The 144,179-nt window shown below is 37.7% G+C and overlaps 4 protein-coding genes across 8 annotated transcripts in view; 3 read left to right on the plus strand and 1 right to left on the minus strand.

Annotated features, from left to right (window-relative positions):
- LOC140148314 (uncharacterized) overlaps positions 1 to 234 on the plus strand; it is a 6,919-nt gene extending 6,685 nt beyond the window's left edge. The window contains exon 6 of the mRNA XM_072170219.1: positions 1 to 234. This exon is cut by the window's left edge and continues 885 nt beyond it. Within this exon, the coding sequence (XP_072026320.1) occupies positions 1 to 27 (27 nt within the window). The 3' untranslated portion in view covers positions 28 to 234.
- Positions 235 to 5,893: 5,659 nt separating this feature from the next.
- LOC140147175 (uncharacterized) lies at positions 5,894 to 8,272 on the plus strand. The gene has a single exon (XM_072168954.1). The coding sequence runs from the start codon at positions 5,894 to 5,896 to the stop codon at positions 8,270 to 8,272; it is 2,379 nt and encodes a 792-aa protein (XP_072025055.1).
- A 37,542-nt stretch (positions 8,273 to 45,814) lies between these two features.
- LOC140148317 (glycine-rich protein GRP33-like) lies at positions 45,815 to 78,255 on the minus strand. 2 transcript variants are annotated; one of them, XM_072170224.1, is made up of 8 exons: positions 78,050 to 78,255; positions 64,840 to 65,066; positions 64,089 to 64,235; positions 58,220 to 58,663; positions 56,298 to 56,401; positions 53,138 to 53,235; positions 51,800 to 51,902; positions 45,815 to 47,754 (listed from the first exon to the last, which is right to left on the minus strand). In XM_072170224.1, exons 1-8 carry the CDS (start codon positions 78,168 to 78,170, stop codon positions 47,736 to 47,738), a joined length of 1,263 nt encoding a protein of 420 aa, XP_072026325.1. In that variant the 5' UTR covers positions 78,171 to 78,255; the 3' UTR covers positions 45,815 to 47,735. The 2 variants fall into 2 exon arrangements, with proteins under 2 accessions (XP_072026325.1, XP_072026326.1); XM_072170225.1 differs by lacking the exon at positions 53,138 to 53,235.
- Positions 78,256 to 78,347: 92 nt separating this feature from the next.
- LOC140148315 (voltage-gated purine nucleotide uniporter SLC17A9-like) lies at positions 78,348 to 105,788 on the plus strand. 4 transcript variants are annotated; one of them, XM_072170222.1, is made up of 9 exons: positions 78,348 to 78,957; positions 82,798 to 82,924; positions 84,710 to 84,929; positions 90,245 to 90,344; positions 93,900 to 94,154; positions 94,594 to 94,690; positions 96,642 to 96,764; positions 99,192 to 99,363; positions 101,831 to 105,788. In XM_072170222.1, the coding sequence occupies exons 1-9, from the start codon at positions 78,887 to 78,889 to the stop codon at positions 101,998 to 102,000; spliced, it is 1,335 nt and encodes a 444-aa protein (XP_072026323.1). In that variant the 5' UTR covers positions 78,348 to 78,886; the 3' UTR covers positions 102,001 to 105,788. The 4 variants fall into 4 exon arrangements, with proteins under 4 accessions (XP_072026323.1, XP_072026322.1, XP_072026321.1 ...); XM_072170221.1 differs by lacking the exons at positions 90,245 to 90,344; positions 99,192 to 99,363 and adding exons at positions 90,046 to 90,145; positions 99,430 to 99,601 and having other exon boundaries at positions 101,831 to 105,787; XM_072170220.1 differs by lacking the exon at positions 99,192 to 99,363 and adding an exon at positions 99,430 to 99,601 and having other exon boundaries at positions 101,831 to 105,787.
- Positions 105,789 to 144,179: the final 38,391 nt, after the last annotated feature.

Genomic DNA, 144,179 nt, shown 5'->3' on the forward strand with positions numbered 1-144,179 from the left:
AAAATAAATATACTAAGACTAAGGTAAAATTCAAAGAAGATTAGGTTAAAAAGTATGCTTCTGGTAGTCTGTCAATATATGGCAGCATTTGTATGTATCATTTATATCCTGAATGCCGAATGCTTTGTAGCACCATTCAGGCTGAATATCGAATGCTTTTATATAGCACTATTCAGGGCAAAAAATAGAAATAAACTCTGTGTCAGTGGATTCCATGCCATCATTCAGAGAAAATAGTGTCTCGTTTCTTTCTTTCGCTTGTGTTATAATATCAAAACTATAAGCATTACTTAAAGGAGGATTTCGTGATCCTAGCATCCTCTTTTTATGACATTTTCAGTATATGGTCGAATCCAACGAAAAGTGTACACGGCATGTTCAGGGCCATAACTTAAAAGTATTAATCAATTGGCATTCGTTTTTGTATTGTGTTTATTCGGCTTGATCATACGCTTCGCGCCATATATAATAAGCCCCCCTTCTGTGAAAAACTTAGACACAGAGACCCCAAAACATGCTATTTTACCCATTTTTTCAAAATATTTCTTAAAGTATTTTTAAAAACATCTAAATCAGTTATGAAAAGAAGTCATTGGATTGAATCTAAATTGATTTTCTGAAAGGTGTGTCTTCAAAGATTGCCTGTTCAATTTTTCACATATTTGTACATAATTACGAATTTTTTGTGATACTTTTTTGAGTGGTATTTTTTTACATTACCTACGAATACAATTTTTCATAGCACTAGATATATCTTTAAAAAATGGAAATCACTAATAAATGCGCAATTGATACAAGCTTTGATATGTCCAATACTGAAATGCATTGCATTCGGACATCTTTATTATTGTGTTTAGCTGCCAGAAATTCTAAATGGCACAAAGGTAGGTTTGGTAAAAATATGCATTACCTCCGAATACATGTTAAAAGCTGTGTCATTTCCACAAAGTGAGAGAATAGTAAACAATAGTTAAGCAATAGGTGCAGGGTAATAGACTCTATATTTCTACCAAGTTTCAATAGCCTGCGTTTAAATATTTCTGAGATGTCAACAATAAAAGCAAGTATTCGTAGGTAAATTTCGGTAACCGAATGTTACCTACGAATACAATTTGACATGACAGTATTGTGAAACACCGCCATTCATGCCAATGCCCATATTGGTACATAACGAAGGCCTGTGTGTTTGCTATCAAATCATATGTCAATGAAAGTTGCGAATTCACATACATGCCCACCATGCAAAATGGATACGGTTTAATTGTTGAAAAATATGTACTGAAATAGACGACGGTCTGCTCATTTGAAAGAAAAATCAGATTCAAAGAAGATTAGAAGGGATAAATACTTGGATTTGTCAACTGTCATGTGTGCTTCATTTTAAATGTTTATCGACCTTCTGGTTTCTGAGTAATTTGTGTCCAAATTGATTTATTCGAAGGTAATTTTGATGTTTTCGCTAAGGTTACCTACGAATACCATGGAAAAAACGACTGTTCTCATTGTTTCATGATCTAGACAACACAGTGATGGACCCTGGTATAAAGCTAATTGTAGTTGCCCTCAAACGAAAGGCCACAAGACGTAACTGACTCCAAGATGGACTTCACAAGTCTGCAATAACGGTTAAGCGATTTGTGTGCAATTAAGCAAATTAAAGTCACTTTAGTGCCTTTGTTTCTTACTTCAATCCTCTTTCAATCGCTGTGAACTGACATTATTAATACATGATAGGGTCTAAAGTATCAATAAACGCACATAAAGAAAGTAATACATTCAAAGTGCTTTATAAAAAGAAGTTTTGATTGCGATATCCACCAAAAGTCTAATTCTTACCTACAAATACTGAAATGTTACTTACGAATACAGCATAATACATGACATGTGTAATGAAGTGTCCCTACCAATGGAAATTAATTGTCAAAAACTTTAAGCGGTACCCCAGGACACTATTATTACCCATATACGGATTCATTCAACAATTATTTATTATGTAAAATTGCTGATTAACTACTTGTATATCAAAATGAAGTGGTCAAAATCTTGCTAAAAGCATCAAAAATTTTTGATCTAAGGTAATGGCATTTATTCATTTGGACGTACCATCTGAAAGAGATCTAAAAACTACCATTTTATTAATTCATTACCATAATAGCAAAATTTAAACCTCTAAACTCAATATAGATATTGTTAAATCGCTCATGTTACCTACGAATACCCGGGTTTCTTCACCTTTTCATTGTATAAAGCGTTAGGTGTATGCGTATAATTCCTAATATTCTTGAAAACATATATCCTACTCGTTCTTATACAATGCGTAAATTGATGCGTAAATTGATTCATACTCATTTGATAAATAAAATACAGAAACTGACCTAAACTTCATTTTCAAAAATAAACTAGCATATATTGACTAAGATCATATTGATCGCATTATAAAAATAAAATAAAATATTTTCTGGCTGAGCTAGCATTTTCCTGACGCCCTGTGGTCTACATTACACAAAAAAAGCGTTAATGGGAATATTCCATTATTGCGATAGTGAAAGCATCCTAGTGGTATTCGTAGGTAACATTGGGTTTGATATCACATTTACTATCACACGTCCTGGATTTATTTTACAAGATTAGTAATGGCACTTTTGGTTCCTATAAGGCCAATATGTCATCAATCAATGGGCAAAAGGAAAAAATTGTGGAGACATTTTTATTTCGGACTTTTATTTTTGGCCCGTGGACACTTTTGGTTGGATTCGACCATATATCCACGAAAAAAGCCTATTCCCAAAATTTCAGTTGATTCCGATTTTGCGTTTGCGAGTTATGCATGATTATGTGTGAAACGGTATTGGTAAATCAAGTCAACACATATTATATTTGGGTAATTGCCTTTTTATTTTATGATTCAATCAATTATCTCCGTCAGCCAATTAGCGCGCCGTACGTATCCAATCAATTATCTCCGTATCCAATGAGAGCGCACGACGGCCGGGGCCTTCCAGATGCCGCGTGGAAATCTTTCTTTTGCTCATCGGATTCGTTTGATAGGTGAGGGAGGGTGCTAGCTGAGTAGTATTACAGAAGCCATTGTAGGAGTGGGGTGCATTGAATAGTTGTGTGACTGAATCCTGTATGTGTAGTCTGGAGTTACGTAAATAAAATATTGTTGGAGATAATGAAGACAAATACTACGTGTGTTATTTAGATGCACTTCTGCTTATAAAAGGTACTCTGTCGGTGGGGTTCTGCCCCCACGACTTGCCCACGTCTCACGCAAAACCTTTCGTGTTCCCATTTTGGGAACTGGTGTCAACCCGGCCACCTGACATTCATATACCAACTTACAGCTAATCAGGTATTCATTTAACACACATTGAGACATTTCGAGCTCCTGGCAATCGGCCGTCCCGCCACATGTGTATTACACTGCCCCATATAGGCCACTGTTATAATTTCGTTCTGGTATACCAGAACGAAATTCAAATTTGGCAATATTTTTGCTAAACGAATTAATCTGCAAGAAATATTTGGTACATAAACATTATGTAGCCAGAGATATAAAAATCTCAAATTTTTTGAGAAAAATGGGGGATGAGGCTGTGGATCACGAAATGCCCTTTTAACTTCCAAAGACGCCATATTTTAAAATTAAGAATTCAATATACTCCCAACGGTCCAATGTATCCCATTCTATATAGACCCATATTTCCAATTCCAATCAATTTTTTTACACGAATCTTCTTTTTTTCTCTTTGAAGCTTAAAATTTGCACCCACAGACTGTAGATTCCCCCTTCGAGTCACCAAACCACTAGCTTATTCGGCTCACACCATGACCATTCATATGTAGGGACGTAGAAAATAAAGCCCATATACTGCATTTGTTTCAATAGCCCGTAAAGTGCTGCTATGGCGACCCTTTGAATAAAACAAGAGCACATCATTAGCCTCGCCTGAATTAAGCATTCACAATTGAAAATTCATTATTAGATCTTGCAATCTTGTGTATGGTTTAACTTTTGTTAAAGCCCTTTTGTCTCAATGTATCCCCTACTATTATGCATGCAGTTCTTTCTTTGACAAATATCCTACAATCCGAAATAATTATACAGCTCAACTGATCATACTTTTCCTACATCAGACATTCGACCTTTCATGATTTTTGAGTTGACACAGTCATGAAAATAACTATAGATACTTGACAGACCATTAGTAGCCCAGTTCTGAACCTTTACATTGATCATTCATAACAATAGGTATCTGATGGATCAGTGAAGATAAGAAGGGATTATAATATATCCGTAACCTTGATATTATAGTATATCTCGAGGAAAAAGTGCAATGGACATGTTTTCATTTTATGTTTCAAATATCCCGCGCATGAAAATTGAGTATTTAACCCAAAATGGAAAATGGAACAATTTATTGGAAATCTGTTTAACAGATTTTTTGACATCTATTTCTGCACTGTATTATACCTAAATTAAGAAATGTTTATAAATATTCAAAGAAAATATAGGTCATCCAAACAATTGTGATTTTTACACATTTTGGGGCAAAAAAGGAAAAATAAGCAAAAATATCAAAATCTGTTTAACAGCTTCATTCATCAAGTCATAACAAACGGCCTACATGCTTAATTTCTAATAAAATATTGAAATTGTGAAAAATATAGGTATTTATTGATTTTCATGTTTTTTCTTGCAAATATGCTAATAATATGCAAATTATGAAATTGCAAAATAAAGTTTCTACATAGCATACATCTTTCAAGTGTGATGTTCAAAATGACAGACATCAAAAAGAGATTCGATGAAATGTAAAGGTGTAGTAACAATTTTGGCATGGACTGTCTGATCAGGAAAAGTACGGTAAGTTGAGCTGTAGTAGTTTAAAACAACCAGGATGACTTAAAATGTTCATGTGCTTGTGCAATAGCAATAATACCTTTCTTTCCTTTGCCAATATAAATACAAATCCTAATTGAGGAACATATAGTGGTGCAATAAAAGTGACAATTTATCTCTATGCGGATAAAAGTGGAAAAGTTTCTTTGCTATCGAAGTTGCACCACACCAACAATATTGTTGTATATTATGGCAAGCCACATCATTCATAAATGCGAGTTTTGCCCGCTATACTGGTCGAGGAGCCCGCTATACTGGTCGAGGAGCCCGCTATACTGGTCGAGGAGCACGCTATACTAGTCCATACAGGACCAACGCAATATTTAGCACCATAATCAACGCCGTCAGGCGTTGGTCCTTACACATTAGGTCGCTACCCCCAGCAGCGTCCCTCATTATAATAAACAGTGACCAAAACCAAACCAGTCGATGAGTTACGTCATGAATCCAAATATGGAAAATAGCCCCGCCCACCATTCAGGCTATCATTCAACCGCATCTATTACATGCGGTTGTTCTTCTTCACATGAGCAGAATCATGTGAAGAAGAACTGTAGACATGGTAAGGCCATCAAGTGTTATGACTGTAATGAACTTGGGCACAAAGCCCACATGGGTTTGTGTAAGGAATTTTAATATATTGGCCAGGAAGATTGGGCCGTCTATAGTTTTACTCATCCCAATAAATTTGATGTTTTACATGACGAGCTCGACGACATTGATATTACTAATGAGGTTAAACACGTTAATTGTAATGATACTGTTGATGAACATGATGCACGTGAGCCTATAAATAATGATGTAATTTTTGAATCACATGTTGGTTGTAATACTGATAAGGATAAGATCAAGAAAAGACGTCATAGAAGAGGTAGAAATACTCGCTCTAAAAGTAGTAGGCCTAAGGCCAAGTGTTATAAGACTCTAAATATTGCCTTTAATAATGTAAATAGGTTAAAGCCTAAAGTTGATGAACTTTGTAAACTCATGAATGACGAGGATTTTCATGTTTTTGGTATAGCAGAAACCTTTCTTAAGATTGACGATTCTGTCCGTGTTAATGGTCTTCAGTGGTGTGGCAAGAACAGAACGAGTAAAGGTGGAGGAGGTATAGGTTTCCTAATTAACAAAAACATTACTATTCTTGATGATGATGTGTTTGACTCGAAATCAGATGAATATGAAAGGCTATGGGTAAAATTGTGTCTTAATTCAGGTAAATCTATGTACATCGCCGTGGCATATTTTCCAGTTGAAGGCACTGATGTTGAGATAACAGAGGCCCTGTATAATCAGTTGCTTTCAGAAGTTATTCGTATTAGGGAAAATGACCTGAATGATCCTGATATTCTTATTATGGGTGATATGAACGGCCGTATTGGGAAAGAAATTCCAGACGGCGATCCTGTATATAATTCGAATGGAAAACGCCTTTTGCATTTTGTAAAAGATTCAGACTTAACTATTCTTAATTGTACAAGACAATGTATTGGTAAATTCACTTGGTTTCGAGCTGGTCAACAAAGTACTATTGATTACATGCTATGTTCAAATAATCTTGTTAAACACGTTAAACAATTTGTTGTTGACGAGGACAGGAAATATGGTTTAGGAAGTGACCACAATGTATTGCTCTTGACGCTGCATAACAATAGTGCATTTAACAAAAGAGAGAATGGTAACAATAGTATCAAGAGGTGGTATTGGGATATTAAAGATAAAGACTTTTCAAATTTTCAAAATCAAGTGCATAGTAATTTTGATGATTGGCAGGCCAATTCTTTTGATAACCCGGACACCCTCTGGGATTCTTGGAAAAAGAGGGTCATTGCGGCAGCATCTGATGGATTAGGCGTTAAAGAAGTCAAAAGCAAGTGTAATTCATGGTTTGATGATGATATTGATCAAGCAATTAAAGATCGTAGAAATCCTGCTAGGATGCACAGGGGGTGGGCGAAGGGAGACAAAACTGATAAAGATACTGGGGATAATCTTTGGAAATCCTATCAGGATAAGCGCACTTATGTTAAAAGTCTGATTAGAAAGAGAATTACTGAAATGCGGGTCAATAGATCTATTGACATCGCCAATAAGGGTGGACCTTCATGTAAGGATTTTTGGAAAGTGTTAAAAGGTAGCAACAGTAAAAGTAACTCCAATGTTTATTGTATTAAAGATCCTGTGTCTAATGATGTTATCTCTGACAGAAAGAGAATGAACCAAACTATTCTCCAGTATTGGAGTACTCTTGGTAAAATGAATATCAATATGAATGACGAAATAACAATTGAAACTAAAAAGACTGTTAACCAAATAAGGAGGGAAAAGTGCAATTTTGATACAAATGAAACTGATTGTATTTTTGATGTAGATATTAACATTGACACTGTAATAGAAGCTATTTCCAACGCTAAAAACAATAAGTCTCCGGGTATCGATGGTATTACAAATGAATTGTTGAAAAACGGTGGTAAATGTCTCCACAAGTCACTTTTTGAATTGTTTAGTAGATTAATTGATTTGGAAAAAACACCAAGTGAGTGGAACCATGGGATTATTGTTCCTATTTTTAAGAAAGGGGATCGTAAAGATCTTAACAACTATAGAGGCATTTCACTTACTTCTTGCGTAGCTAAGGTTTTTAATAAGATCGTGGCCACCAGTGTCTCAAATTTCCTCGAAAGCAAAAATGTCCTTACGGAGGTCCAGGGAGGTTTTCGTTCAGCTCATCGTTGCGAAGACCACATTTTCACGGTGAAAAGTATTGCTGCTTGTCGCCTTGCTGAGGGCAAGAAAACGTTTATGGCTTTCCTGGACTTTCGTAAGGCATTCGATACGGTTTGGCGCGATGGGTTAATGCTCGCAATTTGGAATAATGGTATTAGAGGTCGCGTATGGAGACTTATTGACTCATTGTATGATAATGTTCAGGCCAAGGTAAAATTTGGAGATATTGAAACAGATTTCTTTAATGTAGAGGAAGGAGTGAAACAAGGTTGTGTTTTATCTCCTGTTTTATTTTGCGTCTTTATGCACGAATTCACTAAACTACTCAATTCACATGATATTGGTGTCAGAATACATGATGTTTGCACTGGTAGTCTTTTCTGGGCGGATGACGTTGTACTTCTTGCGAACGATGAAAACGAATTAAATAGAATGCTAGACATTGCAGCCCAATTTGCTGAAAGGTATAAATTAAGCTTCAATTATGATAAATCAAATGTACTTATTGTAGGTCAACGTATTGATGAAAGTAAAAATGGAAAATTGGGAATAATTTCATTTCTGAGGTGGATGTCTATAAATACCTTGGTGTTCAAATATCTCGTAACCTTAGTGACCATAATCATGTTGATGAGGTGATTAAGAAAGGTAATAGACTTATTGCGTATGTTAAGTCCATTATTGATAATTTTGACGATTTCAATCGCGTCTATTATGGGGATATCCTCTGGCGATCGATTGCGCTTCCAGCTATCAATTATGCAAGTTCTGTTTGGGTAACCGAAAGTATGAAAGACATTGATCGTATTGAAGGTTTGCAATTACAAATGGCGCGTCATATTCTCAAAGCAAGCCGTAACACACCGCGCGTCACATTATATGGTGAACTGGGTTGGTCTCCAATTGCTAGCATTCAGAACACGTTCCGTGCCAAATATTTCTCGCATGTTCTGGATATGGATATGCATCGTTGGCCTAAACTTTTGCTTAACACAATGATGTGCCTTGATCATGATCCGTCTAAACTGCGCTATAAAATGTTGAGTAGTGTTAGGTCTAATTTGAGTAAACTCGACATGGATAACGTTTTCAGATGCGCGATAAGTTTGTCAGAACAAAGCAATCATAATTGGGCTCCATGATATGATTAAATCCTCTAACTATGATCTCTTCGTTAATGATTGGCTTACTGAAGCAAAATCCAAGACATCTCTCACTGACTATATTTTATTTAAAGAAAGCCCAGGTCTAGAAAGCTATCTCCTGGACAAAACAGACTTTTATGCCGCTTCTTTGAAATTTAAACTTCGTTCAAACACGCTCCCATTAGAGCGTAGATTTAGTAAATGGAGTCCTGATAATGACGGGACGTGTCACCTTTGTAATAATGGGATTGAGGATGTAACACATTTCCTCTTCATGTGTAGTTCTCTTAATGAAATTAGAATTGATGAGTATAAGAAACTTGAAAACTGTTTGGTAAATAATGCATGTTCTGATATTTGGGAATTATTTATCTCAGGTAACTTAGATGTAAAACTTCATCTCACATTAGGTAGCACGTCATGTACTTTTAAAGACGTTACAGATTGTAACAATATTTATGAAATTTTCGATAAGTTTTGCAAATCATATTCGAAACGTGCTTGGAAGGTTAGATCAGAAATGAAGTCTATCTAAGTATTATTGCTTTGTTATTCGTTATGTAAAATCGTTATACTTGTGTAGAAAAACGTTCCAATGGACCATCACTGCTGGCACATAATTTCATTGTACGGCACGGCCAGAGAATGGTGTGTGCGCCATCTTCCACCATTACCGGCCTTCTATGTGTGCATTTGGGCGTTATCATGGTTATAGCGCCAGCAGTTTTGTTCCATTTATATAATATGTGTACTATGCATGCATGGTGTGTGGTGGTGTGGGCGGGGTGTTTGCAAGGGGCATATGTGGTGTGCGGGCGGGGTGTTTGCGCGGGTTCATATTAAACGGGAGTATACGTGGTTCTTACTTAGTCGTGGATGATTTAAATGCATTACAGTCGTTTATATTGCCATGTTTACTTGGTGTGATATTTTTTTATAGGGATGTATTGGGTGATGTGTAGTTATTATTCAAATTATTCTCCTTTAACATGTTTATGTCTGTAAATTTCACTTCATTTCACGTGTAAAACTATGTAATTTTGTTGCTTTATGTATGAACGCACCGCCGGGTAGGCGTGTGCCGCTGATTTAAAAGCGTATGTTCGAATAAATAAATAAAATAAATAAAATACATAACTGGGACTCTCAAGTCATCTCAAGTACTTGGTATCCCAATCGATTGATTTTGATAATGCAATAAAAGCAATATACAAACTTTTGAGGTCGCTTACCAGTGCATGGAAATAGTAGATATCTACTATTTCCATGACCAGTGTAAACCGGGCTAGTATGAACAGAGAAAATTACATCTTCTCTGGTATGAATTAAATGAAAGTTTTTTGTTGCTATATCAGTGCAGTTCGAGATAGTGTAGGCCTAATCAGTGTTAACAAAAAGTCATTTGTATGATTCTAGGTTTGTTTTCCTTTTTATTTAATATTGTCACATTTGTCAATAGGCCTAAGCGCCTAACCGTGATACCATTAAAAAGGCTAAAAGAACATTAATTCTACACACCGTTTATTTGGAACTGAACTTTGATTTATTAAAGTCATAATGTACAATGTTATGAATTTGGTTAATTTTTTTCAAACCTGATTTTTTGGCATATTTGTAATGTATACACATGTCACAACTTGCACCTAAATGGAATCAGCCAAATTTGTTGTGTTTGTAGGTAAACAGAGCAAAGTTCGACATAAAGTCATAATTCAAGAATTATGACTTTATCATCATGTCCTCCTATAGAACTGCGTGTTAAACGGCCAAAATAACAAGCAGTGTTTACCTCGTTATTTCAGCTCAAAATGGACAAAACCATTCCCGATAATTAGGGCCTATTACTGGTATTATTTCAGCATTTTGAATATATAATGACAAATTTAAAATTTGAAGGAAATCGTACATTAAGCCTTTAACACCTAACTGGAAATAACAGAGTGAGTAAAATAAAATAAAAGGCGATACCACTCCCAACTTAAAGTACTGTTGATATTTCAAATGCATGTGAAAAAAGGAACGGAAAAATTACAGCATGAAAGGGCCTGTGATTACTATTTGAATTAGGGGTTTAGATTTAAACTATTTTAATATCAAATCTTTAAAAAACAACATGGTCTTCTCGTTTCAACCGAGGGGCATGGGATTCACCACTTTTAATTGATCAATCGAAAAATTAATTGATGATTTGATAAAACAATATAAATTTAATGTAAATAAATAATAAATAAATATTATTTTTATATAAATAAATGGATAAATAATTCAACATATAATTCGAATAAAATGAATAAAAAACATAAGCCTGATAAATGGCAATATATAAATCAATAAACGAATAGAAAATAAATAAATAAATGAATAATAAAACAAATACTGATGAACAGAAATAAATATATTAACGAATAATTAATGAATACACATTATGTTAATTCCGTTTCTTGAAAATAATAAGATCAGCAAGTTCTTTCTTTCTTTCTTTCTTTCCTTCTTACTTACTTTCTTTCTTTCTTTCTTTCTTTCTTTCTTTCTTTCTTTCTTTCCTTCTTTTCTTCTTTCTTTCTTTCTTTCTTTCTTTCTTTCTTTCTTTCTTTCTTTCTTTCTTTCTTTTTCTTTCTTTCTTTCTTTCATTATTTAAAGGGCATTTCGTGATCCACAGCCTCATCCCCACACTTTTCCAAAAAAAAGTTGAGATTTTTACACCACTGGATACCTCTGGCTACATAATGTTTATGTACCAAGTATTTCTTGCAGATTAATTCGTTTAGCAAAAATATCGCCAAATTTGAATTTCGTTCTGGTGCACCAGAACGAAATTACAACACATTGTCTATGGAGCAGTGTAATACACATAATCATGCAGAACTCGCAAACGCAAAATCGGAATCAACTGAAATTTTGGAAATAAGCTTTTTTCGTGGATATCTACTGAAAAATGTCATAAAAAGAGGATACTAGGATCACGAAATCCTCCTTTAATACGGGCCTATAATTATATTTATTTCATTTATCATCAATTATGTTTTATTATTAAAGTAAATAAATGAGTGACACCCAAAGTTTTTATGAAGCGTGTGTCCTCCAATTCTATATTTTTCTTGTTTCTTGTTTAACATGTTAAACGAATAGGCCAACTATCACAATTAATAGAGGTTGTGCATATGACGTATCATATGCCGTAAATATGGCGGACTACTCAAATCCATTCAACAAAAGCAATGAGTGCAATCTATCGAGACAGTTCGTCTCACATAGAACGTGTTTATAGTGAGCCAGATTATCCGGTATTTAGCTGGACTGCCACGCAGTCTATATTTGTTTATATTTTACTAACCATTGCCAATCTAGACTACGCGACAGTTTAGCTAAATAACGGAAAGATTGTCTCACTATAAACACGCTCATACATAACAAATGCACTACGATCAAATAGGTTGATTACAACATTTGATTAAATGGACTGCACTGGCCCATGATTACGTTGAAGGACGTCGGTTCAAATCCTTTGTTTGTAGCCAATTACTAATTTCAAGCACAATCTCTATACAAAAATAGTAACGAATCGTGGTTAACCAGGACAATATTAAATGTAGTGATGACAAAAGGAACTGATTGTGTGCAACCTACAGGTCAGTGAACTGAGGGTAAGAAGAAAACCGAGTATTATAATAGCATGAACACATATCAACTGAAGAGGATTAATAATCAATTTCGTTACGCAATACTTGTGTCAATCCCAAGCTAGAAGCTAGTGTTCTGGTAGCAGGTAGGCAAGCCACACCTACTGACAGCTATTGATGATATTCAGTCAATCGGATTGGCTGAATATCATTAGTTGCTGTCAGTAGGCGTGGTTAATCAGTTTGACATTTCCCCCGACTTTCCGGGAAGGATATATCTAATGTAGAAGGACCCACGCCTGACGGCGTGGACTATCGTACTAAATGGAGCGTGGTCCTCCTTGAAGGACTACGCTATACTGGTCGAGCAGCACGCTATACTGGTCGAGCAGCACGCTATACTGGTCGAGTTTCACAACGCCGAACGGCGAGTTTTCACAACGCCGAACGGCGAGTTTTCACCACGCCGAACGGCGAGTTTTCACCACGACGAACGGCAAGTTTTACAACGCCGAACGGCGAGTTTTTCTGACGTCGATCTAAAATACTTATAGTTCACGAAAAAATACTACATGTAGGCCTATAGGATTATAATAATGTTTAAAAACAATTTTGGTAAACTTTTTTCGGGGGTGGGTCTTTTATCTAGTTTTTCGGTATATCTCTTATAAAACGAATCAATGTGCCCGGAAGTTTTAAAAGCGGGGTTCTCTTGCTCTCGTTTCTGATTGGACTTAAGCCGTTAAGCCTACACAGGGCATTTAAACAAGTTTTAACCCAATTAACGCGATCCACGATTTGCTAGTTTTGCGTAGGCCTACACGCGCATGTATTATTTGTATTGCTACTTGAACAATGTTCAGAATGTTGTATGAACGGGGTTCATTCATAGGATTTCGGGCATGATCGTTGACTTATACGAGTGTTTAAGCGATCATGCCCGAAATCCTATGAATGAACCCCTAATTCAATGTTAGTTGCAAATTCAATCAGTCAGGTTATTTATTAATGTTATTTATTGAAGATCGGGTTAAGTGTCAACCGGTATTCTCTGAAATTTGTTCATTTTTCGTGCGCACTCTTTTGCCCTTTAAACACCCCCCCCTCAATGGGTTTTATTTTTTAGTCTCATATATTTTCCTACTTTATTCTCATATATCTTCCTACTTTATTTCCCCGGATAGTACTGCATCATTACAAGGAAAGCCGCATTCAAAGACCACCAAAAATGTTTGGTTGTAGGCTACTTGTAGGGCCTACTCCACCGACCGATCCTAATGTGCAGGGCCGACCCATAATAGGCCTATATGTAGGCCTATTACGCCTATTTTTTTAAAAAAAAAAATTAAAAGAGTCTATTTTTCTTTTCAAAAAAAAAAACCAGTTTTCCCAAAAATTTGTTTTCCTTCAATAATTCAAAGCACATTCCTGACAAGCACTTTTTATTGTGTAATAAACATTTAGACCATAATCAGAGAGGATGCCCACAATTAAGAATTAAAAATAAAATAATGAAAAATCATAAAAAAGTGAAATGTATATGATGATATTATATGATGTTATATAGGCCTACACTTAAAACCAAAATAAAGAAATACTTAAAGGGCCACATAAATAAAAATCACGAGCTATCTGGTCAAGAATGATAAGAGGAATATCGGTAACTAGAAAAGAGCGGGAACGGCATTTTTACGTTAATTTATAGGCCTAATACGAAAATGAAAAGAGATCAGAACCTTTAAAATAAAACACAGCACAATTTTCCTTTAATTTCATTTATGATATTTCAAATTTATTTTCCATTTTCCATTAAACAGAACTTCAGTCACATTTTCAAAGGGCAACACCTGATATATACATGTAGGGCCTGTCATTTTTCATAGAGCGACCAATTTTCAGTAAGCTAGTGAGTCCAACTTTGGAGCAAAAAACAGTGGCTTGTAAAACACGATATCGCCTTCATATTGCAAAATTGTTTTTAAACATTATTATCCCAGCAAACACAAAAACGTTTTTAAAACGTTTTAAATAAGTTATATTTTGGGTATTGGTTTAGGTAAAAACGTTTTAATAACATTAAAATGTCGGGTTATATAAAGGTCATGAAATCGTTTTAAAACGTTTTGTATGAAAACACACTACAACAATATTTTTTTAATGTTTTCGAAATGTCAATGTAAACTATTTTTGCAAACATTTTTGGCCATATATTTTGTCAACACTTAAATAACATTATGTTAAAATATTTGCACCCAGCAAACACAGAAATGTTCTTAAAATGTTTTTTACAAAACGTTTTAATAACATTTAAATGTCGGGTTATATAAAGGTCGTTAAAACATTTTAAAAACGTTATTGTAAATATTTTGGGCAAACATTTTTTTTTTTTTATTTTTTCAACCCGAAAATAACATTCTGTTTAGAATGATTTGCACCAAGTTTTCAAAAATGTTTTGGAATGTTATTAAAATGTTTTATACCCTTTATATAACCCGACATTTAAATGTTTTCTGTAAAACATTTGTGTTTACTGTGAAGTAAATTACCAACAAATGTTATTTAATGTTATGAAAACATTTTATACCATTAATGTAGGCCTACCCTTTATATAACCCGACATTTAAACGTTTTCTGACAACCTTTTATAACCTTTTGCGAATGATGTCGAAAACGTTTTGTGTTTGCTGGGATACTACGTGTAGGCCTATTATTATTATACTACGTGAATATTTTAGATCGACGTCAGAAAAACTCGCCGTTCGGCGTGGTGAAAACTCGCCGTTCGGCGTTGTGAAACTCGACCAGTATAGCGTGCTGCTCGACCAGTATAGCGTGCTGCTCGACCAGTATAGCGTGCTGCTCGACCAGTATAGCGTGCTCCTCGACCAGTATAGCGTGCTCCTCGACCAGTATAGCGGGCTCCTCGACCAGTATAGCGGGCAAAACTCGCATTTATGAATGATGTGGCTTGCCATAGTATATTACTATCCTCAATGCTAAAGCTGAAAGTGGAAAGACTGCCTTACTATCGAACTTGCACCACATGCCTCCCCAAAATGCTGTACAGAACTTATACTGAATGGCAAGCTGGTAGGGGAAAGTCTAACTTGCTATTGAACTTGCACAACATCCACAATGTTGCACATAACTGACCTATCCTCAATGGCAAAGCTGGAGGTGGACTACCTATCAACAAACTTGCACCGCACACAATGTTGTACATTACTGACCTATCCTCAGTGCTAAAGCTGGAAAGACTGCATTGCAATCGAACTTGTACCACACCCATGTTGTACATTTACTGACCTATCCTCAATGGTAAAGCTCCATGGATGGAAATTTTGACTTTTCGTATTGAAGATAATACATAAAGTTTCCCAAAAGACCTAATAGTTTTTGGTCTTTTTGAAATTCATGTATATCTTCAATAAAAAATGTCAAAGTTTCAAATGATGGTAGGTTTTCCTCCAAAGCTACATACACTTACGTACATATCATTAGATTTATAAAGTTTACTTCGAGGACTGTTGAATGTCAAAAATGTCCATTTTTAATAATTTGCCATCAAATTTGTATTATTGAGAATTTCTTTTAAAAAAATCGGTGTATGTAATGTGCTCTCGGGTCCCACAAAAATTACTGTGCAAAGGTGGGTGACCGAGCCCTTAACACAGTGTTCACCTCTCACGGCAAAACTTACCCAACCCAATATACAACAGGCTAATCAAATTAAGAATTAAGAAAAGTAAGAATAAAATTTAAAAAATAATATTTATGTTTTATTTGGACCGGCTTTTGGCAGTAAATTGGTTGTAGTGAAATATCCAGTGTATTTTTCCTATATACCCATCCTTATTACTTGGTAAACAATTGCTCACCAATTAGTAAAGCATGTTATAATCAAGTAATGGCTAGAATCCAATATTAAACATGATTAGAAAAAGAGGCTAAAATTTTTATACACTGTACAGTCTCATTACCAGATTAAATGGGCTAAATTGTTCTTGTCATGTGGGGCAGGATTAGTAAAAGGCATACAAACGAGGGTATGAGATATTAGGAATTATTTCATAGCCTCTTAAGCACAGGGTTGGTGGGCTACAATAGCTATTCAAGACACATGGTATGTAAGGGATAAACTGTTTATAAATGAGATGTGGGTGGAAGTGGGATAATGGATTGGAAGTTCACTCCGTGAACAAATATATAATTTGACCTATCTACGATGTACATTTCTTGAGTTATAAGGGAAAAGTCAAATGTCAAAATCTGGATTACACAGAGAGACAAAAAATGAAAAATTCTGATTTTGCTAAAAAATGCTCTCATATTGTTCCGCTTGCAAAAACATTTAATAAAAAGAATAGTTTGCCATATCTCAGGTGGTTTATTACCTTGGTAACATGGCAAAGAATATAAAATTCCATTGAGCCATGTTCACCTTGACCTATTTTGTGGTGTTACCTATGTAGTAAACTAAACATCCAAAACAATGCAACTTTTATCGTTTTGATTTATTTTTGCCAAAGGAACAATTTGAGACTAGACTATGGTAATACGTACGCTCTTGATGTACGTCCATCCACCAACTTTCGCGCCAACACAAAAGCGCCGCATATGCCCTGCATATGCCATAGATAGTTGTGTACCATGTATAGTTAATGGTAATGGCACGTGCCCGGAGGATTTACACCATAACGAGATCTTGGCGACCAATCACAAGCCAGATTCATTTAAAGATGCATTACATCATGGCCATCAACTTAAGTTATGCCAGAAATTGGCCTAGCTTTACATAGAGACCCGTGTTAAAAATGTTAACCGCGAGTCAAAGTAAGTAGTCCACTTGGGAAGCTAACAAACAGATGGAGTATGGTAACTGAAAAGATCGGATGTGAAAATCTATCAATTGCACACAAATTAATACAAATCAGAGTTTTATGCTTATATGTAATAGCCAGAGTATAAATGGGCAAGTGGACTACGGAGAAGTCTAATTTGAGACCGGTTGGATTAAAATTGGAGAAAGTGGGTAATGGTGAATCCAACGGACGAGGACACAAAACACATCAAGGATCAATAAATAATACAAGAGGATACCTTGAATATATGAACAACTGGAAAGGAAAAAAACAAGGTACACCAACTTGACGTGGGGGAACAAGTAAAATACAGACTAGACAGTACGTAGTGGGGGGACAAAATAGGCATTAGAAGAAAAAGTGCACTAGAACCAAGTGATGAAAATCACTGTGCACATATAAAGCAGTCGGACATGAAAAACCAAACAAGCAATGTAGGCCTAAAAACAGCCAAAGTTCGATGGCCAAAATTTTTTATCACTCACAGTGTACTTTTGTACTGTTTTTGTTGACACTTCTGTGGGTTCTGGAATTGGCAATTTTCACTGCGAGAACCCTATTGCGACTTCTAGCGAATCTTTGAACAGTTGAAGGTTCTTCAAGCGCACATGGTTCGAACCCTATCATTTTGAAGAACCCTTTTTCTTAGAGTGATGTATTCTTGTTACCAAGCCTGATGGTTCATACAGATTAGTCGCAGACATGAGAGCTGCAAATGTCCATTCAAAGACAGACTTGTATCCTATTCCAAGAATTAATGATTGTATATAGACAAAATTGAGTTTGCCAAATTTGACCTTTTGAAAGGTACTGTCAGGTACCACTCACAGACCGTGCCAAATAGATTTCTGCCTTTTGTACACCAGTTGGTCTTTACCAGTACAAAGATATGCCTTTCGGTTTGAAAAACGCGCCTGCAACCTTTCAGAGAATGGTGAACCAAATTGTGGCAGATATAGAGGGATGTGAAGCATATGTAGTTGATTTCATTGCTTACAGTCAAAACTGGGAACAACACATGGAACAACTCCATCAATTGTTTAAGAAGCTGTCTGAAGTACAATTGACAGTTAATCTGGTAAAAAGTGAGTTTTGCCATGCCACAGTCACATACTTGGGATATGTTGTTGGTCAAGGTCAGATGAAACCTATCAAAGCCAAAGGTGAAGCAATTGAGCAATACCCCACACCTGTAAACAAGAAGGCATACGATTTTTAGGAATGGTTGGCTATTACACAGAAAGTTCTGTCCAAACTTTTCAGATATAGCAAGTCCTTTGACTGATTTGTTAAAGAAGAATGCAAAATTCATTTGGTCAGAGCAGTGTGAAAATGCTTTTCACAAAGTCAAATCAATACTCACTGCACCTGATTTTCAGAAGCAGTTCAAGTTGACTGTTGATGCCAGTGACATAGGCTGTGGGGGTGTTGTGTCGTATGATGCCAGACAGAGGGTGAAGATCAAATTGATCACCTATATGTTACTTTTCAATGAAGTTTAACAAGCACCAGAGAAATTACTCCACAATTTAAAAGGAGTGTCTGGCATTGCTATAGCATTGCTACATTTCTATGTGTATTTGGGTACCACAGTGTACTTGTGCTTGTTTTCACAGATCACAATCTCCTCACCTTCATCAACAGGATAAAGAACAAAAACCAAAGACTGGTGAGGTGGAGTTTGACTTAGCTTACAAGAGCACAATCTGGACATCAAACATATTATTGGAAAAGATAATGTAATAGCTGATGCCCTGTCCAGAATTGCATAAAAACTGACAAACAAAAATTCCTTTAAAAGGGAACTTGTGTGTGACAAGTAGTCAAAGTGTATGTTGTGTTTTAAGCACTCAAAGTTGATTCTATGTTGATGCAAAAGAAAAAAACATTTAAGAAAGTTTTCATTACATTCAAACTTTCTTCTTTCAAGGGGAGGGTGTGATGAGCCCTGATAAGAGATGGGAAACCCCCTTTGCAAGAGTTGGTGGGTAATGATATTTTGGGATTCCCTTCTCATGTTTCAAGTTGATCAAAACAAATTGAATCATATCTATTTTAGGATTGTTGGGTATCCCCTGTTCTCTAAAATGTTCAGTGTACTGCACCATTAGGGGACTCCCTGATAATGTAAAGTGAATATGACATCATTTTGGGAATTCCCCCAGAAAATAAGTGAATGTGACAGAATGGTATATTAATAGATTGTAGGTTTTTGTGAGTATAAAAGGTGAAAGCAATTTTGTTTGCTCTTTGCAGAATATGAAGAGAGTTTGTAGGCTCTCTATGTGTTGGTTTGCCTTGCTTCAAAAAGAGGTATATTTGAACCAGTTTGTATAGCCAATAATGTGCTATTTCAATACAACAACGTAGCTCCTCCTCCCCAAGAGATTAAAATTCTTCTGTCGACTTGCTGGCGTCTGGTTTATAAAACAGCACATCTGTCATTAAAGTGGATCAGTGCAGAAAGAAGCATGTTTTACAACGCTTGCAGAACTGGAGTGCAAAATTAATTTTCTCTGCTTCTAAGTATGACCATGCCAGCCAGTATTTGCAAGAACGTCATTGGCTCCCTGTGAAGCAGAGAATTTTATATAAGATCATGCTCTATGTGTTCAAATGTCTGCATGGATATGGACCAAATTATCTCACTGAATCAATTTCATTGTACAACCAAACTCGTCTCGGCTTGCGTTCTGCAACAGACACTACATACATACATACATACATACAAAAGTTTCTTAGGACGCAATTCGCCAAAGCAACATTGCGTTTACAAAAATAACATGAGCAAAATACATAAGCAATAACAACCAGAAAGTCAGAACAAGTGTGTTTTTAAGAGTTTCTTGAAAGTGATTGTAGATGAGGCTCCCCTAATGTGTTGTGGTAGACCATTCCATGCTTTGGCAGCAACAACAGGAAACCTGTGTTCTCCAGCAACAGAGTTGAATCTGTCAATTGCAAGACGTGAAGGATCATTTGAAGATCTGAGTGGGCGAGCAGTAACATAATAAGAGAACATTTGAGCAATATAAGCAGGTGATTGATCATGAAGTGCCTTGTACACAAGAAGCAAGATCTTAAAAGTTACTCTGTGTGCCACAGGAAGCCAGTGCAGTTTTGATATTAATGGCGCAGCTTCAGTTCGACGACCAACAGCATATATAACACGCGCTGCACTGTTCTGTAGGCGTTGCAAACGGCTCATATTCTTAGATGACAGGCGAGTATAAAGCGCGTTGCAGTAATCAAGGCGTGAAATGACCAAAGCACGAACTGTGTGATGACATGTGTCTGAATCAATAAATCTCCGGATTCGCCAGATATTTCTGATGTGGAATAAAATACAGCGGCGAAGGTTGTCAATGTGAGAATTAAGTGACATTGTGCTATCAAAATAGACACCAAGGTTTCTGACGACTGTAGATGGCGTGATCTTTGATGAACCAATAGTGAGTTCAATGTCAGCTAACTGAAGATGCCTGATGTTGTAGGCAGAACCAGCGACAAAAAACTCGGTTTTAGCATCATTGAGTTTCAAATAGTTCACAGTTAACCAGGCTCTGATTTCTGATATGCAACTTGAGATTTTGTCAAGAGCATTTTGCTTGTCACCAGGAATCCGGGGATTAAAAGATAAGTATAATTGACAGTCATCTGCATAAATGTGGTAATTGATTCCATGTTTCTGAACAATGTCACCTATCGGAACAGTGTATGCAGAAAAGAGAAGGGGACCCAGGACCGATCCTTGGGGTACGCCAAAATCCATTGAAACAGGGTCAGAGAGTTGACCATTTATGCTGACCTACACGTCTCTCTGTACCAAAATTCAACCCTAAAGGCCTGCAATCAGCTTTCGACAAGAGTTTTTCTCTCACCGCACCTGCACTCTGGAACTCACTTCCATCTGAACTCCGTACTGCTGTTTCTCTGCCGAGTTTCAAGAAAGGTCTCAAAACCTTCCTGTTCCCACAATAATCTGGTGGCTTTGTTTCAGTTTGCTGTTATATTTTGCCTTTCAAATATTTTGTGTTCCATCTTGGCGCCGTGGTCTTTATGAAATGGCGCCCTATAAATGCCTTGTATGTGATGTAATGTTTATGGAGAAAGAGAGTGATTGGCGAAAGAAGCATCGTAGCTGGAGAAAGTGTAATATGTGCGAGTATTTGAGTATTTGGAGAAAGCACTATTTCTAAAAGGATATATAAATGCAAGTGTAGGCCCTACAATGGACTTTTCTGAAAAGTGCTTTTCGCAGGATAAGCGAACAATGATGTATACATCAGCCAGCCAGAACATTGTTACAGAATAATATATTCAACAAGAAGAAGACTGCTGGTTAAGTACAGATTAGTTAAAATTGTGATTGTGTGATTATATTGTATGTGCATTCATTGTTCATGTATCAATCATAAATTAACTTTTAATTAAAGACTTAGATTTTGTTAACTTAATCAAACAGTGTATTATTGTTGTGCATTCGTTTGAATTGGGGTTAAAAGGTGATTTTGGCCTTGAGTCATTACGGTTCATAACAGCAGCTATTCTCCAAATTACCCATAATATCCTTTAATAATATCCAAATATCTTAAATAACTAGGTATATTTAGATATCTAATTAGCTAAATATCTGTAGCTAATTAGATATTTTCAGGATAATTTGGATAGTTACAATCGCGCACCTTAATTCTTGGGTTTTGCTGAAAATGATAACACTTATGCTTCCATAAATGTGACCTTGGTGGAAAACCCAGGCAAATATTTGTGTAAGCGATAACTAATATATATTTAAACAGTGATTTCAGTAATGAATGAATCATTATTATCAATATTAAACGATTACGTGGACAATTAGTCACAGGTGTTGCAATAAATGAAGGGAAATCCCACATGCAGAAACTAGATCACGTAATTCACCCACTCATAGATCATACAGGGTGTCCCAGAGTGATCTATACCGTGTTTGAAAATATTAAAAATATATAGTCATATCAACAGTGTATCTAATTTTGATAAGTGCAATGCAATGGCACAGATATCACCTACTTCTTCTGTGACTTTCATGGAAATAGATTCGTTTTGGCGTGACAATGATATTACTGAAAATGGACGAAGACTGCATTTGTGTAAATATTTACACAGCAAAGGCATCATAACACATGGATGCTTTATCACGATCGTCCAAAAGTACTGTGCAATATATTGGAGAAACCCTACATTATTTTATAGGTAATTCACCAAATTTGGTACTGATATAGAGCTTACAACGCCGAATAATTCTTGATATGGAATTAAATGAAACATTTTAATATGACTTCAGATATTTAGGTTATCAACAAGCTTTGCTACATGAAGATACTTTGTCTTAAAGGTCAGGTCTATAGCAAAAACAAGTTTATATCTATTTGAAGAGAATAATTATTACATTACAAGTTGACACTTGTTGCAATTTTTTTGGGCGTATTTCTCCTGAAAAAGGAGAAATTGTGTGTGTAAAGTTCAGCCTCGTGTTCTTCCCCCGTTTGAAGCGTACGTGTTCTCCCCCGTTTGACTGATGACGTAGGTAAATGAAGCGGACACTTTATCGTGCTCTCATCATACAATCACAATCACTTTGACAAGTTTGACATTAGCAACAATGAGTTGTACTATCACTTACCATAACAATGCTGCATAACAATATGCACGCTATTGTTCTCTTTCGGGAACAAAGCCCTCACAGTAATTGTTACTATTCGTTTGCTTTGTAATATTTCATCCAACTGAAACTATAGATCAGATACATGAGTTTGTGGACTAACACGGTTTATATGCTAGTCTCAGATAAAATTCTAAGCTCAAATTATGTATTTATTTTTAGGCCTAATATTTCTCATGATATTGATATACATATGAATTGTAATATCACAATTGTCTAATATATAAAAAAGAAACGGCTGATTTTATCCATATGTTTATAAAGCATGAAATTTGTAATACTTAATTTGGAATTTTTTTCTGTGAACAGCAACAGTATACGTTCTGTCCATTGAGAGCGTTTATAGTCCCTTTTCTCACAGCGGGCACATCTCATTTCATGACGTCACCGGTTTTCTAGGCCAAATCTGCCTCGTTCGAAGGAACTCACCGCTTAAGTTGGTTTTTGCGGGATATCAATTTTAAACGTCTTATTTTCTCAAAAAAGGAGTCATTTTCATTGTCCTCATAATATTAGCTTGCCAATGATATGATGTTGTTTTCGCTATAGACCTGCCCTTTAAAGAAACTTTCCTTCCCAACCCAAATTCCATCATAAATAATCCTCATTTTATGTTTGTAATCTGCTCAGGTGGCATTAAAACATCGGGTCTCCATGTGAAATATCACCCTGTTTTGTAAACCCAAATTTTGGTTGGTGCAATTTAACTCTGCATATCTAATTGCTTTGGTTTGTGTCTCCTTGCGACACAAGAGACAAGAGGCAGACACTCTCAACAAAAACGTTATTTGGAGTTTGACCAACTATATTACTGATAAAGGCGGCTGTACAAACATGTATATTTGTAAGACCAATCTATTGCAATGTTTTTGAGAAGGGTATTGGCCTTTCATATCTTTCGTTAAAAAAAACCTCGTTTAGAGGCATATATGCTTCTAGACGGAATTCTACGGTATTTTAGATTTTCAATTAACAACAAAATAATAAAATAGCATTTAAAAATTATATTAATAGGCCTATTTATTATCGCACGCCATGGTAACAATAAAAAAAATGGCACACTTTCCGATATAAAATTTGGGAAACAAATTAATTTTAAAAAAATAAATAAAAACAATCTTTCTTAAACCAAATTTTCATGAAATTGAGGGCCATCAATAAACCAAAATGCACCCCGAATCTGTCGCACATCCCCGTAGTAGGCCTACCCTCCTTTCCACCCTCGTTGCCCTAAACTAGACGTGTAATATAACCGCCACGAGTATTTTTTTTTACCTGTAGGCAAGCTCACCCCTACAGTCGCAATAGTTCTAGCCCAGATAGCTTTTAACTCACGCCTACTAATAACGTACTTTCATCCAGTGATGGCTCTATAAGGTTTACCACGGAAGCTGTTTGGTTTACCGTGGAAGAAGAGTATACCCTATATGCTCCTTGCTGTTCCAAGTATTGACGATCATGTTATTGTGTGCCATGTTTACAAGGCAGGTCGTAAAGAAATACCATGTATGCTTTCTTTTCCCGCCTTTTCTTACATTTCAAAATAGTTCAATGGTCTCCTGTTATTGTGTTTCATCTTTGGACTACACTGCCCTCACAGGGCAACAAAAGGGTCTAACTAACAAATTGATCTTTTTCGAGATAATTGATTAAAACTATGCTCAGCCTGCATGTACACTTGTACATGGTAACCCATCATAATTGGGGTATTTTTTAGTGTTTGTGGGTTAGAATAGATGTGTTTTATGAAAATCCATTTCTCAAAAACTGTTAGTTGACCCTTTTGTCATGGGCGGGCAGTACAGGTCCTAAAGTATTACAATATAGGCCTGATGGCTTTCTTTTTGGTCCTATCTTATCTTTATAAAACAGTCCCATGTTTTCCTGTTTTTATCTACTTATTAGGATACAAGTTTTGGTATCAACATGCATGTATCAGAAATGTTCCCCCCGATTATCATCACTTTCTTTGTGCAAATTTCCTTGTGCGAAGTCTCAAAACACTACATACCAATGTATAAGTCATTATGTACAACATTGTGGATGTGGTGCTAGTTCGATGGTAAGGTAGTCTTTCCACTTCCAGCTTTACCATTGAGGATGGGTAAGTAATGTGGTGTAAGTTCGATACCAAAATAATCTTTCCACTTCCAGCTTTACCATTGAGGATGGGTCAGTAATGTGGTGCAAGTTCGATGGTAAGGTAAACTTTCCACTTCCAGTGGTACCATTGAGGATGGGTGAGTAATGTGGTGCAAGTTCGATAGCAAGGTAATCTTTCCACCTCCAGCTTTACCATTGAGGATGGGTCAGTAATGTACAACAGTATAGATGTGGTGCAAGTTTGATAGCAAGGTAATCTTTCCACCTCCAGCTTTACTATTGAAGATGGGTCAGTAATGTACAACAGTATAGATGTGGTGCAAGTTTAATAGCAAGGTAATCTTTCCACCTCCAACTTTACCATTGAGGATGGGTCAGTAATGTACAACAGTATAGATGTGGTGCAAGTTCGATAGCAAGGTAATCTTTCCACCTCCAGCTTTACCATTGAGGATGGGTCAGCAATGTACAACAGTATAGATGTGGTGCAAGTTCGATAGCAAGGTAATCTTTCCACCTCCTGCTTTACCATTGAGGATGGGTCAGTAATGTACAACAGTATAGATGTGGTGCAAGTTTGATAACTTTACGCACAGCATCTATACTGTACTGAAAGCTGGAGGTGGAAAGAAGATACCTTGCTATATCAAACTTTACACTACATCTACACTGTTGTGCATTACTGACCCATCCTCAATGGTAAAGCTGGAGGTGGAAAGATTACCTTGCTATCAAACTTGCACCACATCTACACTGTTGTGCATTACAGACCCATCCTCAATGGTAAAGCTGGAGATGGAAAGATTACCTTGCTATCAAACTTGCACTACATCTATACTATTGCACTGCAAAAACAAGTGTTTTTATTTAAACACCATATTGTGTTTATTAGAGCAACACTTAATGAACACTAATGTTCATAAATTAACACTTGGTGTTATATTGCAAACACTAATGTTCATAAATTAACACTTGGTGTTATATTACAAACACTAATGTTTGTAATATAACACCAAGTGTTAATTTATGAACATAAGTGTTAGAACCATTAACATTAGTGTTAGAACCATTAACATGAATTATGTGTTTATTAAGTGTTGCTCTAATAAACACAATATGGTGTTAAAATAAAAACACTTGTTTTTGCAGTGTGTACATTACAGACCCATCCTCAATGGTAAAGCTGGAGGTGGAAAGATTACCTTGCTATCAAACTTGCACAACATCTATACTGTTGTATATTACAGACCCATCCTCAATGGTAAAACTGGAGGTGGAAAGATTACCTTGCTATCAAACTTGCACAACATCTATACTGTTGTACATTACAGACCCATCCTCAATGGTAAAGCTGGAGGTGGAAAGATTACCTTGCTATCAAACTTGCACAACATCTATACTGTTGTACATTACAGACCCATCCTCAATGGTAAAGCTGGAGGTGGAAAGATTACCTTGCTATCAAACTTGCACAACATCTATACTGTTGTACATTACAGACCCATCCTCAATGGTAAAGCTGGAGGTGGAAAGATTACCTTGCTATCAAACTTGCACAACATCTATACTGTTGTACATTACAGACCCATCCTCAATGGTAAAACTGGAGATGGAAAGATTCCCTTGCTGTCAAACTTGCACTACATCTATACTGTTGTACATTACTGACCCATCCTCAATGGTAAAACTGGAGGTGGAAAGATTGCCTTGCTATCAAACTTGCATCACATCTACACTGTTGTATATTACTGACCCATCCTCAATGGTAAAACTGGAGGGGGAAAGATTACCTTGCTATCAAACTTGCACTACATCTATACTGTTGTACATTACAGACCCATCCTCAATGGTAAAACTGGAGATGGAAAGATTCCCTTGCTATCAAACTTGCACTACATCTACACTGTTGTGCATTACAGACCCATCCTCAATGGTAAAACTGGAGGGGGAAAGATTACCTTGCTATCAAACTTGCACTACATCTACACTGTTGTGCATTACAGACCCATCCTCAATGGTAAAACTGGAGGGAAAGATTACCTTGCTATCAAACTTGCACTACATCTACACTGTTGTGCATTACAGACCCATCCTCAATGGTAAAACTGGAGATGGAAAGATTACCTTGCTATCAAACTTGCACTACATCTATACTGTTGTACATTACAGACCCATCCTCAATGGTAAAGCTGGAAGTGGAAAGATTACCTTGCTATCAAACTTGCACTACATCTATACTGTTGTACATTACAGACCCATCCTCAATGGTAAAGCTGGAAGTGGAAAGATTACCTTGCTATCAAACTTGCACTACATCTATACTGTTGTACAATACTGACCCATCCTCAATGGTAAAGCTGGAGATGGAAAGATTACCTTGCTATCAAACTTGCACTACATCTACACTGTTGTGCATTACAGACCCATCCTCAATGGTAAAACTGGAGGGGGAAAGATTACCTTGCTATCAAACTTGCACTACATCTATACTGTTGTGCATTACAGACCATCCTCAATGGTAAAACTGGAGATGGAAAGATTACCTTGCTATCAAACTTGCACTACATCTATACTGTTGTACATTACAGACCCATCCTCAATGGTAAAACTGGAGATGGAAAGATTACCTTGCTATCAAACTTGCACTACATCTACACTGTTGTGCATTACAGACCCATCCTCAATGGTAAAACTGGACGGGGAAAGATTACCTTGCTATCAAACTTGCACTACATCTATACTGTTGTGCATTACAGACCCATCCTCAATGGTAAAGCTGGAGATGGAAAGATTACCTTGCTATCAAACTTGCACTACATCTATACTGTTGTGCATTACAGACCCATCCTCAATGGTAAAACTGGAGGGGGAAAGATTACCTTGCTATCAAACTTGCACTACATCTATACTGTTGTATATTACTGACCCATCCTCAATGGTAAAGCTGGAAGTGGAAAGATTACCTGGTCCTTGCTACCAAACTTGCACTACATCTATACTGTTGTACATTACAGACCCATCTTCCAGGGGTCGAAATAAGTTGCACTTGTTATTATTTACCTAATCCTCTTACGCCGTCTTGGCAATGGATGCCTGGATGTTTATGATGGGTTTTGATCGATTGGCTGTCACTCAATTAATATTTAGTTATAATATATTTAGTTATAATTGTTTACAGTTATTTTATAATTTTCAGTGGAGAAATAAGTTTGATAATATTATTAAAAATAACACGATATAAACACGATGAATGTTTTTTTTTAAATGTTTTTTTGTAATCAATTTTATTTTAAATATTATTTTTAAATATTATATTACTACTATTTATTATTATTTATTATTTATTTATACTCTCTATTATTGTTATTTTTATTTATTACTATTATATTATTAAATTATTATTATAAATATTAATCATTATTATTATTATTTATTATTATTACTAGACCCAATATTATTATTACTATTTATTATTTAATATCACTATCTTATTTTTGAATTTGTAAACAGTGTAGATGTTGTGCAAGTTTGGTAGCAAGGTAATCTTTCCACGTCCAGCTTTACCATTGAGGATGAGTCAGTAATGTACAACAATATAGATGTAGTGCAAGTTTGATAGCAAGGTACTCTTTCCACCTCCAGCTTTACCATTGAGGATGGGTCTGTAATGTACAACAATATAGATGTAGTGCAAGTTTGATAGCAAGGTAATCTTTCCACCTCCAGCTTTACCATTGAGGATGGGTCTGTAATGTACAACAGTATAGATGTAGTGCAAGTTTGATAGCAAGGTAATCTTTCCATCTCCAGCTTCACCATTGAGGATGGGTCTGTAATGTACAACAGTATAGATGTTGTGCAAGTTTGATAGCAAGGTAATCTTTCCACCTCCAGCTTTACCATTGAGGATGGGTCTGTAATGTACAACAGTATAGATGTAGTGCAAGTTTGATAGCAAGGTAATCTTTCCATCTCCAGCTTTACCATTGAGGATGGGTCTGTAATGTACAACAGTATAGATGCTGTGCAAGTTTGATAGCAAGGTAATCTTTCCACCTCCAGCTTTACCATTGAGGATGGGTCAGTATTGTACAACAGTATAGATGTTGTGCAAGTTTGATAGCAAGGTAATCTTTCCACTTCCAGCTTTACCATTGAGGATGGGTCTGTAATGTACAACAGTATAGATGTTGTGCGAGTTTGATAGCAAGGTAATCTTTCCACCTCCAGCTTTACCATTGAGGATGGGTCTGTAATGTACAACAGTGTAGATGTTGTGCAAGTTTGATAGCAAGGTAATCTTTCCACCTCCAGCTTTACCATTGAGGATGGGTCAGTATTACAGTATAGATGTAGTGCAAGTTTAATAGCAAGGTACTCTTTCCACTTCCAGCTTTACCATTGAGGATGGGTCTGTAATGTACAACAGTATAGATGTTGTGCAAGTTTGATAGCAAGGTAATCTTTCCACCTCCAGTTTTATCATTGAGGATGGGTCAGTATTGTACAACAGTATAGATGTAGTGCCATACGTACAAGAGGTCCCATTCTTTGGAATTCTTTAGATAAAAATCTGAAAGCTTCAAAATCTGTTAAACATTTCCGCAATCAATTCAAAACAAAACTTATCTCTAAATATAATTAATCTTTTCCGTGAGCACTCCCCTTCCCTTGTCTTGTCTTTTGGTAATGTTATGTGAAGTTGATTTGTTTTGTTAATTTCATTTGATTTTAGGGACAGGCTAACTTTCGGACCTTTTTGGTCTTCCAGCCTTGCAAGTTTGATAGCAAGGTAATCTTTCCACCTGCAGCTTTACCATTGCGGATGGGTCTGTAATGTACAACAGTATAGATGTAGTGCAAGTTTGATAGCAAGGTAATCTTTCCACCTCCAGCTTTACCATTGAGGATGAGTCAGTAATGTACAACAGTGTAGATGTAGTGCAAGTTTGATAGCAAGGTAATCTTTCCATCTCTAGCTTTACCATTGAGGATGGGTCTGTAATGTACAACAGTGTAGATGTTGTGCAAGTTTGATAGCAAGGTAATCTTTCCACCTCCAGCTTTACCATTGAGGATGGGTCAGTATTACAGTATAGATGTAGTGCAAGTTTAATAGCAAGGTACTCTTTCCACTTCATGCTTTACCATTGAGTATGGGTCTGTAATGTACAACAATATAGATGTAGTGCAAGTTTGATAGCAAGGTAATCTTTCCATCTCCAGTTTTACCATTGCGGATGGGTCTGTAATGTACAACAGTATAGATGTTGTGCAAGTTTGATAGCAAGGTAGTCTTTCCACCGCCAGTTTTACCAATGAGAAGGGGTCTGTAATGTACAACATTGTGGATGTGGTCCAAGTTTGATAGCAAGGTAATCTTTCCACTTCCAGCTTTACCATTGAGGATGGGTCAGTATTGTACAACAGTATAGATGTAGTGCCATACGTACAAGAGGTCTCATTCTTTGGAATTCTTTAGATAAAAATCTGAAAGCTTCAAAATCTGTTAAACATTTCCGCAATCAATTCAAAATGAAACTTTCGGATCTTTTTGGTCTTCCAGCCTTTTCCTGCATATGTACCGTGTTTGTATATATTATTTTTTATGTAATGTCTTTGATTTTTATGGAAATAAATATGAATGATGTGATGCAAGTTTGATAGCAAGGTAATCTTTCCACCTCCAGCTTTACCATTGAGGATGGGTCTGTAATGTACAACAGTATAGATGTAGTGCAAGTTTGATAGCAAGGTAATCTTTCCATCTCCAGCTTTACCATTGAGGATGGGTCTGTAATGTACAACAGTATAGATGTAGTGCAAGTTTGATAGCAAGGTAATCTTTCCACCTCCAGCTTTACCATTGAGGATGGGTCTGTAATGTACAACAGTATAGATGTAGTGCAAGTTTGATAGCAAGGTAATCTTTCCACTTCATGCTTTACCATTGAGGATGGGTCTGTAATGTACAGCAGTGTAGATGTAGTGCAAGTTTGATAGCAAGGTAATCTTTCCACCTCCAGTTTTACCATTGAGGATGGGTCTGTAATGTACAACAGTATAGATGTAGTGCAAGTTTGATAGCAAGGTAATCTTTCCCCCTCCAGTTTTACTATTGAGGATGGGTCAGTAATGTACAACAGTATAGATGTTGTGCAAGTTTGATAGCAAGGTAATCTTTCCACCTCATGCTTTACCATTGAGGATGGGTCTGTAATGTACAACAGTATAGATGTAGTGCAAGTTTGATAGCAAGGTAATCTTTCCACCTCCAGCTTTACCATTGAGGATTGGTTTGTAATGTACAACAGTATAGATGTAGTGCAAGTTTGATAGCAAGGTAATCTTTCCACCTCCAGCTTTACCATTGAGGATGGGTCTGTAATGTACAACAGTATAGATGTAGTGCAAGTTTGATAGCAAGGTAATCTTTCCACCTCCAGCTTTACCATTGAGGATGGGTCTGTAATGTACAACAGTATAGATGTAGTGCAAGTTTGATAGCAAGGTAATCTTTCCACTTCATGCTTCACCATTGAGGATGGGTCTGTAATGTACAACAGTATAGATGTAGTGCAAGTTTGATAGCAAGGTAATCTTTCCACCTCCAGCTTTACCATTGAGGATGGGTCTGTAATGTACAACAGTATAGATGTAGTGCAAGTTTGATAGCAAGGTAATCTTTCCACCTCCAGCTTTACCATTGAGGATGGGTCTGTAATGTACAACAGTATAGATGTAGTGCAAGTTTGATAGCAAGGTAATCTTTCCACCTCCAGCTTTACCATTGAGGATGGGTCTGTAATGTACAACAGTATAGATGTAGTGCAAGTTTGATAGCAAGGTAATCTTTCCACCTCCAGTTTTACCATTGAGGATGGGTCTGTAATGTACAACAGTATAGATGTAGTGCAAGTTTGATAGCAAGGTAATCTTTCCACCTCCAGCTTTACCATTGAGGATGGGTCTGTAATGTACAACAGTATAGATGTAGTGCAAGTTTGATAGCAAGGTAATCTTTCCACCTCCAGCTTTACCATTGAGGATGGGTCTGTAATGTACAACAGTATAGATGTAGTGCAAGTTTGATAGCAAGGTAATCTTTCCACCTGCAGCTTTACCATTGAGGATGGGTCTGTAATGTACAACAGTATAGATGTAGTGCAAGTTTGATAGCAAGGTAATCTTTCCACCTGCAGCTTTACCATTGCGGATGGGTCTGTAATGTACAACAGTATAGATGTAGTGCAAGTTTGATAGCAAGGTAATCTTTCCACCTGCAGCTTTACCATTGAGGATGGGTCTGTAATGTACAACAGTATAGATGTAGTGCAAGTTTGATAGCAAGGTAATCTTTCCACCTGCAGCTTTACCATTGCGGATGGGTCTGTAATGTACAACAGTATAGATGTAGTGCAAGTTTGATAGCAAGGTAATCTTTCCACCTCCAGCTTTACCATTGAGGATGAGTCAGTAATGTACAACAGTGTAGATGTAGTGCAAGTTTGATAGCAAGGTAATCTTTCCATCTCCAGCTTTACCATTGAGGATGGGTCTGTAATGTACAACAGTATAGATGTAGTGCAAGTTTGATAGCAAGGTAATCTTTCCACCTCCAGCTTTACCATTGAGGATGGGTCTGTAATGTACAACAGTATAGATGTAGTGCAAGTTTGATAGCAAGGTAATCTTTCCACCTCCAGTTTTACCATTGAGGATGGGTCTGTAATGTACAACAGTATAGATGTAGTGCAAGTTTGATAGCAAGGTAATCTTTCCACCTCCAGCTTTACCATTGAGGATGGGTCTGTAATGTACAACAGTATAGATGTAGTGCAAGTTTGATAGCAAGGTAATCTTTCCACCTCCAGCTTTACCATTGAGGATGGGTCTGTAATGTACAACAGTATAGATGTAGTGCAAGTTTGATAGCAAGGTAATCTTTCCACCTGCAGCTTTACCATTGAGGATGGGTCTGTAATGTACAACAGTATAGATGTAGTGCAAGTTTGATAGCAAGGTAATCTTTCCACCTCCAGCTTTACCATTGAGGATGGGTCTGTAATGTACAACAGTATAGATGTAGTGCAAGTTTGATAGCAAGGTAATCTTTCCACCTGCAGCTTTACCATTGAGGATGGGTCTGTAATGTACAACAGTATAGATGTAGTGCAAGTTTGATAGCAAGGTAATCTTTCCACCTGCAGCTTTACCATTGCGGATGGGTCTGTAATGTACAACAGTATAGATGTAGTGCAAGTTTGATAGCAAGGTAATCTTTCCACCTCCAGCTTTACCATTGAGGATGAGTCAGTAATGTACAACAGTGTAGATGTAGTGCAAGTTTGATAGCAAGGTAATCTTTCCATCTCCAGCTTTACCATTGAGGATGGGTCTGTAATGTACAACAGTATAGATGTAGTGCAAGTTTGATAGCAAGGTAATCTTTCCACCTCCAGCTTTACCATTGAGGATGGGTCTGTAATGTACAACAGTATAGATGTAGTGCAAGTTTGATAGCAAGGTAATCTTTCCACCTCCAGCTTTACCATTGAGGATGGGTCTGTAATGTACAACAGTATAGATGTAGTGCAAGTTTGATAGCAAGGTAATCTTTCCACCTCCAGCTTTACCATTGAGGATGGGTCTGTAATGTACAACAGTATAGATGTAGTGCAAGTTTGATAGCAAGGTAATCTTTCCACCTGCAGCTTTACCATTGCGGATGGGTCTGTAATGTACAACAGTATAGATGTAGTGCAAGTTTGATAGCAAGGTAATCTTTCCACCTCCAGCTTTACCATTGAGGATGAGTCAGTAATGTACAACAGTGTAGATGTAGTGCAAGTTTGATAGCAAGGTAATCTTTCCACCTGCAGCTTTACCATTGAGGATGGGTCTGTAATGTACAACAGTATAGATGTAGTGCAAGTTTGATAGCAAGGTAATCTTTCCACCTCCAGCTTTACCATTGAGGATGGGTCTGTAATGTACAACAGTATAGATGTAGTGCAAGTTTGATAGCAAGGTAATCTTTCCACCTGCAGCTTTACCATTGAGGATGGGTCTGTAATGTACAACAGTATAGATGTAGTGCAAGTTTGATAGCAAGGTAATCTTTCCACCTGCAGCTTTACCATTGCGGATGGGTCTGTAATGTACAACAGTATAGATGTAGTGCAAGTTTGATAGCAAGGTAATCTTTCCACCTCCAGCTTTACCATTGAGGATGAGTCAGTAATGTACAACAGTGTAGATGTAGTGCAAGTTTGATAGCAAGGTAATCTTTCCATCTCCAGCTTTACCATTGAGGATGGGTCTGTAATGTACAACAGTATAGATGTAGTGCAAGTTTGATAGCAAGGTAATCTTTCCACCTCCAGCTTTACCATTGAGGATGGGTCTGTAATGTACAACAGTATAGATGTAGTGCAAGTTTGATAGCAAGGTAATCTTTCCACCTCCAGCTTTACCATTGAGGATGGGTCTGTAATGTACAACAGTATAGATGTAGTGCAAGTTTGATAGCAAGGTAATCTTTCCACCTCCAGCTTTACCATTGAGGATGGGTCTGTAATGTACAACAGTATAGATGTAGTGCAAGTTTGATAGCAAGGTAATCTTTCCACCTGCAGCTTTACCATTGCGGATGGGTCTGTAATGTACAACAGTATAGATGTAGTGCAAGTTTGATAGCAAGGTAATCTTTCCACCTCCAGCTTTACCATTGAGGATGAGTCAGTAATGTACAACAGTGTAGATGTAGTGCAAGTTTGATAGCAAGGTAATCTTTCCATCTCCAGCTTTACCATTGAGGATGGGTCTGTAATGTACAATAGTATAGATGTAGTGCAAGTTTGATAGCAAGGTAATCTTTCCACCTCCAGTTTTACCATTGAGGATAGGTCTGTAATGTACAACAGTATAGATGTAGTGCAAGTTTGATAGCAAGGTAATCTTTCCACGTCCAGCTTTACCATTGAGGATGGGTCTGTAATGTACAACATTATAGATGTAGTGCAAGTTTGATAGCAAGGTAATCTTTCCACCTCCAGCTTTACCATTGAGGATGGGTCTGTAATGTACAACAGTATAGATGTAGTGCAAGTTTGATAGCAAGGTAATCTTTCCACCTCCAGTTTTACCATTGAGGATGGGTCTGTAATGTACAACAGTATAGATGTAGTGCAAGTTTGATAGCAAGGTAATCTTTCCACCTCCAGCTTTACCATTGAGGATGGGTCTGTAATGTACAACAGTATAGATGTAGTGCAAGTTTGATAGCAAGGTAATCTTTCCACCTCCAGTTTTACCATTGAGGATGGGTCTGTAATGTACAACAGTATAGATGTAGTGCAAGTTTGATAGCAAGGTAATCTTTCCATCTCCAGCTTTACCATTGAGGATGGGTCTGTAATGTACAACAGTATAGATGTAGTGCAAGTTTGATAGCAAGGTAATCTTTCCACCTCCAGCTTTACCATTGAGGATGGGTCTGTAATGTACAACAGTGTAGATGTAGTGCAAGTTTGATAGCAAGGTAATCTTTCCACCTCCAGCTTTACCATTGAGGATGGGTCTGTAATGTACAGCAGTGTAGATGTAGTGCAAGTTTGATAGCAAGGTAATCTTTCCACCTCCAGCTTTACCATTGAGGATGGGTCAGTAATGTACAGCAGTGTAGATGTAGTGCAAGTTTGATAGCAAGGTAATCTTTCCACCTCCAGCTTTACCATTGAGGATTGGTTTGTAATGTACAACAGTATAGATGTAGTGCAAGTTTGATAGCAAGGTAATCTTTCCACCTCCAGCTTTACCATTGAGGATTGGTTTGTAATGTACAACAGTATAGATGTAGTGCAAGTTTGATAGCAAGGTAATCTTTCCACCTGCAGTTTTACCATTGAGGATTGGTTTGTAATGTACAACAGTATAGATGTAGTGCAAGTTTGATAGCAAGGTTATCTTTCCACCTCCAGTTTTACCATTGAGGATGGGTCAGTAATGTACAACAGTATAGATGAGTTGACTTCTGACGTCAATGCCTGGCAGTATGCGCACGCATCATCACCATTTTCATTGTATTTTGCCTGGCAGTATGCGCGCGCATCATACTTTGATAAGGGCTCGTGTTTTTAAAAACCCCGCCACATCACAATAAGGCTATTGAATAGTGTAGTGGTTGCATGCGGTTAACCCAAGCAAATCGATATACCGGTCCCTTGCCTTTGTTGATAAACATTGAGGTCAACTCATCTATAGATGAAGTGCAAGTTTGATATGGTTTGTAATGTACAACAGTATTATACGAGGGTTGGTCAATAATATCCCGCAACCATTATTGATCTCCGCTCATGCATGACTTAGATGACTGTTACTTACGATCAATAAAGTTTGTACCTTTGTCTTTTAAAACACACAACAATTAGTATTAGAGTACATTCAATTACGTAATCTCATTTGCATAAATTCGTTGCCATATAGGTACACTGACATTGGCGGGAAATTTGAATTGTAGTTGAGGAACGTGTAATAAAAAGAAGCAGAAGTAAGGACCGAAGCAGTTTACAAGCCTTATTTTTGGTATGAGGTAATCTGGGTACATTCAATTGATAATTGTGAAAGATGAAATGTATTCGTTAACAGATTAGGAAAGGGACTGTCTTTGAACGTCACCAAAAATAGGCCTTAACGACAAACAAAAATGGTGTGAAAATCGGGAGAAAAGAGCCCACACAGTAGAAGAAAGAATCCAAATTATCTCCAAAATAAAACAAAAACAAATATGATTATTGGTATGGTATGAGAGATCATAGTCAGGACAATAGAATTTGTTGCAATAAAAATAGAAATATGCGTATGCGTTGATGGTACGCATGATTGAATGTACCAAAAATGTATGAAAAAAGTAAAATTTTATCAAAAAAGCGCTAAAAATATGACTAATACAAGGTTTGCAGTACAGTAGCTGTGTGAGTGAATTGCTATACCAAGTCTTATGCTAGAATTCGACATACCTTTCGAAATTCAAATTCAATCCAGAGCCTCTCTATGGTGTGCTACTTTGATTACAAAAACAAGACCTTTTGAAAACAAGGGTTCATTAAGAAAGAAATGTTTGTGATTTCACCACTGGGATCTCCCTTTTTAATAATCAGTAGATACCCAATCAAACCAGGTACAATTTGTTAAATTTTGTCATCGATTAATATTTCTATCTCATATTAGGTAAAGCACAATGAGTGATAAAGCCAACTCAAAATTGGAGATATTCAACACGATCCCTTTTCTTTAACAAGGCGGTTCTCGAACCACGAGTCTCGCCTGCTTTCGCAACCGCCTGCTTTTGTGATTACTTTTGGTAGAGGTAAATGAATTTGGCGGTTATCGGCTAGGCACGATTATCTGGCTGATGGTGACTGTGCCCACCAAGTTTCATGCCCATGCAACAGTTTTACTAATTTGACCCCTGGTGACCCTGAAATGACCTTCCAAAACTTTGGCTCTAAATGTTGACTGTATCCACTAAGTTTCATACCCACACGACAGTTTTTACTAATTTGACCTCAGATGACCCCTGGTGGCCTCAAAATGATCTTCCAAAAATTTGGCTTTAAATGTTGACTGTACCCACCAAGTTTCATGTCCATCGACAGTTTTTACTAATTTGACCTCAGATGACCCCTGGTGACCTCGAAATGACCTTCCAAAAATTTGGCTTTAAATGTTGACTGTACCCACCAAGTTTCATGCACATCCGATAGTTTTTACTAATTTGACCTCAGATGACCCCTGGTGACCCCGAAATGACCTTCCAAAAATTTGGCTTTAAATGTTGACTGTACCCACCAAGTTTCATGCCCATCCGACAGTTTTTACTAATTTGACCTCAGATGACCCCTGGTGACCTTGAAATGACCTTCAAAAATTTGGCTTGAAATGTTGACTGTACCTACCAAGTTTCATGCCCATACGACAGTTTTTACTAATTTGACCTCAGATGACCTCTAGAGGTCCTCAGTGACCTTGACCCACTAACCAAAACAAACCGGTTTTGTCTCGGGTCAAGATGCACCCACCTACCAAGTTTGAGAAACGTGCGACTCCTAGTCTCCGAGAAAATAGGCGAAAACCAAAACTTTAATCAAATTTGTCACACACGCACCCCACACCCCCCCATACATACGGAAAAGTGATTATATAGTCTCCTGCCTTATCAGGCGAGACAATAAAAATGGTATAGATCTAAAAAGAATACAGCATCATTTCTATGTTAACGGTCTACAAAGTTGCAAAAACCATGCCAGATTCCATACTTCTCGAGATATTTGGAATTATGTAACAATACCTCAATTTGGAGCGAGATTTTATAGAATATTTTTCACCATAAATCAGGCAGTGTCCATACACTATTGTGTTTATGCTAATGTCATTACGTAATCAAGTATTCAGCATCGCTAATACATATTTGTTTTGAAAGACAAAAAGTACAAACTTGTATTTAGCGTATATAAAGTAATATTCATCCAAGTCATGCATGAGCGGAGATACACCATAGCTGCGGGAACTTATTGACCAGCCCTCGTATGTAGTGCAAGTTTGATAGCAAGCAAGGTAATCTTTCCACTTCCAGCTTTACCATTGAGGTGCACAACAGTATAGATGTTGTGCAAATCTAATAGCAAGGTAATCTTTCCACCTCCAGCTTTACCATTGAGGATACCGTAAAACCTCGTCTACAAGCATATAGAGTGCTTCTGATGAAAGCTAAATTAATCCAGGCGCTGTTATGGAGTTTGAGCAAATAAATTACAGATCCAAGCATATATACAAACAAGTGTTATTGTAAGACCAATCTATTGTATTGCCATATTTACGCATATATCGTATTACATGTAATTCAGCTTTTATCAAAAGCACTATATATGCTTGTAGACGAGGTTTTACGGTAGGTCAGTAATGTACATGTGGTGCAAGTTTAATAGCAAGGTAAGCTTTCCACCTCCAGCTTTACCATTGAGGATGGGTCTGTAATGTACAACATTGTGGACGTAGTGCAAGTTTGATGAGGAATGTAAGCTTTACCATTGAGGATTCTATGTACAACATCGTGAATGTGATACAAGTTCAATAATAAGGTAAACTTTTTGATTAGCAAATGTTTATATATTTTGTTTCTTAAATTAACAAGTAAACTGGCCAATTTATGTAAAAAAATAATTCTACAAGTTTCAGCTTTTCGATAATGCATTCACTAATGACTTTGTTTTTCAAGATATTTGGTTAAAAAAGATATAGTTTTTTAAATGTAGTTGGCTAGTAAACCTTAAGTCACAAATAACAACCAATATAAAAACAATCAACTAAAAACAGCATTCTTTTTTTTTTTCCTATTTTTATTAACTTTGGTCCATGTTTATACAATTCATTTCCAATAAATATATAAAATGCTGCAACAATTCAATACAAAAGTACAAACATTTTAAACTTTTATATACAAGAGAACAAAGTTCAATTAAGGGGGTACTACACCCCTCGATAAATTTGTGTCTATTTTTGCATTTTTCTCAAAAACTAATAAAACAGTGGTAACAAAAGTTATGTATATTATAGGGGCAAGGAATCCAATTACTACACTGGAATTTCAGTGACCCAAGACAAGCAGTTTGTTATTTATGATCAGAAATAAGGTACCGCTAGGATGTACCTCGTTTCCTATCATATATACTGAACCGCTTGTTTTGAGGCACTGAAATTTCAGCGTAGTAATTGGATACCTTGCCCCAATAATATACATAACTTTTGTTACCAGTGTAACTATTTTTGAGAAAATGCAAAAATAGACACAAATTTACATACATGGGTGTAGTACCCCTTAAAGCTTTTATAACATGATAACAACATCATCATTGTATATGGTAAAGAGTGCTCTTTCAAGTTTGGGGTTTTCTGCTGATTATTTTGCAATCAAACTTGATGAAATGTTGAATTCATGACAAACAATTCAATCAATCAATGGGACATTTCATCAAGCTTTTGGTATCACTTTACTGTTTCGATTAAGAATAGCACCTAAAAGATCATGGCCGAATTTTTCAATTATAAAATTCAATAATTGGGTAATCAAATTGATTTTTTTCCACTAAGTATAATTGAGAAAGAAATAATACAATTTGTATAACGTATCAGTCAGTAAGAAACCAAATGTGAAAGAAAGCACTCTTTTAACAAGAAAGTTTCGTCTTCAAAAGACCCAGTACAGTATAATACTATTTGCAGACCTTACAAAAATGTAATAAAATGTATTACATGTAGCACTCTATGAAATAATTTGGTCCTCTGTTGTTCAATTTTAACAATTTACTAGAAAATGGAAGTAAACAGCACAAAATTTGTGTTGGTTCGACAAAATGAGGGCAAGAACTAAAAAAGTCAACCGTAAAGGAATGACTCACCACTGATAGTAAAAAAAAGCAAATATGTGGGTGGGGAGGGTGGGATAAGATAAGGGTGTGAATGGTCCATGGAACAACATAAGGTTTACCGAGTGCTTAGTAAACAGCCAAATTGAAGACTTGATTTGGCTGGTGTGGCAGTGATTCTCATAAAACATTTGGTCTACACTTTTGATTGGTTGGTTGGTCCTCAAAACACTACTATATACGCCATTATTTTAGCAATTTTGAAGTTTCGGAGTTTGTTTTGCAGAATCTTGATTTCGGAAATATATATCGGCGAGTTGGTAGTTATGTGTTGCTATTTCCATTCGCAAAAAAAATCAAACCCTCGCGAAAATAACGGCGTATACCGTACCTGCAATAATTTGATGCACCAGAGAGAACAATCGTCATGATTGAAGTAGTAGTAGTTATATATAAGTGGGTGAATAAATCAATCAATCATTTTTTTTTAGTCCACTTGTTTTGGTAGTTATTAACACTATTACAAGTCAGTTCAAAGAAAGTTATTTAATAATAAACTCCTTGTCCACTGGTGGACTAAAACGAGTTTCGCTAAAGTAAACTACTCGAGATATTTGTCAATATTTATTAATTATGAACGTCATATACAATAATTCACGTCGTTAAAGTTTCTCCTGTGATCTAAGTCGATGTACATTATTATGTTGAGGCAACACCACTAACCCGGCGTTATTATTCATTCCTTCAAAACAAAGCGGGCACAGTGTGTTGCACTTCAGCATCAAGTCGTTAAAACACCATCAATTCTTAGCCACTCAAACAACAAATCAATTTTGACACAAATTGTCAAATTCTTGCAGCGGAATTGTGGCATGGAAATTTAATGTGACAACCAAGTCGATGACAAAATTTTCCGTCGATAAAATGGCTCTTGCGGTAACCAATTAATACGATCTACAATAGGGCCAATACGAAAATCAGAACATCTGAAGATTGTCATAGTTGTCACTGTCAAGTTGTTATGACATTAACATGTTCATCACGGTACAAATCACTGGAAATCAAAAAATCGTTATCTTAATAGCGTAATTGGTTTAAATAGTTATTAAAATACGTCATATCCTTAATATCAATAAACAACACAATAATTATTCATTACATTACATTATACTTGGTCCGTTACAACATTATTAGTTTCAATACTATTACATTGGTCCGTTACGTTTTTTTACGATATATTATTAAGCTTAACAACTAGTCTATCTTTTACATATTAGAAATAAGTTTACTTAAATCTCTCTCCGTTGTTAATGATTATTAACATCTCAAAACATTATGAGCATTTGCAAATATCAGTACTGCCTTAGTGTTGTAACATGGTGCCAAGTCAAGATGGCGGTTCGAGTCGAGACAACTCGTGTGGAAGAATGTACCGGTTTGCTGAAACACACCATTGTAAACTTGGGTGATCTTGGAAAATAATGTTCACATTTAGAATATCACAACTTTTATCTTGCCATTTTAATTAATATAAAATTCAAACTGGCCTACGTACAAACATTTAACCAAGAGCCAACGACCAGTTTCCAAAACATTGTTATATATAGAAGACTTGGTGTGGACAATGAAATTGGCATTTTAATTAGGCAGTGATGAAGCAGTCACTAAAAAAAAATATGATGAGAAATCTCTTTAGCACAAGTCTTCACAAACATAAATGATAGCCAGTGAACAAAATTCACCGACCATCCAAGATTGGAACCCGAGACCTTTGGATCACCGGCACGATGTTCAATATGTTTTATGATTTGGACAAATCGTACATAATGTAGCATTCTAATTATATCCTACCAGTGTTTGCTATTTACCAAAAGACCATCAAAGTTCCTCCCCAGTTTGCTCAGCCGATCAAACATTGTACCAGCTGTCACGTGTCTAGTCCCGATGCAATGTGGCATTAAAAAACTAGTCTTATCAATCAGATGTGATCACTGCATAACATTTTGCCAGTTATCCTTGGAACAATCGGTCGCAAATGCTAAATTTGTTAACATTGTTTTTCCCACGAAAACAAAGGCCATAAAAAGTTTCAATTTATAACGCAGCACATCTAAAACGAAGTGAGGCAAAGAAAGTGTGTTGTGTGATATTCAGCTGCAACAAATTAAGTTTACAATGTTAAAATATGATGCCAAACGTGGCATATTTAGTCCATCAGCGCTTACGTTAAAATAAGTATAGCACCAATATACAACACCATCAATTCAGCTTGGTCAAGTTACAAATACAATGATTACATTACAAATATTGAGACGTACAAAGTTTAAATAAACTTTTTTTTTAAACATATCGTCATTATTATTAAAGAGTTACTCAAAATATCAAATTGTCTTGTACTGCAAAATATTCTGTGACTGTTAAAAGCCAAATATTTCAACAATTGTACAAAATATGGTCACTTATAGTAAATTGTTCCATAATTTCACAAAACTAACAGTGTTACAAAGTATTCAATTTCACATTTAGAACTTTTTTTTCAGCATAATTAGAATGATAATACACATAAATACCAAAATAAACATGACTTTTTTTATCACCTTAATTAATCATAATAATAATAAGTATAAATCAAAATTGGTGTTCAAATTGTGTGTACAGGTTTTTATCAAGATACCATATTACCAAGGTTACATGTGAAGACATAAGGGAGAAAATAATGATTGGAGGCATCCACCTCACGATCCTTATCTGGGTTTGGAACATGGCAATCAATAATCTACAAGCATTTCACCAAAAACAATTCATAATTGAGGACTTGAAGCATGTTTCTACTGATTAAACGGTAAAGCGTGGGTTTTGCCTTACTGTTATTAACATGCCTTTTGCCAGCATGCAGCCTACTTCCACCGAGAGCTCTTTACCGCAGCACTGAGCCATGCTTAGCGGTATGCAACTGGGGGAAATCTAATTGAAAGTATGTTGCTTTGGACTGTTTCTACTGAAAAGCATAACAGGTGGACCAGAGTCCGACATGGTAAAGGTTCCCAGTAGAAACATGCTACTATAATGAAGGTGTTGCTTTCATTCCTGAATGTCAGTGAGCATTGCACATAAGTAAAATGAGATTACAGACGGTTTCTACAGCATCTTTTGAAACATCACTTGTCAGAGGCAAAACATTTCCACTAAAAGACAAAATGTCAACAGACTTTTAAAAAAAAGGAGTCATGAAAAAGTGGTCAAGTCTAGTCCAATTCATGTAAACAAATTACAAATGAATATGTACATGTCAATTTGTTAAAAGGTCAATTTTTGTTATAAATTCAACTTTCAGTCAGCAATGTCAAACTCAAAGATAAACTTCACACTGTTCATACAATAGCTACATCAATGACAAACACTATGGTAAGTCATGACTTACTGAGAGTTCCTTTCATATTTCTTTATCATGAAAATATATATCAAACTGGTATGGGTCAAGGGTTACACTAGGGACTGCCTTTTGAGGAGAGCGAGAGCAATCACTCTCTAATGCTCTCCTTAAATCTGATATAGGAGGGTGATTTTTAGCTCTCCTAAGTTGACCATTCTCTCCTTACATTCTATTGTAAATGCTCTAAACAGCTCTCCTTGAAGGGTCCAGAAGAGCTATTTAATGCTCTCCTGAAAATTCCAAAAGACAGTCCCTGGTTACACAGTAGAGCACGAGACATCATGACAGCCAGTGGATTTGTTAAAGGAGCAACCTGTAAGATTGGTGATATCCTACAAATGAAACTGAAGTCATCTCTTGGCCGACCCTGTCCTTCCCTGCCAGACCAATGTTTTTTAAACAAATATAATCAAGATTACCCCCCCCCCCCCTCCTCCCAAGTTTGCTTATAGGATGTCATCAGTCTTTTAGGTTGTTCCCCAAAGTGCCAGCCAACAACAATTGCCAAATGCAGACCCATGCTGTACCAGCCTGAGTAAGCCAGATCTCCATTAACACTGATGAATGACCATGTACAATCTGTACGTATGACTGGACATCTTTCTACCAAATCCATGATTTTCAAACGGTTGGCATGACTTGTTAGAGGATGGTCCAATTCCACCATGAATAACGTTCCCTCCCCCCTTACAACTTCTTGTTTTTTCAATCCCTTTTGCCGATTATTAATAATTAAATCGGTTACAAGCGCTCCAAATAAACTTGCCAGCTGCCAAGCGTTTTTATAATTACCAAAATCTCCATTTTATTGGGGAAAACTGGAGGAGAGATAACAAATTGGATCACCCTCTGACAGATCTCACTGTGCCCTGGTCAAAATTAACACAAAGGAATCGGTCAAAGTTTATACAACCACTAGTCTGTTTTGTTGCACAGCTTTCAGTTTTAGGTTAAAAAGAAAGAGCACATCACTCCTTGCACAGGTACATTTTACGTTAAGAGAATGATCAAGCAATGCCAGTTATGTGTCATGCAAAATATAATTATCATTGTTTACATAATGTGACACGATCAATGGGAATGAGTCACATGTCGACAATTTGAAGTTCTTTACATTATTTTCTGGCAGTTTACGAATGCTACATTTTGATGCAAAACCCCATCAAAATCGGACATCTGGTTATCGAGTTATGAGCAATTTATCAATGGCTGAAAACAATATAAAACAAAAAGAATTTGAACACTATTTTTGCCAATATCTCAAAAACAATATTAGCGACATCCCGACTCATTCCCCTTGATCATGTCGCATATTATTCCTGGCAGTGAATTGTAAATGCTACAATATCATCACCCCGATATCATATAATTACATTATGACTGACTTCAAGTGTTTTACCCTGCTTTGACTCCCCATTGCGATGTATACATGTCACTGACAAATCATGCTTCAAAAGTCAGTTACTAATTCATATCTAAAAAATAGTGAATGAATCCATTTCACTTGTAATTCAGCCACAGGTAATGCCCTTAGACATATGTGACGTGTCATGTCAAAAGGAGACACTTTTGGGCAGGATCGTAACGGAGAAATAGCCAAAAATCTGCCCGGGTTGATTTTTTCACAATTTGGGTTTGTTGCTTGAATTTGTGATGTTAATTATGTTAAAAATATTGTCTGATAGTTTCAGACCGGAATATATCTGGCATCTTGTATTTTTTGAGACATTTTTCAAGGTAATTCCTACTCTCAACATTGTCAATAATATTTTTAAAGGCCGATATCTCAATTTCCAATTGTATAATACCATAACTTACGAACTCAATATCTTCGCTTAGGAATGTCTGATTTCATTGGGGAAACGGCGTTGTGAGCAAAATATCTCTATATTTAAGAAATGTAAAAACACGTCACATATGGCGATGCAATTATATAAGGCTCATGATATATGGAAAACTACATCAAAAACATGACTTTTGTTTATATTCAGGTATAAGTTACATGTTACAACAGTCAACAGTACAATAACAAAATGGCATTTTTTTGGGTGCATCTCAAAAATCAATTTTGATGACAAATAACTTGTTTTGCTTGATCACATCACGTTAACAATATCCCCCATAACCTCTTGAACCATTTCCTTGATAATTTATCAAGACATTTTTCATTATACCAAATTTCGTCTTTCCACCACATATCACAATGCAATTATCACAAAAATATATTCTCTTTCCTGACAAAATCACCTGACATATTCATTTTCTCACGTTTACTTGGGCTATTAATAAATCAATTATACCGTCATATCTTTATCTTTCCTTTGACCCCTCCCCTTTCCGACACATGATTATGGTCAGCTAAATTATTGGGATTTTATTATTAAGTTTGTACTTTATTGTTATCCTAATTGACCAATTTGTCGATATTACCTTAACAGATGGCCCAGTTTCAAGACGGGGATTATACGGCTTACGGAATAAACCAAATCCTTCAATGAGTCCTTTACAAGATGCTAATTTCGAGTAGGTTCACCAGAAGGATACACCCATTTGTGGTTTTGTTACGTTTAATTATCTTGACTGACTATTAACCTTTAATAAAAATCAATTGCATTATCTCACCAAAATCCAGGCCTTTCTCATCAAAAACTCTCTTCTTAAACATTTTAGGTAATATCTAACATTCTTCTTTTTTTTTGAGGTATTCCTTATCATTAAAAAAAAATCTGAACCTTGCATCATCTTGGCTAGATTGACCCGCATATTTTTGGACAGTGAACAAAATGACCAGACAACAAGTGGATATATATTGTTTTTCAGCCATCACTTAAGTCTGTTGCATGCACTCCCAATGAATTCTAAATATGAAAAGATCCCAAGACAGATGACTGAAAGTCCCAAATAATTCATTGCACACAAAATGATTTAATTTCAACAGTATTTAAAGACATTTTTCTTGTCATTTCTCTGGAAGTTCTTTTTAATAAATGGGTCATAGTTCAGATTTTTTTTCTCTTCAAACCAAACACAAAGACATAACAGCGACTCTTTAAATAAATGCAAGTCCACACTCATTCACTTCCATAAAGACATGATTAAGTCTGTTGTATCAACGCACTGAAACAAAACCAAGGTTGGGGTTGCAAGAGGAGCAACTTAAAGTTCTCTTATCACTAGGCTCATTTGAAACTTTTCAGGAATGTAATTCACAGCTCTCCTTATAGGAGTGCAATTCAAAGCTCTCCTGTGGTGTCCATCTCAAACTTTACAGGAGTGTGATTCACAGATCTCCTGGAGAGCAAATTCACTACTCTTCTATGAGGAGGTGGCCATCTCAAAATTGTCAGGAGTGTGACTTGCAGATCTCCTGGAGAGCAATTCAAAGCTCTCCTATGGGGGACCATATCAAATGTTACAGGAGTGTGATTTAGAGCTCTCCTTATCGTTCATAAAAAGCAATGCACAATGTGTAATATCTTCCTCTTCTAACCGCTCTTCTCGATGAAAGTCTTACCAACATCAGGAGACGAACTGGTAGACCATCTGCAATTTGTCCAAAAAAATGCTAGCCCTGCGTACCCAACCCCTTCTTCAGTAAACCCCTCTTCAAAACCCGACAAGGAAATATACACAACTTGAGGTATAAAACGCATATTCCTGAAAGAATTTCACCCGCCAATCCCTCTCTTCCTCGTTTTCCGATTATCTTGCTGGTTCCCCTATGCAAATAGAAAATAACCTTACGCTACAAGTACTGTGTTGTTTTTTCAATGGAGATGTGATGAAGCACCCGTTCAGTAAATGTCACCTTTGTCAACTACCAGAACCATTCCTGGATAAAACAAATCACAAATAACATGGGTGTAAATCGATTGCCATTTTATGTCATGGTAAACATAACGGTGTTCCCCAAAACAATAGTATTTTTTTAAAATTTGAACCAAGGTTCTTGTTTCAAACAAGGGAACAAGGTTTTGATTTCATAATTTGCAACACATCTCTGAAACCCACTGTAAACTTTCCTTACACTGAGCTTAAGCACTAACTTGAGCAGTGTGCTATCGCATGGAAACATGATGCATCTTTACAGTAATTGACCTTTTTTTAAATCCCATAAGCCTTTGAGAGTACACCTGAGATGTTGTCATTTGACGTAAGTAAGCGTCACACCGATGCACACATGGTTTAACGAACATTGTTACTGCGCATTGCAAGTCAGCATGATGTCAAATGACAACATCTCCGGTCTACTCGTAAAGGCTTATGGGATTTACCGAAAAGGCCCATCTGCTTTATTTACTTGCAGATACAGCTATTTTCCATGAGAGGGCGGCGCTAATGATTCCATGTTACCATTAATAGCAATACATTGCTAGCGTCCAAGCACCCAAATCCTAGAACTTGGATTTCAACCATAATCCGACTGCCGGTCATTTTCACCTAGTTTTGGCTTCTTAAGTTTTGTTTTTGATGTATATTGCTTCTCAAGACTTTTTCTGGATCCTTATGACAAGAGGAATAACTTTTATGCCCAATGCTGTCTGAGGGTTAGTAAACATCTTTTTGAAATTGGTTGAGTTGAGTAAGATCCATTAAAAACAATACTTAAAGATGCCAAAACAAGCTAGAACATGACAATTACATTTGGCAGCTGACCTACAGGTAATGATTTGGGCACATAGGAATGCATTAAAAATCCTTCAGAAGCAAAACAAAGTTTTACATCAACAATATCAAAAGCACAATTCCACTATTGTTTGAGGGAACACCTTCAATACACACACATAAAAAAGAGTTATCATCAGATTACATTTAGCAAAATATTTTTAGCAAAAAAGTTGTGCAAAGTCAATTCTAAAATCAAAACTAATTTACTTTAACATTTTAGTATTTAGTTATTTCATTTCTTCAATATAAAAAAAAAAAAAAAAGTATCTATTTGTTAAATTTAAACTACAAATTAATATCTATCTTTAATATTTTCATCTTTTAAGTTTAAAACAGATTACCTGTTGGGAACTCAACATGATGAGTTAAACTGGATTAACGGTACCTTTAACTTGTGTTGACGTAGCTTGAGAAACTTGCATTAACTGGTTTATGAGAACTTTACTGGAGTTGATGGACCTTGTTTTATCCATGCAGGAGAGAGAGCGTCTTTGCTGGTTTCATCATCATAAGATTATGTGTTAACTGGGTTTAGAATATTTAAACCAGGTTTAACATATACTTTCTTTAAACATATATATAATCATCAATAGAATACCAGCACATTTCCTGTTCAGTTATTCTGAACAACAAAAATTATCATAATATTATTAGAACACTTTTTATTCAACATGAAAATTTAACTTTAAACCAAATTCAGTTATATCAATAAACATTGATTTGATACCTACCAACTGGTGCAACGTCAATTTATTAAATCATGTTTACGCAACTATTTGAGTGAATTTATCTCTTTTTGACAATTATTTAGTTTTTGTGTTATAGTAAACATTGACAATTAGTTTAAACAGAGAGAACAAGGTCATAAACCTTAATTTTACGAAATATTTCTGTATCAAATATCATTAAAGCATGTCATCAAACTAGCTCATTAATGGGCACCTGACATGCACCGAAAACAAAGTCTGATCGGTATGTTTTTACGTACAAATCGATTCTTTTGCATCTTCGCCAAATCTAGTAACACACAAATTCTAATAAAATTTGGACTCAAGTGAACATCTTTCATCTAAAATTTGGACTCAAGTGAACATCTTTCAGCTTTCTCATTTATTCAAATTTAAAATCAAAATACTTTGCAATATTTGTATGTAAAGTCAAAACAGCATTCAAATTTCAGCACATAATTCGTATTTTACTCAATGTTTTCTCATTTTATTCATTAATCACATCTAACTGACAAATCACATCTAAAACTCCTACAGAATACTTGCAATTAAACTGGAAGGCTTAGACTTGGACTTAAAACACTATGGAAAATATATATTTTACCATTTACTGAATTTTAAACATTTGACTCCTCTCTATCCATTTCTTATACTTTGAAACATATGTAACACTTTTTAAACTTCATTAACTAATATTATTTATCTTCAGACCACGCATCTAAACATTCTATTTATAAGTCATCATCTTTAAGCACTTCATTTCTTAGTTATTTAAATTTTATCCATTTATTAGACAAGCATTATTCATGTTTCATTATCATTGCTGTCTTACAACATCAGAACAGATTTGCATGATCAATAAGTACACATGTTAACACCAGTATTCATACCAATGCAATCACATAACTCTTCCAATTTCCAAAGTAATATTTAGTGAGTGCTAAATGCTAAGAGACATCAAACTGTATCAACAACTGGTGACATAATAACAAAGAGTACATCAGTGTTAACTTTATAATTGTGTTTCAACAACTAAAAAGGTTATTCTTTTAAGTATCCTTAAATCTGAATTAAAATTTAAAGCATCATATTCATGGTGATGAACAATACTAACTGATGACCTAATCTTAGTTTTTTAACTTCATTGTCACATTGAAAATAAGGCTAGCCTTTGTTATCAGGCACAAATATTATCTCTCAACTCCACTCACTAGGAAACAAATTCTTTACAAAATCAACAATTTAAAGTTTTGATGCAGTTTCTCTTTTTTTCTTTACTTCAATTAATACAACTTTATCTTAATGTTATTGCATTTAGATTTAACTAAGATCTCTTTACATTTAATAAATAAAATAACCAAATGGATAATCTTTGTTTTACTCTGATACAAAAAGGTTATACACACACACATATGTTCATCAGTCTTTAAAAGAGGGAAAAAAAGAACAAGTACATTTTAACAAACATTATTTTTGTCCTAGAAAGGCAAATATATAAATATGTATTTACACACTTTTTAAAAGACATGTTAAATTGACATACTGAAATAAATGGGGCTTTTAATTATCTGTCTGCGAAGTTAAACTCAATACATGACCAAGGAATGTTGTTTAAAACTACAATTGCAAACTAGTTTTACATTATTCTTGTATCATATTTAACAGGTTGTTACACCCTATATGAATGACGAGGTTCCTTCTAATTCAAAATACAAAAGTTTGTGTAGTGCAGAAATAAACAAAATCATAAACTCGCAACTGTGTGTTAATATATTCCACAAACTGGCATTTTACAATATTTACTTTCATCATAAAATGTTCATCAACGTACAATTTCAATAAATATCCCAAGTAATGCATTAATTACAGATAACACAGGCAACAAAACTTTTTTTAAGCATGCAAAATGACAAAGCAAGCCATGACCTTAACCTTATTTCGTTTGTGGAAAGATGGATGAACATAGTAGTTCCAGACTCGGACACAATTTCCCCAAAGACGAGCTACAAATCAGATGCATCCAGGTTCAGGTTTATTCGCATTAGTTAGTTAGGACACTTAATGATTTGTAGCGCTAGTCTTTTTAAATTAGTATGATCCAGGTTTAATGCCCTTATCTCATAAAGTACAAATTGTAGCACTAGAAGTTGTAAATTAGCATGATCCAGGTTTAATGCCATACCCCAAAACGTAGAAAATGATGTACACCATGGACTTTCACTTTGTAATAACACCAACTAAAATTTAATTGTAAGGGGCATTACAGAAAGGTGTATTTTTATGGGTTTTTTTATAATCCAATCTGTTAAAAAAAAGAAGAGGCGATCATAACACTATATTTTCAATATTAAATAAACCACTAAGCTTGCTATTGCAAGTAAAAAAAAAAAAGGTTAGCAAAAAGAGTGCATAGCGAGCAGGGTGATGAAAAAAAAGGAACCCGCCTCATTTACATCGATAGTCAAAAGAACATGTTAGTACCGGCTGTATGGATGGGAACGAATAGAGCTCTTCTGATCTTGAAAGCTACCGGGGGCTTTCGTGCGGCCGCCTACGCCAGCCCATCCAGAGTCGCGACCGTTGCCTGCAAAGCAAACCACACAGAAATAAACAATTAATAATATGAACCATGTCAATGGCCAGATTTCAAAATCTCTTTTGCTAAATACCTCAAAAAGAAATCATACAATTTATCACCAGAATTTGACCACTTTAAAGGTGTCATTTGATGACCAATCACCGACCCTTTTCATGCCGATTTTCTTCTTCACACCAATTCTACAGAGTTAGTTTTTCTTACTAATGAGCAGTTTGAGCATGACCCTGTCATAAATATAAGGTGGTGGTTTTTCTTCATTTTGTAACCTCTGCAGAGTTAAGTTTTTTTTACATATGGGCAGTTTGACCATTTAAAATCAATCAAGATTCTGGTGAAAATTATGTGATGCCATCAAGCAAAATGAGTTTAATTTGTCGAGCAAAATCAAAATTCAGTTTTATGTACCATTTTCAGTGCTTTATTTTGCCGAAGATACCTTCACAATTAAACTTACAGTTCCAGAGATAATTATGGTAGTTTTGTGTTGCTCGTCTCAACTTGCTCCGGATGATAAACTACAAAGTTGAATACTATTATTGCCTGTATCTCGGCCTGTGTAAAAGACTCACTGAGCTTGATCACATCACATTTATTGCATGTTCTTAATTTCCAGAACTGATGGAGGTATATGAGATTAACAAATCTGCCTTTTCTCACACTACTAAATCAAACTTATACCTTGAACAGTTTGTTGTGTGTTAACTGGTTAATAGCTGTACAGACGTTTAAAAAAAGTATTATTAAAGCAAAATGTTAAATTTATTAATTTGCATCTTCTTCTTAGAGCATTTATTCAAAGATGTCCAAAGTACTTTTGCTTGAATATTTTCTAATTTTGATGTACATATTATCTTCCGAAAAATGTTCATTAGAATTAGAATTAAATTGTGTTATTTTCATGATGAAGTTAAAATTAAATGCTGATTATTGAGCGATAAAGTTGTTATTTTATTAATCATATTATTATTATTTATGATAAATCACGATCTCACCACTTTTTAAAAATAAAACTTAACCAATACCTCAGAAATTGATTTACAGTACATGTTGATCGTCACGATCTACAAATATTTGGCATTAAAAAAGAGACAACAGGGTTAAGGGTTATCTAATTAATGAAAGATCACAACATGCTCAAAACCAGAGAACACATCAGGCAAAAGGGTTGATTAATAAAAAGGTTTGACTTAAATTTAAAGCACAGTGTTTCTAGATCTTACCATAACTTGGGGTATCTTGGTACCCGTTGCCACGATACTCTCTCTCAGGTGCAGATCCAAAACCTGCGCTACTACCATAAAAGCTGGAGCCGGTGCCACTGTGTTAGAGAAAGATAAAGTTTCAGATAAAAAAAAGAAAAAAAAGAGGGGCAATGAAAATTATAAATCAATGAAATGATTTTGATTGGAATGGGATTGTTTTTGTTTTGTAAGTTTTTGAAAGTTTTTTTTTTTTTTTTTTTTACTGTAAATCAATTTAAGATGGTGATCATGAGATTTAATTATTGATCATTGTTTTAAACTGATACACCACAGCTTACGTATGTGTTCTTGGCACCAGAGAGATACTACTCCTCTATCCGCAAAGAATCTGCACACAAATTTGTAGCACTCCCCAGTCTTGTAGTAGTAGTAGTAGTAGTAGTTGAAGTAATCGGTCGGGTTTGGTGTTGTTGCTGACATCCCTCCAACTGAACTCCACAATTATAGTTTTTTCTTCTTCTACGCACTCTCACATTTACACCAATAATAAACCCCCTCCAATTTACAACATCAAACAAATCACTTTGCATTCACATCTACAATATGTCAAAATTTCATGACTAATACACAAATCTATTTAAGAAAAATCTAACCTACACAACTGAATGAAAAAATCTCTCATACTGATTGTTGTATGTGTATCCATGGGCCTGACCTGAACTAACTTTCGTGCATGTGTATACAATAATGTATTAAAAATAGCCATAATGGGTGGTAGTGTTATTCATGTGGGTTAGATATATAGATGAAAAAGCAATGGTCCAAACGCTTGCCAGATTATCTGACAATTTATGAAAACCAAATTTCAGTTGGCAAAAGCATGAACTATTAATGTTGGTTTCCTATTTTTATTTTTCCGCCATATTAATAATTAATGCTGCATGCAACAAATGCCTGATGTAAACAGTGGCTCATGCTGTGTATCAAAACAAAGCCTTTTCATTACACAAGATTCACTAAATTAAGTCTGTAATTAATGTACAGGTAACTAACATTTTTAAAGACGGATAATGTTCTAGATTATATTTAGTTTCAGTCAGGTTGTCATCTCCATCACCATTTACAAAGAGGATAAAGCTGTTTATACATCGCTGAGCGTTAGCGACTGTTTTTTAGCCAATGAGGTAGAGTGCTTTTAGTTGCGTTGTAAAAGAGCGCGCTACCTCACTGGTCAATCGTCGCTCTGCAATTCAGCTCAAGGTGTGGAAGGTTCTTTGACCAAACAGGTGATCTGCCAACAACAATATGCTCTATTGATCACCAATTTATTACCTACACCATTACATTCACATGCCTAAACTCTCCTGCCTGTAAATGGAAGAGGGTGACAACCAAACTGAAGCCTACCACATGTGACACAATCCCACCAGGCCAATCAAAAAGAGGCAAGTTTCAAAATTGAGTTAAATTATTAGCATTATCAACTTGGCCACTAAAGCAGCTTACTATTGCTGAAATACAATAGCATACTTAGTTGCATAAAAAGAAATTACACCAATTTTCTTAATCAATTTTTTCATAATTTTGCCTACATAGATCTCAATTTTCCAAATGATTGAAATTTACAATGTGCATAAGGACAATCTGTGTGATGCATGCACTGTTGTGAAAGACGTAATACATAGTATGAATGAAAGAAAGAATGAATGAAAGAAAGAAAGAAAACAAGTGGGCGAATGGATATCAATCACATGATTATGACTAAACTTTGGTTCACTTTAAGTTCAGTAGCAACGTAGGTGCATATTTTGCTGGTCGCAGTATCTTACAAGTTAATCGTGCACAGTGTGCACACAAGCATACAACAGCATGCTTACTGTGCAACCGCAAAAAATCAACGAAATCACTACCGAACTTATACAAAGTATAGTAAGCATATGAATGGCTAAGGGCCAGTATATGACTTCTTGCACATGCTCTGTAGCTGCTGACCAACACAGCTAGAAATTCAAAGCAATGTTTTTCTGCAGCAAACAACATTGGGAAAGAGCAAAGCCACAATCAATGCCTCGAGCACTTGTCACACAAAGAAAATTAGGCTACACATTGGCCGTAATGCTTCATAAGCGCAAGTTAGCCCTGTGTAACCGAACAATGAAGTGCTTGATATCCATTGTTTCTATGATTCACCATAAACCTAAGCTGATCTCCTCTGCCAACTAATATTTAGTAAATTCAAGGACAAAGGGAGGGCTACAGACATGTTATATAGATAGTTACATCAATTAGTTATCGGCCAAATTCAGATGTGGTTGTCTAATGAACAGTGTGTGTGTGATGTATTTATTCTTTGGTTCACCTCAAGTTTGGTAGTGAAGTACGGGTGTATTTCGCTGGTCGCAGTATCAAATCGCACGCTTAAAATTAATTGTGCAGAGCACACATGATGCGTAATTGCATACAAGGGCGGCTTGTCGGCACGCTTGCAGTGCAACCGCGAAAAGGCACTACCAAACTTAAAGCGAACCAATGTAGGGTGCCAGTGCTAGTCAGGGACACATGGAAAATTAGCTTGGAGGCCTTATGGACAAGGTGGCATGAAGAGGACAGGTTAAGGCAAGGCAAGGAGTGTCTACTCCATCAATAGCAAGACAATTGCAATATTAGCATGTGGTATTATACATTGGCAGTTGTGCATCCAAAAAGTGACGAGAAAGCACAACCCTCATTCACTCATTTCAGTACCAATGTTTGAAGAGAATGATGATGATATTTTAGTCAAATATCCTGTAATGTGAGTGGGGGTGAGTTTGTGTGTGCAAACATAATCTGAAGAGGACCTGAAAGAAAAAGATTGGGAGGGGTCAAGAGGCGATACAGATGGTACGAGAGATGACAACAGAAACTTGGTAGGTGACGGATGAAAACGACAAGAGGACAGTGCAACAAAGGAAAGGGATGGTAGGGTATCTCTTATTTATCTCAATATGGAAACTTGGACATTGGTGTCAAAATTGTATTCCCAAATTTGAAATCATTTTCGTTGATCATGTCATGATGTCACTTTTATAATAATGGTGAATCATAGAATACCCAAAATTAAGTTGAATGATGGTTTCCTCAAAAAAAACCAAAAAACAAAAAACAAAACACCAAGAGTGAGAGAACATAGAATCACCTGTCTGGGGTTGAGCTGTAACTGGCATCTCCTGCATCGCCGTAACCAGAACCACCATATCCACCACCTGCTGCGCCCCTGCTTTGGCCATAACTTTCATCAAACTGCAGAAGGGAGAGATGAAACATTACACCACATTATTAATTCTTTCTATTGAAGCACAGAACAAGTGGAGAATTTAGACACCATGTATGTCATGTAGGGGTGCAATTTTGTCGAACTTTGCATGAATTAACAAATTTTGCACAAATCAAGTTACTGCGTGTGGAAAAGGCATGAATAAATTTTGATTCTCGCAAACTTGCTTTAATATAGGTATGCTAGGTGAATTCAAATTTGCCATCAAACTGCATCATTTTATATATTAAATTAAAGCCCTCGAGTAAACAAAGCCAAAACTGAAAACCATTTTTTCATAGCACTTTCCGTAGCAAAGTTACATCTTGTCAAAGATTGACTTTCATCAAAAAGTTTCAGCTAGCAAATTCCCAAAACGGCATTTCGGGGTGTTTCTAGATCTTAGTCTCATTATGATAGCAGCTTTTTTAATGGAACTGCTATCCAAATCCCTCTAAAATTCCATGTGCGGGTGACTTATCACCATAAAAAATCATATATTTGGGTCAAGTGAAGTATAGACAACATATTTATGTAGGTTTCTTTCTTCGGGCACTTGTTTTAAATTTCTATGTAAAAATGCATTGATATTGTCGGCGAATTTGGCTGACTAGCAAATGTGTTAACTAAGGTTTGCCTGGGTTACCTATTTAATAGCTGCCCTGCCCATGTGTTGCTTGCATTATTGTATCATGTTATTGAGCTTGTTATACATTCAACAGGGATGAAAACAAGCACCGACATAATTTCCTGAAACCGCTTTAACATTTCCTGAAAATGTGTATTTCCCTATACTTTGTACAGGGAAGATGCAAGCAAAATTTCCTGAAGATTTACATCCCTGATTCAAACTTTTCAACTGAATGTGCCAAGTATATAAAATCCAATTTGTAACTTTCATTACATAATTTTAGACAGCACCTTCTGAATATGACTGACTTAAAGGGGTACTACACCCCTGCCCAATTTTGTGCCTATTTTTGCATTTTTCTCAAAAATTATAGCGCACTGGTGACAAGTAAGACATGTATATTGTAGGGGCAAGGACTACAACTACTGCACTGGAAATGTTATTTCAGCACAGACAACAGTTGTGGGGTTACAGTCAAAAATGAGGGAAAACCAATATTTGATCAATAAATCAATAACTACTTGCCTTGAGTTACTGAATTTTCAGTGCAGTAGTTATATAGTCCTTTCTCCTATAATATATATATCTAATACTTGTCACCAATGCGCTATAATTTTTGAGAAAAATGCCAAATTAGGCACAAAATTGCCCAGGGGTGTAGTACCTCCTTAAGTACCATATATTCAGGATGCTCCTAGATGTATATCATCTCTGCTTACCACCTGCATGGTTAGGAGTCTCGTTCACAACATCTAGTGATGAACTGATCTGATAGGTCATTTCAGAATCGGACCAAAATTGGTCCGAATCGAGGACAATCCCTGTATTTACAGACCTAATGAACCGATTAATTATTTTCATGCAAAATCAGTATTTAGTATTTAGCTAACTATCAATCAATTAGACAACACATCATATTTTACTGGAAATGTTGATAAGGTCTTTATCTGGGGTAGATGGTTTAAACTGTTTTTCCTTGCTTGAACTATATGCCATCACAATTGAATATTGCCGATCATAGTAGGCACTCTAATTTTAATTTCAAGTGTAGGACGTGTTATTTTTGGTATTATACAGATCAGACTGGATCGGCCAATTTACAACTTGAATGATCGGCAGATTCAGATCTAGGCTAGTTATATAGCATAGGCTTACTACTATTACAAGCACTTACATATCCTTCTTGGCCACTTCCATATGCACCTGCACCCATACTGCCTCTTGAAGGCCCTCCTCCTCTTGGTCCTACAACTCCTCTATTTGGTCCTCCGAATCCCCCGCCACGTGGAACAGGTGCAGGTGCCATCCCTCTTGGTGGTGGTAGCATTGGTGGTTCACCATATGGTCCTGCTGGTGGTGGAAGAGCCGGACCACCTCTACCCATAGGTCCTGGTGGTCCACCCATACCTCCTCTTGGTCCCGGTCCTCCTCCTCTACCTCGCATGGGCGGTGGCATAGGAAACCCTCCGCGACCGCCACCCCTTGGAGGTGGTCCCCCTCCTCTGCCGCCCCTACCTCGGGGCGCTGGGCCTGGTGGTGGACCTTGGGGTTCTACATATGTTCCTCTAATGACCGCCAATTCACGGAGTTGATCTTGTCTGATGCCATCATTGGGGTCCTGGTTTGTTGCAAAATAAGTAGAGCATCAAAAAAATGCATTGACATTAAGAGGTTGAATAAATTACATCTACTGAAAATCATGACATGTTAGGGTTCATGAAAATGTTGTGAATTTAGCGAGTGCAGTTGATTCACAAAATGTTCATGCATGGAAATATTTTTTCTTCCTATAGGCACTTAAGGGATCTGGAATGAGCGTTTTGACAGTATTTTTTGTGGGACATGAGAGCGCATCAGACATATCGAATTGCATTCTGAATATGAAGAATGTCTTTCTGATATCAAATAATTTTCATTTTTTGAAATTCACGATATAATACAAATTTTATGGCAATTTTAAAAGCAATAAGATTTGTATCTTTGCTACCAGAATATCCTCGGATTATATTCAAAAAGCTTTTACAAATTACTCCCATCTCTTTGTCAAAAGTCCTCTTTTCTCATAAAAGTTATTCAATCATTTGAAAATATATTTATACATATGCATATATCTGCAATCTTGGGATTAAAAGAATTCATTCAGCAGGGATGAATTGAAAAGCACAACATGAACAATTTGTGTCAAGAATTGTGCTACACCCGAAAGTGTGCAGAGTTGCGGCAACAACAAACTTAACAAATTATGTACTTTGCACAAATCTGTCAATTTTCAGGAATTAAGGTTAAACAAAGTGTTGAAGGGCTTTACCTCCAGAAAAAATATATTATTACCTTATACGTGAAAATATGTCTACTTATCATGTGAAATAAAAAATCCGGAAAAAATGTGTGAAAATGTGTTTTAGCCTATTTTTTTAGCTCTTGTCAAGCACTATTATTCGATTTGTTTACAAGCGCCAAGCAACTGTCGTCTAGGAGAGTGATTGACATCTTTATTATTAGAGAAGAATGGAATCTGTATAGTTCATGAATATTCATGTAGTATTTATACAACCTGTATCCCAGCCATTTTGCTTAGCTATCATAATCGTTCATATAAGGCGCCCATATGATCCATGGTGTTAAACTGATATTCAACAACTTTATATCTCTCGATCTTTGCGATCCGAAATATTGAATTTCAACTTTAGGCACATCTCTAGCAAGATAATTAAATACCTGTCACAAATATAGGTCTTGAAATGTTACTTGCAACGTTAAAAATGTGAATAGAGAACAAATCGGGTTCAAACATGCTTCAAAAATATGAAAGTAATTGTCAACGCCTACTACCAGAATAGCCGGAAGAGGGCAGACTTCATAAGGGAGTGTTCATAATATATTTTAGTGGGGACAAAGAATTTGAAACTTATTTCGGGAAATTTCCTGGGTTTTTGGTTTTGTTTTTTTATTTTATCTTCCTGTTCGGGTGTTTCGGTTGGCACATTTTCGGGGCATTTTCATGCACTTCACAGGAGTTTTTTCGTTTCTTCTCTGTAGCTGTCGTGTGTCTTTTTCCCCACGTACAGGGTATAAATAATAAATGAATAATAATAGCCTATATGAAAAAAAGAATCTGGAACTTCAGCGTCAAAAAACAAAAAAAAACAAGACAAACTGTACCCTGCTAAAAATATCAACCCCTATCCTCTCTGAGAATAAAAATAATAAGACTCCAACCTCACCTGCAAAAAAAAAATTTTTAGGGGATAATTTGGGATAAGTTCGGGCCTATTTTATTGCGACAATTTTCCAAATCTATAAGGTGAAATACGATGTCGTGGGGATGTGCGGCAGATTTGGGGTGCATTTTCAGCCATTTAGTTTAGACTCTGTTGCATTTTTAGCCATGATTTTATTGACCCTCAGTGTCTTGAAAATTAGGTTTAAGAATGGTATTTTCAATGATTTTCTCGAAAAAGTAAAAATTTGCGAAAACTTTCAGTCCAAAAGTTGATACAATTTTGGGTCTGTTTTATTCAAATTTGGTTTAAAATCGTGCCGTAGTTTTTCGGAGTCACAGCCTCACATCCTTACCCAGGCCAACGTGAGAAGGTGCCCCCGGGGTGTGTGCAAATTTGCAATTTATAGGCCTACACTCATCATTTAAGCCTAAAATCAAAGTGTTAATACCATTAACACTACCATGGCCCGTTTTGTCGTGATGACTGGCTTCCAAAATGTAGGCCTATTTTAAATTATAAATCTGGTCCCGCTAGAGGTGTGTTTTTACCCTTGGAGGTCTCTCCCTCGGGTTCGTGGATGTGCCACAGTTTTGGAGTAGGCCTACCTTTTCAACGACTATGATGGGTGGGTTTACAGCGAAGACCAACTTTTGGGCGCATTTTGGCAAAAGTGCCCTTAAAAAGCGTCAAATTAGGCCAAATGTGGGTGACTGCAGTCCCCATGGTACAAATGTTTTGAAGAGACCCGCCCGAGGTGTTATAAAAAAATGGTCGGGCCTGCTAAAAACCTCCCGGAATCAAGCATGGGTAGGCATACCAAAATGCCTTGAGACCCCCCCAACCCAGCGCCGGGACCTCCATGACATGATATTCTCCATGAGTCCACCAGAAAATATAAAAATATAACATTTTGATAGGCCTACTAGACCTAGGCCTATATTTGTCTGTAAACCTTTCTTGTAGTTGTAGGCTACAGCGTGTGTCTACCGTGATGACAGTAGCGTAGCTGCCGGGGGGGCAATTGCAAAATTGCCTATTTGGGCCCCCGCCCCCTAGTGCAAGGAAAAAAAGAGGGAAAGAGGGGGGGGAGGGAAAAAAGAGAGGGTGAGAGGAGGGGCAGAGAGATGGGGAATCCAAACGATATGCAATAGGCCTACAGCTCAATAGGCCTACCATATACGATTATTATCAATAAGCCTGGCAAAAATTGTCTATTTGGGCCCCCGCCCCAGTGGGAAATTTGGTGGTTTGGGCCCTCAAAAATCCCAGCTACGCCGCTGCGTGATGATGTTGCAAAGTTGCGGAAGTTCATTCATAAATTTCCCATTTCCACTCGACAACAACCGGGACAACAACAGGCCAGCACGCAGCCAGCAGTAGCTAATCCCGAGCTAATCAGAGACATGTGCGTTTCTCTTTCAATGTACGCTTCAAATAATTATGCTCTCGGCGTCGAAAGTATGATAATGGAAAATATTTATAATGAACACTCCCTTATTTAGCCACACCTCAGTTCCTTTCTCGGGTTGCCTGGTATATCAGCAAAATCCTACACCTATCGCCTTCCCTTGGTAAAATCCCTGAAAAAAACTCGTGATATTGAAATTGAATTTCCATAGCGCCAGAACTTCCGTCATTCTAGCATCATGGATGGATATGCAGTGGCGCCGCTAGAGGGGGGCAGTATTTCCACCAATATTTTTTCTTTCCCACCCAGTTTTTAGGCAAAATCCCCACAATTATGTAATTTTCCACTTTTTATGGCAATTTAGTGCAAAATGATGATTTCAAGTGCCCGTCTCAAATTCACTTCCCCCCATGCCCCGCGAAAAAATTCTGGTTCCGCCACTACGGGTATGGCCATAGCTAGGGGGCTTTCCCACCCACCCCAGTTGCCCTTGGTTATGCTGGACGATGAGAAATTTAGAGCTTGTTCAATTCCACCAATTTTAGAAATTTTAAAGGTATATACAGTGTATATAGGATCACAGTCAAATAAAATATCGTAGGCCTAATAATTTTACCAATGGCATTTATTGAGCTGCTCCTATGGTTTAATATTGATATTATATAATTGAGCTCCTTGTCAAGCTCCTGAGTACAGTGACTAACTGAGCTCCCGCTATTTTCAGAAATGAAGGCCTGGCCTTAAATGAATAGGCCCTAATTAGGATTGAGGCAGCCTTTTGTTTCATTTTACAGAACTTTTTTTTAATCCCCCAAAATTAGTGAGTTTTTTTTAATGGGGAGTAGGCTTTTAAAACGAAATTCAAATTTGGCAATATTTTCCATTGCTTAACGAATTGATCTGCGTGAAAATGCCTAAACATGTGGCCAGAGCGGGATGAGTGGTATAAAAATCTTAACTTGTGAGAAAGGGCGTAGGCCTATGGGGTTGTATGAGGTTGTGGATCACGAAAATGCCCCTTTAATGTGTGCTAGGTAAAGTCATTCTTCCTCCCTTTCGACATGCCAAAATTTATTCCCTCCCCGGCCCGGCTTGCCAAAAATTGCTTTCTCGAAGGCTGTGCAATCAGTAGGCCTACCGGTATTAGCCTACTAATTATAAGCCAAAATTTCCAAGCGACTCGCTAAAAATCGCTTGCCTCCCGTCTCGCCAGCCAAAAATCGCTTGTCCGCACCCCTGGACTGCCAAATTTTTGTGGCCCCTCCCTTGGCCTGCCAAAACTGTGCCCCACCCCTTTGCATAGGCCTAGGCCTATATGCCAATTTTTTGGGATTCCCAATTTCCATACCCATACCTTAAACCTGTTGCAAGCGCAGCAAGCATGAAAATGTGCACATTTTTTTTCGCCCTAACTACCCCCCCACATTTTCCCTCCCATGCACCAGGTTCATTGGCGCTAGATTTTAAGCTAGAAAATACCTAAATATTTTAAAATCCAAACTCGGCAACACCACTTTATCGGGCAAATAGAGCCCGTCAGTGATACGTAAACAGCGTGTTTTAAAAAAAATGAGAGTGTCACTTTTGTCCAAAAATTTGAATTTTGGCCTTGAGCAGCGACAATCAGAGGTAAGAAAAACACAGTATGACGCAGCTTGAAATATAGAATCACTATATCAATTTTGAAGTTTGTACTTCAAAGCACGAGCAAACGAGGTGAAATGGTTCTAAAAAAATTGATTTCGCTGTATCTTTTTATCGCTAAACTAGACAATTTGACAGCAGCGAGTCGGAAAAATAGCAAATATCTCAATTTTCTGCTATCGAAATAAAAATTTAAATAGCACCTGCATATAGAAGAGGGTTTATAGAAATAATGTAGGTCAGAATTTTGTCTATGAAATCGTGCACGGAATTGTTATTACTGGTTACAAAACGACATACAAGTGGAGGCCATTTTACTTCAAATTCGCAAACATGTAAGCTTACTAAAACAAATCGAGACAAGCAATATCAAGAATGAATATGCACATTCTTTTATTGACTTGTTTGTAATGTCGTCGTAGTTCCCAACAAAATCGCCACTTCCACTGAGAAATTATGGCCGTGTTCCCAAAAATCTTGATGTCGGATATTGAAAAAAAATTGAAATGTTTGAAAAGTACATTTCTTTTTTGAGCCAAGTGGAAAATTCAAGCATAATAATAACCAGTACACTTTCAGCTTTTAGACGTAGTTTGCGTTTTCTCTCTACGATATTTATTTCCAGAAATAGATAATTTTAAAGGGGGCTACATGCAGTCTCATTCTGGATCGATCATTACAAAGTTTAGTATAACCTTAATCACTGTGCAGACATAAGAATCTTCTATAATGGGCTATCGCAGTTGAAATCTTAAGGTCTCACTTACCGGTACCATGTATTTGTGGACTTCTGTGATGGCATGCGCCAGTCTTTGGTACGCATCTGTCGCTTGCGCATACACTTCGATGTTCACATGCAAATCCTCGTGAAGATGAGCATGTTTTGCCATACCTTCTTTTCTATGGTCCTCCTCCTGAGAAGAAAACAAACAAACATCATGGATGGCTACCAAAGTCTTGACCAAGTCAAATCTTGAAGCTTACTAAATTGGCCTTCAGACGAAGTGTCACACTACTTTCAAGCATTTTTACACATCACATTTTTGTTTATTTCTACTCTTCTAGTAAAGTAAATTGCTTTGATGGTTCATTAAATGCTCACACTGTCCGGCACTCACAAAAATAAAAAAATTTAAAAAAAGAAGTGGATGATGATATTTCATCATAAAAAGAGCAAGCACATTTTTTTTAGTGGGGTGGTACCCTCAAAGCCTATTCCCCAATCCCTAGCGTTCACTAAAAAGATAGTGCGAGGCGCGAGAGCTTCGCTCGCTACGCTTCGCCTTCAATATTTTAACCAGTACTTTTTTGGTCCTGGTGACAACCCTGCACACGGACACCTTTAAAATTTACATGTGCTCTCCTATTCGATGGTGACTCTTTTTAACATCGATTCCAATTTAACATAGCCTAAAGCTTCGCACTTAATCACTCTGGTACAGGCTTATTTCCTTGCCATCTACATGAAGACATTCACAGGTAAAATAACAAATGTGCAGAATCTAAAACTACACTTACCTTCTGCTTGTCTTTCATGGAGCCTCTGCCATATATTGCCATCCGTGTACCTGTCTCCTCTTGCATCCTCTTCATGGAGTTACCCCCGGGTCCAAGTAACTTCCCTACAAAGTTGAACTTTGGGTGTTCTTTGATTGGAATTCTGATTTTGACTTCAAGGCGAATTGGTTTGACTGAGCACACGTCTATCAGCTTCGGCGAGACGCCAGATTTTCTCCTTTCAATTTCTGCAAGGCAAACATTTTGAAGGGATTGATCACCATCAGCTGTTCAATTTATAACCAGAATGTTTGTGCCACAATCAAGCATGAGAATGGCTCATTGTAAAAAAGCAGGAGAATTATACCAACCAGTCGAAAGTGTAGGGAGCGAAGCGACCCTAGCATCGGGCCAATCGGCCGGGGGTGCAGGGGCGCTTAAGGGCCCCTGGTGGGGTTCAGGTCAAGAACCTCTGGCTGTGCTACTCTACGCCAAGTTTCATCACTGTAACTGGTACAGATCTGCAGATAATCTGTGCACAATGTTATTTTGCTTGCTATGCATAAATTATGCAAATTAGGTACCATACTTAATTACCATATTTTGAAGACCACCAATTGCCACCCCTCCACCAAATTGCATCACTATACGCTTTACCAGTTCCGAGAAATTGCACTAGCAAGCTCGCACCCACGCACCAAGTTTGAGGAACGTGCAACCTGTAGCCTCCGAGAAAAGAGGAAAATACGGAAAATGGGCCCCCCTGTAGGACTATATGCAACAAAGTATAAAAAATGTCCACCGATAAACAGTGTTGTGAGTCGGTAAATTACCGGTTAATTTACATGGTAAATTACCGGTAATTTACCGCCATCTTAATTTACCATGGTAAAATAGGGTAAAATAAGTAAATTAAGTAAAATATGAAATAAAAGGATTTTTTAAATTAAAACTTCAAATAATATTGTTTTTGTTTGTTTGTTTTATAGTAGATGGCAATTTTGTTTGCAATATTTGCAAAACTTACTTGAAGTAATGATTTTGTAGACCCCTACTACCTATAACTGCCCATAGGTTCCATACTGTACTACATAGTGTACAATAGACTTAAGTAGCAAGTAGAGAAAGTGTCAGTGATTGTGCATTCAGCTGATCAACATGTTCATTTACTGCATTTTAACACTCATATGAAAGAAATAAAACAACACATCATTATGAAAGCACTGAAAGCAGCACCCCCTCCCAAGCCCCCTTGATGGTACTTCCAAATTTTGAGGGGTTGACCATGGCTTGACTATGTCATGAGCTTTCTATATTTTATAAACATTTTAAGGAACTGTACTACATGTACTCAATGTAAAATTTCCCATATTTTTTGTCACAAATATGAGTGAACTTGTGACTAAAGAATGGCTGTTTTGATTTCACATCATTCTGAATAATTATAAATGCTCTTTGTCTCAGTTTTACCAAAGTATTCCCTGCATATTTAATGGGTACCACTGTAAAACATCATCATTTATTCTACATGTAAGTTGTGATTAGCATCCTTGAAGTATAACTTTTGACAAGTTTACTTTTAACCAGATCCAAATATTATGAATGACCAGGTTCATTACCATCAGTCACGAGATAGGGTCTACAGTAGAAATTTCAATTGTATGAACACAGCCTGGCAATTTATTTTTGCGTCAAAAGCTGTGTTCATTCATTTAAAATTCCTAGCATAAATGTTCTACCATGAAAATGAAAACGGAATCAGATGTTATAGTCCAGGACTCCTGTGCCAAGTGGTTACACAGGCTCTGTGTTGTTTAATATGAGAGAAAACAAAACACTTGTTTAAAATGTACGTAAATACTACATGACTTTTGTTTAAAATGTACGTAAATACTACATGACTTTTGTTTCACTTCTTACAACTTCAGCTTTATTTATGAAGCTGATTTTCATCTGGAAAGGTGTATATTCAACAAAACAGGACTGTGTTCAAGTATCTATGTAGCTCTTAATATGAAAATAATTGAATTTTTATTGTTCAATATAACTCTTTCATAATTTACTTAATTTACTTATTTTACCATTTTTTACCGGTAATTTACCGTAATTTACCGCCATTTTTACCGCCATTTTTAATTTACCGGTAAATTAACAACACTGCCGATAAATAAATAATGAGGGTTTCCATAGTGCAGATATGACCCAAGATTGGTTGCATTAGGATTTAAACTGTTCATATGAGACCAAATTTTAACCAAAAGTCTCAAATGGTATTTTACAAGTTGACCTCAGTATGACCTTAAATCACCACCAGTCCAATATGCAGCTAGGATTCAAGTTTGATATAAAATTGGATCGATTGAGCCCTTATTTATTGGTCAAGCTATGAGTTTTAAAATATTGGACGAAGACATAATAATGGTTGCAATAGGATTTGAACTGTTCATATGAGACCAAATTTACAAGTTTACCTTGTTTGACCTCAAATGACCTTTGACCTCAGTATACATGTATGACCTTGGACCAGGATTCACAGTTTATCGCGTTTTCGCGTCCAGGATGCTTTTTTAACTCATTGGACCCGGAAAAAGTAAGATTATGTAACCTGAATGGGTCCAGCAGGCTGTGCTTGGACCTGGAAAAAATCCCATCCAAGAAATAGAAAATATCATCATAGATCGCCATTGTGCGATAACCCAGCTCAATCGGCTCACTTTTCATTCATAAATTACATACAATTACGAAAATCGCTGAAACATGATACACACCTCATCGCTATTTCATGCACAGATATTTGATCAGCGATTTTTTTTTTTTTTTTTTGCAAATATTATGTTACAATAAAAATGTCAACAAAACAGGGTCAATTCCAGGTGACATCGCGAAAACACGTTTTTGCGGTAGTTGTATATTTCAACCGAGCCAATATAACAAAATAACCAAATAATTAGATGATTAAAGTAGTGCATGTTATTAGGTAGTAATTGTAGTTCTTTATGAGAAAGTCGGCCGATCGCGGCAAGTCTTCCTTTACCCAGTAATTTGACTCGACTTTGGTAAGTTTTGGGTGCGAATTCAGCATACTTTAATATTTATCGTTTATGCCAGTACTGAAAATACATTTCGGGTGTTTCTGAAGTTTCGTACATAAGTACAATTTGGACCCACAAAAATCAATTTGGGACCCCCAAATTTCCAACTAAATGGGATCTGAATGGGTCCAGCATAAAAAAGTGGACCCGGTTATTTGAGAGCAAATTGTGAACCCTGCCTTGAACCCCACCCAAAAAAAAAGTATCCAGAGTTTTTGACCAAGTCAATCCGCCCATCCAGACGGACGGAAGCTCGGACATTGCAAAAACAGTATGCCTCGCGGTGGAGGCATAAAAAATCATTTCACCCCAAGTTTTTATTTTAAGTCAGTTAAGGGTCTTGTTTTAACCAGCCAGTGCTACCCCTGAACTTCATATCACATTTTTCAACACGGACAGGACAAAGCCCTATTGAAAATTTTTATTTTTCCCCCGAGTAGCATAAATATTTTTGCGGCACCAAAAAACAGGGACGTTATCGGAAACATGAATTTATCTTATTTTGGCCTAATTTAAGTAGAGAATGGTCAACTACGAGCTAAAAATCACTCCTATATCAGATTTAAGGAGAGCAGGGAGAGAGTGATTGCTCTTGCTCTCCTCAAAAGGCAGTCCCTGGAACCCTGTTATGGAACAACCAATTTACTAAAATACAGAACAGAATGTATCTAGAGTAATTATGCAAAATTTCTTGCATGGCCATCTCAAAAACTTAAATTAAGTTACTTTGTGAGTCATCGTACAGACATGATTGACCCAGTTGTAGTCTAAAAATTTCAAACTTTTGAGAATTTGAGGCCTTGTTCTACATGTAAGTTGTAGAACCATCTGTGCAAGTGATCTGGGATTTATTATTGCATTAAGGCTGAGTGAGTACATTGTACAAAGAAAGGTTAAGGTGGTACTACACCCCTTGATAAATTTTTGACTATTTTTGCATTTTTCTCAAAAACTAATAAAACACTGGTAACAAAAAAGTTATGTATATGGTCATTTTCACAGTAAAGGGTGTAACTTTTGATTTTTAGGGTCAAAATTTCAAACCACTTAAATATGTTTCTGTTTACTGAAATCATGCATAGAAGCAACTTAGATTCCAGTAAAATAATGTTTCAAGGCTTAAACCTTTTGATTTCTAAAAAAATTTGACATTTCCATAACATTTTGGTTTAAAAAACCTAAGAAAAATGTATTTTACATAACCTCAGAAAATTATGACATGAAAGCTGGAATACATGTGAAATCCCATTCCAAAGTAAGTCAACAGATATAAGTTAAATTTTATACCATGTTTTGCTATGTTTGTAATTGCAGTTTTGAAATTTTTTAACATCAAGTGTCATTTACAATGGAAATTTCCAAACCTTAAACATATTTTTTAAGTTTTAATTGGGTTCCTAAAATAATTTGAATGTCTAACTTCATGTACAAATACTACTTAATGAAAGGAACCTCCCAGCCAAGTTTCACAGAAATTGGAGTTATTTTTTAGAATTGGCAATTCAAGCGATTTGTGTTTCGGAGGCTTCAGTTAACAACACAGGTGATCATAAAAGTAAAATATTTGGCTAACTACTACAAGTTGACATAAAAAAATAGGTAAAAAATATCACAATTACCAATTTTCATGCTTTGCTTCTAAGTATTGAATTTCAGTTGTGACAAAAATTAAATTATCACAGCAAGTCATTTTTTTTGTTTCGGATGCTTCATGTTAACAATTGTTAAACATTGCAGAAGTAGTTTTTTGAAAACAACAGTGTTGGGATCATCTAAGCTGTTATTTTCTTGTGTGTATTGAATCAATGATTCTATGCGGCAGATATTGTAGATTTATCACATGTTAACTTTTTCACCCATTTGTTAAGTATGGTGTTTTTTGCATGTGAAGCCTCCGAAACAGGCTTTTATGGGTATCAGTATATTTTTCAAACATTAACCATAATGTCAAATTTTTTTTAAATTTATGACATTCTGCACATATCAAGTAATAATTACAATGCAGATATCAGTATGAAACACACCAATTTAGATATGCATAGATGATAATTAATCTTATTGTTGTTTCTGAGGCTTCATTTGTTTCGGAGGCTTCAATTGTTAACGGAAAGTTTGTATTGGGTCCCATTTTCAAACAGTGATATATATCTCCACGATTTAAAAACATGTGACTTGAGGATCTACTTTGCTACATTTTGATAAATAGATTGGATGAGCTCTTTTATTTATATTTGCCCAAGCTTGCTGAACAGTTTGTTTCGGAGGCTTCAAAAAAGTTAACGGAAAAACGGCTCTTTGAAGTCAAGATTTTATAAACATTTTAAAAGCTTGCAAATCGACTAATTTTTTTTACCCATTTCAAGTTAAGATAACAACTGTTATGAATCAAGAAGAAGTGAAGAAATAACCAAGAATTATGAACCAAAGCTACACCCACAAAGTTTGTTAACAATTGTTAACGGAAAATGAAGCCTCGAAACGACAAATATCAAGTCCGGTTCTCAAAAATACAGGGCTGTTCACAATTAAATCTAATGTGGCAGTGTTTACTGAACATATGACTGTACATTCAGGATAAGAAAAATTATCCATGAACTAACTGAAGAAAACACAGGGTTTTACAAAAATGTTACTGTTTTTTATAGTTTTTCAAAATGGCAATATTAAGTACATTTAAGCCTGCTAAAACTGAACGCAGTAACTCCCAAAACTGATTATGCTACCCAAGGTAGCTGCTAACTAGATGACTTATGTGGCCAAAAATCATGGAATTCTGTGGCTTTATTAGAACACTACGGATTAAAATGTTAAAAATCCAAAGTTACTCCCTTTACCGTGAATATGACCATATTATAGGGCAAGGAATCCAGTTTCTACACTGGAATTTCAGTGACTCAAGAAGACAAGTAGTTACCATATATTGATTTATTGATCAAATATTGGTTTTCCTCATTTTTGACTGCAACTCCACAACTGTTGTCTGTGCTGAAGTAAAATTTTCAGTGCATATTCGTATCTTACTTGTTGTCACCAATGCGCTATAATTTTTGAGAAAAATGCAAAAATAGGCAAAATTAGCCTGGGGTGTAGTACCACCTTAACAGAACTATTCTCCCATTACGCTTTAGAAGAGAATATATAATTATGTCGATCTCAATATATTTTTCAAGTGCAATCTGGGATTACATGTATATGACATCAATCTTGATGATTATGTGGAACAAAGACCGTCCCTCTTGATTCTTTGTTGCTGGTTAAATCAGCTTTCTAAAACTGAGTGCCAGGGACTGTCTTTTGTAATTTGCAGGAGAGCATTAAATAGCTCTTCTGAGCTTCAAGGAGAGCTGTTTAGAGCATTTACAAAAGAATGTAAGGAGAGAAGCTGTGGTCAGAACAGGGCCAGTGTTTCATATTTCTAGTCAGAACAAACCAAGGGCACAATTAACAATTTTAGAACAAGAATGGATATCGTCAGCCTACTACGATAATTGCCTTACTTTTTTTTTGTAATTTTGAGAACAAAAGTACAAAATATGGTTTAACGATGCATTTTTAAATCATATGATTGACCTTTGCTCAAGAACAAAATATTGATTAGGCCTGGCGGGGGCAGTGGCGGTGCCAGGAAAATTTTTTTGGGGGGGGCAAAGTGAATTTCAGGGGGGCAACAAATTTTGCGCAAAATTACAGCAAAAAGGGGACATTTTCGTAATTTTGGGTTTTTTCTGGGGGCAACAGTTCTGACTGGGGGCATTTTCCCCCATGCCGCCATCACTGGGCGGGGGGGCTATAATTTTCTGCCAAATTTTTGGGATCCCAAATTGCAAACCTTAAATGGTCTAGATGTAGGCCTATCGGCAGCGAGCTGGAAAATTTAAGCGTTCCGTGCACTGTTTTCCCAAGCCATTTTAGAGTGTTTTATTAAAAAGGCGCCCCATGAATGCGTGCCAAAAAATCGCTTGGGGAATTGCTTGCCCCCTTCGCTCGCCAAATATTTCTTGCCCCCCAGCCAATTTTACCCTCCCCAGGGGTCAAAATTATTGCACAGCCCCTAAGGTGTAGGCCAATCAAGTGGTGGGGTCATAAATTTTTGTTGCCGAAAAAAGGGGGTCGTAATTTCATTGCACGCCCGATTTTTTTAAAATTTCGGACCACCCTCCTTCCAAAAGCAGTAAAACCTTTGTGTTGGATCTAATACAAAATTTGTATTTTATGAACCGACATATTGTCATGGGAAGTTATTTTGTGTTTTTGTTATTTTGTATTTTAATCAGTAGGCCTATTGGACTATTTTCAAGTTTAGATTTTCGGATCCCTTTGTAGGCATAGATCCTGGTGGGATGGAGGATAAATCCCACTAATATTTTGCCAGGGAGATGTTCCATACAATCACCCTCCCAATGTTGACGACTGTATGTGGGTTTCTGCCAGGGGTTTCTGACCAAATTAACCTCATTGGCCATTTTAGCTAGCCACCAAAGTGCAAATTTTTGCACGCTCAACGGCAACGCGAATTTATTCCACTTTTGCATCTAGTAGGCCTATGTCACAAGTTATCTTCTAGTATTTTTTTGCTTATAATGCTGTCGCCAAAAGGTGCTGGATTCACCGTATCTAGGCCTACTTCAAAAAAAACTTCCAACCCCCATCCCCCCAAATGTCAAAAAGAAATCTACACCACTGCGCGCTATCCCTTTGCCGCCTCTGCTGCCCTTCTTTTTTGCCACCCCAATAGCCCCTCCCCCCGTAGGCCTACGCGTATGACGGGTATGGTCGTTAGGCGATAATTATGGTTTAGGCGGCGTGACACCTAAAAACTGGCCCTAGGCATGCGGGGGGGACAAGTTGATATTTTTTACACGGGGGTGGAGGCTCCAGACTTGAAACCCATGTCTAAAGTTTTCTTTCCTCGAAAAGGTCGCGATTTACGGTACGGGGGTTTAACGGACCCATAAGGATTTTCAGCAAAAATAGGGACCCATGGATTATTTGCAAAAGCGCAATCCCCGTATGCATTTGGCAGTATGGGATTACCCCCCCCCCTTGCCGGAGGCAATACATGTAGGCATGTCCATTGTCATTGAATAATGATCAATAGACCTTCAACAATATTTGGTTGATCATTTATAATAATCATTTTTGTGAGCCCCAGGTTTCAGTAAATCTAATATAGGCCCATATCTTCCACATGGTCGCATGTCATAAGTTGGGTATGCAAAAAGGGTGGAGGGATTACACTTTTCTGAAAATTGCAATACAAATTTGATTGGCTTTCCGTAACCCCATATCCTACAGCAGTGGTTGATACCTCATTTTAAGCCTAATTTTATACTCTTTCAGTCTACTGAAGCATATAATTATACATTACTCAGTAAAAAAATCACATCAGTTGAAATGAAAAATGCCAGGGGTGGAGGAGCAGGCGGATGTGGAGCAGGCGGATGCGGGAGTGTTAAATAGGGCTATGTGAAAATTCACATGTCAGCATGTCAAAACTACTGGTTACTTTTTCAAATCTAGTGAGGGTATGATGTATTGACAGCTTTAAATGTTGAATTTGTACAACTAAAACAATTACTGACTACTTAAGGTGGCACTACACCCCATGATAAATTTTGTGACTAATTTTGCATTTTTTTCAAAAAATAACTACACACTGGTAAAAAAAAAAATTTATATCATAGAGGCAAGGAATCCAATTACCTCACTGAAATTTCAGTGATTCAAGAGAAGTGGTTCAATATATATGTTAAGAAATGAGGTACATTCTAGCGCTACCTCTTTTCTTATCATAAATAACGTCCCGCTTGTCTTGAGTCACTGAAATTCCAGTGTAGTAACTGGATTCCTTGCCCCTATAATGTACATAACTTTTGTTGTGATACTATTTTTCGAGAAAAATGCAAAAATAGTCACAAATTTATCAAGGGGTGTAGTACCACCTTAAAGGGTATTATGTTCCATTTTTTTCATTTTTATTGTCATTTTTAATGTAATCCTAGTTGAATTTCAGTATTTTTAGCAACATGCTAATGTACATTTCTCTTCTTGATATTCATTTCCTCAATAATAGAATAACCGTCTCGCTAATTACTCGTAAAAATGTCATTGACCTTCACAATGTAATTAACATACGTACAATTATTTCAAATAGTTCATTTGAAGCATTGATGTATTGAGAACATATCCTCCAAATCTGATGACATTCTTGCATAAAATAAAAATTTTAGAGTCATTTTTGTAATTTTTGTAATTGAGGTCTGATTTGAGAAAAACGCATTTGAAAATTGAGATTTACCTGTGTATTAATTAATTAATAATTAAGCATTATCTCATAAATTAAGCATGTGTTAAGGTTAACAATGGTGTTAACTATTAGAGGTTGTCAATATATACAACATATCAAAAAATAAATTTTTTGTCATTTTTGACCATGTAATGGAAATTGTACCCAACTTATGACATGCGACCACATGCTTGTCATAGGCCTAAATATGTTTTCACAGCACTTCTTGCATGCCCGGGCTGTATGCAAAACAAAACACTACTGCAAGTTACCGGGCCCTGCTGGGCGCACGGTTTCAAGCACAGCGATATCCCGATTCCCGTTCGTACATCCCGTTTTGATATTATATGCCCAATTTGACAAGTTTGCCGGACTGACGTTCTAATCGGAAACGCTTCAACTTGAGAGTTAGTCTCCTTCACAATCGGTTTATGTCGTTCTAAACACACGTCGTTCGTCCTTACAACATGCAGTCTGGACTCGAAACTAAGATAGTAATTGGTGCACTGCATACCATGGAGCTTTTAATAAATGGACCTCACGCAATACAATCGGAGTTTGTTTTCATTAGCAACGGGAGACAAAATAGGGGGAAATTACACATTGGCACTTTTTTTCAGGATTCGTGTTATTTTATATGAAGGGTATGTATGTCTTCTTGTCAAAAATAAAATACAATTTTTTCCCTAGATGCAGTGTTCGATTTTCATCAATTTTTTTGTGTAGCAAAAATTGCTACTCACTTTCAGATTTGAGTAGCAATTTCAAAATTTTGAGTAGCAGTTTGTTTTCACCATATTTTATCGATTTTTTTGTATTTTCTTATCTTCTCACAGATTACTCAATCCCAGTACTCAATGCTTAAAAAAATGTTATGCAACTGCAGTGTTGCAGACCGAATGTGGTTCAAAATTCGGCACCTAAACTTCCTAAGCTGATTATCGTGTGCCCTTTCCAAACGCAAATTTTCCTTCAGTAATCAAGAGAAGTCCTACATTTTTGAGTAGAGGAAACTCACTAATTTATTAGCTGAAGCAATAAAATAATGTGAGGAATCTATGAAATCCTAAAAATCTTGTATAATTTTGGAAGATTGTCACCAAGGACACACAATATTTCCATCTCACCACTGAACTATACACCATATAAACAGTGCTACTTCTATGACGTCATAAAATTAATATGCACGTTTTTAGTTATCTGGTAATACATGGAAGTTTGTAACATGGAAATAAATTTGCATACAAGGGAGGATACTGTATTTAGTTTAATGGCGTAAACATCACAATTTAGGGACTTTTGAGTCATATTTTTGTGGATTATTTTCTTGGAAATAGAATTTATGGAAACATTTTTGACTTCGACAAATGGCAACTTGCAAATGATGGTATATCAGCGTGGTTCACGATCGCAAGTAGCCATTTTTCCCCAATTTTTGGGATCGCATTTTTGCTACTGGTCTGTGTAGTTGAGTAGTAGTTTGTAAAAAATGACTCGCATGTTGCGATGCGAATCCAGGTAAATCGAACACTGCCTAGATGTCAAGGTCATGACCCAAGAGAATGTACCCTTAATTTACAAATACAGTGAATTTTACTGAATGTGTCCATGAATTCATTGAATTGTGATTGTCATTGACATTGTTGTGAGTGACATTTCATGATTTTTGATATGCCATACTAAACGTCGAACAACTGAATACATGCACAACGTGTGGACCAATATATTTTTGTAAACATTTTAGGCCTATAACTAGGGTGGTCACATGAAAATTTCAAACCCACCCCTGGAATTACTTTTTCTGTCAGGATTGTTCCTTCTGCAAAATGACTTAAAAAACCCTTTGAATCAACTCAATCGGACAATCCGTTGCGAAGATACAGCCTTTTAAAGATTCACAAAATTGGCCATTTTTACCCCATTTTTAGGAAAATCCTGATTTTGTCATAAATTTGCATATTCATGAACTGAATATAGCATAATTGTACATCTTTGGGGGCCTTCAGAGAACGGCTCTTTTCAGAGCCACCAAAACCTTTATTAGCAGATAGGCGAGATCTTGATTCTCTGTTGACAAGGGGCAGTCTTCAGTGAACGACTCTTTTCAGAGTCATCAGTAGACAAGGGGCAGACTACATGTCTCATTCTTAGGTACTTTGTCCTGAAGAAGTCAGAGCTACTCCTGACGTAAAGCTTGACAGTTGTAAACTTGACCGACGGCGAACCCGCTAAAAACCCACTAATTGTTATGAATTCCCGTCGTAAAAGCCTATCCCACAATTTGTTATCATTATCATAATGCCATACATCATCATTCATGTCATCATGCAGTGCCGTACTATTACGCTGACTTTCCTATTCGGCGAGGAGGACGATTTTGACCTCCTCGTTTGTTTACAAACAGAGAGGTAGACAAAGGGTCTGTAAAACTGTTCCGCTTGTCCAAATACTTAAAGGGGGTAACCCTATTGGTTTTGGATATGGATTGTCTTTAAAATTACATAATAATATCAAATATCTCCCCTTTATGCTGCTTTGTGAAAAAACGAGAGCATTTTCAGCGTAAATGTGAATAAATAGCCAAATTTGCAATCCAATACCTTGTATACGTGAATTGCATTCTGGGTAGGCATGCAACAACAACAATTCCCGTTCGTATGACGAATGCTGACATGCTGCAATGCCCGGCCCGTATTGAACGGAAAATATTTGGTTTTTTTTGTTTTTTTTGTTTTTTTGTACCGTTTCAGAAAAAAAGGAAACAAAATATATTTCCACTTGCAATATGTACATTTCAAATGAATATAAAAAAGTTTGGGTTAAAAATGGAGAGGAAAAAACCTTCCGATACCGGGTTTTGAACCGGTACCTCTCGGTAAAAGAACGGTAGCGCTAGCCAATTGAGCTATTTCACCAACTGAAATAATCAAGGAATTGTTTTAATTATATACGGCGGACCGTCTCCTCAGCACTTAGCGTAGTCTCCTACACAGCCAGTTTATGTCGGTCTGACACTCGTCGATCCTCGTGATAGCCACATACAGTCTGGCGAGAGACTACACTTAGCGTGAGTTCGCTTTTTCTCTTCCCATGATCCGAAGAAATTTTTATTGTTTACAAACTGGTAACCTGTAAAAACCGCTGTGATTCATGATTTCTCCGAAATACATCGACTTGGAGCGTCAAATTTCAGGATAGTAATGAGAAAAATAGTATCTATTATGTGATACCAAAACCTCATCAACAATGAAAAAAAATCGGGGATGATGCTGTCGATCGGGTTACGGACCTTTAAGTATCAAAAGCATGAAAGGATGGTCCACAATAGGGGATTAAAAAACTGTGAAGTAGGACCATGTCAGGCATGTGCTTCTTTTGTCCACTTTGCCATCAAGATTTCGAATAGAAACAGTTCAGACCCAGGACAGGATCATGTCAGAAATTAATATTTTGTTCTGGGTCTGATTATTCGGACTAGTCATCATGATCATGTACAAAATGATGTACGCATGTACGTGCCGTGAATGGTGGCAACCTTCCGGCCGCATTGGTAAATTTATAAACTCAACCTCCATGACTGTAGGTCTGGTGAGGCTACCTGTCTGAAACTCTGAGGTTTAAATTGCTTTTAGAATTCTTGAAAACCTAGTGCATATTTCAGGTGTCATTATAATTTATTCTTTGACATCCACTTCGTCTCCATTTTGGTCCAACCCACAAAATACAACGCACACTTCATGCTAAAAATCAATTAATTCTCCATTGTCACAATGAAATATCGCTTCATTGTCTACTCGTTATTTTCATTCAATCACACGTGTGTTATTATCAAAGAAAGACATTTTCGACTCACCAGCATTTAACAGCTTTAAGGCATTCTCATAGGACGGATCAAGACTATCTCTTTCGTTAATCAGGTCCTGACAATCATCTTTTTCGTCTCCTTTAACAGTTGGTTCTGTTTCTGGCTCCATTGCTGCTTGTATTGTAAATTTATCCCCGGCCTAAAATTACGGCAATAGTGCCCTGGCGCTGCTTGCACATCAATTCATCACGAGCCGAATTACTCAGTCTGGGTGTAAATTTTCGGAAATATAACTGCGCGCCACCGTCTCTTTTGACAAAATATTCCGTATGAATAGTCTTTTGACAGCATGAAATACCATTAAAAATCTTATTTTATTACATTTTCGTTAGGAAAATCATTACAAACTTTATCTTATTCTAACATCATTTAATTTCATCTGGAATTATTTTACAATGTGCGGAAGAATTTAACTTTACGGTTTATAGTGACGCCAGTAGTGTTGCGGCGAAAGTAAGGAAGTCGTCGCTCCTTCAATAAACCAATCAATAGCCAAGAAAGCTTAATTATAGGTATGTCGCTATCGCTATTCTTGACAATATAATAACACTATGAGCTTAATGGATAATTGATTGATAAGTCTCGTACATTATTCCTATACGCTTGAAGTAGCCGACGCTTTTTATGCACATAAAATTAGCGTGGAAGTTGTATACTGTAAAAGATGTTGATTGGATTGATGACTGACCTCGAACAACAGGTTGAAGTTGATTTCATTTCTCATACGTGGTCCGTGATAATGCATGCTGTCAACCACTGCAACGTGAACCACTCAGAATTTTACATTTTGACTTCCATGGGAAACTGCAGAACGTTAAAATTGACATGTCTTCTTCTCAACCACCGTTGAAAATTGCTGTAGATTCAGGACATGCAGATACACCCGTTTGGAATGCGTAAGGAAACAAAGTTGAAATAAAAAAGTTTTTAAGCTTTAGCCTTTTATAAAAAAAACCAAGGCCCATGATTTATACATTGTAGTTCCAGTATGTTCATTAACTGTAACCTGAGACCATAGGTATTATGGTCTCAGCTGTAACTTAGTATACTATCTTCATTTATCGTTATATGTTTAAAGACTGAAGTCTTGCAGGACTAGGCCCATGATTAGACTGCGGAACTCAGTCCTCACGGCGGTATACTAAATTATTAGAGCATGGCAATAATTCTTCAGTTCAGCGAATGTTGTCGGTTTTCACTCATTGTTCACAATGTGACATGCACAACAAATACAGCCCCCGAAATGGTCTACTTTTAGCGAGCCTTAACTCCGAAACAGTTTTTAGTTTTAGTCAAAGTTAAAAATGCGATCCCCCAACCCTTTGCTTACCTTTGGAGGAATTTGCAGTAATCTCCGCTAGCTCCGTGTTGAAAAATGTCTGGTACTTGCCTGGTACAAACATAGAAATGGCCACACCGCTTCAGTCCTGGCAATGAATATTTCTTGCGTAAATCCAATGGTTCCAACGTGGGCATCACGATGATAGTCTCCTACACAACCAGATTGTGTCGGCCTGACGTTCGTCGATCCTAATCGCTAAAGTGAGGACAGCGTGAGCTCTTACCTACATCTACATCTACATCTACGCTGATACTCAGCAAAGTCCACTTCTGGATGTGAGGCTGAGGTGAAAACTTAAGTGCATGTATTGGTATTGGTTTGGTTCTTCAAACAGAATTCAACAGTCTAAGGGTAGATTGTGAGGATCATGCATCCTTGTTTGTGAACATGACAGGTTTGAAATATAACTATAGGAGAGCAAAAATGCTACCGAAAGCCAAAAGTCATTTGGGACTTTTCATAATCATCATCTTGGCAGGAGATATTAGTGTAAACCCAGGGCCTACAGATTACTGCTGTCAGATTTGCAATAGCAGAGGTATGGATTAGTCCTGCCAGCAAGACTTCAGTCTTTATCATAATAACATCTACGGACCTAGGTATGACGAGTTACAGTTACTCTGCTGGAACTAAGGTATGGATAAGAAATTAAGAGTTCAATGTAGCGATTGCAGAGAATGGACACATATCAACTGCATTGGAATGTCGGTGAAAGATTACCAACTGTGGAGGTGTAATGAGAAAGACTGGTATTGCAGCAACTGCGCAATTCCGCGCACAAAGAGTCAAGACCCAGATCCAACAATACAAAAGAAAAAGAAGTGGGTAGTGACTACTTTTGCAAATTTGCAATAGAGGAGGAACAGATAGAAAACTGAGAGTTCAGTGTAGTGACTGCAGATATTGGACGATATTACCTGCATTGCAATGCCGATGAAGGATTACAAACAGTGGAGGTGTAGTGAGAAAGAATGGTATTGCAACAACTGTGCAGCCCCATGTACTATGTGCCAAGACCCAGTTCTAAATGGCCAAAGAGGCATGGATTGTGATAAGTGTGGCTCCTGGACACATGGTGGAATTGACAATATGGACTATGACAGACTTATGGGTACCACATTTGCTTATGTGTGCCCAATTTGTGACTATATTGAAACAAAAGATAACAGCCCTGACACCTCTGGTTGCAGCTCGAGCGAAGCAGATAGCAGCTTAGGTTCACCAAGTCGTGAAAGTGGAGGAAATCAGACTAATCGGACTTGTTCCTCACCAACAAAAGTGAGGAAAAATCTAAACAATCTGAAGTTCCTTACAATCAATTTTCAGAGCATAAAGAACAAGATTGCTGAATGGTATGCAATAGTTGAGGATTACAAACCGGACATCATAGTTGGTACCGAAACGTGGTTAAATGGATATCCTAAACACAGAAATAGTGCCACATGGTTATATGATCTTGAGACGTGACAGAATAGGGGACAGTCATGGAGGAGTTCTGCTTGTATACAGGAAAGACCTTGCAGTTTCTAGAAAGTTAGATCTAGAAAGTGAAGGGGAAAACCTATGGTGTCAAGTTAACATTAAAGGGAGGAGACCAATAATATTTGGTGTTATTTATAAACCAAATCACTCGGACATAACACAGATTGATGGCATGAGGGAAGCTATTGAAAAGATTAATGCAAAGCCAAGGACTTGTGACATAATAGTGACAGGAGACTTTAACCAAGGTAACATTGATTGGGAAACAAATACAGTGATACCAGATCACTATGCATCTAAAGCAGCTGCAGAGAAGTTGTTGGATCTGTCAGTGCAATACAATATGCAGCAGATGGTTACAGAACCAACTAGGGAGACAGCATCCTAGACTTAGTTTTCACAAATAACACCAACATTGTCAATCACACCAAAGTGGAACCTGGCGTGGGAGATCATGACATGGTAAGCACTGTTCTGAACCTGGTTATTAAACGGCCCAAACAACCCAGGAGAAGAATTTACATCAGGAAAAAAGCCAATGAAGAGAAGATCAGACAAGAAATGGGAGAATACCAAAAGACCTTTGCAGATCTTGATGACTTGACGGTGCAGGACAAATGGAATCATCTTGAACAGGAAATCAAAAGAACGGTGGAAGAAAATGTTCCTACTAAAGTGAAATCAACAAGAAATGATCTACCATGGTTTGACAGAAAGAGTCGGAGAAGAACAAGAAGGAAACAGAGGCTGTACAACAAGGCAAAGCAAAGTGGCCAAGTAAAAGATTGGGAGACATACAGTGAGTACAAAAAGGAATGTAGAAGAGCCCTCAATAAGACAAGATGGGAGTATATCAATAATGATCTGGGGTCAGCGGTCAAGGAAGATCCTAAGGCTTTCTGGACTTTCATAAAAAGTTTGAGGAAAGAAGATAATGGAGTGGCAGACCTGAAGGTTGACAACAAACTTTTAACAGACAGCAAGGAAAAGGCGGAAGCACTCAACAACCAGTTCTGCAGTGTATTCACGCAAGAGGATAAGTCACATCCCGTCACTTGGGGAAAGCAACATAACAAATATCCCGAATTTGGTCATTCATGAGGAAGGAGTCGAGAAGCAACTGCCGAAACTCAAACCAAATAAAGCTCCGGGTCCAGATGGAATATTCCCGTGGATGTTGAGAATGATGGCAGAGCAACTGGCTCCGGTTCTCACCAAATTATTTCGGCAGTCTATAGATGAGGGTTTTCTCCCAACACAGTGCAGACAGGCAGACATATGTCCTATATTTAAAAAAGGTGACAGGGCTAAACCAAGTAACTATAGACCTTTCTCCTTAACAAGTGTTGTGTGCAAAATATTAGAGCACATAGTGCATTCGCACATCATGGATCATCTGGAAGAGCATAATATTCTAGTTGATAACCAGCATGGTTTCCGGGCCAAGCATTCAACAGAGACCCAGTTAATACTGACATTGAATGACCTGACAAAAAGTATGGAAGAGGGAGAAACTGTACACATGGCTATTCTAGATTTCGATAATGTATCATTATTATGCTTCAGTAGACTGAAAGAGTATAAAATTAGGCTTAAAATGAGGTACATGTATGAACCACCGCTGTAGTGTAGGGTATGGGGTTACGGAAAGCCAATCAAATTTGTATCACAATTTTCAGAAAAGTGTAATCCCTCCACCCTTTTTGCATACCCAACTTATGACATGTGACCAAGTGCTTCATTATGACTCTAGGACTCATTCTCATACTTGCAAAAATGTTAATTAAGGACCAGTATAAATTTCTTAATGGGCCCACAATAAATAATAAGTGCTTCATTACACGACTCTAAATGACTCACTTCATGCTTCCATGTCAGTCCACTTTGATTTGAATTCTTTTATATCTTGCAGAAAAGAGCGCAGACAATGGGTGGCGACATTGTTTTTAGGTAGCATGGTTGTATTTGCAGCTCGTACTATTATGCCATTATGTGCAGTCACGGTGGCCAATGAATTTGGCTGGGATAAAACGGATATGGTAAGTGATATGACTATGAGCAAGATTTAATCAGTCCTTTTCAGGGGGCTGAGCTTTCGGAACTCTAGCCAGGGTCTTAGCTAGAAATTGAGGGTTGCCCATCATTTGCATAAAATTGCCTGTCCTAATTTGACCTTTAAAACATTTACCAGACATCTATAGCCCATTGGGGGTTCAAAGAGTTCAAATATGTGCTGATATGGCCTTGTTCTACAAATTGGGTCTACTAAAAAGGCCAATTAGCTTCTCAAAACATACAATTTATAATATAGCATCTGTCAAAGGCATTAATTTTGCCCGTCCCAGGAGCAAACTGGCCGTCTAAAATGACGGCCAGACGGGTGGCTAGCTAAGACCCTGACTCTAGCGAGTGTCATCTTCAAAGCGATTTAGTACTATTTGGCTCTGAAGATGGCACTTGCTAGAGTTTAGTACCAAGTAATTTCAAAGTGCACTGTTATGTACATTATTATCCAGTAAGGTGGAAAGCCAATTCTGGATGTCCATGGACCCCACAGGAAGTGGCACCATGGTACCATGATTTATTTAGGGGGGAGGGCACAATGGGGGGAAAGAGTGTCGTCCGCGGGGATGGTCGCTGCACATAAATTTGCCTAAATTGTGGCATTTTTTAACCAAAATGATGGGATTTTAATTCATTTTATTTTTTGCCACAGTACTTTTGTATTTTATACTGTGTTATACATGTGCATTTGGCTCTAGTTTGTTTTATAATTATAAACAATTTCAAGAGCTTTATTTACATAGATTTTGTAGCAATATTTACTCCCTCCTGTTACAAAGAATCCAGGTCAAGTTTGGTACCAAGATTATGTAAACAAGTCAAAAACTGGCACACTAAACATGTTTGTACACCTAGTGGGTTTTAAGGTGGTACTAGACCCTGGCCAATTTTGTGCCTATTTTTGCATTTTTCTCAAAAATTATAGCGCATTGGTGACAAGTAAGATATGTTTATTATAGGGGCAAGGACTACAAGTACTGCACTGAAAATTTTATTTCAGCACAGGCAACAGTTGTGGAGTTATAGTCAAAAATGAGGGAAACCCAATATTTGATCAATAAATCAATAACTACTTGTCTTGAGTCACTGAAATTCCAGTGTAGTAACTGGATTCTTGCCCCTATAATATACATACTTTTGTTACCAGTGTTTTATTAGTTTTTTTAAAAGAAAATGCAAAAATAGTCACAAATTTATCAAGGGGTGTAGTACCACCTTAACGAACAGCATATCTAATCTGCACTATGCCTACCATTTGAAATGTGTTCATTGGCCCGTAGGGCTATAACTAATTTTCAACACAATTTGAGAGGGTGATCAGCCAACCTTTATGTAAATTGGTTGAGTTGAAATGAAATGACCCATCTTTATTCACTGTGTTATCTTTATAAAGACAGTTCTTGTTTTTGTTTAGGGTGGCAACCAGGGGACAGATGCTCCAATGTCCTCCCCCCTCTTCATGGTGTATCCTTTGTGTAAGAGAAAACCAAACAAATCCCAACTCTAATCCTAACCCTAACCTTTACCCTAACCATTACCCTAACCCTAAATCTAACTCTAATCCTATTAGTATTTCATGCTCTCTTATACTAAGGATAAAGTTAAACCCCCTCTTGGTTCTGCCACTACCCACAATGTCTCTGCTAACAAAATTATTATTAACACCCCTGAAGTAATAGTTCGTCCTAAGTACGGTAACTTTTTTCTGTTATTGTATAATGTTTTCTTATTCTCCTTTCCCTGTTATCTTTTTTCCATAGGGGTTAGTGCTAGGTTGTTTCTTCTGGGGTTATCCAGTCTTCCAAATAGTAGGTGGCTACCTGAGCGATAGAATCGGCGGTGAGCTGGTCATGTATCGTGCGGCCGCAGTATGGAGTGTGGTGACCATCGCCACGCCACACATAGCCTATATGTACCCGTCTAAACAAGCAACTGTATATTCCATGGCATTTCTCAGATTTCTACTAGGTTTAGCACAAGGTGAGTTTAAATAAGGAAGAAGTGTAAAATGACTATCACAATCAGACCTGTCTGGTAAACATGATTTGAAGAAAGTCGTTGTTGGGCAGGAAAAACCTCCTATTTGTCATTGGCCCATGAACATGTTTAAAGCAAAACCTCCCATGTAACCTGTTGGCAGTTTTGTTTTAAACATGTTTGGGGCCACAAGCACATCTGAGGTTTTTTGCTGCCTAACAACGAAGTGGATCTTTGGAGTGTAAAGAGCAAGGACAAGCAGGGCAATATGAGAGGTCTACCTGCTGGGCATCCAGAGGGCAAAGGTCAAAAAGCTCTCGATAGGTTTTACATGATTTTGCATGATTTCTGCATATAGGGTGCTCCCATGTTTGATTGCAAGAAGTCAGTTGGACCAAACACTTCTCAGCCTTACTCCATTTAGTAGCAACACACTTTTAAGCTTAATTTATACTCTAAAACCACTTTTACAGAAAAAAATAAGTTGCAGAAAAGCAAATCTCAGGCCTTCTCTGTGTTTACTTCCGTTGTAAGAGCATTGACCCGATTGATCAATACCCATAGCTTTTGTAACCATTCAACTTCCAAGCCATGTTGCTTGGAAGTTGTCACATGAATTGCACTGACTAATCAATGTACTACCCACAAATGTATTATTTTGCAGGCATGAGAATTTTCAGTTTTGACAGTCAACATTTCCACAACTTTATTTAATTTCAACCTGTTTTTGGTACTTTTTGCCCAATTTCACACACATTTTCAGTCTTTTTCAGTTTGTTTTTTAGGAAAGTGCAGTCTCATGCCTGATTTTGCTAATTATGTATTTTTCTCAATTATCATCTTTTTGGAAGTGAATTAATTGGCAACAATAACTACCAACAGCCATGTATGTCCTAAAAATGTATTGTGTGGTATTTTGCAATATTTTAATGACAGTGTCATCTGATATCACGGTAATAAAATGTAGCATGATTAGTAATGAGTGTTGCATCATTTTTTTCAGCAGTTGCACATCGCTTTGCAAAAGCAATGCATCGTAGTTGCAGGTGTAGTGATTGTATATGTACACATCCAATTTCTCACTGGATGTACTCTGGAGCTACTCCGGATTACCCCCAGGGCTACTCTGTAGCGGTGCACCGTAACGCGAGTCAAAAATCCGTGGACTACTCCTATCCGGTTTTCCACGGTGTACCTCCCATAGAGACAGCCTATAGCGGAGTACCTCTAGAGGTACTCCGTAAAAAAATGCGTGATGATCTGTTGCCAGATTGAATGCTATTTTCTCAATTTAGCTTTATTGTATGCTTTTATTAGGATATATTAGGGATTTTTGTTCTTTCTTTCTTTCTTTTTTTATTTTTTTTCAAATATATGTTAATAGTATAATAATAGAAAATAGTAAACAAGTAAATAGGCCTATAAACAAGTTCAGAAATAAGCAAGTAAAATTAATGAAGTAAATAAGGCTGACTAAATAAATGTATCAATGAATAAACAAGTAAATAAAATAATAGGTAGGCCTAATTAAATTAACAAGTAAAAACTACACAAATAAGAAAGTAAATAAGTAAACATGTGTAGGCCTATTAGGCCTAAATATTAAAAAAAAGAATAGTACTCGTAGGCCTAGGCCTATGTAAAATAATCAATATTGGAATGATAATAATTATCATTAACTTGGTTGTTATTTAGCTTTTTAATTTGATTACCTGTTTGCTTACATGTTTTTTCATTTGTTTGAGTAGGCCTGCATTTGTATGTTTTTAAGCATTTTTCTTTGCATTTATACTTGAATGATTGGTCATTTATTTTAGGACCCCACTTTTATTCATTTATTTTTTACGCTTTTATTAAATTTATTATTAGTTTTATATTTATTATTTATTTACGTGTATTATATTATACTTATTTACTTTTTAATTGTTTAGTAACTTATTTAAATATTTACTTTTTAATATTAAGTGACCAATCATTCAAGTATAATAAGCAAAGAAAAAATGTTTAAAAAACAAACAAAATACGGCCTACTCAAACAAACGAAAAAACACATATCAAATAGGTAAGTCAAATTAAAAGATGAATAACAACCAAGTAAAACAAATATGAAAACTGTGAATAACATCAATGAAAGATGAAAGACTAGTAGGCCTAAGGCCTAGCCAAAGGAAACAAACCCAAACTGTATTGCAAGAAGGTGTATTATAGGCCTAGGCCCACGCCTTGCAACAGTAAAGTAATGCGGTGCAAAATGTTAGGAAAACAGCATAAAAACAAGAAATTCAAGGAGTATAAATTATGAGTAAATTTTAACTGTAATAATAAACCTGGGTACGGTAAATAAACAAACAACATGAGAAAGTGGAACCGCGAACCGCAGTATGCACACAGGAAAACAACGTCACACAAGCATCTCAAGTTAGCAAAACTAAAAACATATAAAACAAGGAACACAAAATTAAATAATGATTGAAAATGATTTTAAAAACAAATTGAGAAGAAGTCGTACTGTCGTTAAACAAAAGAACAAGTTTCTACAAAGGAAACAACCACTAAACAGAAACAAAATGTCTCCGTGACATCGCCAAGTGATCCTCCGTGTGGCTGAAAACGTTTCATGACGCCCTATGCAAACGTGCAATAAACACGATCAATCAATTAATCAAAACAACAAACGTTCGCTTTGCTAAAAATAGCTAGGTATGCGCGCACTAGTACGCGGCCGATTCGCTGCTTCGGTGAGTTGTTTACCGCTGCCGGTCAATGACCTGTTTGGCTGCGGTTGTACACCGGAGTTGACTTCGGTGTTACTCCAGGGTTGGCTCGTGGCTGACAGCTATCAGATGTACTTCAGAGTAACTCCTTAAGAGTACCTTTGGAGTAGCTCCGATATGGCGTATCTAGAAGTTGGCACTAGTGTAGCACCGGAGTTGGCTTCTAGACAGACAATGGATGGAGTAACAGCGAAGTAGCTCTGATATGGTGCATCCATATGGGGTTTGCTATGGTGTAGCTTCTTCGAAGTAGCTTCAGAGTAGCTCTATTAAGGTGTAGCTTCAGGGCTACACCAGGTGTAGCCGCGAAGGTAATCTGCCGCGGGGGTAAACCGTGAATGAGAATCTGGATGTGTATGTGATGCAAGCAGATATAACTATATGTCGGGCTCAGTTGATGTGATAGCATGATCACTTAGTGATTGCAAATGGCCACTCCCATATTTCATTTCTGATTGAATTTACTTATTGGTAGTCTTAACTGATGCCTATCTACATTGCATTTAAATATGTAGCATTATGTTTCCTAAAATATATGTATCCTGGGGTCCATTTCACTAAACTTTTAGTCCAAATAACCATTCGTAAAGTTAGAAATACCCAATACTATAGAAAAATTATTAAATTTGTGTACATCGTGGCACATTCATCTACGCTTGCTACTCTTGCTCTACACAAGTGTACAGCGCTACTCTACGTGTCCATATCGCGAGGTTATCTGCATACAACAGCTTACTACGCACAGCCACGCAAAGAGTATGTTCCACGATGTACACGAATCAAGTAATCTTTCTATAGACGTAACTTTACGAAGGGTCCCTGTAGTAAATCCCTACTTACGAAGAGTTGAATTCTTTAGTAAGTTTAGTGAAATGGAAATTACCACTCGTCGTAAGCTACCAACGATTTACTTACAAACCTTTGTAAAGTTTAGGGAAATGGACCCCTGTTGTTTTCTTTTAGCTGCTTTTTCGAAATTCCTTTAATGTTTACAGTTGTAACTTATGATTCTTTGTCCCACTAATTCCATTAATACCATAAAGATTTGCCTAATGGTGCACATGGAGTCATTTGCAGAAAGGTAAATTCATATACAAATAGAGAGCTCCCTCCTCTGAAAATCCAAACAATTAAGGGTCTGTGTCCTTATTTGCTAAAATTCCAGGCATGTCAAGGGAGGCCATATGCGCCATTAGGCGAATCTTTACGGTTTGTCTTCTTAGTGTCATATTGGTTTATGCACTAATCACGAGCAGTGTAAATTATTCCTACTTCCCTCAATATAATCTGTGTGTTTTGTGGGGGCAATTTTTACTTTTCCTAGCTCATTGTCAGTCATCCTTGTAACATTCTACCCAAGACCTGGTTTTGGGTAGAGAGTCTCAAAGGGGAAGCCACATTTATAAAAAATAAAATTCACCAAAAATGGTGCCATTTCGCCACTTGAGGCCCAGAATTTAACGCACAAATTTGACATCTTCTCTCAACATTTTACTAAAATTTTGAAGAAAAAAAAGACCCATCCATCTATGTACCAATTTTGGCACAAAAAAAGCACAATTGAGACCCATGACATATCAGCAGCCTAATTATCTCAGTATATAATAATTTGTGCTGCGAACCCTCCCCTTTCCCCTCCCGCGATAAGTCATTCCAATCAATCGATTACTAAGATGGCAGTGAAAAGATTGATTCAATGATATTTGAAGCGCCATCTTTGTCAACAGGTGTACATTATCCGTCTCTGACCAGCATAGCTACCAGGAAAGTGGCACAACAACAGAGGGCACTTGTCATTTCTATCTTATTCTGTGCTGGAGCAGCAGGGTATAACAATGACTGTGGGGATATGGTTTCGGTAGAATGGTGCACATTGTTTTCTAACCAAGTTGAGGGTTATTAATATTATCAAGTTCATACAATTCGGTAATATGAAAAAAATCACTCCCTCCCCTTCTCCTCCCTTTCCTACTCACCTTCTCCTCCATTTTCTCCCCTCCCCTACCTCCCTTCCTTTCCTTTCCTTTCCCTTCTCTTCCTTTCCCTTCCCTTCCCCTCCCCTCCCTTATCCTTCCATCCCCACTCCCTTTCATTTGCCTCCCCAACTCCCTTACCTTTTCCTTCTCCCTCTACCACTCTCCCTTAACTCTTCTCCCACTCCCATTCTTTGTACTCTTCTCCATTTTGACAGACTCCGATTAATCTTAGTTTCATTGATCATTTGTATTGTAGATTCACTTTACATTATAGATCGTTTTCCCAGATTCTGTCTAACCATGTATAATGGCTTACTTTATCTTGGTGGCTGGGTTAACCTGTTTCCAATCCCTGGTTTTAATCAACAGGAGTGCACTACCCGTCGCTCACTAGTCTAATAACCAGCAAAGTAGAAACAGGCAAGAAAGCAGTAACACTAACCACAGTCTTCGCTGCTGGCCAGGCTGGGTAAGATTTATAAGGTGTTAATACTAACATCTACATTCAATGCATCGATATAATGGGCTATGTTATGTTGCTTTCATCTATGTGTGTGTATATATGCAGGAGCCCACTACCCATCCCTAACTAGTTTAGTGAGCAGCAAAGTGGAGCGTTCACATAAGGCCGTCGTATTAACCACAGTACTTGCTGCTTCATCCGCTGGGTAAGAGACGTTGCAATAGGATCAGAGGCATGCTCATATGTCACGACATATTTGTTCATTTCTAGAATGACCTTTGAAAGTTGAATGACGGTATATGAACTGGGCCATTGGAAATGAGGCTAAGTACTGTTATTTCACCCCAGAAAATTGATTTCAATTCCAATCCAATTCAATTATTTATTGCTCACAATTCAATTCCAGTCCAATTCAATTCATGTTCAAGCCAAATCATTTTTATTCCAATTCAATTCCAAGGCATTTAAGGCCAGAGTAATGGAAGACACATTCGTCCACGCCCGAATTTGAGATTTCTTGATATTTATCAACACTAAGATGTATTCTTTCACTTGAAACTGATAAAATACAACTTGTTAATATTTACACGTATTTTTGCTTGATTTATTTCACTCTTTTCAACTCTAAAAAGTCACATGGCTCAAGACAGCTTAGTAAATTGGCGGGAAATAATGAGTCAGAAATGCGCGAATGCGAAATATTGTGATTACGCAGCGATTCGCGTCAAGCGTGACGCTGGCGCAACTCTGCTGCGTATGTCCAACGCAGTCAAGGCGCATTCGGTATGTTTTTAACGCCGGCAAATGCGGTGTAAACAAAACACAAATTTGCAGTCAAAATGCCACTTAGATTTTTTAATTATTTTGAATTTTGGCGCACTAAAAGCAGACATTATAAATTCATTGTTGCAAAAAGATGCATATTAAGATGCATACTAAAACGTCGATTTCTCATAGTTCACTTTTGACAATATTGCACGATTTTTGTGACAAGATAACTAAAAAAATATGCAAGCAAAAGGTAAACTTTTTGCACTATCATTTAGAGTACATCAAAGTCTAGGGAAGAATTAATAAAATTATAAAAATATTTGTTTTAAACAAAAATATACACCATTATGTGCAATTTTTAGCTGAATAGAATGACAAAATTTTTTCACATGTTTTTTTCAATATTTCGACAAAAGAGACGAATTTCAAATAAATAAAAAAAACCTTCCCTAAGTTCATGTCTCTTCTTCATTAAAAGCTAACTGATTTTTTTTTACTCTGAACTGATTTTTTTTTAAGTTGTCACAAAAATATTGGGGTAAAAAGTGATTTTTTGTGATTTTATCAAAAACTCGAGATTTTGAAAAATCTGACATCACCATGGGATTCCTTGACTCATTTCCTTTCCAAAAATGTATAGTTTTATATACTTTGGAGATACAATTCAGAAATAATGATGCTCGAAAAGGTCCATGTTCTCTCCCATTACTCTGCCCTTAACATGAAATTCACCCAAAATTCATTTCATTTCCATTCAAATTTCAATGCATTGAATTCCAATCCAATTATTCATTGCTCACAATTATTTCAATTCCAATCAAATTCAGTTTCATTGCATTGAATTAACATTATTAGGAAGTGCATTGTTGAAGCTATTTATTGTAGAGAATTCTACATTTTGTCATTAGGCAGGCCCCTATGTGTGTGCGGTCCCTGAACATGTTTAAAACAAAACTGCTAACCGGTTACATAGTAGCTTTTGCTTTAAACATGTTCAAGGGCCAATGACACATATTAGGTTTTTCCTTTCCAACATTGTAATGCTGGTTTTGTACTGTCATGCTGCTGAGCATCATGACGCTTCAACATGCCGCTTGTACTTTTCTATAAGTGGGTGTCACCAAGCGGCACACCCTTAGATTATTAATACACAGATTGGAATTTTCCATGCCTGTGCCCTCTAAGTGTACTCGAATTCAGCTGGCGCCGGGTACAGCGTACAGACACGCGAAATCGCTTATCTTCTGTGAAGTTTCTTTTGTGTGCGCTTTCGCTATTTGCGCTATTTTGAGTTTGCTCATGCAGTACCTGACTTAGCGTCGATCCCCTGAGGCAACATGCCATGTTACCACGGTATAACTATGGGCACACCGCTCAGCAGCATTACTCTGACAGCTACATTGTAGCATTGTCGCTGTTTGCTCATTGGCCAAAAATTGTATCATGTCCCATATGTCAGAGCATTGACTTTTAAGTCGCCTACAAGCCATTTGCCGCTTTGGGCAAACAGTTGAATTGATCAAAGGTGTTGCTGGCCTGATTATGTACTGATGTAAAAATCGTCATCAAAGCAGCAAGCAGCATGACGGTATAAAACCAGCATTACAAACATCTACATGTAACATACTAATCTTTGAACCATTTCACCGGGAATGATAATTACAACTTTACGATGGATACCTGTAGTAAACCCCTATTTCTTACAAAGGGTACCGTTCGGAAGTAAGTTTAGTGAAATGGAACTTACAACTTGTGAAATGGAACTTAGATTTTAAATTGTTTTTGTGCAATGATAATATAACATTATGATGTTTACTCACAGTTTAGTTTCACCCCGGGTTTCCCCACTAACTAGTGGCTCTTTCAGACTGGCAACCCATTACATCTGACTGCTTTCTATTACAGGCAACAGGAACCACAGAAGAGAGTGTGATGAGTTGGTTAAAGATATTGTTTAGTGTATAGTCTTATCAGCTTCTAGAGCTATAAATGACTTTTGAGTCTTCCCAATTGATGGAATGATTCATACAAACTCATCACATATTTAACCAACTCATCACGTCACACGCTCTACTGCATTTCATGTTGCTTATTATTTGCCCTTTGCACGGATGCTACCAAAACGAAGTTCTCCCTGCAAATGCGTGCGCAAAAAAGTGCATTTTTATTTCTCTCGCTTTTCTAGCAACACACCAGAAGGCTTTTGCAAAGCGTACGCAGTAATTAAAGCACGCTTTTGACAGGCATAACGCACACACAACTTTGCAGGTAGAACCTCATTTTGAGATGACTGTGCAAATTGTCAATAATTTTAAATGGAAGCAGTCGGTTGTGATGGGTTGCCAGAAACATCATGTTATCTTGGCATTGTGCAAAAAGGATGGAAAATCTCAACTACCGTTTTTATTTTTGCATTTTTCAAGGATAATTTTACAATTTTAAAGCCAGCAAAAACATTTTTGACCCATGTAATATCTGTTGAAAACTTCAAATAAAACAAACAGTTGAAAATTGAATATCGATAATATATCTAGTATTTGATGTAGTGAGCCCTTCTCTGTAAAAAAAGTCATTTCAAGGGGTGTTTATTGTGTAATACAGAGGGTGCTACGTACAAACAAAATGTCACAATACTTGCTTGACTTTTTATGTGCTTGCATTATATCCCTAATGAGATATTCCATTTAAAATCCACACTACCTCTGTCCTGTGGAAGAAGTTGGAAAGATCTTCCACAGAGGAGAACAAATTGGATTGAACACATAGGCTGGGGGAAGGCAGCTCCAATTTGAATTCCATACCACCTCTGAGAATGATACAACCCGAATCTTCCACAGAGGGATTCTAAGTGTCAAATAAGAGTCGGTCAATATGGACGATCTTTTCAAAATCTTCCACAGGGAATGTGGTGTTTAAATGGATCAGCCCATCATCTTTGTCAACACATGAACATAGCACTGAAGTCTATTTTCCAAAACTTCTCTTGCAGGACCGTGTTAACCGGCAGCGTTGGTTCCATTATCCTACATCGTTTCCACTGGAGTACCATATTCTATTTCTTTGGTAGCTTAGGTCTGATATGGGCAATTGTAGTGAGAATATTTAGCAAACATTCGAGAAGGAAAAAGCTGGTCACCATACCATCATCCAGTCGTAAAGATAAAGACGACTTGAAGAAGACTGGCGGGGATAGCTATCTACATGGGTTTCCCATTGGGATATTATGTTCAAAAGCTCCGTTTTGGTAAGTCTTGACCGAAAGTGTGCTCTTTGTGATTTGAAGATCAAAAGTAATTTGTAGAGAGAAAAAGTTCATTTGATTGTAGAAGCTCTTAGAAAACATCATAATCATGGCGCCTAGCTTAACCCCATGGGCACTGCTGCCTATCTTGCAGAACTCCTGATTGGGTAATTACATAATATGATCACCTTATTAACCAATCAAAATAGAGCTTTTAAATCTCTCGGTAATTTCAAACTTAATCCCTTCATCACTGCTGACTATTCTTACCATATCTCTGATTGGCTCAATATGTGATATACATGTAGCCCTCTTTGTTACCAATCAAAACAGTTATGCTGTTATAAATATATTAAGATAACAATACATAATAAAACTAGTATCACCAGCAAATATTAAGGTTCTTATTTTTTTTTTTTTTTTTTGCTTATTTTACTTACAGGGGTTTGTTTATAGCACATATTTGTACAGGTTACTACTTCTTCATTTTATTAAATTGGATTCCTACATATTTCACAGAAGTTTATCCAGGCCATAAGGTATGTTTTGAAATAATCAGAATAAAACATTGTATAAAGTGTACTGATACCAAACATAATTTACAACAAGTAACAAACATTTAAAACAGCAATGTTATTGTTTGTCAAAAGTTGATGGGACACCTGTGGAAAAGTTGCACTGTATTATGGCTTTATTTCTGTTATTTTGATTGTGCTGAAATGCTGCTTTCTTTGATGTCAAGCCTAAACCCCTCCCTAACCTCCCCTCTGCCGGTAGAATACTTTTTTTTTAGGAAAACCAAATAAGCAAAGTAAATATCAGTATTATACACACACAACTTATGTTTTAATATGAAAATATTTTTTAATATGAAAATGGGAAAAATTAGTTCAAGAAAAAAAAAGGCAGTTGATTTTCATTTTTTGGGTTGCTCAAATAAGACCAAGCATCACTGGGGGGCTTAACCCTATTCCAAGTGTCCTAACACTTTTTAGGAGTATTGTGTACATGTGTACATTATAATACATTGTAGTTAAAAACACTATCAATGATTCCAGTGTAAGCTTCAGGAAAAATGGAAATTCATAGGAATAACTTAAAACTGAAGGATTTAAGGGGGTACTACACCCCTGCCCAATTGTGTGCCTATTTTTGCATTTTTCTCAAAAGTTATAGCGCATTGGTGACAAATAAGATATGTATATTATAGGGGCAAGGACTACAACTACTGCACTGGAAATTTTTATTTCAGCACAGACAACAGATGTGGCGTTACAGTCAAAAATGAGGGAAACCAATATTTGATCAATAAATCAATAACTACTTGCCTTGAGTTGCTGAATTTTTAGTGCAGTAGTTGTAGTCCTTGCCCCTATAATAAACATATCTATTCTTACTTGTCACCTATGCGCTATAATTTTTTATTTTTTTGCAAAAATAGGCACAAAATTGACCCTTAAGTTGATAAAAATGTCATCAGGTAGTGTTTTCCTTAAGAAAAAATTGGCAAAAGGATGAAAACAGCAGTATTGATAAATATGAAACTACACTCAATTGCATGCAGCAAGATGTGCCTATACAGGCAGATTCCCCTATCATTACATTTTACCCTTATGTTGTTGTTTTTGGTCTTATCACTTGCAAGGTAATGTTAGCACACCCATTCTGTTTACAAAAATGCTAATTTTTTGATTTAACAAATCACTCATAGTGCCTTAAGGGATCTGGAATGAGCGTTTTGAGTGTTTCGACAGCATTTTTGTGGGACATGAGAGCACATCAGACCTATCGAATTGCATTCTGAATACGAAGAATGTCTTTCTGATATCAAATAATTTTCATGTTATGAAATTCACGATATAATACGAATTTTATGACAAATTATTAAAATTTGATATTTTTCACATTTTGGAGATACATGTATAACAGTCCTCGAAGTAAATTTTATAAATTTAATGATATAGTCTTAAAGTGTATGTAGCTGGGAGGAAAAGCTGACGATCAATTGAAAATTTTGACCTTTCATATTGAAGATATGGATTTTTTTCCCAAAAATACCTAATTTTTGAGGTGTTTTGGGAAAACAAATTCATATCTTCAATACGAAAGGTCAAAATTGTCAATTGATCGTCGGCTTTTCATCCCACCTACAAAGTCCTACATACACTTTAGGTAGAAATCATCAGATTTATAAAGTTTACTTGAGTACTGTTAAATATCAAATTTGGATGATTTGCCATAGAATGTGTAGTACATTGCGAATTTCAAAAAATCTAAATTATTTGATATCAGAAGGCCTTTCTTCGTATTCAGAATGCAATTTGATATGTCTGATGTGCTCTAATGTCCCACAATAAATACTGTCCAAATGTTCATACCCCTTCCCTTAAACAGAATTAATGTTATATACTCTTTAAAATCATGAATGAATCAAGTTCTGTCAAAATTAGTTTTCAACCTAGGTTATGCATTGTTTTATATATTTTTCAGGGCTGGGTGTTTAATGTAGCACCATGGTTGGTAGCGATACCATCCAGTATATTATCTGGTTATCTCTCAGGGCAACTCGTTAAAGCAGGCTGCGCTCCCGGCAAAGCAAGAAAAATAGTATTTGTAAGTATGATTTCTACTGCTAAGTGGATTTAGGGCAACACAATCTTTTGTTGGTCGAAGCAACCAAAAAAAATAAATTTTCATTGTCTAAATCAATATATTATTGAAAAATAACACTTTAATGTTTTTGCAAAAGTTTGTTCTACAAATCATATAATTTGAAAACTTGCTTGATTTATTGTTGTTAATGAGTTACGTACGTTTTACAAAAGTGTTGATGTTTCGCCCCCTCTTTACAACATAACTCAAGAACCACAGAACCTACAAAAGTATATCTGTGATATTTGAATTCTCCCACACACTCGCTATGAAATGATCAATGCAATTTTTGCCAAAGCTCACTACTGTTCGCAAGATTCTGTGAAACTACCAAATCGCAACAGTTTAAAATAGTTGCTAACCTTAAGTTTAGGAAAAGCACTTTTCAATTTACTTTGATGTAATTAACATAAAGTTGATCGGTAGAAATAGACATCAAAGATAGATTTTGCTATTACTTCATGTGCATTACTCAAACAGAGATCCGCGTAAGTCAAGCGTTTCTTTCAGTGGGTGAAGTTGCTATTGATAAAATTTGACCCCAATTTAATTTTGAATTCCCCACACATTACTGAAAATGATGTGTTTCTCTATTTCTTTCAGTCGATATGTATCACTGGGATGGTCCCATCTCTAGTTATGATTGGCTTTACTACAAATTATTATTCCGCCTTAGTATTAATAGTGATAGCGGTCAGCAGTTGTGCTGCCCGGCAAGGTGCAGTCCAAGTTAATTTACAAGATATCGTGCCTAATCATGCCGGCTCTGTGTTTGGTAAGTTTCATTACGAAATTTTACTAAAGTCATATTTTAGTCACTATGCTCCTTTGGGATGGTTTTCAGGCAAACTTTTAGCGTGACATGCTGACTGAAAGTGCAATAACCTCGCCACCACCCAGACAAACTTACCAAACACAGCTCCGGCAAGCTTTGGAGCAATATCCTGTATATTAACCCCATGAGAACTACCTGCCGATTGGCCACAAAGAAGTTTTCATTATCAATTGGCCCAATCAGCAACATTGCTAGAATAATTTCACCATGCAAAAAAATTGGGGTGAATTGTTTGCAAAGCTCCATTCTGATTGGTGATTAAAGTGAAGATATCATGTAATTGACCAATCAGAGGCAATGATAGATCGACAGGTAGTGCTCAGGGGGTTAACTGGTAGAGCACCATTATCAAAAGCTTGACTACCAGCAGCTAAAACACTAAGGCAGTATTATAACTGGTTGTAAAGCTAACCAGAACTAGAGATGAAACCATCCTAAAGGAACATAGTGACTGAAATACAAAAACGTAATATGACTTTAGTAAAATCTCGTAACTTGTAACGAAACTTGCCAAACACAGAGCCGGCATGCCGAGGCACGATATCTTTTGTAAATTAACAATGACTTTTCTTTTGTGTGTATTACTCAACAGAGCTCCACAAAAGTCAAGCATTTCTTTCAGTGGGTGATGTTGCTGTATAAAACAACTTGAAACCACCCAGAACTTTTCTTGAACCAATTTTGTTACATTTTGAATACCGCACACATTACTGAAAATGGTGTGTTTCTCTTTTCTTTCAGTCAATATGTATCACTGGGATGGTCCCATCTCTAGTTATGGTTGGCTTTACTACAAATTATTATTCCGCCTTAGTATTAATAGTGATAGCCGTCAGCAGTTGCGCTGCCCGTTGCGCGGCAGTCCATGTTAATTTACAAGATATCGTGCCTCGTCATGCCGGTTCGGTGTTTGGTAAGTTTCATTATGAGATTTTACCTAAGTCATAATTCAGTCACTATGCTCCTTTGTGATGGTTTTCTGGTAAACTTTTTCAGTCACTATGCTCCTTTTTGATGGTTTTCTGGCAAACTTTTAGCATGACATGTTGACTAAAAGTGCAATAACCTCGCCACCACAAGACAAACTTACCAAACACAGCTCCGGCATGCTTTGGAGCAATATCCTGTATATTAACCTGCAGAGCCCCATTAGCAAAAGCTTGACTACCGGCAGCTATGACCATTAACACTAAGGCAGTATTATAACTGGTTGTAAAGCTAACCAGAACTAGAGATGAAACCATCCCAAAAGAACATAGTGACTGAAATACAAGAACGTAATATGACTTTAGTAAAATCTCGTAACTTGTAACAAAACTTACCAAACACAGACCTGGCATGGCGAAGCACGATATCTTTTGTAAATTAACAATGACTATTCTTTTGTGTGTATTACTCAACAGAGCTCCACAAAAGTCGAGCATTTCTTCCAGTGGGTGAAGTTGCTATATATAAAACAACTTGAAACCACCCAGAACCTTTTTTTGAACAACTTGTTTCATTTTGAATACCACACACATTACTGAAAATGGTGTGTTTCTCTTTTTTTTCAGTCGATATGTATCTCTGGGATGGTCCCATCTCTAGTTATGGTTAGCTTTACTACAAATTATAATACCGCCTTAGTATTAATAGTGATATGCGTCAGCAGTAACGCTGCCGTTCATGGTGCAGTCCATGTTAATTTACAAGATATCACGCCTAATCATGCCGGCGTTGTGTTTGGTAAGTTTTTGTTACAAGTTATAAGAATTGACTAAAGTGGTTGGTATTGTGTTTTTTGTATTTCAGTCACTATGTTCCTTTGGGATGGTTTCATCTCTAGTTCTGGTTAGCTTTACAACCGGTTATAATACTGCCTTAGTGTTAATGGTCATAGCTGCCGGTAGTCAAGCTTTTGCTAATGGTGCTCTGCCGGTTAATATACAGGATATTGCTCCAAAGCATGCCGGAGCTGTGTTTGGTAAGTTTGTCTGGTGGCGGCGAGGTATTGCACTTTTAGTCAGCATGTCACTAACAGTTTGCCTGAAAATGGCATCATGTTGTTGTCTCAGTCTCGCAGCACCTGTAATCAGTGTTCGAAATAAGTGCTTATCCTCTTGTCCTCTTGTCCAAAAATCACTGGGGACAACCATATTGAGATATGTACTTATCCTCTGGACAACCACTTTATTTTACTTCTTAAATATGACACATTTTGGGGATAACCAAAATGTTTTGAGGACAAGCAGAATTTATACTTTAGTTATCCTCTGGACAACCTCCATAGTATCCTTATTTCGGACACTGCCTGTAATCATTACATCACTTTCATGCGTGAATGTAGGGTGATCATGTAAAGGGTTTGCCTGAAAATCATATCATGTTGTTGCCTCAGTTTCTTGTAGCAACTGTATTTGAATATCATTACATCACTTTCATGCATGAATGAATAGACTTGGAAACTAGGTATGGGTAATCAATCATGAACAGGGTTTGCCTGAAGATCACATCATATTGTCTCAGTTTCTCAGAAAGTATTATTAAATCATTACATACCTTTCATGCATGAACGAATAGACTTGGAACTAGGTAGGGTAATCACTTGACAGAATTTGCCTGAAAATCACATCATGTTGTCTCAGTTTCTTGAAGCAACTATATTTGAATCATTACATCATTTTCATGCATGAACAAATAGACTTGAAACTAGGTTGGGTGATCATGTAAAGGGTTTGCCTGAAAATCATCATGTTGTATACAGTCTTGGTTTCTAAAAAAGTATTATTAAATCATTACGTCACTTTCAATGAATAAACTTGGAAATTAGGTAGGGTGATCATGTACAGGATTTGCCTGAAAATCACATCATGTCGTCTCAGTTTCTCAGAAAGTATAATTAAATCATTACATCACTTTCATGCATGATCATGCATATGGTTTGCCTGAAAATCAGATCATGTTGTTGCCTCAGTCTCTCAGAAGTATAAAATAAATCATTACATTACTATCATGCATGAACAAATAAACTTGAAACTAGGTAGTGTGATCATGTACAGGATTTGCCTGAAAATCACATGTTGTCATCTCAGTTTCTCGAAAACTGATATAGTTCATCTTGTTTCATGTATGAACGAATATACTTGAAACTCGGGTGATAGAGCATGGTGACTTGTGCTGCTGTGTATGTGATCCCAAAATAATGTGTCTGAACTGCTATGAGAAAAATGCATGATCAACTTTCTTGTTGAGAGTAATGAGAAGATTAGGATTAGGTTAAAGACCCATTCAGTGATCCCAGCGCAAGCGTAAAAAATTAAAGTTGTTTATAAATTGCTTAAAAGTGAAGAATAAGTCATTCAAATTGTCATTTGGTATTTTTTGAAATGACAAATTTGGCAAAAAACAAAGAAAACAGCAGTACTGACGAAGTTGAAGCCCCATTCAAATACATGTAGCTAATTTAGATACTGTCAGTATCTAAATTACAGATTCGTGTAAAATGTCTTATATTGTCTTAAATACACGGCTTTCGGCTGAACCACTCGCAGGCTATGTTAGCACATCTATGACAATTACAAAGGTACCAAAATCTGGATTTTGATGATTTTTATGATCGTCTGGATGAGCAAATCACTGAATGGGCCTTTAATTTCACATTGAGTATCCAGCTTCTCTTTTAGGTATTTACATGTAGGGTAAAATGCCAGTAATACAACCCACCATTGTAATCCACGGTATCCACCAGTACGTATTGCCTGGCACTGCTCTTGCGTTTCTGTTAATTGACATCCTATAATATGGAGATCCCAGGGTCAGAATTTTGGTGTGAATCCATGAATTGATTCTCGCAAAGATTTTCGTAAACAGATTTGCGTGAATCGAAGTTCCTGCAAATTTATTCTGCAAGAATCAAGATTGATTCTCGCACTGTGAAACGAAATTCTGACCCTGGATCCTAACATGTCTGTAGGGAAGCAATAAAGTTTTTCAAACAAATGGTGCTGATTATAGTTGACAACCAGTACAAATTCATTCAGCAAGGCTCCTTAGGTCCAAAGTTTTAAGATGTTTAATATGCACTGAATATGTTATATAGAAATATTTACCATAACATGAACTGTCAATGGGATGGTTTATTTTAAACTAATCCGATATCTCGTTGTAAATTCAGCTTTATTGCAATTTTTCTTTCCTGCTCCTGTTTTTTCAGGCGTTTTGAATACCGTCGGAGCCTTACAGGGTTTCATCGGGTCCTACGCAGCAGGCTACATTCTACACTACTCAGAAAGTTGGGCAACCGTGTTTTGTTCTACTGCAGCTATAGCTTTCTTTGGATGGACAATGTTTACATGTTTTGCATCTGGTAAACCAATTTTATGATGAATAAGGCTGAATTTTATTTTATTTTTTTCCCATTGTTATTTTTTTTTTTTCATCTTTGATATATCAAGTGTTTGATATGAATTTATACTATGTATAAGGCAAAAAAAAAATTGTTGTGTTGCCCTCAACCGTCCGACCTAAATCCTGAAAAATTAGGGTCAGGTTTTTTGTTTGTTTTTTAATGATGATTTTTACAGATTTGTTCAAAAAATCAATGTTTTTCACTTACAATTAATATTTTATTGAAAGACTAGTCTTTAATTGATGTCTAACAGGTATCCAGAAGTCAAAATTGACAAATGTCCCTAATTGAAGAAGCATTATTTAATATTTGAGGGGATTTTTAAAACTGAAGGAAATCCGACCGTCCGACCCAACTTTCCCATTTTCCCACTTGAGGGCAACACAACAATTTTTTTTTTGCCTAATCAAAGAGATTGCACCCAAAGAGAGTCAAATCAGAATTGCCTGGTGCGTAATGCTATAGTAAATCCGCCATTTTGGCTTGTTATGCATGGATACCAAAATAGTGTACATTATATTGGGAATTGAATGAACACAGCCTGACAATTTTTTTTGCGCACATTGCGTGATGTACGCCAGCGTGTGCGAGTGTGCACAGGTAACGCAGAAGTGAATCTGACTACGCCAATGCACTTGTGATTGGTTAGTATTGTATCCAAGGTTGTGTGTTTGTGTTGTAGTTTGGAATACGCGATATACGATCATGGTTGGATCGTGTACAGCTGTTGAAAGCTGTGTTCATTCAATTGAAATTTCCAGTATAGGCATTTATCTGCAAAGCCTGATATCAAATGATAATTTGAGATAATTTGAGCTTTACAAAGGTTTGCATGCGTAGCAGGCGACCCAGAATGCCAACAAACACACACTTTAAATAAAAGTTTACTGGGCACGGGGAAAATAATCCCGAGGTACACTATTTTAGCCACCATGAGCAACACTCAAACAAGGCGGAGTCGATTCTCCTTTGATCTAATCTCTTTGTTATTATGTTACTGCATACTGGGTAAGAGGTTCTACTCGACTGTCTGCCTTCCAAGTACAAGTGCATCTGTGTGTAAATATAATATAGTATATTCTGCATTTTTACATAGGGGCAGGCAGTGGAGATACACTGGTACTGCGGAAAAAATGAAGCGCTCTTTTTCAAAGGTTGCTCAATCTGCTACTTAATATGTTCAGCTCGTAATAGGCGAGAATAATTCTTCTTTTTTACTGTGCGAGTCAATAAGTCCAAACTTATGCCCACGTAAATCCACAAAAGCGTGCATCAGTCACTCAATGCACAGTTCGCATAGGTGCTGCATCCAGCTATGTGTACGCCGTTCTATATCAATCCATGATGTTATGAATCTCCATCTATTACGAACTGATCAGAGTATAGCATGTTTTGCATTTTCATTGTTTGTCTATTAGAATACAAGCAATATTTTTATATTTTTCACTGAAATTTGGAATATTCTCAGTATTATAAATATCATCTCGAAATAACAATAATCTGCAACTCTTTTTGGCAAATATAAAATATTAGCAAAAATTGGTTCTACAAACCATTCCCCAATTGTGGAGCAATTTTTTCTGATTCAAATATGAAGGCTTGAACAGGTTTGGTATGATGCACAATCTCAAGTTCTTAATTTAGACCTATAGACGAATCCCAATTTCACACATTCCTGCTCCTGAATGGCAGCCATTAGCCGCGACGGTTACCCAACTATCCGTGGGATGATGCGGCCTTGAAGGGTATTATAAACTGCATTCTATCACCCGTGTAACACGTAGACAAAAGAATGATGACAGTTTACAACACAAAAGAATCTAACATTGAAATTTAAGCGAGTTTAATCCACCCAATTGGGTATACTCACAACACCTGTTTGGTGCATGCGGGTACCCAAATATGGCCGACCAAATCCTGACCATGACTTGGCTCGTTGGATTCGTCTATAAGGATATGTAATAGAAAAGTTGCGGTTGTTACTCTTAAAAAAAGTAGTCCTTGCTTTAAACTTTTATTTGTTTAAATCAAGAGTAAAAACCAATCCATATGTCATGGATTAGTATACAAATAATTGATATTTACAAGTGCAGTGGTAAGAATATTTTCATGAGGTGACAGCGGGAATGTTTTATTTAGCAAGGCTGAAAGCCACGTTGATACATGGTGTCTCAGAAAAAATTACCGGGCGTAATTTAAGTTTTTTGATTCTGATATCTACTTGTCGACTTACGTTCAATTTTATTCACTTGGTAATTTTTTCTGGGACACCCTGTATGTTGCAGATTGAAAGTATTCTTTCCACTGCAAGAATGAAAAACATTAGTTTTTTGTTCATGTAAGATTTAGGTAGATCCTTATCATTAAGCTTACTAAGAAACAGGTCGGAGCTTAAGCTTAGCTTCAGGCCTAAGTTAAGACTTACATTCTGTAATTAGGGTGTGTATAGTCACAGTCGCCTTATAAAATCCAATAGGCATGTAATGGAATGATACATATGGAACGAAAATGCATGCTGGACAAAAAAAATGGCGTATGACGTAAGCAGTGCAATGAATGTCATTGACACATGACCTATATTCCTCCAATCAAATGATAATGATCTACTTATGTAAGTGTTATATAAAGAGTGTTTATTCATTATCACCTGTGCATTTAAGAAATAAGAAAAGTTCTAACAGTGTTGACACAAGCAAGTAAGGGGACTCAGATGAGACCCACTAGGGAAGCTGTGGTGTGCAAGGAACAGCCATGGGCATGGAGGTAAGACTAACACATAACAGACTAAAGTGCAATTAACAATATTTACTAACAACTTGTAGACTAGAATGTTCACCAAGTACCGGTCCACAAACCACACTTGGTCTCAGTTGGCCAATTGTAGACTTTATAGTGGGTGGAGGGGAGATGTTATAAAGTAGATTTCTCAACAACTAGAAAGTTATAAAAATGGGAAGATATAAATTGGCTTTATAGCCCTCTGGGAATAATGGTCGTATTCTTGGTGTATGAAAGTACAAGTAGATTTATTTATCTATACTGCACCAAAAAAGTATCCGCACACTTGAAAAAAGAATACACAAGCTAGACTGGTTTTGAGACTGGTGGATGGCTAATTTATGCACCTTTTTTATTTAAATTTAAAACAAAAGGAACGAAAGAAAACTAAAACAAAAGAACTGAAAAATAAAATACTGTGAAAAGTACAAAGAAGAAAAGACTGAAATAAAAAACTGCTTTGAATAAAGCTTGACTGAAGAAATTCTTTGTCTATTTGCGTTTGTCAGAATCTTCGCCTTGTACAGGCCAGTTTGTCACTTTTAAACTGGACCTTCATCTAATCAAATGCTTGTAACTTTACTTCTTGAGGTCATATTGGATTCAATGGGGTGTCATAATGTGCAGGATTAGATAGTGCATATATTAAAAAAATTTACCCAAATATGGTTTCATTTAAAAAAATTTGTCCAAGTATTCAGATACTTTTTGGTGCAGTATATATGTACTTTTATGTCAATCTGGCTGATTTTAATATCATAGTAGACTATACAATGACCCAAGTATTGAGTGAATGTTGAAACCAAAAGATATCAGACCTGTGAGTCAGGTTCCATAATCGCCTATATATATTTGATTTTCTACTAGGCTTGTAGATATCAGGCACTATTAGCCGGTATATCACCTAGAGGAGCAATATCAACATGTTTCCATATCCAGTGGCATAGCCAGGATTTTTTTAGAGGGAGAGGCAAGGGTGGCCAAATTTTGACAAAAAGGCCCAACAATCTAGTAAGTTCTGGTGGCGAACATCCCACAGGGGATGGGATTATTCCTCAAGGGGGGGGGGAGAAAGTGAATAGAGGTAGTCATTGTGACGTCAACACCGCCATCTTGTGGGTACGGAGTGACTTGTTGCTAAGATCACTCCGTTGACGCTTGACTGAAGAGGTGCGTCATGCGCTGCGACTTCCGCGTAATCGGGGGCGTAATGTGTAACGCATGACATGCACAACGGCACAAGATAGCGGATTCCAATTCATTTGGTCCTGATAATATTTGTCTTCTCTGACAGTTTCTTCTTGCCAGTGTGTATATCTATCTCAGGCACATATCCCTACACTCTGTAAGTGGATAGGACACTGCTCTATATCACTGGTGGCATTTGCCTTCCAAGGTGTGGAAGAGATGCCAATATAAAACACTTTCTGTGCATGGGTGTAACAGAATTTGACAAACTCCTCGAAAAAGTTGCACCTTTTATTACCAGAAAGGCCGTTTCAGCATTCCCTTGGAGTGATATTGTGTTGAGAGCTCGTTGCCGTTTATCCTGATCTTTGTATTCAGCGTAGCTCACACGCCAGAGCACCTCCTCTTCTCGATACATTTCTATAAATTGTTGGCTAGCTGGCTTCATGATCAGGATGATGTTGTTTGGATAGGAAAATATAGGCCTACTGCATGTATTATTACAGACTAGCTAAAAACTCTGAATATAATTTTTATAAATCCCTTCACCACATTCCATTTCTTTCATAATTGGCCAAAATTCCCTTGATGGTATAGAATTACCATCATTCCAATTACCATGTGGGTGCTATTAATCATATAGTATTCCCCAGTTGAAAATGAAGGGGGGAAATGACTGTGTGACTTGAGCTTAAGTCTTTAATGTGCTCCCTTTTCGTACACATTGCCTTCTTTGCCCTTTATAGTGTCAAAAAAAAATGCCTTTTCTGACTGCTCTCAAGTGCTATCAATGTATCTTTTAAACCTCGGTAGATTTATGTTCTGACCGCCGGATACGTATTGTATCATGTTTACGCATTCATCATTGTTATTTTCTTGTAACAAGTTTTCTTCGTCAGCAGAATGAGCAAATTTGCAAATTCTTAATAATCCTTTGTATTTTAATGTGAAAAGTTGTTTGTCTATTCCAGCAGTCCTTTTGGAAGTTACCGTTAGTGTATTCTTTATTTAGTAGAGTATGAAAACGTGTATGTCAGTTCCACCAGCTTTGGTAGAAGTGGTTCTTGTAACAAGTTCATCAGTGAAAAGTTATTTGTCTATTCCAGCAGTCCTTTCGGAAGTTACCGTTCAAGTTTATTTTTTATTTGGTAAAGTATGAAAACGCGTATGTCAATTCCACCAGCTTTGGTAGAAGTGGTTCTTGTAACAAGTTCATCAGTGAAAAGTTATTTGTCTATTCCAGCAGTCCTTTCGGAAGTTACCGTTAAGTTTATTTTTTATTTGGTAAAGTATGAAAACGCGTATGTCAATTCCACCAGCTTTGGTAGAAGTGGTTCTTGTAACAAGTTCATCAATGAAAAGTTATTTGTCTATTCCAGCAGTCCTTTCGGAAGTTACCGTTAAGTTTATTGTTTATTTGGTAAAGTATGAAAACGCGTATGTCAATTCCACCAGCTTTGGTAGAAGTGGTTCTTGTAACAAGTTCATCAGTGAAAAGTTATTTGTCTATTCCAGCAGTCCTTTCGGAAGTTACCGTTAAGTTTATTTTTTATTTGGTAAAGTATGAAAACGCGTATGTCAGTTCCACCAGCTTTGGTAGAAAGTTCATCAGTGAAAAGTTATTTGTCTATTCCAGCAGTTCTTTCGGAAGTTACCGTTAAGTTTATTTTTTATTTAGTAGAGTATGAAAACGTGTATGTCAATTCCACCAGCTTTGGTAGAAGTAGTGATCAACTTCTTGTAACAAGTTTTCTTCATCAGCAGAATTAGCAAATTCTTAATAATCCTTTGTATTTGAATGTGAAAAGTTGTTTGTCTATTCCAGCAGTCCTTTCGGAAGTAACCGTTAGTTTATTTTTTATTTAGTAGAGTATGAAAACGTGTCAATTTCACCAGCTTTGGTAGAAGTGGTGACCAAATCGGAACTACCGTTTTTAGAAACTGGTTTTGTGTGTTTGTTTCCTGATAGCCTCATTGTCATGTCAATACCTCATTTTCTTTCTCCGTTAAAAGGAATGTTTTGATACAAATTGAAACTTTGCTGCTAAAATAAGACAACGATGGCACAAAATTTCAATCAGTCTTCTGCTAGTGGCTTTCTTGATAAGCCAGAACATTCATTGTGGAACCATATGGAGCATTCATCACAGTGGACCCATTCTTGAGGACCATCCTCACCCTCTGGCTGTGTGCAAAAACCCAGTGCACATAGCGGGTCTACATTCTTCCATACCTCAGTCTTCTGCTAGTGGCTTTCTTGATAAGCCAGAACATTCATTGTGGATCCATTTGGAGCATTCATCACAGTGGACCCATTCTTGAGGACCATCCTCACCCTCTGGCTGTGTGCAAAAACCCAGTGCACATAGCGGGTCTACATTCTTCCATACCTCAGTCTTCTGCTAGTGGCTTTCTTGATAAGCCAGAACATTCGTGGAGTCCATATGGAGCATTTAACACAGTGGACCCATTCTTGAGGACCATCCTCACCCTCTGGCTGTGTGCAAAACCCAGTGCACATAAGCGGGTCTACATTCTTCCATACCTCAGTCTTCTGCTAGTGGCTTTCTTGATAAGCCAGAACATTCATTGTGGAACCATATGGAGCATTCATCACAGTGGACCCATTCTTGAGGACCATCCTTAACCTCTGGCTGTGTGCAAAAATCCAGTGCACATAGCGGGTCTACATTCTTCCATACCTCAGTCTTCTGCTAGTGGCTTTCTTGATAAGCCAGAACATTCATTGTGGAACCATATGGAGCATTCATCACAGTGGACCCATTCTTGAGGACCATCCTTACCCTCTGGCTGTGTGCAAAAATCCAGTGCACATAGCGGGTCTACATTCTTCCATACCTCAGTCTTCTGCTAGTGGCTTTCTTGATAAGCCAGAACATTCATTGTGGAACCATATGGAGCATTCATCACAGTGGACCCATTCTTGAGGACCATCCTCACCCTCTGGCTGTGTGCAAAAACCCAGTGCACATAGCGGGTCTACATTCTTCCATACCTCAGTCTTCTGCTAGTGGCTTTCTTGATAAGCCAGAACATTCATTGTAGAACCATTTGGAGCATTCATCACAGTGGACCCATTCTTGAGGACCATCCTCACCCTCTGGCTGTGTGCAAAACCCAGTGCACATAGCGGGTCTACATTCTTCCATACCTCAGTCTTCTGCTAGTGGCTTTCTTGATAAGCCAGAACATTCATTGTAGAACCATTTGGAGCATTCATCACAGTGGACCCATTCTTGAGGACCATCCTCACCCTCTGGCTGTGTGCAAAAACCTAGTGCACATAGCGGGTCTACATTCTTCCATACCTCAGTCTTCTGCTAGTGGCTTTCTTGATAAGCCAGAACATTCATTGTGGATCCATTTGGAGCATTCATCACAGTGGACCCATTCTTGAGGACCATCCTCACCCTCTGGCTGTGTGCAAAAACCCAGTGCACATAGCGGGTCTACATTCTTCCATACCTCAGTCTTCTGCTAGTGGCTTTCTTGATAAGCCAGAACATTCATTGTAGAACCATTTGGAGCATTCATCACAGTGGACCCATTCTTGAGGACCATCCTCACCCTCTGGCTGTGTGCAAAAACCCAGTGCACATACCGAGTCTGCATTCTTCCATGCCTCATCCAGTATCTCTTTTAATATATGCTGTCGGAATAGCTGGCAATGAACTGACCTCATTATAGCTGGTGCAGAATTAAGCAGGATAGCTCTGCCTCATCCAGTATCTCTTTTAATATATGCTGTCGGAATAGCTGGCAATGAACTGACCTCATTATAGCTGGTGCAGAATTAAGCAGGATAGCTCTGCCTCATCCAGTATCTCTTTTAATATATGCTGTTGGAATAGGTGGTAATGAACTGACCTCATTATAGCTGGTGCAGAATTAAGCAGGATAGCTCGGCCTCATCCAGTATCTCTTTTAATATATGCTGTCGGAATAGCTGGCAATGAACTGACCTCATTATAGCTGGTGCAGAATTAAGCAGGATAGCTCGGCCTCATCCAGTATATTTTTAATATGAACTGACAGGTGAAGTCTGCGTGGCATATTTCTTATTTCTTATCATTTATTTTGTATTTATTATTATTTTTATTTCACTTCTGATACACATAAATCTCAAACACTACAACTTTTGTGCCATACTCTTGACTGCAGCAATTTGATAGGCGGGTCATTTATACTATTCACATCACCATTCCATGTGCCTGTCATACTCAATTGCAAAGCCTTGTTTGATGTCAGTGCAGTCGGCCTTGATCCAAAATTTGCCACCAGGGTGGGCATTTTTTAGCTGCTTTAGTGCTTCCAACTAAAACAACCTCAGTACATTGGCTAGTCGCCTCACCTCCTTAGTTGAGATCCCACGGTAAGGTTGGTTTTGTACAGGAAGAGCATATGCTTTCCTGCACCTCCTTTCCTCAGAAACCATGAAGACCAACACATGTGTTGCCGCTTCCCGTTTCTTGATAAACAGGTTTCTCATGTACGTGTACAAATCCTCTTTCAGATTTTTGTGGACTTCGTCGAGTACAGGCCTGCTGTACGTCTCGTGGAACTCACTTGCCTTCTCCATCAAGTCCACCAGTTCTACAATTTCCCAGTTCAATTCTTTGATTGTGTTCTTTGCCGTTTTCTCTGATTTGAACTTCGTTTGATAGGTTTTGATGGTCTTAATAAGCTTATCATTCAGGTACTCTTTATCTTTTACAAACCTCTCTCTGAAGACTTCAGTTGGCTTCTTTGTAATTTCCCCCCATCGCATGTCATACTCTGTCCGCTTCTTCTCTAGCTCCCCATCTAGAAGGTTGACATCACCACTCCATGTGCCCGTCTATACTTTCTTGCAAGCCTCGCTTTGATGTCAGTGCCGTCGGCCTTGATCCGAAAATATCGACCAGGGTTGGCATTTTTTAGCTGCTTTAGTGCTTCCACCTGAAACAAAAACAACCTCAGTACATAGGCTAGTTGCATCACCTCCTTAGTTGAGATCCCACGGTAAGGTTAGGGAGTTGGATTGTGCATATAGTTAGTAGTTAGTAATTTAGCAGACTCAGACACATTGTATAATATAAAACAATCATCCATCAGTTCTCTTCTAAGTAAGAATCCAGTGATACAATATCTAGTCTACTTATAAAATCATATTAAGAAGCACCCAAACTCCAATTGATCTCTCTCTGCTCTCATTCTCCTCTGCCACATCCAACATCACACCACTCCCTACACCTGTTCCTCTCACTCACCCTAATCCTCCAATCATGGTCAAACTAACTTTCCACCTGTCTCTCATGCAAGTCACATGCAAACGACATTGAAACATTTCCACACTGGTCAGCAATTTTGTAATTTCGCAACTTATACACCTAATTTCACAATCTCACATACACATATTATTTAATATACAACTTCATGACAGGTTGGTTTTGTACAGGAAGACCATATGGTTTCCTGCACCTCCTTTCCTCAGAAACCATGAAGACCAACACATGTGTTGCCGCTTCCCGTTTCTTGATAAACAGGTTTCTCATGTATGTGTACAGATCCTCTTTCAGATTTTTGTGGACTTTGTCCGTTACAGGCCTGCTGTACGTCTCATGGAACTCACTTGCCTTCTCCATCAAGTCCACCAGTTCTACAATTTCCCAGTTCAGTTCTTTGAGTATGTTCTTTGCCGTTTCTCTGATTTGAACTTCGTTTGATAGGTTTTGATGGTCTTAATAAGCTTATCATTCAGGTACTCTTTATCTTTTGCAAACCTCTCTCTGAAGACTTCGGTTGGCTTCTTTGTAATTCCCCCCCATCGTATGTCATACTCTGTCCGCTTCTTCTCTAGCTCCCCATGTTGAAGGTTGACATCACCATTCCATGTGCTTGTCATACTCTCTTGCAAGCCTTGTTTGATGTCAGTGCAGTCGGCCTTTGATCCAAAAATTGCCACCAGGGTTGGCATTTTTTAGCTGCTTTAGTGCTTCCAACTAAAACAACCTCAGTACATAGGCTAGTTGCATCACCTCCTTAGTTGAGATCCCACGGTAAGGTAGGTTTTGTACAGGAAAAGCATATGGTTTCCTGCACCTCCTTTCCTCAGAAACCATGAAGACCGACACATGTGTTGCCGCTTCCCGTTTCTTGATAAACAGGTTTCTCATGTACGTGTACAAATCCTCTTTCAGATTTTTGTGGACTTCGTCCGTTACAGGCCTGCTGTACGTCTCGTGGAACTCACTTGCCTTCTCCATCAAGTCCACCAGTTATACAATTTCCCAGTTCAGTTTTTTGAGTGTGTTCTTTGCTTGCCGTTTTCTCTGATTTGAACTTCGTTTGATAGGTTTTGATGGTCTTAATAAGCTTATCATTCAGGTAATCTTTATCTTTTGCAAATCTCTCTCTGAAGACTTCGGTTGGCTTCTTTGTAATTTCCCCCCATCGCATGTCGTACTCTGTCCGCTTCTTCTCTAGCTCCCCATCTAGAAGGTTGACATCACCATTCCATGTGCCCGTCATACTTTCTTGCAAGCCTCGTTTGATGTCAGTGCCGTCAGCCTTGATCCGAAAATATCGACCAGGGTTGGCATTTTTTAGCTGCTTTAGTGCTTCCACCTGAAACAAAAAAAACCTCAGTACATTGGCTAGTCACCTCACTTCCTTAGTTGAGATCCCATGGTATGGTATGTTTTGTACAGGAAGAGCATATGGTTTCCTGCACCTTCTTTCTTCCGAAACCATAAAAACCAACACATCAAGTTTCTCGCTTCCCCTACATCCCACACTTTCAGTGCATTACATTATAGTGTCTTGTGCAATGTGCCTCTGTTGTTGGAAGTAATTGATTAATTGCTTCATATAACCTGCCTTAAGTTTGTTGTCCCAGTCACAATATTGGGCCCATCTTATTTGACGATGAGACCACCCCATCATGTGGCTCCTTTCAGTTTGCTGCACCAACTTCTGCAGCCATGCATCTATTTGCATTTGGTTGTATCTGAACAATAAAAAGGAAATACAGTTTTGATAAGTGTTGCGACAGAGCTGTATTTAATGATTAAATAAAATAACAATCATAAATGGAGTCCTCACAAGCTCATATATGCCACAAGATTGTAGAATATGAGATAATTTATCTTAAAATATATCAGATATAATTGATTTATCTGTAGTAGGAAAACTGCTGAAAATGTTAGCAAATAGATGTTGCTGGTCACCAGGGTTCTGGCCAGGGAAACAAACTCTGACCAGGGCGACAAGCTCGTCTGGGAAAATAACCCTCCCCGGACGCCAAGCTGCTCCTGAGATGAAACAAAAAGAAAACAAGAATAATGCTGTTATATTACCATGATTACCAACCAAAAAAAGTGTGTTTTCATATAATTTTCCGAGTCCAAGTTGGGTGTCCATTTGTATCAGAGTCCGCAAAGATGATGACACATTCATTACATTATCAGTAGACCCATTCTTGAGACCCATCTTCACCCTCTGGCTGTGTGCAAAAAGGCAATGCACATACCAGTTCATTCTTGACTTTATGGAAGATGGGGTTCTGAAGCTTCTAGCGATATTAACATTTACAGTGATGAGGCAGATTTGCTGGGGGTCTTGAAATTCCATCTCAGTCGACACCCCTACATCCCACACTTTCAGTGCATTAGATTATAGTATGTCGAGCAATGTGCTCTGTTGTTGGAAGTCATTGATTAATTGCCCAATATAACCTGCCTGAAGTTTGTGGGCTCAGTCACAATATTGGGCCCATCTAATCTAACTATGGGACAGCCCCATCATGCGACTCCTTTCAGTTTGGCGTACCAACTTCTGAAGCCAAGCATCAATTTGCATTTGGTTGTATCTAATAAAAATGAAATACATTTTTGATGACTGTTGGCATCGGTTTTCAGCCGTACGATACGGGCCTGTACATCACGCCATCGAGGGTGGTTGTCTCCATGATCTGCACTCGCTATTGCCCTTTCTGCCTGCTTTCCTTGATCTTTCATTCTCTGTACAACCACCCATATATTGAGATGTGCTCTTCCGAGGGTCCTATTCCATCTTCTGTGGAATCCTGCGAAAAGAAAGCCATATGCGACATATAGTTACGATACGGGCCTCCACATTACGCCGTCTTCGAGGGAGGTTGTCTCCATGATCTGCACTCGCCATTGCCTTTTCTGCCCGCTTTCCTTGGTCCTTCATTCTCCGTACAACCACCCATATATTGGGATGTGCTCTTCCGAGGGTCCCATTCCATCTTCCGTGGAATCTTGCAAAAAGAAAGCCATATGTGATATATAGTTACAATACGGGCCTCCACATCACGCCACTTACGTCGTCTTCGAGAGGGTTTGTCTCCACGATCTGCACTCGCTATTGCCCTTTCTGCCTGCTTTCCTTGGTCCTTTATTCTCCGTCCAACCACCCATATATTGGGATGTGCTCTTCCGAGGGTCCTGTTCCATCTTCCGTGGAATCCTTCGAAAAGAAAGCCATATGTGATATATAGTTACAATACGGGCCTCCACATCACGCCACTTACGCCGTCTTCGAGGGGGGTTGTCTCCACGATCTGCACTCGCTATTTTCCTTCCTGCCCGCTTTCCTTGGCTCTTCATTCTCCGTACAACCACCCGTTTATTGGGATGTGCTCTTCCGAGGGTCCTATTCATTCTTCTGTGGAATCCTTCGAAAAGAAAGCCATATGCGATATATATATAGTTACGATACAGGCCTCCACATCACGCCACTTACGCCGTCTTCGAGGGGGATTGTGTCCACGATCTGAACTCGCTATGGATTTGTGCAGGCTGTTTTATTTTGAAGAAATGTTGTGTTTTGAACTAACCTGTGCAAATGTTTTTGCTGTTTGAGGTCGCAAGCCATCTCTCACCTCCCTTGCCTCTGCTTGCAGAACGTCCGTTATGTATGGTTTCGCTTCGGGAACTGGACCTCCACCTTTCAAATGAAATAATTTCACTATTTCAAATTATCTGCTTCTTAAGGTTTTACCGTCGTTACTAAACCTATCGACGAAATTTTTTTAAATTGACATATTTTGTACATTAATATGTGTAGATAATAAATCAGGAAAAAAAAACAGGGGGTGCCGGACCTCACTTTTAAGCTACAGTCGTTTTAAAAGAGGTGTACATTTCCAAAAATCTCTGTACACTTCAATGGCAAAATCAGCAATTTGCCCAAAATATATCACCTTTTGCGTTGTATAAAAAAATTGTCGAGACAAAATTTCTTTAATTTTATATATGTTATGAAAAAGAAAAAGCTCTGTAAAATCGCGCAAAAAAAAAAATTGGGGGTACCGGACCTAGTTTTCAAGCAGTAAATTGACCAAAATAGGTCAAAATGCATTTTTCTGCAAGACACCATGCGTAGTTAATTGCGTACGTGGATATTTTGGTGCGTCCCCAACGCTGGTATGAAGCGATCTGATGCCGGATCAGCGCTCATTTACGATATGGCCATAAAAAAAGGAACTGTCTGTTTACGCAGGAAATTTTTCACTGTAAAAACAGTTACCTAAGAAGGCTAAGAAGTGTCCATAATTAGGAACAATTATAATGATGTCGACTATTAAGGCTAAGAATATTTAAAAAATTCTTAGCCTAATTCTAATTTGGTGTATTTTGGTCACAAACGGGTGTAAGAAAGACTCCCATTCTGCAAGGATATTGGGCCAAAGAGTTATCAAGTTACACAAAGTGAGTTATTTTCAGCTTTATGTTCACCTGACTCGAATGACCAAAAAGAGGATTTATTAAACATGTTAAAGCGGCGCTTGACACCATGGGCGAAGTGTTTGACTATAATAGGCCTACAATTATTATAGGCATTGGCCTACTTAGCATGCTTAGTGCCGTTACATCGAGAGGAAAACTTTTTGGTCATAAAAACTATAGGCCTACGGAATTATCTCGAGGTGGATTCATATCATCAATTGTTGCAGTTCAATTAAAGCAAAGTTAAACACTGGGTTGCCTATAGCTGTAGAAAAACGTTTGGCCAATTATAATATCATTTTTGTAAATGTATGACACATTTTTTTTTTAAACTGAATAGTTTTGATGGTGTTGTCTATATCGCATGCATTATGAATTCAGTGCACGTAGTTGGTCTTTACCCAATAATACAAAATGCTTTAAACATTTAATTGGTGGATTATAAACTTTTAAAACATTTTAAAAATAACCTTAAACCTAGCTGATGACAGGAAGAGAGCAAAGGCAGATGGAGGAAAGGAAGAATGGGCACGCTTAAACAAAGAGGTCTCCAAAAGTGTTAAGGAGGACAAAAGAAACTACATCGAAAGGAAGTGTGTGGAAATGGAAAGATGTAAGGGTGACTCAAAAATAGCTTTTGGTATTGCCAAAGAACTTACCAAGAAGTGGACCCCAGGATGGATGTTATAAATGATGAGAAAGGTAACACTCTTACCGAAAAGTGTAGACATCAAAAGGCGATGGGTTCAGTATAGTTCCCAGCTGTTTGAGGCACAAGATGACAAGGTGTATGTACAGTGTGAAACGAGTGAGGAAGAACCTCCACCATTGAGATCTGAAGTTGAGCTTGCCATGGAACAAATGAAAATGCTAAGTCACCTGGCATTGATAATGTAGCTTCTGAGTTGTGGAAGGCAACTGGGAAAGAAGGGATAGACCTAATGTGGCCTATGTGGTATCATCTGGAAAAAGAAGAAATGGCCGAGAGACTGGTGCAGGGCAGTATTTATTCCACTGCCAAAGAAGGAAATTTGAAAGAGTGTGCCAATCACCGGACCATCAGCCTGATTTGTCATGCAAGTAAAGTGCTTCTGAAGATCATCATCAAGAGAATGAAGAACAAAATGGAGCAGGAAATATCTGATGAGCAGGCAGGATTTCGTGAAGGAAGGGGTACTAGGGACCAAATTGTCAATATCAGGAATGTGATTGAGAAATGCAGAGAGCATAGACTTCCTCTTTACATGTGCTTCATAGATTACAGTAAAGCTTTTGACTGTGTTAGCCACCCTCAGATGTGGGAAACTATGAAAAAGATGGGTTTTCCAAGTCATCTTGTGGATCTGATCAGCTGCTTATATGAAGACCAAGAATCGGCAGTCAGAACAAGTAGTGGAGACACAGATTGGTTCAAGATTGGAAGAGGCTTACGTCAGGGCTGTGTGCTATCACCAAACCTATTTAACATCTACTCTGAAGACATAATGAGAACAGCTTTGGAGGGGTTTGAAGGTGGAGTGAAGTTTGGCGGTACAAGAATTACTAACCTGAGGTACGCCGATGATACCACTCTTATTTGTAGCAGCAGAGTAGAGCTGATTGATCTTTTGAAGCGCATCAAAGAGGCCAGTGAAGAAAAACACCTTCTCCTGAACACAAAGAAGACAAAAATAATGGTTGTAGACAGAGAGAGAAAAAGTGATGAGTTTGTGATAGATGGACAACAGATTGAGGAGGTGAAGCAATTTGAATATCTGGGTTCAATGATTAACAACAGTGGTGACAGCACAACTGAAATTAAGAGAAGACTGGCTATTGCAAGGACAACTGTGCAGGGCATGTCAAGCATATGGAAAAGCAGAGGCCTATCCATTGACCTCAAGGTACGCCTACTTCGTGCAACTGTGTTTTCCATTGCCACTTATGGATGCGAGTCTTGGGCTATGACCAAGAATGATAGGAAAAGAGTAGATGCTTTTGAGATGTGGTGTTACAGGAGGCTTCTACGAGTGACATGGAAAGACAGGAGAACAAATTCCTGGATCCTTGACAAGATTGGTACAAGTCTAACCATCAGAAGCGGCATAATGGAGAGAAAGCTGAAGTACTTTGGCCATATTGTCAGGAAACATGGAGGTGTAGAAAACAGATTTTGCAAGGGGCCATGGAAGGCAACGAGGAAGAGGACGCCCACCAACATCTTGGACTAATGACGTGAAGCTGGTTTCTAACCAGGGAATGCAAGGTGCAACACACTTGGCATCGGATCGAGTGAGATGGCGTACTCTTGTGAAGACCACAGCAGCGCTACACAGCGCCACCTGACACAGAGAGAGAAAAATAACAATCAAAAACATTGAAGACTTGCTGCAAAACATATTCTGAGTTGGAACACTGTTGCCAAAATAATATATGTCTACAATAACATTTTCACATGTTTTTAATTTTGTTGTAGCGTGTTTCATTATGAAACGTTCTACAAACGAAGAGCTTGTTTCCAAAAGGCGCTAAATCCATATTAGTGAAATAGGAGAAACTCAATGTTTTTTAAATTAAAAGCCTTATTGGTATTTATTCATTTATTTTTTGGTTTTAAATGTTAGTTCTCATGTCAGTAACTACAAAAACACCTATTTTTGAGATCCTGATTATAATGTTTAATTGTAAGTATTCTTTTATTAAACAGCTTGAAGTGGATTTAGCGCCTTTTGGAAACAAAATATCCAATAACCGTGGATTTAGCGCCTTTTGGAAACAAAATATTCAATGATATTCAAAATAATTTGCAATATTAAACAAAATACATACAAATATTTTTTTATATAGCAAACTGCACTTTATTTCAACAATGTAATGGTATTTATTCATTGAAAGCTTGAAAATGTGAAAAAAATGTGCAAATTTTTTTCAAAAAATTTACAACGAAAATTCTGTCAAATCATGCAATTTTACACGCAAATTGTCGTCTGTGTTTGCTGGGGGTGTACTAGTGTGTGTACAAGTTGAAATTCTAAACTTTTGTGATTTAAATTTTGATCAATAGTTGCCTTGTCAACAGGAGAATAGTCCTATGCAATTTTAGTCTTTAATGGCCTACTGAGCACGGTGATTGGTCGAATGGATTTAGCGCCTTTTGGAAAAAAACTGAAATGGAGTTAGCGCCTTTTGGAAAAAAAGTCAAAATTCTGACCCACCCTGTAATGGGATTAAGCTCCTTTTGGAAAAAATAGTTTGATTCCGTGAAACTAATGATGTAACACTATACATTGGTACCAATAACTCAATTTTTTCCAAAAGTGGATTTAGCGCCTTTTGGAACCAAGCTTTTAACGTATAACCTTTAATAGGCCTAAATATACCATATAGTGCTTACCCAACATTTAGGCCAAAATATTATTAAAACGAATTAACGAATTTAACCAACACTCGTATAGGCCTAAGGTTAAAAAAAACCTGATTCTGTGTTTTTTTGGTAGGCCTATAACTTCATACTATGACCTACTGTCGTAGGCCTACTTTGGGAGGGGGTCCAGGTCCGTTATTACTGGAAGCACGCTGGCAAGATTTGGTTTGTAAAGTGGTCGCTTCTAATATATACAACATGTACAATGTACATGTTGTATATATTAGAAGCGACCACTTTTTTTTTTTTTTTTTGCAAACATTGTTTTCTTTATTTTTTGGCCCTAGTTATCGCCGGTGCGCAAAAATAGCATTGACACGCACAACACGCATCGTTTCTCTGCGATGTTCTGCAACGCAACGCCGAACACGACGCGGCGTACGCACGCCTTTGAAAACAGGCGCAATAGTCAAGTCGAATCGGCTGACGACGGTAAAACCTTAACAGTTGGTATTATGAATTCCAAGCTAAGTTAACTGATACGTTTGTTTAATTTGCTGTAAGAAAATAATTTTTACAAGGTTGTTATAAAAATTTAAATCATTACATTGTACAATATATGAATACATTTTTGCCAACTTTTACTTACTACTTGCCAACCTTAATAATAAACCATAAATCAAGAAAGATAAAAATTTGAACTGAAATTTGAAATGTTCTTTCAGTTGAGATTTCTCACAGCAGGTTTGTACTGTTTTCCCTGTCCCTTCACATGAAGGTTACGAGAAACAATCTCTAACAGCATAAAAGAAAGTATAAATAACATGTAGAAACTTCTTGTCTTGAAAGAGCCCTTCCTCCTCTGCTGACACCAAATTGTGGGCTATAGCTTTAAGGTCACCTCAAAGGCTAAACTCTTTTAGCTGGTCATTGAGAGTTCACTTTCTGTGCAGAAGTCTTATACTGTAGGAATTCGCAAAGAAGAGTTGAGATTTTAGACTTTCAGCTTCACTGGGTTTTTTGCCGCAATAAGGCAAGTTGTTCATCAGAGTTCAGGTACTGTGTCTCCCTCATATCCATGACTTTGAAGGGTATGAACAAGAGGAGTGAGTTGTGTGTTCTGTAACCTACTATATGATAACACATTGTGGTTGCATTTCCTTTCAAACTCATCAGCTGCCGTATGCCATTTATGCTCATCCACTGTGTGGTGCAAGATACTAAACCACAAGGATTTCCAATTCTGAAAGTTCTGCCACACTTGGTGCATAGTACCAACAATGATTTCAAACAGCAGAGATCCACATGCTTTTATTTGATCTTGTAAGAGCTACTTTTGTGAGACAATTCAAGATCAGGCTTTTGACGCTGTGCCATATGTCGATCTGATGTATGACGTCTTTGTAGGGTTTTGTTTCTGATGACATAAGAGCTGGGACTTGAGGATGTGCAATCTGTGATAATTTCCTTTATCTTTACAAGTCTCCAAGAACTACTTCCTTCTTAAATGCTAATTTTTCCAGGTTTGTGCTTTTACCAGGTAATGAGGAGTGCTAAATCCCTTCTGAAGCTAACGTTTATCATGCTCTAGTTATTAACGATGGTGCACAAGTTCAAGAAAATTCCCGCGATTGTTCGAGGTATCACCTTCACGATGTCCATGGAATGGTATGTTTTGCTTAGCTAAGAGAATGATGATCTCTAACAACTTCTTCAAAATCTCACGGTTTGAGGCAACCTTCTTGCGTTGTCTTTCTTCCGCGATAGAATGCTCTTCAACAAGTGCCTCTTTTATTGTCCTTTAGAGCATGATGTAGGCCTACCATATGGTTACACATTGGGGTGGCATTTCCTTTCAACTGTCATAGGCCATTCATGCTCATTTACTGTGTGGTACAAAATACTAAACCACAATGCTTTCCATTTCTGAAAGTACTGCCACACTTGGTGCATAGTACCAACAATGATTTCAATCAGCAGAGATCCACATGCTTTTATTTGATCTTGTTAGAGCTACTTTTGTGAGACGTTTTGAGATTGAGGCTTTTGCCACCATGCCATATGTCAATTTGATGTGTGATGTCTTTATAGGGTTTTGTTTCTGATGCCATAAGAGCTGTGACTTGAGGATGTGCAATCTGTGACAATTTCCTTTATCTTTATAAGTCTGTTCAAGAACTACTCCCTTCTTTAATGACAACTTTTCCAGGTTTGTGCTTTTACCAGGTACTGATGAGTGCTAAATCCCTTAATGAAGCCAGCGTTTATCATGCTCTAGTTATTAACGATGGTGCACAAGTTCAAGAAAATTCCCACGATTGTTCGAGGTATCACCTTCACGATGTCCATGGAATGGTATGTTTTGCTTAGCTAAGAGAATGATGATCTCTAACAACTTCTTCAAAATCTCACGGTTTGAGGCAACCTTCTTGCGTTGTCTTTCTTCCGCGATTGAATGCTCTTCAACAAGTGCCTCTTTTATTGTCCTTTTAGAGCATGATGTAGGCCTACCATATGGTAACATATTGGGGTGGCATTTCCTTCAAACTCTTTTCAGCTGTCATAGGCCATTCATGCTCATCCACTGTGTGGTGCAAGATACTAAACCACAAGGATTTCCCATTCTGAAAGTTCTGCCACACTTGGTGCATAGTACCAACAATGATTTCAAACAACAGAGATCCACATGTTTTTATTTGATCTTGTTAGATCTACTTTTGTGAGACGTTTTGAGATTGAGGCTTTTGTAGCCATGCCATATGTCAATCTGATGTATGATGTCTTTATAGGGTTTTGTTTCTGATGCCATAAGAGCTGTGACTTGAGGATGTGCAATTTGTGACAATGTCCTTTATCTTTTTAAGCCTTTTGTGAGACGTTTTGAGATTGAGGCTTTTGATGCCATGCCATATGTCAATCTGGTGTATGATGTCTTTATAGGGTTTTGTTTCTGATGCCATAAGAGCTTTGACTTGAGAATGTGCATCTGTGACAATTTCCTTTATCTTCACAAGCCTGTTTAAGCCTTTTGTGAGACGCTTTTGAGATTGAGGCTTTTGACGCCGTGCCATATGTCAATCTGGTGTATGATGTCTTTATAGGGTTTTGTTTCTGATGCCATAAGAGCTTTGACTTGAGAATGTGCATCTGTGACAATTTCCTTTATCTTCACAAGCCTGTTTAAGCCTTTTGTGCGACGTTTCGAGATTGAGGCTTTTGATGCCGTGCCATATGTCAATCTGATGTATGATGTCTTTATAGGGTTTTGTTTCTGATGCCATAAGAGCTGTGACTTGAGGATGTGCAATCTGTGACAATTTCCTTTATCTTTATAAGTCTGTTCAAGAACTACTCCCTTCTTTAATGACAACTTTTCCAGGTTTGTGCTTTTACCAGGTACTGATGAGTGCTAAATCCCTTAATGAAGCCAGCGTTTATCATGCTCTAGTTATTAACGATGGTGCACAAGTTCAAGAAAATTCCCGCGATTGTTCGAGGTATCACCTTCACGATGTCCATGGAATGGTATGTTTTGCTTAGCTAAGAGAATGATGATCTCTAACAACTTCTTCAAAATCTCACGGTTTGAGGCAACCTTCTTGCGTTGTCTTTCTTCCGCGATTGAATGCTCTTCAACAAGTGCCTCTTTTATTGTCCTTTTAGAGCATGATGTAGGCCTACCATATGGTAACATATTGGGGTGGCATTTCCTTCAAACTCTTTTCAGCTGTCATAGGCCATTCATGCTCATCCACTGTGTGGTGCAAGATACTAAACCACAAGGATTTCCCATTCTGAAAGTTCTGCCACACTTGGTGCATAGTACCAACAATGATTTCAATAAGCAGAGATCCACATGCTTTTATTTGATCTTGTTAGATCTACTTTTTGTGAGACGTTTTGAGATTGAGGCTTTTGTAGCCATGCCATATGTCAATCTGATGTATGATGTCTTTATAGGGTTTTGTTTCTGATGCCATAAGAGCTGTGACTTGAGGATGTGCAATTTGTGACAATTTCCTTTATCTTTTTAAGCCTTTTGTGAGACGTTTTGAGATTGAGGCTTTTGATGCCATGCCATATGTCAATCTGGTGTATGATGTCTTTATAGGGTTTTGTTTCTGATGCCATAAGAGCTTTGACTTGAGAATGTGCATCTGTGACAATTTCCTTTATCTTCACAAGCCTGTTTAAGCCTTTTGTGAGACGTTTTGAGATTGAGGCTTTTGACGCTGTGCCATATGTCAATCTGGTGTATGATGTCTTTATAGGGTTTTGTTTCTGATGCCATAAGAGCTTTGACTTGAGAATGTGCATCTGTGACAATTTCCTTTATCTTCACAAGCCTGTTTAAGCCTTTTGTGAGACGTTTCGAGATTGAGGCTTTTGATGCCGTGCCATATGTCAATCTGATGTATGATGTCTTTATAGGGTTTTGTTTCTGATGCCATAAGAGCTGTGACTTGAGGATGTGCAATCTGTGATAATTTCCTTTATCTTTATAAGTCTGTTCAAGAACTACTCCCTTCTTTAATGACAACTTTTCCAGGTTTGTGCTTTTACCAGGTAATGATGAGTGCTAAATCCCTTCTGAAGCCAGGGTTTATCATGCTCTAGTATACAAATATTGACTGCTATGAGGGGCATGGTTAACATTATAGGCCCAAGGTGATCTCAAAACCATGCTATGACCCGAGGCGCAGCCGAGGGTCATAGCATGGTTTTGAGATCACCGTGGGCCTATAATGTTAACCATGATCCGAATAAAGCAGTCAATATTTGTTTTATATACCGCATAAATATAGATTTTTGTCATCTGATTGGTTAAAAGGCCTATTTTATTGTTCATAGGCTAATGGTAAAATTTACAAAGAAAGTTTTTTCGTTAACCGATCGCGTCAGCGCAACTGGCAGGCAGCGCGTTGGCGTTGGCGCTGCGTGCGTAATGCGAACACGCCATCGCTGCCAGAGTTTGATCGGGACGCGCGTGAAAATTACTATGCCCGGGAATAGTCTTTTAAAAGACTATTGCCCAGGGAATAGTTCAGTTTTTACGTAATTTTTAAAAAGGAAGGCATAGCTAATTCAATGACTGCACTTTTAACCAATCAGATGACAGGAATCTATATATGAGGTATATAATTATAAACATGTCATGGTTGCATTTCCTTTCAATCCTTTTTGTGATATATTCATAATCTCCGCGTATCACACCATATGTGCGTCCCAATCAAATTGGTCGTTAGATGATTTACGCACAACGTGGTATACCGGCGCGGAGGTTATTGATATCAATCAATGACCTCCGCGTATGCTTACGTGTTACAATGACTTCCGCGTATGCGCATCTGTTGCGCCGGAACACTTCACGCGCACACTACTACCATATTTGCACATGGCGTGATTGCGCAGTGCTGTAATTGGTAAGTCCGTTTTAGCCTGTTCCACTTTTTGAAGGGCGAAATATAAGTTTTGATAAAAATTGTTTATTTCAGAGAATAAAATCTTGAGATTTGGTTGAGTGATGAGTTAAAAATGACGGTTATGAATTTGGTTAATAACTTTGCATCAGTTATATGTCGGTCATTGTGAAAAATCTAAACATTTTGCTTTGGACCTCAGAATATCCCTCCAAATAACTAATGCAAGCAGTTATTTAGAGAATAAGCGATAGGAATTTTTATTTTGACTATCCTCTACCGTGTGAGAGACGACAGGCAGGTCCAATATTTTGAGTAGTGGATGCCGGCGCAGCCGGTATCCACTACGATAAAAATATTCGACCTGCCTGTCGTCTATCATAGGTAGAGGATAGTCAAAATAAAAATTCCTATCGTTTATTCTCATTCTTAGTCAGTTAAATATTATTTTTAATAACTGCAAACTATTTTTTTGAAGCAAAATTAAGTTACCGTCATAAAAACATCCCCTTTTTTTAAAATGAACGAAACTTGTTTACAACTTCACATCTTTTGTTGCGCGTACTGCTAGCGCGTGCGTGTGTTCCGCACTCTGTCTCACGCGCCTACAACGCGATACATACGCCGCACCTCTATGAGCGTGTTACGCGTGATCAACACTCATGATGACGTGGGTCGCTCTACAGCCTGATAGACGACACCCAAAATCATGCGATTGTCCAATCAGATTATGTGTCTACGTAATAGACCACTCCCACTGACTAAGAATAACCTATAATTATTAACTAGTTCACATCTACAGTTCCTGTCAATCAAACTCCCCATACCCCAAGATGATATCTTACACTTCCCAAAATTGTGAATTTAAAAGCAAAGGAAACACTTCAAATTCGGCAAAGCACTAAAATTGCACTAAAATTTCCACTTTTACAGTATTTAGTTGTTTTTACGTATCAGGCATGAGACTGCACTTTCCTAAAAAATCTGAAGATGCAAGTGAAATTGGAAAACGAGTACCAAAAACAGGCTGAAATTAAATAAAGTTGCAGATATTTTAACTATAAAAAACAACTGAATTCACTTTTTAAACTGAAAATTCTCATGCCTGACATATACATTAGGCCTATATGTAATTATAACCTCCCACCCTCAGTTGTTTATGGTACATAACAGTGTCTACTAATCTACTATCTAAAATCTACTAAACTAAACTAAAGCTTGTTTCCTTGAAATCTTTCCTTGAATCTAATGTAGACGTGTGAACCGAAATCCGGTATAGTACCCTAATGGGTCAGGGTACTTTGTCCTAATGCGTTCCACGCAGCAAGATGGCACCAGTCTTCTGTTACCTCTCCCCAAGGTGGCCGTGCTGCCATAAAATGAACTGCCGATAGGCAGCATGTCTGTATCGTTTATTTTCATCTCCAAGATTTCTTTGCTGCCCTCTCTGGTCTTGGTGTACAGGGAGATGAAAGATATCCCCCCTGTACAACCTCAGCAGCATCAGGACCACTTTGTCCAGGATCAGAGCATTCATTTCCTGAAAATAACAGATAAGAGTAGTATTCTGCAATTAGTAGCCTATAAAATACATTCATACACTCTATAGCTGAATTTATATTTCATTGCTGAGCTACGAATGATTGGTTTCTAGACAATGAGGCAATGCACTTCTCATTGCGATGGGAGAAGCGCGCTGCCTGATTGGTCAAATACCAATCGTTCATCGCTCGGCGATGGAGTATGAATTCAGCTTTAAAACCACATAGCCAATCAGAAAAGTTGTTGGAAATATATGCAAAATATTGTATAATTGTTTGAATAATAAGTAAATAAGTTCTGCGTACTACCCGCAGTGCACAAACATTTTGCAGGTGGATGAATTAATTATTGTTCATATTTTCTAATACTTGCAATGAATGTTGATAAGTCCAACCAATGCACTCCCCTGTGGGATCTGCATGGACTCGCAGCACATGTGCATTATTGAGTCCAATTACATCAGTAATCCAGAGACACCTTCGAATAGTTTCCTATTGATTGGTAATTTCTTGGTCTAAATTAAAGCTACCATACACCCTACTTGGTAAACTGCAACAAATTGATTTATGGAAATTATTTCAGTTTTCAAGTTATCCATTGTGCATGTCTTTCTTTGCATGCAATATGCAGGCTTTTACTTTCTTTTTTATTAGATATTATGACATTTGTGCTTACTCACCCCTGCTCTAGATATGCAAAATGCTGGCTGGTTTAAGCAGCAAATATTCTCAACAGGGTCTGGCATTTCCCTGCAATGCCCACACACACCAATCAGGCTGAGGGGTCTGGGGTGCTGGTAGCTGGTTGCTGGGGGCTCTCTGGTGGTGGTCATGGCTCCTCTTGATGGCTCTGTGGTGTCACTGGTGGTCCCTGAGGTGTTTGAGCAAGTGTCGATTATGTGGTAGTCAGTGAAAGTACATCCTGTGGGCACTGTGGTGGTGGTGGTGATGGAGACTTCTGGGGGCTCTCGGGAGGGCCTTGATGTGCTGCTGGTGGCATACCAACTGCTTCAGGTGGAGGCACAGCTCTTCTCTCCTCCAGTAGATCCAGTGTTAGCCCTGGCTGAAGTTCAGCCATTCGGTGAACAATAAGACAAAGATGTTCAAGGGTGGCACTATCAACCAGTTCCTAGAAAAAGATATTTATGAAATGTGTAAAAATAAAGAAGTTATAACAGGATTGGATGTGAAAATTTCCCACTCAAAAATAGTAAGTCCAGTTGACTAGATTATAGTTCAATATTAATATTGTTTACTACCTGGATGGATGATAATCTTCACAAACGTATCTTTTTGTGATAAGTTACAAAACGTACCTCTAGTGCCCTGTCATGTGCTGGGCAATTCCATGTTACTCGCGTTACATTTTTGATAAAATCAGCACATTCAATGTCATATAAATACAATTGAACAAGGAGTTGGTTTATTCATCTTCTCTCCACATGTACTTACTGACCCAATGTATCAAATCACATAAACTTTAATTTTGTAAATAATTAGATGACACATTTATTAGCAAAAATGTGATTGTGACTCGCGTTACGAAAAATTACACCAGCAAAATTAGGCTTTTACTTGTTCAATATTTCTCCTCAAACAAACAGCTGCAGACAAAAGTTTATACCACTAAGTAATTACCTGATATCTCACCTGTATTACAGAAACAAACACGAAGTATATTTGAGATTGGTATTTTTAAAATGGCCAACTTTAGCTAAATTGGTGCGTGACTCGCGTTACGTGACTCGCGTTACGCTCACTATTTTGATTACATGGTCCCACTTTGAAAGCTTTAAACATGCTCAATTTCATTTCCATTGTGGTCAGTTTTACTTTAGCACTATAAAAATACTGTAATTCAGCATTAAAAAGGACCCTCTCCTCTGGAGTGGGGTGGTGGTGTGGTGGGGCGGGGTGGTGGTAATGGGGACCAATGATGGAAATTGAAAAAAACTAGCAATTTGAATAAGAATACAATTTTCATATACATTTATTACATAAAATGCATTGAAAAACTGTATGGAAACATTCATATACACCAGGCACAAAAAGAAACTTGTCAGTTATAGTCATCCTTGCTGTTCAACAACCTGATCATTTTGGATTATTCTGAAATATACATTTTGTTAATTGGGCTTCGCTTTCTCACTTTGAAATTGAACAAATTGAAAAAGAATTGCGCCTCTCTCAAACCCCAAAATTAAAAGTTGCAACCAATTTCAACGATTTTCAATGGGATGCATCGTTGTGTTGTACACAAGCACCACAGGCCGATCAATAAAGCACACAGTGTAACAGGCACAATTGAATCGTTAAAATTGCAACTTTTGATTTTGGGGTTTGGGGGTTTGGAGGCACATATCTTGGTCAATTCTTGCTCGATTTTCATGAACAGGATGTCAAACGAGAAAGCAAAATCCAACTAACAAAATGTATATTTCAGAATAATGCAAAATTATCAAGTTGTTGAGCAGCAAGGGTGACTATAACTGACAAGTTTCTTTTTGTGCCTGGTGTATATATGCAAAACTGATATAGACCATTTAAGGTTTGCAAAATGGGTTCCTAAAAAAGAGGGGTAAGGATTTTTGGCAGGCCGAGAAGAGGATCAAGCAATTTATGGCAGGCTGAGAGGGAGGTCTGCTTATTGCAGAGCCCCTAGTAGCAAAATATAAAAGGCTGCCGCTGATCAATGTGGAACACATTCCCCAGACTTAATTTATTCATCTTCTCTTTACATATATATCAAATCAGGTACTTGTAATTTGTGAATAACTCTATGTAATGATGTAACATTTATTGGCAAAAATGTGGTTGTGACTTTTGTTACTAAAATTACCCCTTCCAAATTTAGCTTTTACTTTTTCAATATTGCTCCTCAAACAAGAAGCTGCACACAAAAGTTGATACCACTAAGTAATTACCTTTTACTGCAGCTATACTACAGAAGCAAACATTAAGTACATTTGAGTTTGGTATTTTTAAAATGGCCAACTTAGTGCTTGACTCGTGTTACGTTACGTGACTGTTACACTCACTTTTTGATAACACAGCCCAATTTGAAAGCTCTAAACATGCTCTATTTAATTTATATTGTGGAATTCAACTTTAAACATGACATTCTGTTCTGGGGTTAGGTGGAGAAACTGGGGTGGAATGGTGGTAGTGGGTGTTTATAATGGGTGTTTATAATGGAAAGTCAAATTGTGAATTTGAATTCACAGATGGGGACAAAAACGGTTTCCAGTCCTGCAATTTGTTAAGTGATGCACAATAATTATGAGTCCTGGGAGGGTAAAATTGGGAGGGAGAAGTTTTAGTGATTATTTATGGATTATTTTCTAGCCCTACTGTATAGAGAGCTGTATAATATGTGTGACTCACATTACAATATATCGTGACTCGCGTTACATTGTTACTCGCTTACCATTTTGAATAGTCTGTCTCTGGTGGTACAATAAAAAAAAAAAAAAAACCTTATGAAATAATTATGAGTTATGACCCAAACCAGGAGGAAAATGAAAGGAACATTTATAACCCTTTAGATTTTTTACTGCATTAAAAAGTTGTTCTTTTTGTGACTCGCGTTACAAGCTTAACATTACACAACTTGTCATGCCATCCTGACCATTACCAACACGGCTTCCTAATTTTTTATTTTTTATTTTGACAAATTATGTATCAAACAACACTATCACAAAAAAGAATTGTTTTTGTTCCATATATTACTGAGAAAAAAAATTAATTACTTTTGACTATCTGCTATTAACAAAATGTAGGAAAATACTTTAAATCCTTCAAATCAATGAAAAAAAAATACTACAGCTGATATTCATTTGAAAATTTCTTTTTTGTTAACTTTAAAGGGTGTATAATCAAAATATATCATCAATCATTGCCAATTGCAAAGTTCATATTTTTGAAAAAATGTCATTTTAACATGGAATTGCCCTGCTACTTGAATCATGTCAAATGCCTCAAAGATATCATCAAGTGTTCCAAGGTGTTTGTAATATCTTGATGCTGTTCCTGGCGTATGTGCCTGTGCACTGGTTCTCAGTCCTTTGGTGTTTTATAACAATTTAAAAATTGTTATAAAACTATGCACCAAAGAAAAAACCAAAAACCAAAAACACTAATACAATGCATCTAATTAATGCTAAATTTATATTAGTCAATATCAATACATACTAAGATTTACAATTAACAATAGTCAATTAATTGATTTCATAAATAATAAGGATTTCATAAATAATAAGGATTTTGCTATCTTATAATTTATAGCAGTTTTACATAGCATTCTAAAACACTAAAGTAAGGAAAAGGGTGTTACCTTCAGAGTTAGACTATGGTAAAGGCTTAATTGATCCAAGGATTATTCACTGTCGTAGAGACATCAAAATGGATCATTGCCATGTCAATTCATGCTATGTGTTCCCGACCATGATCAAAAAGATCAAAAAAATCTTCCTATTGCTGTTGAATACATCTTCATTATGAAGGGTATTGGCAAGTTGGAGCACATCCTCTGTTGCATCAACTCGACCATGCTTCCCTGATTGCTTTCTTGTTCCACCTGCAGCATCCGATACAGCTAAGATGGATTTGATTGTCTGTGCCGATTTGGATACCCGATGAATAGACTGTTCAGAGATCTTGCCTCTAAAGCCTTGCACCAGACACTTAGTAACCTTGTTCACCATCTCCATCTCTTTATCACACTCATTATTTGAGTCAACTCTTCCTTGGCGATTTATGAACCGGTTCCATACTAGCTGATGAGCAAGATGGGGGGTTAACAAGGCTTTGACCTGACAGAGTAGCTGCAGAGTGTAGTGGGCATAGTTGTCTTTCCTGACTGCTCTGAAATGAAGCATCATAAATTTGTAATTGCTAACAGGTGTACAAACCAAATTAAGTACTGTACCCAAATAGTAGTTCACTGAATTGCTCTTGGCAAGTGTACATAACTGTACACGCATGTCAAACTACAGTGGTGGATTGCCTCCCCCGGGAATGCTTGACGGTATACTCCCAGTCCATTTTTTCTACACCACCTCCCCGAGACCACTCTTGATCTTCAGATGGTGCAGACATACTGGTGTGCTCTTCTGGCCATTTCTGCCCTGTGGGTGCAATAAGTTGAGACGGCCACAGGCCTTTACAAATTTGCTCAGATCTTGCTGATATTTCTACTTTCTTTCTGATTGGCGCTTGTACTTTTTCTTCATGAATATCTTCTGGACACCAATGTCGAAGCTACCAAATAGGCGACCGACTCGGTCTTTTTGAGCGATTGGTTGAGCAGACAGACTTTATTCTTGTTGATTTCATCGAGTGGCAAGTGATATTTGCAGTGCGATTGTAGAGCATGCCAAGTTTTGTTCTCTACGACAACCAACCATGTACTCCAACTGCAATTCAGTGAGCTAACATGAGATACTTGTGATGGTTGTTGTTCCAAAATAATATGATGCACAGCTGCCATAAGATAGCCATAAAATCTCCATCGTTCTCTTTTTGTGCATCATGATGTAGAACTTGAATGAGTCCAAACCAAGCCATTCCTTTTGCATATTCTGTTAGATGATCAATTTGGCCACCGGCGCGCTTAATATCATCTTGCATGGTGGCAGTTTTGCGAGCAGTACCAGTCGCTCTCTGTACATTCAACTAACTGTTCAGTTTCTCAAGGTTTTAACAATAACTTGAGTCTTGTTTTCTCTTTGGAAATGTTGCCTTTAGTTTATCAATTTTGTGAATTGCTTTCACTGCAGCAATCATTCTGATGATCTGTTTGGTTACTTTGTTCAGTTTCTCAAGGTTTTAGCAATGACTCAAGATTAATTCAAATCATGGTATAATCTTGCATTTCACAGAGCTGTCAGACTCCATTTGCTTCTCTACCATTGCCATCTCTTTGAACTCAACTTCCAAGGCAGCTACTCTTGAGTGTTGTCCAACATTGGCCGGGAACATTGGCTGCTCATCTTTGATGGGATGCAGCATGCCCTCGATCTCCTCTTGCACACTTGGCAGCACCGATGTGCCCTTATCCTCCGACTCGCTCACCTCGTTACTGTTGAGGTGCGTAATGATGGCCTGGATCATCTTGAGGCGGTTTGTCACATCATCTCCTACCTCCAACTTAAGGAAGACTTATCTTTACGAGATCTTCTAGATGGAGTTGGTAAAGTGCACTTTAATATGATTTCCTCGGGAGCATCCATGTGCCCTCTGAAATTGTACATCACTACACACCTCTTGTATGTTTCATTCAGAGGTTGGCCTATCTTTTGGTGCCCTCTGAAATTGTGCATCACTACACACTTCTTGGATGTTTCATTCAGAGGTTGGCCTATCTTTTGGTGCCCTCTGAAATTGTACATCACTACACACCTCTTGTATGTTTCATTCAGAGGTTGGCCTATCTTTTAGTGCCCTCTGAAATTGTACATCACTACACACCTCTTGTATGTTTCATTCAGAGGTTGGCCTATCTTTGGTGCCCTCTGAAATTGTGCATCACTACACACTTCTTGGATGTTTCATTCAGAGGTTGGCCTATCTTTTGGTGCCCTCTGAAATTGTGCATCACTACACACCTCTTGTATGTTTCATTCAGAGGTTGGCCTATCTTTTGGTGCCCTCTGAAATTGTGCATCACTACACACTTCTTGGATGTTTCATTCAGAGGTTGGCAGATGTATTGTCTGTTGATATCTTCCACCTTAATGTTTGGCCAATTACCCTTCATACTTTCATGCTCTGCCTCAATAGGTTCCATTAAAACCACACGTGTCAACCTGCCATTTTTATTCGTGATTGACTCCAGAAGTGGTCGATTTGTCCGGACCGCGTTTGGACAAGTATAAACCTGTTTGCAAGTCCCATCCGAGCATTCAACATCAATGTTGATGACACAAAAACAGTAGCGGAATGCTGGGAGGGCAACATCTTTTGAGCAATTGTTTGAGCAGACAGACTTCGTTTTCGTTGATTTCATCGAGTGGCAAGTTGCGGTCTTTTCCATCAATTATATTCGCATGTGCGATTGTAGAGCATGTCAAGTTTTGTTCTCTCCGACACCCAACCATACACTCCAACTGCAATTTGGTGAGCTAACATGAGATACTTGTGATAGTTGTTGTTCCAAAATAATATGATGCACAGCTGCCATAAGATAACCTTGAAATCCCCATTGTTCTCCTTTTGTGCATCATGATGTAGAACTTGAATGAGTCCAAAACAAGGCATTCCTTTTTCTGTTAGATGATCAATTTGACCACTGGTGCGCTTAATTTCACCATTCAAAATTAATGTTGACAACACAAAAACAGTAGCGGAATGCTTTGTCTGGGAGGGCAACATCTGTCTGCTGTTAATAGACAGAAATGTCACCCATCCCATCACATCCATCCATCACATCCATGGTTGCATGAAATCGCAAGTGCGGATCTGTTGTATCAATATTTTTCAGTCCATCACAGATGTCGTCCAACTCCAAGGTTTTTGCAAGGGCAACTGGGTATGTACATCGCATTCCTGCACAGTTTGGTTTTGCCATTTCTGGCATACCACTAGGAAAGGACTCCATCACATCAATGGGTTCAGTTGAACCGGTAAGATGTGGTGCAACAACAAAATCTCCAGGGTTGGTGCTGGTAGCCTTTGCTTTACGGAGTGTGTGGTAATACTCTGGATGTGTTGGTTGTACAGGACACTGGATGGTGTTCTCCAGGGTTGGTGCTGGTAGCCTTTGCTTTACGGAGTGTGTAGTAATACTCCGGATGTGTTGGTTGTACAGGATGCTGGATGGTGTACCTCGTTCTTGATGCCATATAATCGTGGTGCTCCCTATCATTCAGGTTATCAAGAGGCTTTAGCAGATGAATATCGTGTGATTGCAAGTAATTGTACTGGCTATAGTAATGCGACCTGGATTGCAAGTTTTCTACACGCATTGCAAGGCATTGGTCAGTGCTCAATTCTTCCGGTTTGTTGTAGAAGAGAGCTTCAACTCTCGTTACTCTATTGTCATTGTTGTTCTTCATTTCTTGTAGAAGCAGGAAGAAGAGGGCATCTACAACATCTTCATTTGTGTCTTCACAACATTGGCGAACAGTTGACTTCAAGTCTTGGATCCTCCGTTTTGCTCACTTTACTGCAACATCGCTTGTTGGTCTAGATGTTACTGATGGTTTCTTTGCCCAAAACAGTTTGGGTGTATTTTGGAATAAACAGTTAGGTATATGGGCAAGCGTCTGAGCAATGGGCAGAACAACATTACACCCTTAATTGAAGGAATTTAAGCACCAGCATTGCAGAATGCTTCTTATTCTTTGCTCAGATTCTGACAGTTCGCTAACAGACATTTATAAAGTGTTGCTATCATCACTTTCAGGCTCAAAGAAGACTGCTTTACAGGCAGGGCATGTGTTTTGACGTGTTCAGTGATGCAGCCAATGCAAAATAAAGTTTCACAGCACTTTGTCTTCACTTGATCGTGGTGAATTCCTTCACTTAGCTTGCATTGAAAAGACTGAGCCAGTCAAACGCAAGACTTTCTGATGTTAGGGTTTGATATTTCTTCCATGTTGAGATGATAACCAGTTAGAGGTATCTTAACTGGGTGGTGATTATGAAATAAGTCCGATTAGAGGAAATTGTTTCCCAAGCATTCGCCTTCTTCCCAATATCTCTATAATCGTTTCGTTGGTAATCATATAAGACTGGAAAAGTCTTGCATGGCAAGTATTATTTTTTCTTTATAGTCGTCCATAGTTCAGTTCAATACAGAATTAACATAAACAGATAGAGAAAGGGATTTTCTACAGTTGCAGGTCAAGTTCTTGATGGGGTCATTAGCTGGCCTGATTACTTTAGCAGCCAATCAGAGGAGCTTGTGCAGAAACTTTGCTGACCGATACCCCCCCCCCAAAAAAAATTGAACAAATTTCAACTCTCTGCGAAGCAAAGAAACCCGGAAGTCGTAAAATTTTAGCTCAAATTTCTTCGCGTCGGCGAAATCGCAACCGCGAAGTGGAGTATACATCGGACTATATGCAGGGTGTAATGGTTGACAGTTTCTTATTATTCAATGTTCTGAAAAATTTTGCAAAAAAACATTCCAGATGAAAGTAGCAAATTTCCAGCTGGGAAGTCGCCAACACAAGGTTGTGACTTACAGCTTCTCTCTTCTGTGCACATCTTGTCCCAAATAGACTATGGTAATGGATTGTTATTAGGTTCCAACAATGCCTTCAGCACAGTTCATTTGTACTGTAATCTCATCTTATTTGAATTGAAATGGTGCCGAATTCGGTACACACATCCATACCATGCAGGGTACCATGCATGCATGCGAAGAACAAAAATCATTTTATTTAGCAAAACTACAAAATAAAAATGTAAAATGTTCTTACCCACGGCTTTTGAAAGCTTCGTTAAGGGGCTAGGGCATATATTGCCCTCAACTCAGCTGCCATATCGCCGTATTGGCTCCATTGATCTTTTATAATCGGTCCTGATTCAGCCATTTTTGTTATCTTTCTTCTATTTATATTTCATGTGTGTGCTCAAAGTTGCGAAATTTGTTGATTTGCAGTACTGCCTGTAGAATGTTTTGGCATCGTTGACAACTATTCTTATTTTTACTTGAGTTATCACACTTCCTGCAGCAAAATCTACTTCTGACTTGCCATGTCCACTAGCTGAGAAATTTGCATTGAAGTCTTCAACTCCTAAATCTAGGAGAGCTATGGAAATGCCCATGATTGTAAAGCGACTTTTGTATTGAGTAGCACAATTGTCTGTCCGTTGATAAATGTGATGCGATCAAGCAAAATCAGTCGGAACTCGGAAATATAAAATTTTCAATTTCTTACAGGATAGTAAAGAGCATTTACAAAGCTGCATTTTTCAGAAAACCCCATTCAAATTGAACAAGATGTTCCAAAGATATGAGGAGCTAAAGAGTTTCCAAAACAATAGAAAACGAAAGGAAATATTTCCTTTGTTTGGCTATATCTCAAAATCAATATTTCCGAGTTCCGACTGATTTTGCTTGATCGCATCACAAATTGTTTTTACACTACAGTGTAGGGCATGTAACTGGGGTATAATAATGTAAAACCCAACAGTGCAAAGTACCCATCATGTTTGATGTCATTGGATATCATTATCCAAGATTCCTTTACATATGATGTGCTGGATTCATCTGCTGGTGTTGATGGTCTCATTACAACACATAAATTCAATGTTATTTGGGTCTTCCAAAATTGAATCGATGGACTTCCTCTTGATGTATTACAGTGTAAAGTCCATGTCAATCATTAGAGCCATTTGAATCTGTTCCATTTTTCTCCTCTGCAATTCGACATTCCCCCTTCTTGTAAAGTGTGTCGCATCTTTCTTATAATTGTATATATGTCCTCTCCTGTATTGTTTATATCCTCTCCTGTATTTGCATTGTTCATTGTTCAGAAACAAGCCATTGAATCTGTTCCATTTTCCTCCTCTGTAATTCGGCATCCCCCCCCCCTTGCACCTTTAAGTCAAAATATATCTTCTCTTTTCCACAAAATTCCCTCAGTAACCAGTTAGTCCATTTTTGTGTTTTCTTCTACATCATCTCTTGGGAGAACCTCGCATATACCGACAGTGGCTTGTGGGTATTTCTCTCTTGTCGACTGAAGCAGCAGTTTATAGCCATTCAAAGCTACATCAGGTAGGGCTTTTGTGCTTGTTCCTGCCAGATCATTGCCTTCAACATAGAGTAGTACCAAATTAATGTCATTTATGTATTTGCACCAGACAACTTTTCTAATAGAGGCAATGCGCACCCCAAGGCCAGGATAAACTTCTACTCCAGGGAGTTTTACCTTCTTCAAAATGCTGTCTGTATATAATACTACCTGCTTGTCCATTATCATGAAATGTTTATTCCACTTGCCTCTGGACATTGAATCTAATAGAAAGGGCCTGAATTGCAATATGGTCTGCCCATGTCTCAGACTGTTCCATGCAATCTATATACTGGGTAACACATCCTGTGACAAAATCCAGAAGGTGACTCCCAACAATTGAGGAGGGGAAGAAGGTGAAAATAATCAACGGACATTATCATTTAAGGATTCATCAAAATGATGAAAGTATACATTGAATCTAATAGCAAGGGCCTGAATTGCACGATGGTCTGCCCATGTCCCGGACTGTTCCATGCTATCCAAATACTGGGTAACGCATCCTGTAACAAAATCCAGAAGGTGGCTCCCATTGGGCAGCATTGGGTTTAACCGCAGAGTCACCATGACTTGAGGTCCGTGACTGGAATGGATATGAATGTACACATTGAATCGGATTGCAAGGGCCTGTATAACAATATGGTCTGCCCATGTCCTGGACTGTACGTTCCATGCTATCCAAATACTGGGTAACACATCCTGTAACAAAATCCAGAAGGTGACTCCCATTGGGCAGCATTGGGTTTAACCGCAGAGTCACCATGACTTGAGGTCCGTGACTGGAATGGATATGAATGTACACATTGAATCGGATTGCAAGGGCCTGTATAACAATATGGTCTGCCCATGTCCCGGACTGTATATTCCATGCTATCCAAATACTGGGTAACACATCCTGTAACAAAATCCAGAAGGTGGCTCCCATTGGGCAGCATTGGGTTTAACCATGCAGAGTCACCATGACTTGAGGTCCGTGACTGGAATGGATATGAATGTACACATTGAATCGGATTGCAAGGGCCTGTATAGCAATATGGTCTGCCCATGTCCCGGACTGTACGTTCCATGCTATCCAAATACTGGGTAACACATCCTGTAACAAAATCCAGAAGGTGACTCCCAACAATTGATGAGGAGAAGAAAGTGAAAATAATCCATGGACATTATCATTTTTTTAGGATTCATCAAAATGATGAATGTATACATTGAATCTAATAGCAAGGGCCTGATTTGCAATGTGGTCTGCCCATGTCCCAGACTGTTCTTACCTGCTTCACTGGCTTACGAGGACCAGTCACCATGGCCAGTGGCGTACCGGGGGGCTGAAGAAGATACAATTTTGCCGCCCCTTCCTTAACTGCCCGAAAAGGTTGACCCAATTTTTTTCACGGTCGTTTGAAAAAGTGAAGAGCAAAAAAAAAAAAAGGATTTTAGGTGCTAGCGCCTAAAAACAACCTTTTTTGAAAAATGTTTATGCTTTTTCAATTTTTTATGCCTTTTTTCTTTTGTTAATTGCTTTGCCGCCCCTTCGTTTTTGCCGCCCTTCTTCTTCCGCCGCCCTTCGCTTTTGCCGCCTTACTTTGACCCTGGGGCTGGCGCTAAAGCCCCCCCAAAAATATGCGCATGATGGCCTGCAAATCACCATAAATGCTCTCAAAGAAAAATGCAGAGTGTGTAAAGAGTGGTCCTGCCAGCTTTACACATTGTACCATATGTACTCCAATGTTATACACATAAATAACATTCAACATGTAGTTCTTGCCTGCTTCACTGGCTTACGATGACCAGTTTACATGGCCTGCAAATCACCACAAATGCTCTCAAAGAAAAACACAGCGTGTCATTACTAGTAAGCCTAGCCAGCCTGTAGCTTTAAAGTCGCTTTTAATGCAAATACCCATGTCTCTTTAAACGAACAGTTGGCAGCTCCAAGGTCTGGGTGCATGTATTTGCACGGGGATATTTGCTGCGCTGCCTACTGCTCAATCCTGGTGTTTGCAGAAAGTCAATGGATGGTTTCCCAGAAGGGAAACTTAGAGTTGGCATGTTCTTCAGGCCAGTAGCAAACATGAGGATTTCCTCAGAAATTATCACACAAGATTCTTCTTCTAATTCACACTCCTCATCTGTAATTAACAAGAAAAGTGTATAGTACAAGTTGACTAGATCAAAGGCATCGTTTTGCTTAAGTGAATTTAATTCATCTGTCATTGCCTGTTGCCAATCAGGTACATGGGGTGAATTTAGGGCCTCAGTGTAATCTTGTGGAACCCCATACTATCTACCAGCCCTTTCCAATTCTTCAGAATACAGTCCTGAGTACCACTAGCTCCCTGAGTACCACTAGCTGCATGAATGGTCCACTTGTCCTTAGATTTTCATGGATTAGACATTCATGATGATATTAACTTACCTGTCTTCATTGCATATTCATAATGGTTTGTCAATGTCATCAAACAGATGGTTATTTTGTGCCTGTATACTTCTGCTTCATCTCCATACATGTAAGTGTGTCTCGCATTAACAATGATACCTTCTGTCTGGGTGACATTCGACAAAGCATAGCACAGGTGGTCAATTGTTTGGCTGCCAAAGTAGGCCTAGAAATCTGTGGCAGTGCAGGCGAATCCATCCACTGCCCTGTCACTATTCCCTCGCCTTTCAATGTAGCCGTCAACCACAAGTGGTTGTAGCTCCGACCACTTGCCAAGCGTGTCCTCCTTCTTTGCTTGGTGAGTGCTTGTGTGTGGTTCTTGTACATCAGGAATTTGGACAGGTTGATTTTCAGTGGGATCAAGTACTGCCTGCGGAATTACATTAAATGGAGTTGAGTATGCACAATGGGCAAGTGTACTATGGAAAAGTCTACACTGAAAATGAAATTGATCTGTCCACACTTCAATATTATGGAATGGCATATCTTTGTGCAAATTGATAGCACACTCATTGCAAATATCGTACTGGAAGCATTTGCAGCATTTGCATCGTCTCTTCCTGTCTAATGTCTCATCGTCGAACATATAGTGGCACTTGACACACACTGCCCTGTCACTGTTCCCTCGGCTTTCAATGTAGCCGTCAACCATAAGCGGTCGTAGCTCTGACCAGTTGCCAAGCGTGTCCTTCTTCTTTCAGTAGCATTACTAGTAAGCCTAGCCAGCCTGTAGCTTTAAAGTCGCTTTTAATGCAAATACCCATGTCTCTTCAAACGAACAGTTGGCAGCTCCAAGGTCTGGGTGCATGTATTTGCACGGGGATATTTGCTGCGTTGCCTACTGCTCAATCCTGGTGTGTGCAAGAATTCGATGGACGGTTTCCCAGAAGGGAAACCTAGAGTTGGCATTATCTTCAGGCCAGTAGCAAACATGAGGATTTCCTCAGAAGTTATCACACAAGATGATTCTTCTAGTTCACACTCCTCATCTGTAATTAACAAGAAAAGTGTATTGTTTCAAGTTGACTAGATCAAAGGCATCATTTTGCTTAAGTGAATTTAATTCATCTGCCATTGTCTGTTGCCAATCAGGTGCATGGGGTGAATTTAGGGCCTCAGTGTAATCTTTTGGAACCCCATACTATCTACCAGCCCTTTCCAATTCTTCAGAATACAGTCCTGAGTACCACTAGCTCCCTGAGTACCACTAGCTGCACGAAGGGTCCACTTGTCCTTAGATTTTCATGGATTAGACATTAATGATGATGTAAACTTACCTGTATATTCATAATGGTTTGTTAATGTCATCAAACAGATGGTTATTTTGTGCCTGTATACTTCTGCTTCATCTCCATACATGTAAGTGTGTCTCGCATTTACAATGATACCTTCTGTCTGGGTGACATTCGACAAAGCATAGCACAGGTGGTCAATTGTTTGGCTGCCAAAGCAGGCCTAGAAATCTGGCAGTGCCGGCAAATCCATCCACTGCCCTGTCACTATTCCATCGGCATTCAATATAGCTGTCAACCACAAGTGGTTGTAGCTCCGACCACTTGCCAAGCGTGTCCTTCTTCTTTGCTTGGTGAGTGCTTGTGTGTGGTTCTTGAACATCAGGAATTTGGACAGGTTGATTTTCAGTGGGATCAAGTACTGCCTGCGGAATTACATTAAATGGAGTTGAGTATGCACAATGGGCAAGTGTACTATGGAAAAGTCTACACTGAAAATGAAATTGATCTGTCCACACTTCAATATTATGGAATGGCATATCTTTGTGCAAATTGATAGCACACTCATTGCAAATATCGTACTGGAAGCATTTGCATCGTCTCTTCCTGTCTAATGTCTCATCGTCGAACATATAGTGGCACTTGACACACACTGCCCTGTCACTGTTCCCTCGGCTTTCAATGTAGCCGTCAACCACAAGCGGTCGTAGCTCTGACCAGTTGCCAAGCGTGTCCTTCTTCTTTCAGTAGCATTACTAGTAAGCCTAACCAGCCTGTATCTTTAAAGTCGCTTTTAATGCAAATACCCATGTCTCTTCAAACGAACAGTTGGCAGCTCCAAGGTCTGGGTGCATGTATTTGCACGGGGATATTTGCTGCGTTGCCTACTGCTCAATCCTGGTGTGTGCAAGAATTCGATGGACGGTTTCCCAGAAGGGAAACCTAGAGTTGGCATTATCTTCAGGCCAGTAGCAAACATGAGGATTTCCTCAGAAGTTATCACACAAGATGATTCTTCTAGTTCACACTCCTCATCTGTAATTAACAAGAAAAGTGTATTGTTTCAAGTTGACTAGATCAAAGGCATCATTTTGCTTAAGTGAATTTAATTCATCTGCCATTGCCTGTTGCCAATCAGGTGCATGGGGTGAATTTAGGGCCTCCGTGTAATCTTTTGGAACCCCATACTATCTACCAGCCCTTTCCAATTCTTCAGAATACAGTCCTGAGTACCACTAGCTCCCTGAGTACCACTAGCTGCACGAAGGGTCCACTTGTCCTTAGATTTTCATGGATTAGACATTAATGATGATGTAAACTTACCTGTATATTCATAATGGTTTGTTAATGTCATCAAACAGATGGTTATTTTGTGCCTGTATACTTCTGCTTCATCTCCATACATGTAAGTGTGTCTCGCATTTACAATGATACCTTCTGTCTGGGTGACATTCGACAAAGCATAGCACAGGTGGTCAATTGTTTGGCTGCCAAAGCAGGCCTAGAAATCTGGCAGTGCCGGCAAATCCATCCACTGCCCTGTCACTATTCCATCGGCATTCAATATAGCTGTCAACCACAAGTGGTTGTAGCTCCGACCACTTGCCAAGCGTGTCCTTCTTCTTTGCTTGGTGAGTGCTTGTGTGTGGTTCTTGTACATCAGGAATTTGGACAGGTTGATTTTCAGTGGGATCAAGTACTGCCTGCGGAATTACATTAAATGGAGTTGAGTATGCACAATGGGCAAGTGTACTATGGAAAAGTCTACACTGAAAATGAAATTGATCTGTCCACACTTCAATATTATGGAATGGCATATCTTTGTGCAAATTGATAGCACACTCATTGCAAATATCGTACTGGAAGCATTTGCATCGTCTCTTCCTGTCTAATGTCTCATCGTCGAACATATAGTGGCACTTGACACACACTGCCCTGTCACTGTTCCCTCGGCTTTCAATGTAGCCGTCAACCACAAGCGGTCGTAGCTCTGACCAGTTGCCAAGCGTGTCCTTCTTCTTTCAGTAGCATTACTAGTAAGCCTAACCAGCCTGTATCTTTAAAGTCGCTTTTAATGCAAATACCCATGTCTCTTCAAACGAACAGTTGGCAGCTCCAAGGTCTGGGTGCATGTATTTGCAGGGATATTTGCTGCGTTGCCTACTGCTCAATCCTGGTGTGTGCAAGAATTGATGGACGGTTTCCCAGAAGGAAACCTAGAGTTGGCATTATCTTCAGGCCAGTAGCAAACATGAGGATTTCCTCAGAAGTTATCACACAAGATGATTCTTCTAGTTCACACTCCTCATCTGTAATTAACAAGAAAAGTGTATTGTTTCAAGTTGACTAGATCAAAGGCATCATTTTGCTTAAGTGACTTTAATTCATCTGCCATTGCCTGTTGCCAATCAGGTGCATGGGGTGAATTTAGGGCCTCAGTGTAATCTTTTGGAACCCCATACTATCTACCAGCCCTTTCCAATTCTTCAGAATACAGTCCTGAGTACCACTAGCTCCCTGAGTACCACTAGCTGCACGAAGGGTCCACTTGTCCTTAGATTTTCATGGATTAGACATTAATGATGATGTAAACTTACCTGTATATTCATAATGGTTTGTTAATGTCATCAAACAGATGGTTATTTTGTGCCTGTATACTTCTGCTTCATCTCCATACATGTAAGTGTGTCTCGCATTTACAATGATACCTTCTGTCTGGGTGACATTCGACAAAGCATAGCACAGGTGGTCAATTGTTTGGCTGCCAAAGCAGGCCTAGAAATCTGGCAGTGCGGGCAAATCCATCCACTGCCCTGTCACTATTCCATCGGCATTCAATATAGCTGTCAACCACAAGTGGTTGTAGCTCCGACCACTTGCCAAGCGTGTCCTTCTTCATTGCTTGGTGAGTGCTTGTGTGTGGTTCTTGTACATCAGGAATTTGGACAGGTTGATTTTCAATGGGATCAAGTACTGCCTGCGGAATTACATTAAATGGAGTTGAGTATGCACAATGGGCAAGTGGACTACGGAGAAGTCTACACTGAAAATGAAATTGATCTGCAGTTCTGCACTAACTTTTGATAAAATATTCACAAATGTCCCAAAATCATGTCACATATTGCCTCCTGCCTATCAGGCCAGACAAAAATGCCCCAAGACTACTCTCGTGATAATTTAAGTACACTTATCTCGACATCTGTCCACACATCGATATTATGGAATGGCATATCTTTGTGCAAATTGATAGCACACTCGCTGCAAATATCATACTGGAAGCATTCACAGCATTTGCATAGTCTCTTCTTGTATTCACCAAATGTCTCGTCATCAAACATATATTGGCACTTAATGCACACTGCCCTGTCACTGTTCCCTCGTCTTTTAATGTAGCTTTCAACCACAAGTGGTCGTACCTCTGACCACTTGCCAAGGGTATCCTTCTTTGCTTGGTGGGTGCTTGTGTTTGGTACTTGTTGTTCTATAGCTACATCAGGTATTTGGACCGGGGATTTGGACAGTCTGATTTTGAGTGGGAATGCTTTCAAGTACCACCTGTGGAGTTACATGAAATGGTCTTGAGGGTGCAGAAACTATTATCCCATTTTCGTTGATTCTCTGTCTCTTTAATGCAAATGGTTTTGTTTTCATCATTGTGTACATGTAGGAGTTTCTATGATGCTCGGTAACCACTTGTTCCTGTATCAAATATAGACAT

This window comes from Amphiura filiformis, chromosome 3, assembly GCF_039555335.1.
Source record: "Amphiura filiformis chromosome 3, Afil_fr2py, whole genome shotgun sequence".
NCBI lineage: Eukaryota > Metazoa > Echinodermata > Ophiuroidea > Amphilepidida > Amphiuridae > Amphiura > Amphiura filiformis.

Excerpts from the sequence above, each read along its gene's own strand:
- LOC140147175 (XM_072168954.1), top strand. The coding sequence starts at position 5,894 with ATGAATGACGAGGATTTTCATGTTTTTGGTATAGCAGAAACCTTTCTT.
- LOC140148317 (XM_072170224.1), bottom strand. The coding sequence starts at position 78,170 with ATGGAGCCAGAAACAGAACCAACTGTTAAAGGAGACGAAAAAGATGAT. Across the intron at positions 53,236-56,297 it reads TACAGCTCAACCCCAGACAG|TGGCACCGGCTCCAGCTTTT; the intron begins GTGATTCTATGT and ends TCTCTAACACAG. Across the intron at positions 51,903-53,137 it reads CCAAGATACCCCAAGTTATG|GCAACGGTCGCGACTCTGGA; the intron begins GTAAGATCTAGA and ends TTTGCTTTGCAG.
- LOC140148315 (XM_072170222.1), top strand. The coding sequence starts at position 78,887 with ATGTCTTCTTCTCAACCACCGTTGAAAATTGCTGTAGATTCAGGACAT. Across the intron at positions 82,925-84,709 it reads GCTGGGATAAAACGGATATG|GGGTTAGTGCTAGGTTGTTT; the intron begins GTAAGTGATATG and ends TTTTTTCCATAG. Across the intron at positions 96,765-99,191 it reads AAGCAAGAAAAATAGTATTT|TCGATATGTATCTCTGGGAT; the intron begins GTAAGTATGATT and ends CTTTTTTTTCAG.